Source organism: Phasianus colchicus, chromosome 5 (genome assembly GCF_987193195.1).
Source record: "Phasianus colchicus chromosome 5, bPhaCol1.hap1.1, whole genome shotgun sequence".
Taxonomy (NCBI): domain Eukaryota; kingdom Metazoa; phylum Chordata; class Aves; order Galliformes; family Phasianidae; genus Phasianus; species Phasianus colchicus.
Window position 1 is genome coordinate 50,357,961 of NC_143440.1, and position 139,214 is coordinate 50,497,174.

General features: G+C 39.7%; 2 long non-coding RNA genes across 4 annotated transcripts; one reads left to right on the forward strand and one right to left on the reverse strand.

Moving 5' to 3' along the window:
* Positions 1–16,683: 16,683 nt before the first annotated feature.
* On the reverse strand, positions 16,684–93,341 carry LOC149917917 (uncharacterized). 3 transcript variants are annotated; one of them, XR_016467055.1, is made up of 5 exons: positions 93,025–93,338; positions 62,509–62,628; positions 20,070–20,121; positions 18,726–18,823; positions 16,684–16,795 (listed from the first exon to the last, which is right to left on the reverse strand). It is a non-coding gene; the product is annotated as an uncharacterized LOC149917917 (long non-coding RNA). The 3 variants fall into 3 exon arrangements; XR_016467054.1 differs by lacking the exons at positions 16,684–16,795; positions 18,726–18,823; positions 20,070–20,121 and adding exons at positions 51,838–52,006; positions 52,356–52,537; positions 52,918–53,557 and having other exon boundaries at positions 93,025–93,341; XR_016467053.1 differs by lacking the exons at positions 16,684–16,795; positions 18,726–18,823; positions 20,070–20,121 and adding exons at positions 51,838–52,537; positions 52,918–53,557 and having other exon boundaries at positions 93,025–93,340.
* A 13-nt stretch (positions 93,342–93,354) lies between these two features.
* LOC116228844 (uncharacterized) lies at positions 93,355–118,088 on the forward strand. Its single transcript, XR_004166883.2, has 3 exons — positions 93,355–93,592; positions 102,604–102,692; positions 117,319–118,088. It is a non-coding gene; the product is annotated as an uncharacterized LOC116228844 (long non-coding RNA).
* Positions 118,089–139,214: the final 21,126 nt, after the last annotated feature.

Sequence of the window (139,214 nt, forward strand, 5' to 3'; positions counted from 1 at the left end):
GGCCAGAGGGAGGCATTTTCAGCCTTCAGAGGACCTTTATACTGTATTAAAAATACAGTTTCTTTAATGTTTCCTTTTTCAAAAGTAGTAATATAAACTAACTGAGTGTGCTCTTAGGAGAGCTGTTGGCAAGGGTATGGGATAATCCTCTGCCAAACCTCATCTTTGGCATGAAGAAATAAACAGACTGTGGTTCTGCATAAAGACAAAACTTTTTGGAAAGTCTTTAAAATATTTCTCATAATGAAACAGTGGGGGGGTAGTTTTCTTGAAATTCAGAATACTCTCCAAACGACAAATTCAACCTTTAAATGTTTTGACCTCTTCAATTAAGAACTGAGTTCCTTCATTAAAAATAAATAAATAAAATGAAATAATTCAATGATATATATATGATGTATATGCCCTCATTTTAAACAATCCTTAGAAAGGCTATTTTCATACCATTTCCTTTGTTTATAGCAAATATGTTGTGCCAGATGATAGGAATTAAAGTATTCTCATCACCTATATTAATGAAAAGAACACTGAGATTGAAAGGTCACATGTTCTGCCTAAGGCCATGAAGGAAACACTGCCCAGAACAGCACTGGCAGATTAACTTGCTCTAGACTCTGGCTCTGCACTTCTTAATCATGTTCCCACTCCTGATATCTGAACAAGAATACTGTCAAAAATATAGGGGAAAAAAAGGTGCAGCCTTGGATTTTATTTCAAGGTGCTCTCAATTAGTCTCCCATAGTAAACTGGAAGGCAATTAAAATTATACAGAGACTTTAGAAGAAAAGCAATCAGAGTTTTTGAGAAATATTTCAGCAAATTTCTCATTAACATCACACTTTAGAGAAAAATGAAGAAGTCAGCTAAGAGCCAAGAAGCCTAATACCATTATATCATTTTGGTTCACTATGTGAAACACAACTGGTGTTTTAAAGAGTAGATAAACCTTCCATATTTAACAAATGAAGTTTATCACACATAGATCTGAAACACACTTAGATGAAGTTTCTGTATCCAAAAAGCTACTATGCTTTGCCAATACACACAGGATCATGGTGGACTGCCCAGTGTATCATGAGTGTTGTTAAAAGAAACTGAATACTTTAAGAACATTTTAATAGTGTTCCTTTTTGATTTTGGGTGGAAAGGAAGACTGTCTTTTCCTTTTCAGGATTATTTTTTTCTAAGTACATTTCAAATCCCACTTAGTTTTGTTTAATTCCAGCCTTGTAAACCCTTTGTATGTTTCTGTCTCTCTCAAGTCTATTTAAGCACTATTATATCTCTCCTTCCAGCAAGGAGGTTGCTGTATCGTTTCTTTCTGTTCTTTCAGAAACCAAGTCTCTTTGCCCAGTTTGTGAATTTCTCCTGTCTGCACACAAGTCTACTGCTGCAGGCTACATAAAGACTTCAGAATTAATAACTTATACAAACTCACAAAGTTCTCTGCTTACTCCAGCAGATATCTCTGTACAAGATTAATTCATGCCAAATCTTCAGCTTTTCTCTGTAATAATGATAATAACAAAAAATGTTTAAATATAAACACCAAAATTCTGACATCACCGTGGGACTGTTCAAACTGGAAGCCAAGAACCTGCCTCAGTCTGGAGCTTGACATTAGTCAGTCAATTTGAGAAAAAGGACATACCTCATCCACACAGCCTTCCAGTACAGCTACATAGTTGACATGTTTTCAAGCACCTCACTGAAAGAAGCAGTGGTTAAGCCCAAAGCTTCAAGAATTTCACTAAAGAATGTACCAGTATCTGGTTATGCAAAGGCCTTTGGTTAAAGAATACAGAAACTTCAAATACCACTGGGGCTTGTGGGTTGAATTTTTTGGGGTTTTGAGTTTAGGAATTTAAGTTGCATCTTACTGTGAGAAAAGAGAAAGCAAAAACAACTGAGAAATGGTAATAGTCCACTAAAAACTCAGAGCCGTATGCTGTCATGCCACAATAATAAATAAGAGGCCTGCGTAGGACAGAAAGACAGGCTGTGACCTCCTTTCCACTAATTATCACAAAGCCATTTTGCTGCATTTTTACACTTTCCTATCTTCGTACTTAGTACTCTGTCCAGTATAGCTCTCCTTCATTGTCTAGGCTCCAATTTGATAACTGAACAGTCCAAGTTCTCATGTATGTCTTCCAAATGTTTCTCATCAGAGTTAGGTATTTAAGTACATGAGGATGAGAGCCTTCTCTTTAAAAAAGTTTGTTTATTTTCCTCACAAGTCAATGCATTGTCTGACTGCATGATGCTACGATACAGAATAGGGCAAGATGAGGTCCTTTAGGCTTAAGCTGCATATGGTAACATTTTAGGTTGTAAATGATTCAGACGCAATGCAGAAAAAGCATTTCCTGCTAGAGGCACTATAAAAAGGTGGTTCTATAAAAGGCATTAACAGAACAGCAGAGTGAAAACGGTTGACCTACTGGGAGGAGTAACATGAAGATGGCATGAAGCCAAGGCACAAGACAGCTGTGTAGCACATTAGGAAGCAGGACATTGGGTTTACACAATAAAGCCAGTGCAGGGTTTCAGTTGCAAAGAACTTCTGCTGCATAGGTAAGAAAACCAAATGCAGTGTTGTCACCTGAGTAAACACTAGCTGATGGAGAAGAATATCAAGGCCTGATCTAACACCTAATAAAGTTAATGAGGGGGCTATACTGACCAAACTCCACTTAAAGACTGGGCCCTACAGTGAAATCTGAGCCCAACAGAGTCAAGCAAATAAATTCATTTCTTATCAACAGAAGTGCTATTGTTGCTTAATGGTCATGCAAACATGCTGGGGATTTGTGTTTCTCAAATGCCTGTTGGGGATAGCTTCATGGCCTGTCATGAACATACAATGAAATACACAAGCAAACACAGACATTCATTACATAAGCATCTTTAAGATAATGTGCTTGCAGGTTTAGCAGCTTGTGTTTTCTCCACTGACCTAATTCATTTAATATAGCCCACCACAGCAATTCAGTAGTTGCTAAACGCACAGATAAATTTTGGCTGTTACTAAATTGCATCAGAAGGTAAATTCACGATTTTTCACAAGGAAATCAGGTTTCTTTTATGTGAACTTATTTCCTTAGCAAGCAACTGAAAACAAATTTTAAATAACTTTGTCTTCTTTTTGTTTGTTTCTGGAGGAAAAAATAAACAGCAGCTGTTTTTTTGGATGAGCTACATTGTTTATTATTTTCCTAAAATGTCCAAACGATGAAACTCATTTAACCCATTGAGGAGTGACACAGAAATGACATGTTGTGCATCATACATCAAATAAATGGTTACTCCTGCTGTTCTTTAGACATCTGGGGCTTAATTTGCAATTATTTGCATTTTTAGAGCAAAGCTATACAATAGAAATGGGAACACATCTCCTATGTTGATTCAGAATTAATTTTCAAAGGGTGATATGCACCATAAATCCTATTGCATGATTACTATAAACATGCAGACAAAAGAATGAGGAACAGCGTTGTCTGCTAATGGATGTTCGGTTATGAATTTCAATTGTTATACCATGTGATTAATTTACATGTTCAAATTAAGTCTCCATTTAGGCATGTTTAATTATGAGGTATTCAAAAGCATGGATGGGTATGTTTGATCATAAGGAGCTTTTAGGAAAAAGCTTGGCACTTGCTGTTTGTTTGTCCTGGTTTAAAATGTTCTCATTACATCATGAAATGAAAAAGTTAGAGAAAGGAATATGTCTGTTCCAAGCTAACAATGCACACAAGTCAAGAACTCTCCTCTTTTTTTGTATTTCCCATAAAGACATGCATCAGAGGTATCTTTTTGGCAAGTAACTGACAGAGGGAATCCATGAAAACAATAGTGCTTTTGGAAAGACCAGTAGTACACATACTGTGCATGCCATCATTCAATCCCTCTTTAGAGCTTCTGCATTTCTAAAATCTTCAGACATCCCTACATTTTAGTGGGACTTCCATTTCATGCCACTGTGCCATAGGTGAACAGCTCCAGTGACTATACCACAATTTTCTTTGTAAAATGCAGGGGTCCAACTGCAAAAAGGGTTTAGGGCTGTGAAAATAACCAGCTTTTCAGTTCATCTGCCAAGCCAAACATTTGAAAAAGAATGTTGGTTCAAACTGAACCAAACTCACAATTTTTTCCAGGTTTCCACACCAAAATCAATACCACCTCCACCCAGACCACTATATTTCCTTCAGTGTGAAATGTTCCATATGTCTCAAGAGGAAACATTTTTGGAAAATGTAAACATTTGGCAAATTCAAACATAAAAGGCAAGAAAATTCAGGGGAACTTGTACAAAAACTGTTGCAAAAGGATTGTTCTCTATGACATAATATACAATTCATTCCTATGTTTTACTGAGGAAGTTTATTCCATGCCATGTAAAATGCAATAGGGTTTACTCCACCTTTTCAAGTGATTACCATTAACACAAGATAGGAGAGTCATTCTCACTCTATTCTCATTGTCTCTCAACTATTACTGACATACTTTGCATGATGCGGCTTATTGGACCTCTTCCATTTTGTAGTGATCTGAAGAATAAATGCTAGGACATTCACCTAAGGAGTTAGGGACCCACATTCAGACTCCTGTCCTGAACAAACAGAGCACTGGCTTGAATTCTTACCCAACTTCACTTAAGTGACCAGGTACTGGGGGTTTTGAGGAGCTCAAACTGATTCACTTTGCATGTTTAAGTGCTTAAGGGGCCACCATCAAGCCTAAGAATATCTTTAAAGCCTGGCACACTCACATAGCAGAGAAGGTATGAAACTGTTCCTTGGAAGTGAAAAACTGTGAAGAGGAACAACTGAGAGCACACTGTGGTAGTCTTCACTGCTGCTAATTGCTCACGTACTGTTCAGAGAGAGGATAACAGGATCTAGATCTCTGGAGCAGAGGACATAATTAAACTTCAGTCTCCACTACTGCAAATTAACAACTTAATCATCAAGAGAGGAGGTAGAAGACAAACACAACCCTGAGAGTTTTGTCTCCTTCCTATCACCAGCAGTATTCTTCTTAGAGGAAATTTTCTAGTAATAAGGATTGAGTCATGCCAAACAATTTGCTTAATGCCAGAAATGACTTTTTTTTTGACACTGCATATTTTTCTCTCACTGTCCTAGGCACAAGATGTATTTCTTTGAAACAAAAAACTTTTTCAAACAGCAATAACCAACCATCTAGGCGCAAGTTATTAGATACTATCACAAATATACTCACAGCAGTATGCACTCTTAAAAAAGCTTATATGTGTGAAGCCTCAGTGGATCTCAGCTTGGGAGACTGCCTGTCTGAGCGACTGTTCTGTCTGACTAACAGAAGAGTCCTGAAGAAAATCTCACAGTAGCCTTCGGGCCATTCCCCTTCACTTCCACATTATATGCCTTTTTCTGCACACTGCCACTTAGATGCACAAAGTTGATGCAGGACTAGCCAAAATTCAAAATTCAAGTGTTTGAATTCATAAAGGCTTGTGAAGGAAAGGCCCTTTCATTTTGCAAGTATCGTACATCTACGATAGGTGCCATTATGACAGTAAGAGCAGTAGGAAAATATATTGTAGATCTATTTATGTATTATTGTAGATCTATTATATATATATATTGTAGATCCATTTAGCAGAAGCAATGATTTCTAATGTGACATAGAAGCACTGTGTAACACTGTCAGGCAATAATAGTCACTCACACATGCTGAGCAACTGGATGAATCAGGCAGTCCCTGCCCCCAAATACACACATCCAAATTTAATCAGTGTAGATATATTTCTGAATGCATTTTAAAAGAAAAAAAAATAAAAAATTAACCTCTAGAACAAGTAGTGGAGATGAGAAAGAAAAAAATGAAGAAAAAAAAGAAAAAGTGAAAATGGTATTATTTTTTGCTTGAAATCACTAAGTGCAACTACATTGATTTTCAATGCTTAGAATTAAAATTGTATTTAAAGTGTTACTGAAGACACTTCAATTTCTTTTGTTCTCTTTTTTGTCCAAGACCAACTGATAACGTCCTGCACTTATCATTATAGATGAAGCCTTCATAACATCTACTGCTTTGAACCAAATAGTTATTTGTAGCTTTTTGGATTTATTACTAAACAATAACTACGTGGAAAAAAAAAATCCTATGACTTTGAAAGAAGACACAGATAACATTTATGACTGAATAAATTCCACTCTTATTTTTCTAATTGCTTTTTTTCTTCTGTCATACTCTTGTGAACTTCAATGAACCTTTCTCTTTACTTTGGGCATTCAAGATTTACTGATCAGTTTCTTGAGGATAAATTTGGATTTCCAAATTGTTCAAGTGCAACTGGTACTCTCACCTCTGTTTTGCCTAGTGCAGATAATCAGTTACAGCCAGGGCCAGAGCTTACAGCTGCCAATACAAGACTTCAGCCATTGACCAGATTCACAGATTCACTCACTGAACTACCTTCAGAATATACCAGATAAAGACAGACAAGATATTAAGGTTACAAGCAAGAGTAATCAGGTTATGCACTATACCACGATATAATACTTCTTGTTCAGGACTGTCATTACAAGACCTCTACCTTGCACAGGATTATGATGGCAGGACTTTGGTAGAAGCTTTTAAATATTACCAAAGAAAAAGGGTAGTTTAAGTAATTTCAGCACAACTGTTCATTCATTCCATTTGGATTTTTAACTGTTGTATTGCTCTTGTTCCACTTGGAGATCATCAGAAAATCACAGTACTATGGACATTTTCAAACATTTTACATATTTTTGTGTCAGAACTGAGATGGGTCACATGACATACAGCTGTGTTAACATATTTAGGGTTTGGATACTTACAAGCTCTTGCTTTCTGGAGTATTATTTTTCTCCTTGTTTACATTTGAGAATTACTGGATGTTTGGGTTTTTTTTAACCACAAGGTTAGAATTTATGGGAAAAAATTAAGCAATAAATAGGTACAGTGTCTCAACTTCATTTTTCATGTCCTGCCTGCCAGCAAAAGGATTAGGGAGATAAAGCTAGTTTTCTTCTGTGAAACTGCAACTAGTCCAGTCACAAGATCACAAACCCTCCCTACCATGTTAGCTATACTTTGACCACACAAGTTTACAGATTACGGGAGTTACAAAAGGACATGGCAAAGATCTCTCTGCAGCTTCACTTAGACAGCAGCAGGAAGAGCTTCCAAGGGACCTCTCCATCCCTGCAGTGCTGAAAAACTTCCAGTGAAATCTTCCTGGATACCAATGATCTTGTTTAACACAGAAAAAAAAAAAACAACCTCTATTCTTGGCCAGCTGTAACAAGCACAAGTCTGTACCAGCAGATCAAAGGCACACTTTATCACTTAGTCATACAGACAGATGAATGGATCCCATTATTCCTTAGGAAGGTGCATGGCAGCAATCATAAATATATTAAGTGTGCAGTATCTTATTTGAGACTCATTTATTCCTTCTTAGCTCTAAAGCTTTTTTAAAATGCTAACAGCCTCGGTGGTAGTTTGGTTTAATCTGGCAGGCAGCTCAGCACCATACAGCCATTCACTCACTTTCCCCCATAGGGATTGGGGAAACAATCACTATAAGGTAAAACTCATTCATGGGTAGAGATAAAGACAGTTTAACAGGACAAAAAAGGAAGAGAAAGCAATAACAGTAATCATCATTATCATAAAAAAATATAAAAACTTATGATGCATAATGCAATTGCTCACCAGCTGCTAACTAAGGCCAAGCCAGTCCCTGAGCAGTACCCCACCCTACTCTAGCCAAGTTAGCATGATGCCATATGACATGGGATACCCCTATGGCCAGTTTGCAGCTCCTTGTTCACCCCACCCCCAGCCTCCTCACTGGCAGGGCAATGTGAGAAGCTGAAACGTCCTTGGCTGGGTGAAAGCACTGCTCAGCTAAACATTGGCTTGTTATCAACATTATTTTTATCCTAAATCCAAAACACAACACCATAGCAGAGAATTAACTCTATCCAAGCTGAAACCTGGACAGTGGTGAAATACGAGGCTTGATACTCTATGTAAACCAGTAAAGTTCATTTTATTGTTTAGTTGTTTGTTGTTTTTTTTCCTAACATGAAACTAAGCAGTAAGTTACTCCAAGGGAATCCTGAGATTACCCCAAAACTTAGAAGTGCTTGGGATTTTGCCATACCCACACAGGGCAAATTTTCAATGTCCTCTGAGGTAGAATTATTTCTGCTATAAACCCATCTGGTTTCACAAACAAAATGCTTTTATGCACTACAGATCCTCAATATTGCTTGCGTTTTGCTCACAAATATAACATAAAATCTACATTTTTCCCACATACCATCTTGTTCATCATTTTTTTCCCATCTCCTAGACAGTACTGTCTGCCTGCAGAAAGCTCTGTAAAGAAGTGGATGTTGACCAGCTGCAACCAACAGAAATGCTTTTAGTGTCTTTTTCCATTTACATTGGTGCCAATGCAAAGGTCAGCCTAGCCTTTTTTTCAGGTTCACTGATAACTGATGACATTGTTGAGAATAAGCAGGCCCATGCATTCATAAAATATCCATCAGGTTCAGAACTTTGCTATCAGGAATTATCTTGGCACAAAAATGTGTGTTTGAGCTCCTGTACTTTTTTCTACATAGTCTCCTCGTCAAATCTCTATTTTGATTAAAATGTGTATTGTTGCTGTTGTTGCTTATTAGAAAAAGAATCCTATACTATCCAAGCTCCAAAACCTCAAGACCATTTACTACTGGCTTGTATTGTTAAACTGCACTTCTCACCTTGAATATTGAGAAGTGATGAAGTGATGACAAGGCCAAAAAAAAAAAAAAAAACCCTGTGAACATACATTTTCTGATTATTTACCTAGAAGTATATCCCTTATTATAACTACAGAAACCATCCACAATCAGGTTCTGATGGTCCTGTACTGGCAGAATTCCCATTACACACTCAACTATCCAGTTACATTGACTTTGTTTCTGCTTTCCATTTCTGCTTCTGATTGTTGCCAGATAAAGATCCAGATGCCTTTTCTGAACTTCGCAGACAAGAAAACAACACCTTCTCCTAATACCAGGACCCTAATTAATAACAGGAGAAGAGCCAGAAGCTGCCACAGGAACCGAAGTCATCAGTGGAACAAGAGTAAGCAGGAAGCCAAGAATAGTGTGAACAAAAAGAGCATGATGAACTCAAAAGAAGGCCAAAGGAGCTGTAGAATTATCTAGAATGACTACCGTCTGTTCAGAAAGAATAAACATGTGACAGTAAAGACTGAAGGGAGACACATCAAATACTTTCTTCTCTGATAGTCCTACCTACCACTGAATAGAGAGAGCAAAACAATGAGACTGCAAATGGACAACAGGACCGCAGGCGGGAAGCAATAAAGGAAGCAGGCAGAAGAGGTGTGTCCATAAAGAAGCTTTGTTAATCCAGAAAAAAGGTAATTCTCAGAAAGTGTTTGAAAACCTTGCAGCATGCTGAAATGATTTAACCCATCCCAGGAATGTTTAGTGGTCTATATAAAACAGTGGACTTCATGAGGTTATTAACAGGTCATACACATCAGTTTTAGCCACTTTGCAGAAAATCACAGAAAGTAGCCTGTAGGATGTAGGTGCCAGAAACATACCCTCTGGATGCCAAGTCCCAAAACAAGTGACAGCATAACTGTCCAAACACATCCTTTTCTATCCTATATTAAATCTATATCCAGCATTCTTTTCTATACTATCCTCTAGTCAACTGGAAATCAACTCTGTCAATAGAGGTGAAAAAGTTTGGAACAACCACCTATCTCTAGATTGCAAGGACAGCCATGGCTTATGTGGTCTGTGTACGATTTGGTTTACTTTCAGGAATATGGTGTACTGGAGTCAGCCAACAATTAGAGTTTTGCAAGCCCTTTTATCTTTACTGAAGATTAAAGTGTTTACAATGCAGTCAAGTCTGACGATCAATATTCTCCTTTGTGATTTACCTTCATTGAATTGCATAATTCTCACCTGGATTCACCATCTCCTAGAAAGCAAGTATTCCTGTTTCACCAGGAAGGCATGGCTATTAATGTATCATCCACACTGGGAGAAGACAAGCCAGAAATCGCTATCTCCTATTAACAGAGAGTTTGCACTGGTTCACATGCCAAGTACTGAGCATTTCCATTGCATTAAATGAATCAAACACTCTCAAGTCACAACAGCTGCAGAGGAATTCAGCCAACACACAAGTAAACATGCAATTGGCATTGCCTCAATCTATCAGCTATACTTCGGCTTCCTGCCCTCGTACCTATAGTCTGTGCCTCTAGGAGGCACTATAGAACTACAGTCCAGGGCACCTAAGACGTTTAGAAAAGCAGCCACAGCCATAAATCCACTTTTCACATGTTGTTGTTCATCTGCTCTCCATGAGGAGATGATTTATTTCTGTGGTAGAGAGCTACTCAAAGGAAAGCCTCAAAACATCCTAACAAGGATAAGTGTCACATATGTGTTATGTCAGCCACTACCCATTAGAAGGCCTATTTCCTAGAACTGACTTAGATGTAAGTATTTTCTGTAAAACAAAGCACTGAAACCCCTCTGATACTATGAAGGTCATTGTTAACTAGGAAATGCAACTTCCACAAATCTTTTTGGTTAGTCTAATTTTCAGAACATTATTGCTAAAACATGTCAAATCATCTGAGGATACTTCATGTAATACATGTGGTACACGTGTCGTGTCATATACACCTTCCATCTCAGTACTCTGGGCAAAGCTTTTCTGTACAGTCTTGATTCTTCATGACATTCAGCCATTATAGCCATTGAAAAAGATTCCCATGGAGAGGATTTCTCTTCCCATAGTGAATCAGCAGTGCTTATTAAGATACCAGAATGTCCTGATCTAAATGGAGGGATTCTGCAAAAGGGCACTATGAGACCTCTTCCCTTCAGATAGTATGGGTGGTAAAGCTCCATCTTTCTTCAGTTGAACTCCTCTGGTGCAGAACTGGAGTAACACAGCAGTGAGTCAAGTTCACTTTGCTTGCCCATGGAGCATTTAATTGTGTTCTTTCTGTTTGTGGTTCATGCACATAATCTAAAAGGTCATTTTACACTGAAAGCAGTTGTTTTGCTTTTTCTAATGGAAAAACAATTCCCCATCAAACAATCCATAACAATAAAAAAAAAAAAAAAACAACACACAACAAGAAACCCCACCCACCAGCCAGCAAGAGCATCCCATTGCACATCTCCTCACTTCATAGAGGCCAACAGTTCCCAACTTTCTCTGGGATATCGGTTCAAGAAACTGGACTATAAAACATGCCCTGAAGGTGAACAACTCCAACAGTTCTTGGCCCTTTGCTTGATCCAAGCAATTACCGTGACTCGTAGCTCTTATCTTATTTCATGAGTGAATTTAGTTTAAGGTCAATATGTCAATTAGCTTGTCTTGTTTGGACAGTAGATGATACACAGAAAATAGATGTTAACAGGGGTCCATATACTACTCCCATCTGCCACTGTACTTACATGTTTACAGCATGTTACTATGTTAAAAATTGTACACTGGCCTAATCAGATTGTTCTTTAAAAGTTCCTCATCAAAATCATTCCACTGGAACTTTTCTTTTATTGAAACTGTTGATAACCAATATTAAATTATGGTCAAATATGCAATATATATATATACCTCAATTGAAAAATAAAAACTTCTTCAATTGAAAAAAGTAAAACATTCATTCTCAGTATCTTTTAACAGACTTTTTTTTATGGTTTTATTCTGATTTTTCTTTTTCTTCTAATGTTTTTAACCCAAAGTCCACAGTCTTTCAAAAGAGAAAAGACAAGACATTACTATGTCTTTTATGCCTATTACGTTGTGGAGAAGCTGAGAGAGCTGGGGCTCTTCAGCCTGGAGAAGGCTCCAACGAGACCTTATAGTGGCCTACCAGTACTTGAAGAGGGCCAACAGGAAAGTTGGGGAGGGACTTTTGTATAAGGGCAGGTAGTGATAGGATGAGGGAAAATGGTTTTATACTGGAAGAGGGTAGATTTAGACTAGATATTAGGAAGAAACTTTTTACTGTGAGGGTGGTAAGACATTGGAACAGGTTGCCCAGCATCTTTGTAAATGCCCCCTCCTTAGAAACATTCAAAGCCAAGCTGGATGAGACTTTGTGTAACCTGGTCTAGAGGGAGGTATCCCTGCCTATAACAGGAGGGTTGGAACTAGATGATCTTAAAGGTTCCCTCCAACCCAAACCATTCTATATTCTATGATTATCTGGAGGTGAAATGGGAAATAAAAGGAAAAAAAGTCCAATTTCTAATCCACTCAGGAAAAAAATTTCAATATGTTTTCATTGCTTTCCCCCAAACTTTCTATTTTTTGACACTAATAGAGCTGAGATACAGCACTAGCAGTCAGTCTTAAATCTGTTTGGTGTAAAACTTTGAGTCTTCATCAAAACACAGTCAAAGTCAGCACTATAATTCCTGTGAGGGAGCTCAGAGGAGACAGAGTCCACAGTGAAGTCCAAACACAAGATGGAGATGACACTGTACCAGAAGGTTGAGTTACTGCTTGTCCACACAGAATTCTGCAGCCCATTCATTGCATGTCAGTCTCCCTTTCCTCCATCAGTGAAATGCTTTGCAATAACACAAATCAAGCTCCTGAACAGCATTGCAAATAAAAAATGAAGACAGTTTAAGGCATATAATTTGGGTTACGATTTGCAATATTCATTAAGAGGACAGCCAATTCTGGCAAAGAGAAAAGTGCCCTTAGCTACGATAATGAATACAAGGTTTGTTAAAGCAACAAGACTGATGATCTAATCCATAACGATCTGACAGTGGCTGCTTTTATAAGATACCTTGTTTTGATTTTCATATCAATAATTATATTATGTGCCTCAAAACATCTGGCTGGCTGGCTGACTTGATGCATGTTAAAACCATCCTGTTTGTGGATATGCATTGGAATAGGAGCTATTATAGAATCATATAACAGATGTGGGGAGCAGTAATGACTCTTCAAAATTATGTGTTATGCCAGAGATAGACAGCACTCACTGTGGTCCCTTCTGCCCTTAGAAGTTATGGCTTGAATATGTGAACTGAGCCTCCCAATGCCTTACCATGAAGACTCCTCTCTGTGTTTTTCTTCCAAGGCAGAGAGTCAATGCCTGAGTTAGCACTCAGAGTATTTTCTTACTGAACATAACAGGATGCTGCACCTTGTCACCCAATGCAAAGCAGAGAATGAATTTCTCCTCCAAATTATCTAGTTAATTCCTGGCTAGTGTGGACAAGCTGGATTTTAATTTTCAAATAAAATGTACTCATCTTTTGGTTCTAAGGTTGTCTTGAGATCACAGCTAAATCCCTACTTCTGGCATCAATGGCACCAAGTACTTGGAGCAAAAGGCAAAGCAACAAATTAGCTCTAAAGGAAAAGAAATTTTAATTGTTTTTCTGCAAAGACTTCTCTGTATACTTCATTAATTTGGTGGACCAAAACTGAAGTATGTTTTAATATAAATTAATACTGATTACCAGTTACAAACTTAACTATTTTTTCTGAGATCTGTTTTTTATAGTAATTTTACAATATGAGACCCAAAGAGTTGGAATTTTTCAGAGAGGAGAGGACAGGAGAAAAGAGTTCAAATGTATCTTGGACACTGACAGGTATGGGGCATCAACAGCCTCCCTACGAAGCCGGTGATAGCTTCTGACTACTATCATATTAAATAAATTTTTCTCATTATCCACTCCAAACCTCCACTGTGCAACCTTGTGCTGTTCTCACATGTCCTATTACTGGCTACCAGGGAGAAGAACCAGCACATCCCTTTATGCTTCCCCTCCTCAGGGAGTTGTAGAGAGAAGATGGTAGCTCACAAGTTAGGAAAATGGTTCATAACTATCCAACTCAAGATACTTTTCATTATTATTATTTTTTTTAATGGATACATGGCTTGCTCCAAATTCACAAGCTTCTGTGACAGTCTCTCTGATCCAACATTCTACTACACATCTAGTGCATTCTCCACTGTTCATTCCACACCTCTTCCTGTGCCCTAAGGCCAAATTATACAAATGAATATGTTGTTTTTTATGACATGGACAGAGTTGAGAAATGTTAACAACAAAACCCAAAACCACATTGTTTGTCTTGCTTCAAATTCTCTTAGAAACTTTAAACACAGAGTAAGTTTTTCAAAAGCCTCATTAAGATGTAAGCATCTCCAAAACAAATTAATAAATACTTAGTAAAGTAAAACAAAAGAAATACATGATTTTGCACAGAAAGCTTTGGATGTCATGACTTTACACCAATCATTTCATTTTTTATTTTATATTTAAACTTGGAATAACCTAGTTGAGCAGGTGGACGTAATAAAAGTTTTCACTTCAACTCCTTAACATAGGAAAATTGCCAGTTGTTATGGACAAAGTCTTTGGAGCATGCTTCACTAGACTTCAGTGTTCAAAGGAAAGGTCCTAAACCAAGAAACATTAGAAGCAAAAAAATCCAAATCCATCATCCTGTGAAACTGCAGGGGACAAAAGGACATATTATCTTGTCAATATTTGCAGGGCTATATGTGCCCACCTGACTTAGTTGTGCAAATCAGAGATTCACAACCACTAGCAGACAACTGCATGATAAGAAGTGTTTGCACATGTACCTATATACACATCTGCACAAAGAAAATCAGTCTAGCATATCTACCAGGTGTTTGGTTATGCATCTTGACAGAAAAAAAAAAAAAAGTGGCATATACAATTTATAACAGAACCTTGGCATCTTCAGAGGCACAATGCTGCTGAATTGAGCACTTGTGCTGCCTTCTGTAGCTCACTTATTACTATGTTTTTAAATGTTGGTTTCTTTAAAAGGTAGTTTAGCTTTCTGAAAGGACTTTACGTTTCATTCTAGCCCATATTCAGAGAGAAGCCACACTGAAATCTGCTTGATGTGTACTTGCAAGTTCATATTTCTGTATTGAAATCAACAAGTTCCTGCAGAGAAAATCTGATCCTGCTTGACAGCTTGCTGTATGCAGACACACTTCCTTCAAACCTGGGGACAGTGAAACCACTAATACATCAGAGAAAGAAGTTCTCATCTGAGAGGGATTAGTAGGAATCACAGAGAAAAAAAGTTTACAAAATCCACTCCTAATGCCCAAGATATTGTATGAAGATGTCATCTAGACCGTCTAGATTAGCACCCTAATCTAAGACTCCTGACACATTCTAATTCAATTTCAGATTACCTGATTTTGTTGTCATTTTTACAAGTCAGAAAAGAAGAAAATAAAAGTTATCTCTGATCTTAAATATAGGTGACTTCTGTGTGGACAGTCGTCCTTCACACAATCTATATTAGCAATGTGAAATAAACTTCAGGTTGCCTCTATATCCCCTCAACAATTTCTGTGAATTCCTACCATCATAGATACCGGCTCCTCTCTCCACATTTCAGATTACACAATAGGATTAGTAGTTGCCTCAAGGCAGTATATCTTGTAGGATGCAGAAGGACTGCCACAGGACTGTAGTAACGTATTTAATTTCAACAGCTAAGTTGCCATATTATTCTGATGATCAATATTATTTCAGTATTGCATTCTGCAGTTCTGACTGGTCACTGTCAAATAGTGTTGGTCCACTAACAATACTGCTCTTATTTTGAAGAGAAAACATTTGTCATTCTTCCAGAATGAAAGATTTGGGTTTTCTTGTTGCTGTTTTCTGACCTTTTCCACACAAACAAATATGGCCCATGACATAAACACAACAAATCAATATTAAGTGATAAAAATTATTTTCCTTATTAATTTTTCCCTGTGATATTCTCCACTACACTGCATTAGGGCAATTTTGTTGTTTTTCCAGTTCCAAAGCAGGACAATAATAAAAAGCATCCAAAATTTTATTGTAATTGCCTAAATTGTATAACACCTTACTAGGATGTCAGGAAAACAGCCAAAGAATTTCACATTATAAAACTGGGCATATCTGATATATCAAGTTTGAGCATATTTTCAGACTATCCAGAGTTTACAAACTTTCCCAATTCTAGTTTAGACAAAAGCCTTTAACAGACCATCTGGTTCTAATGACTCAAACCTAGAATATTTGATGTCCTTTTCACTATACTACATCAAATTACTGCTTAAAACATCAGTAAAGCAAAAATAATTCTTAGCAAATGTGTTTGTTTCTTTTATAAAACTGTACTGCATATACTATATGTTACAGTCAGTAGAATCCTTAGTTCAGTTACTTTTGCATGCTACTTGGTCCAGAATCCACTGAGGCAAAGGAATTTTTTCTATTGACATTAAAGGGCTTTAAATGAGGCTCCTACAGTACCACCAGATCCTTACCATCCTAAAATATGTATGAGGTTTCAATATCTCTCCCAAGAGAAAAGGTTCAAATTATGCTTACAGTAGCCCTTCCTAAATTAAGTCTTCCATGCATACTTGGTAACCCAACTAAAACTCAGTGAAATCAAAATATTAAGAGGTTTTATAGTTAAAAGGTATTGTAAATTATATAGTCTACTATCAGTATGCACTGTAGCTAACTATAAGTAAACTTTCTGGGAGCAAATTTCACAAGTTTATGTAATACTTCATCTTCTGTATATATGCTATAGAGTTTTGAAAATCCCACACCAAATGTAGCTCATTACCTCTGAAATCAGTCATAACAGGTTACAATTCATTATGTTTCACCACCATTCTTAGAAGATTGTCCTGGAAGTGGAAACACAGATGAACATTTAGGAAAATGTATACAAAGAAAGTTCATTCTTAATAATAGAAATGCCAAGCACTTGTATTTCCAAGGAAATCTGGAGATCAACACAACCAAGAAAGTCAGCAAATTAATGCCTGAAAAAATTAACATTTTCCATGTTTGGTCTCTTCTCACTGGTGACAGGTGACATCGCCTCAAGTTGCACCAGGGAAGGTTTAGGTTGGATATCAAGAAAGGGTTGGTAAGCACTGGAATAGGCTCCCCAGGGAGGTGGCTGAGTCGCCATCCCTGAATGTGTTTAAAGATCATCTGGATGTGGTGCTCAGAGACATGATTTAGCAGTGGGTTGTTAGAGTAGTATAGTTAGTTTGAGGTTGGACTTCATGATCCTGTAGCTCTTTTCCAACCTGAGCAATTCTATGATTCTGTGTGCCAGCTAAGGTCATCCAGAGTAAATGTGATTTCTTACTTGCAAACTTGCTTACAAGTTTATAGCTTATGTAGCAAATAGCCATCATTGTTTTCTTTACATTTTGTTTTTCTTTCTAGTTTCTATCATTAGCATCCCACTGTGAAGTTGAGATACAGACACTGTCGAAGGAGACATCACTGTCTACATTCTTCTGAACTCTTCCTGAATCCAGATATGCTAGTAGACACACAGTCTTCAATCTATTTCTCTTTCTGCTTTTTTTTTCTTATTCCATGGTAGCTACCATGTTAATATTACAAAACAATTAGAACACACAGTTCCAACCCTGCGTCTTTGCAAAGCACTCTAAAAAGTTTTTCTGAGTAAGAAAGGACTGAGTGAGGACTGCAAGAATTGGCCCATATGGAGTTACATGCTAACTGTTGTTATTGTTCTCATAGAGTGCATTTAAGGTTTTGGGAACAAACAATAAAACAAACAGCTGAACAATTTTAATCATGGCCCAGTTCCTAGTTACAATTATTTTTAAGCTGTCTCACCATTTGCTAGAGTCTGATTTTTTCCCCAATGAAAAAAGATATATTATGTAAAACTTAAAGAAATACTGTTATAAAATGACAGTAAAACTAAATAAATATTTCTCACGTGTGACATGCTATGATTTCTGTTCCAAGCCCAATACTTGTGTATGTAAAAATATAATTTTTAAAATGTTCCATTTTCTATATACTTCCTATACCAGCCAATTCTCTACTATACTTTACTAGATAAGTTACAAGCATGACCTCTGAACTCTATGACTAGACAGAAAATATCAGATTTTGGCCACAGAGATGTCTGAGCAAGATTAGAATTTATGCTCATATGAAAGGCATATTTCATGCATTCTATGTATCAGAATGCTACAGCAGGGACACATCAAATCGAAGTAAGATGACATGCAAATAAGAATGGCAGAATACAATGGTACAAGGATACGAAGATAACTGAAGAGAATACTAAGAATATCCTTTAAAGATCTTTTTTTCATTCAGATCCTTATATAACAAGTTCCACTGGAGGCAACAGAAAGACTTCAGTGTCTGTTATTGTGGCTTGCTACATGTGTTACAGTAATACACTGAAGACTCATTTAAGTTCAAGCTCCATATCCCCAGGTGCCTTAACACCCAGAGTGTAGTAATACCTTCCTCCCAGAGCTCACATGAAGCAGGACCTTGAATCATGCAGTGCAGATAGATATCACGAACAAAACGCAGGAAAGAATCCAAACAGAGCCAAAGGGATTTAGGATGGGTTACAAAAATGATCACTGTGGCAAAGCAAGAAACACTTCAGTTGCCTGACTGTACACAGTGACCTACCTATTAAACCATGCTACCTGATAATGGATTTGGGCCAAAGCTGTTCTGCACTATGTGAATAACAATAGAGGAAATGAAGTAAAAAGCCTTCCTGCTAAATAAAATCAAAAGCTGCCAAGCTGTTCCTACCTCATGTGGAGGAAGAAGACATGCACTGCAGTAAAATTGTGTGCAGAAGGCAGGAATCACTAGTGTTTTTCTTGCAATTCTTGTTTTTAATAAGAGTTCTGCAGGAAAAATATTATAAACGGAAACACAGAATCATTCCAGAGGTTACCCATTTCCACTCCTCCCACACCATGGCAGGCTCGGTTATAACCATGTCATTCCTAACAGATGTTTGTCTAATCTGTTGATGGATGCTCCAAGCATTGTTAGGCAATCTCTTCCAGCACTTCACCCCCCTTGCTATTAGAACTGTTTTCTGTTTTCCTTCCTTCTAATCAGAACCTTTCTTGCAACATCTTGTACTATTATTTATTCCCCTAAGTTGTCCTCCTGTTTTTAGACTAACCAGCTCCAACATATCCAAAACTCTCCTTTTAAAACACCTTGTTGACTAACGTTAATCTTGAGATTCACTGAACCTTAGTACTTTTTTTGCAGTGTTGGGTTTTCCATCCTGCATTTACACAGTTGATTATTCTATCTAAATGCAACAGCTTACATTTGTTTGTCAAAAAGCCTTGAATTTTATGTGTAAATATAATTTCTGAATCTATTAATTTCTTTCAATGTATATGCAGTTAGTATCAACTGAAATTTCATAAGCCTGTACTATATCACTATCAAGGACACTACTAAAACCTTTGAACACCAAAGGCACAGTAGAGGTTTATTCAATAGATCAAACTACTAAAAAGTCATTATTTAGATATACTTAGTGAACTCCTTTCACATCCACTCTGTGATAGGTTCATTGAGAATATTTGCCTCAATTTCCTGTTGGAATGTGGAATAATTATATATATATAAAAAGTTTTAATAAAATTGAGATAGACTCCCTTATTCTTTTGCAAGCAGGGTCTGTTGCTCTGTTGTAGTTTGGCTTGACAAAACCTGACAATGGACACAATTTATTCCTGACACTTATATGTTGGGTGTTATCCAACTCTTCATCTTCTATGAGTTCAAACTGAGACTGTGGTGTGTGTGTGGTTGTATTTAAATTAATCAGTCTCTTCTATCTGCTTTTTCCTCATCTCTAATGGTAAGCACTACGTTTTCCCCTTTCCCTATCTATCTTCAGTGTGTTCTCAATTACTGATCATTCTGGGACTGTCTGTCTTTTAAATATATCTAAATATGCTAGGCAGCCTGAAATAAATACCAAGCAGGTAAAATGTGTAGCTTAATAAATGTTCTTACAGTGTTTTACTTCGCAATGTTAATTACCACTTCAATAAAACTTCTTCCTGTCTTTTACATTATTGCAGGTACTGTTTGTTTGGTTTTGACAATAATGTGTCTTACCTAGAAACAAATCAGGATCCTTGATCTCTTCACAGAGGAGTTGGTCATAGGTCTGAAAGAAATAAATGCCCTGTTTCAATTCTCTGATGACTCAAAAAGGATGAGTTCACATCATCCCTTTCCAAACAGAACTGTGAAGAAAAACTGCAGAATTCTGGAAGCAGTGTTAGTAGCATCAGTGAAATACTGCACCTAAACTAATCAAACCTATTGTTTTGCAGAGCTAGTTTTCCAAGGCACAAAACAATGTTTTTTCATTGCTTTTAAACGGGGAATAAGAGATAGCTCAGGATTTTTTTTATATGAAGTTACATTGTTCATTTCAGCTAAAGTTAGATTCAAAAACAGCAACTTCTGTCTACTGCCCTTCACCATGAAGATAAAATAATGCAAAGCCCAGGTTCACCTATGTACATTCTTGAAGACATGAAAATGTTGTTTAGATACTTTTACAGAGTCTTGACACCAGATTAATACTAAATTCCATAACTGTGCAACTGTGACAAAAAACTACCTACCTTGTTAACACAACCCATACATCTAAATTTGAAAAAGGAACAGAAGAAATAGTCCTTCCTGATCTTCATCTTGTACTCTTGTTCCTTTTTTATCCGATATTCGATGTAAAGAGAATAATTTGCCAGGTCACTTTTTATTTCTTAGTGGCTTTACATTTCCAGGAATTTTAAGAAACAAAAATAGATTTTGTTGTGAAAATATAAATTATAGTCATACTGCACAGTAAGAATACTGAATGGAAACATTTATGTGGAATTACTTCTTCACTTAATTCTTTTTTAACTGTTGATAAAAACATGTCTAATGATTCTAAATTCTATGAGTCTTCTGCCCACTAACCACAGTCTTTCAGTGCAAGGCCCAAATATCTCTCTAAGTACAATTGTGTTCAAAATAAGAGATTGTGGACTAAACTCTGGGCAGAAGGACAAGCCTATAAACAATTCAGACAGTTCTTTACACAGAGATTGGTTGGAATATCAAACAAACTGCCAAAAGTTTTGCAGCCAGCAGTTAAAGTGACTTGTGTACATTAATTCAAAAAAAAGTTGGATTACACTTTGGAAAAGAAAGAAATACTACAGTACAACAGCCACTGACGTGTTATTTTCTACTTTTTCTCTTCTTTTTTTCTGTATTTTTTGGAGGTTGAGATTATTGTAAGACTATTACATATAACTAACAAATTTAGTAAAATTAGCAATCTTTCTACTTTCATTTGTTACGACCTGCAAGAAGGTTTCCCATGGTTATGGGAGACTGACCATTGGGCTTTCTTTGCAAGACTGCATTTATATTTTCACTTGCTGAAGTAAACACATCTCTCTTTTTTTTTGTTGTTTGTTTGTTTTGGCACAATTATGCAAAGCAGCACTTTAAAAAAAAATTCAAGCCTCAAAAAACAGATGAGGAAGATGAGATAAAATGTCTAATGAAGTATACAGATAACTAGATAATTCAACAGATAGCCGGAGAACAAAAAAAATTGAAATGAACATTACCTTCACCTGTTACACATATCTGTCACGTCCAAACTTTTTGTGATCACTGTTGAAGGAAAATGAATCTGATATAGGAGAGAGTGTTCAGGGAAAAGGAAAAGAACATGAAAAGTCACATGGAAATTCATTTTTCACTGGAGGAAAAATAACTGCTAAGCTTGTCAGAAAATTAGAACACCAAGATAATCACCAAGATTGAGCACAGGAAAGGAGAAGAAGAAGAAAAAAAGAAGTTTTAGAGATTATTTGTATTAGCAAAGTCCTCTCATTCACCCAAGTTGTCATACTGGTGTCTTGAGCAACAAGCAGGAGCAGTAATAATTATGAACATTGCTGCTGTAACAGAAAAAAAGAAAGTGAATGGGGAAAAAAAAAAAAGAGTATCATCCAGTTCCTTACCTTTCCAATGTATATTTCTTTCTTGTGAAACATCTTATAGTTTTTTCAGTATATTTTTATATTTCTCAAAGGAACAAGTTTCTACTGTCTCCCTTCAAAAATGCTTTTGTGACTTAGGAACAACTGGAAATGATTTAGCTACCAGTGAAAAGATAACATACCAGGAGCAATCACCATGGCAATGTCAGTAACTGCTATTGATCACCTGAAAGAAGTAGATGAGGTCTTCCTAGAACAATTTGGCCTTACTCATCATTGGGAACATAATATCTGTGGATAGAAATGAGAAGCAATCAAGGAGCCAGCAAGGGGTAGGTACTTGGCTAGACCTCACATTTGCAAACAAGGAAGAACTGGACAGAGACATGAATAAATGGGGAAAGCCATGATTTACTAAGTATGAGATAGTGCAGTTCAGGATTTTGAGGGGAGAAAACAAGGCAAAAAGGATCATAACACTAGACTTTGAGAAGACTTTGGCCTATTCAGGAACCTTCTTGGAAGAATCCCAAGGGATATAGCACTCCAGAAAGAAGATATTTTCAAATATCATCTCCTCTGTGTTTCAGTACAGTCCATCCCTATCTGCAGGAACTCCAGGAAAGCTGGCAGGAGTCCTGAATGGTTCGAGATGTTCTTGACAAAACTCAAATATGCAAGAGCCAGAAGCAAGGATGGATGCACCCAGGAAGAATACAAGAATACAGTCTGAGAAGAGTTTAGGAAAGCCAAATTCCACCTGCAGCTGAATATGACAAGGGATGTCAAGTGCAAAAAGAATGAGTTTTGCCAGTACATCAGCAGAAAAAGAAAGACATGGGAAAATGAGGAACAGCTGCTGAATGGGGCATGGGATCTGCTAACAAAGTAAACAGAAAAGGCTAACATCCTAAGTGACTTCTTCATCTCAGTCTTTACTAGGAATTTATTTGCCTTCAGGAGCCCCATTCACCAGTGGAGAAGTCTGGAACAAGGAAGACTTTCCTTAATAGAGGAGAATCAGGTTAGGGAACATTTAAACTAACTGGATACCTACAAGCACACAAGGCTAAATAGGATGCACCCATGACAGCTGGCCAATGACACTGTGAGAGTACTCTCAATTACCTTTTAAAGGTCATAGCAGTCAGAGGAGGTCCCTGAGCAGGAGAAAGCAAATGTAACAACCATCTTCCAGAAGGGCAGAAGAGAGGATTTGGAGAAATACCACCTTCCAGGTTCTTTTCAATGGCGCTCAGGGACAAGACAAGAAGCAATGAACACAGTCTGAAACACAAGAAACTCCTTCTGAGCATGAGAAAACACTTCTTTGCTGTGCAGGTGACTGAGTAATATAAAAAGTTGTCCAGAGATGTTGTGGGGTCTCCCTCCTATGAAATATTCAATACAAACCTGTGCTAGGTGGCCCTGCTTGACCAGGGATATTGGGCCAAATGAACTCCAAAGATTCCTTTTTCAACCTTAACCACACTGAAACACTGATTGGATGTAATTCATCTTGACTTTAGAAGAGCTTTTAAAACTGTATTCCATAATGTTCTCATAAACAAACAAACAAATAAAAATAAATATAAGAACAAACCTTAAGGTGATAGTGGTTAAACACTTGTTTAGAGAAGCTTAGCAGTCTCTACGTTTGGAGATACTCAAAATCCTACTGGACACAACTCTAATTGTCTGCTTTGAGCAGGAGTCTCTACTATGATGTACATGACCTCCACTGGTCCTTTTTAACTTTAACCATTCTGTGATTCTGTGTTTCAGGTAAAGTTTGTGAAATTTAAAATATTCTACATATTTCAAAAATGCTGTGCTTTCCCTCAGGATCCAGAAAAGTAAGACCCTTGTCATAGACTCAAACCAATTAGTAAATAACCCAGGATCAGAAAGGATGAAACTTGTCATGTGTCTAAAGTGCTATACCATCAGATGATGTTTTACTACAGGAAGTAAAATCCATGAGATTTAAAGTTAGACATGGAGTAGATTTACTAGAAAGTTTTTGTTTTCTTCATCCAGGCATTTATCATCATTTTAGACTAACAGCTGAAATCCATCTTTTGTAATGATAAATTATAGCTGAATGAAACTTGTCTGGGCCTGCCCTTTACTTCATTCTTAGTTGCATTCCCTTGGTCTTTGAGGAAAAAGTACTCAAATTAGGAAGTCCCCTTACAAAATGGTTTGCAAGAAAGCGGAGCTATTTCTGTAAACAATAGGAAAGTCCAGTTGTTGAATCTCTATTTGTGAGAGAGAAAGAGAAAATGGAGCTATTTCACCCAAAAATATCCAAAGTAATATCAAAGAGTCTTTCTTCATAGTGGTGGAGGTATCACAGGGCACAGTTGTCATCTACCTTGGAAAAAGATCAAAAACTATATACTGAAATGGCAGGAAGTCAAAAATTCACTCCTGCTCTCAATGCAAAAATTTTTTGGAAGAAAGTAAAGATCAACTATACAAAGATCGTAGAAAAAGATAGTGTTTCCAAAAGAGAAAGCATGAGATACTATGTGCAAGCATGGCTAATGGCAAGGGGGAAAGGGAGGAGAATCATGCCAGTACATATTTACTATTGCCAAATGAGCTGAAAAAATCCAACATCACTGCTATGGTATTTTTTTCACTAGATCTGAAGGACAGCAGCAGTGGAATCTGCTGTTTGTGTTGAAGTGTCAAGAGGGGAAAGAACAAAGACGTGGAAACATCTGCTTTTAGAAGCCTCTTGAAAAATAATTATGCAATACCCTGTGAGAAACATCTGTTAAAAAGGCTGCTGTCCACCCATCACATTGAAAGAAGTCACTCAAGGAAAATATAAGCAAGATCAAGAGAAGATTGTGGCACATTTTTCTTCTGCAGCACCCAGTATTGAAAATCTAAACTGAAGCTCAAGCATAAGATCAGCAAGAGAAAGATGTGATAGAAGAAAGCAGGATGATATACCACTGCTGAACAGATGGTACAACCTGCTATTACATAATCAATACAAATTGAACCAGACGCTATGCTTAGTATGTGTACTCTTTCTGAATACAAACAAATTGCTTTCTGGGAACTCACAGTCCTCCCATTCACAGAATCTAATGCTTTGCAAGAAGTGATAGAGCCTTATTTTCTACCACAGTGAGCCTACTCTAGTTTAGTCTTCCTGTCCACCGCACAGAAGAATACAAGTTTTCTGTAAATTTTTACACCACAGAGTCCAATGTTTTCAAGATTTCTGAGACCAGAATATAAACTGAAACACCAACATGAATAACAGTGTGAAATGCCAGTCCATCAATGACAAAATTCTTGTAGAGACTGATGGATAAGATAGCAAGATAAGATTTTACTAATCGCTAAAATGTCAGCTAAGAAAATTGCCTCAGTTGTTAAAACCGCCTAGAACTAGGCTCTAACAGCAGGAAGCAGTTAACCCCACTGTTTGTGCACACTGCCATAGTGGAAAGTGGGCATATAATATAATAATATCATATCCGCACTTGAACTACTGTGAAAAGGTTATACACATAACAGCTGGTATAAGATCCAAACCTGTCAGGTGGACTCACGAGCCTAGTACAGTGCTGTGTTGACATATGATGTCATACCTGAATGCTAAAAATCACCCTAACTCCTTGTCACTTTGATGTGCTGTACATACATAACAACTCATTCACGTTTTAAAGCTTAAACCTTTAGCCAAAATATAGAAGGAGCTTGAGTACTTAAGAGAGCTTACATGAACAAAGGCACAACACCTGATGCTTTCCAGCTTCTGTATTACTAGTATAGTTAACTTCATCTACAGTTCAAAAGACACAGTGTAGATGAGGTTCAATATTGCATGTGACAGAAAGAGGCTGGATATGAAATCCTGTTTGACCTTTATGCTTGAGTTCATGCTCAATTCAGTTGCATAAAAACTTCTCTAACAAAAGATCTGACTCCTTAAGTTAATGAGAAACTCTCCTTGGGTCTCAGAACAAATACCTAAAATTCAACACTATATGCAACTGTATTTTTCTCAGAAATTGATATTTGTCAGGAAGATGCAAAACAATTGTTATAAATGTAATATGGTTTGTAAAATGCTTTGAAATTCTTGGTGGTGAGTAACAAGATAGAGTCATGTAAGAAGATGCTATTATTACACTAATTATAAAAATGAGTCCAAAATATAGTCACCTTGATGCTTAAGTTGCCAAAAGAAAAACAATATTGAATGAAGTAGTAGTAGTAGAAAATGTTCCCAAAATAACTGTTAACCAGACTTTAGCCCCACTGAAAATTTCCAGGAATCGTCTTCTCAAAACAGCTTCTTAATATTTTCTCTGCTTATTTTTACTTAGAAAATTTTTCTTATGAAAAGTTTTAGCCTCGTTTCATCTCAGCTCTCTTCAGAACTGTTAACAGTGATTAATGATGTTTTAATGAATATTTTTGTCTCTTTGTAAATTTTGTTAGAAGAGCATTACACAAGCTAAAAATCCCAGCCTCTACCTTCAGGGTTGGTAAAAGCCATCCATAATTTGCTGACCACAAGCACTGGCAGAGGAGGAGTACAACTTACTGTGTGTGACAGATTTAGATATTTATCAAAGACAATGTGGGCATGTGGGAGAAATATATGAGTATGTGTTGTTGTCCTCAAGTGTTTCTTTGAAATAGAGTTCCATAATAGAATCAATGAGCCAAATCTTAAAGCTTTCCTTGCATACAGAGGATCTCTCATCTCAGTCCCATGGAAGAATACATGCTTTGGATATTTAGGAAGGAAATTAATGAACATGCAGCCACACGGTGAGAGATTTTCAACATTCCTTAGGTTGAAATAACATAAAGGAAGAGTTCGGTCTATCACTGCCCTTCACATTCAGTGGCAAGACAGCAAAATATATTGCTCTCTGAATACTTTGCTCAAATAAAGATTGTAAAATTTGGCTGAAGTATTCTATGTTCAGGATCCTTCAGCGGGAATGAGGTGAAGCCACCAGAATGAAGACCAAGCTAAATAGTATAATTGAGCAAGATACATTCTCATTTTGTGCTCCAAACTATGTGGAAGTCTGTATTACAAAATGACCTTATAGAATTACAGCAGATGCCTTTTACATCTGGGAAGCATGGCAATTGGCTTCAGTATAGTTTTCCCAGCTAACATAGGTCACATAGATCAAACCAATTTCCATGTCAGTGCAGGACCAGTATATACACATGTAAATGCCATTTGGTCGCTATCTGACTGTTCATGATCTGCTGCCACTAACTTCTATTGCCAGTCAACTTAACATTCAACGTAATTTAATCAAAACCTTAGGCACCATATAATCTGTATTAAAAATAGAAATTGCCTTCCCAAGTGACAATTTCCAACTGCATTGGATGGGTGCAAGAGAAGACTGTTCAGCTACTTGTAACTATGTCTACAAAAGCAAACTAGAAAAAGAAAATCATAGGTCTTCAAAAGCACACAGGCTTGTCTATACAGAAAAATTGGTCACTGAAAGAGTGGTCAGGCACTGGACTAGGCTATCCAGAGAGGCTGTGAGTCACTGTTCCTGGAGGTGTTCAAGAAACATTTAGACGTTGTACTGAGGGACACGGTTTAGTGGGAAATACTGGTGATAGGTGAGTGGGTGGACTGGATGATCCTGGAGGTCATTTCCAACCTTGGTGATTCTATCATTCTATAATTCATCAGTGGAAATCTATTCTGCATGACTGAATAACACATAAATTTAAACTGTAATTTAAACATTCTCTTTCAAGCAAGCACTAGTACACAGTGTGAAGAATAGATGAATTCTGGACATTCACTTCCACAGTCTGTCCTCTGAGCCAAGGGATAAGCCATAACACATTTCTTTGCTTTTCTCATTTTTTTATGGCTACACATAGTTGTCATAACCAATCTGATTATCAAGGGTTTTGCAGCTGGGCTGCAGTGGATTCCTCCAGGGGCTACACTGATATTTGCTATTAAAGCCATTTTTAGATCTGATGGACACTATAAGTAGGAGCAGCAGATAATATTCCACACTTGTAGCATGTTGAAGAATGGTTCCATTATTTTTCTGAATGCATACACTCATGCTACTTTTTTATTACTGCTCATTAAATCTTTGCAATATCAGCACCCTCTCATTACTATCCTGCCTTCTTCATGACTGTCTTTGTTGTGTTTGTACTATTCAAACATCAGTAAATTAATGGATTGCATAAATAATACTTGCAAAATAATTATTTCTCAAATATGTAAAACATTGTATGTTGGGTTGAAACTGCAACATTCTACCTTTTAATCCTTGTAGTATATGTCCGCTTTTTCTGCAAGCATGTCTGTGAGAGAAAGGCAAATATTTTCATGAAGAATTCAGTTCCCAGACATACTTGTGCCAGCATCTCCCCTAAGCCACTGAAAATAGGCTCAAATTCTATAAAATACCAGCATTCACAGCAGTGAAAATATAGTAGCCTGAGATTGCCTATAATACTGAAGAGCAAATTCAGCAGCCACTTTGTCATATAAGATACATTTCTAAAGTTCTAGTTCTAAAAACTAGTTTGTCTGATGGCAGCCCCAGAACTACTTAGAATCATAGAATCATAGAATCATAAAGTTGGAAAGGACCTGCAATATCATCTAGTCCAATCATCCTCCCATCACCATTACTACCACAAGCTACTAAACCATATCTCATAGCTCCTCATCCAGATGCCTCTTGAACATTGCCATGGACGGCAACTCCACCACCTCCCTGGGCAGCCTTTCCAGTGCCTGACCACTCTCTGAGAGAAAAAGCTTTTCCTTATGTCTACTTGAACTGTCCCTGCACAATTATGCATTCCAAGCACTACAGTAGCATTGAATCCCCCTGTTTTGAAAAGCAGATGAAAATGTAACATATTCAAGAATTGGGACACAACAATTGTCACATAATTATAAAGACCTGAAGATGTGACTAAAGAGAAGGGTTTCACTGTCTACAGGATAAAATTAAAAAAGATACACACACACACACAACAACAACAACAACAACAAAAAACCACTTTTTTGTAGAGACTTGGGGATTTGTAAAACCAGAATAAATAAATTTTTGTTGTTAAACCAGAGTAACAGAAAATGGAAGTAGAAGAGGTGATGGATTTGTAAATTTTCTAACAATTTCAAAATCAGCAAATCTAGTGGGATCCTCTGTTGAGACAGACCAGTTCCAGATGATCTTATTTAAGTTGGAATTAAAGAAGAGTAATTCAACCATTTTTAATAAAAATACCTGAATATAATCAGAAGGAACAAGACAAACTCTGTGAAAGGCAGAATGCTGAATAATCTCTTACAACTGCTTTCAATTGGCTAAATTATTCATCTTCAATATGGACAGAAAATGTGGTAGCTGTTGTTGCTACCGAGATGCAGCACATACCATTAATTAATCATAAATGAAGTTGACAATCCTGTTACATTAGTTCATTAGTTGCATTAGTCATCTGAAATTATCTGACAACTTGCTTTGTAGCAGGTAGATTTCTTGAACAAAGAATGGATCAGCTCAAGTAGTCGAATTTAGAGCATAAAAGAAGAGGACCTCCTTTTTGAGTGACAATAAGGATTGCGTTTTATGAATTCTGTATCATCAGCACATAGTTGACACACCTGGTAAGTAGAAACTAGATTTAAACTCCAAAAAGTTGGGCAGGCAGTAAAATAGATAATCAGTATTTGTCTACCACATTATGTTAGAAAGAGAAGCAACGGTCCACTGTTCAGTTCCAGAAAGACAACAGAACTGCTGACCACATGCATTAACAGAATACTGGGTTCTCAACAACCTAAGCAGCCTCATCAGTGCAGCGTCTGTCTACACACTCCCTTGAAATTAGGTACCTTAATTCTGTCTAAGTTTTTCTTTAGGCATCTAAGTGCTTTTTTGGATCTTACTCTAAATTCTTACTTCTCATAGAACCCTTTCCAAAAAGTCCATTAATTTCTCCAGCAATTATCAGAAGACCATGAGATGATTCCACTAATACACAAAATAAAGAATTAGGTTGCTTTTCTGTTTTTATATGAACTACAAAAGAAAACACATCTGTAAAGTAAACCAAAAACATTGTGTTGTGTGACTAAGCCACTTAATAATGAAATATGTGTGGGGACTTCCAGTACTATACTGCTGCAGACCATAAGATCTATTGCAGAATTATTATTAAAAATTATATAAATACACATCATTAACTAAGGATTATGCACACTCCTCACTTGCATACACCAAGAAGCAGAAACAATGTGCAAAACTGCACATCTCTGCAACATCCTCCACACTAGTGGGAGATTCCTCAGGAACTGAATGAATACTTTCTCTGCAAAAGAACACAGAATTAAATAAAGATTCTATGATCTAGGGGAAAAACATAACAAGACCAAAAAAAACATAAAATACAATCTAGGCAAGTCTAAGAACTTAGGTGTATTTTCTTGGAAAATACTCTTTTTCCTCATTTCAGAACACCAGGATGGAAATAATCAACATAATTTCACAGGACTGGTGTATTCATCATAAAATTAACTAAAATATTAAGATTTCATGCTAACTTTAAATAAATCTTTTTGTTAGAAGAAGAAAAAGTCCATACCCATATGATTTAATCAGGCCATTCTCTCCTTTTCTTTACTATGTAAAACAAAAGAATTCAAAAAGAAATTGCAACTCATCACCCTTACAGGAGGTATCTTTTATTCTTCTTGGCAGATTTTTAGTATTCAAGCTGAAAGATGTGGGTTCAACTTTCATCTTCTTTTGATTTATATGATGATCCCAGTTGTCTACGTTAAGCTCAGATTCTTTATGAGCTCAGTATACTGTCAACAACAATAGGATTCAGCTAGGCTTTGTGGATGCTGATGCTGAGTTGAAACTGAAGTTAAATGGATCTGAGGTTTGTCTGAACCACAGCCTTCAGATTCATGACCAAACTTAGGATGGAATTAGACCCATGTTCTGTCCCAGAGCCATTTGACTTCTACATGGTTGTTTAAGGCACTTGAAGCTCTGAGGATAATGTCCTGCAGGAGAGATGGAGGTTTCACTTCTCTCAACAGTGTAAGAAAAATGTAATACTGAGATATTCCATTTGGAGTTCAAAGCGAATAGCTTTAGAAAACTAACACCATATATTTCTGACAAGAAAGTAAGAGAGATATCTGGGCATCTTCAATGTTAGCATTTTTCATCAGTTTTGTAATTAAAAGGATACATAAAATGTAAATGAAACAGAAAAAATGAAGGTCACATACAAGGTCTGCAAAACGTGTCTTCTGAAAGGAAAATATTCATTAATTATTCATCTGTCATGGTTCAGGTTTACTTTTCAAGACAAAAACCTGTAATTGCAGGAAACATGGTACAAAAACCAACACCACAAATTAAGAAAGTGCATGAAGCAGCTCTTGAAAATGAGGGTAGGCGGAGAAAGCTGGGGCTGTTCAGCCTGGAGAAGAAAAAGCTGACAGCAGCATTTCAGCATCTAGAGTGGGATTATAGAAAGAATGGGACAGACTCTTTAGTGGAATCTGTTGTGATGGCACAAAGGGAAATGGTTTCAAACTAAAAGAGGGGAGATTTAGTCTGGATATAATGAAGAAGTTTTTTACTATAAGGGCGTGAGACACTGGCACAAATTGCCAAGAAAGGTGCTAGATGTCCCATCCCTGGAGACATTCAAGATCAGCCTGGACGGGGCTCTGAGCACCTGATGGAGCTATAGGTGTCCCTGTTCATTGCAGGAAGTTGGAGTAGGTCCCTTCCAACTCAAATGATTCTATGACGCTATGAACATTCAGGCACAAACCTCAGGAAATATGGCTATAACAACACTCCTTTGCTAAAAGAGTTAAACTATAGCTTGTAGTAACTGTAACAAAAGACTTTAAAAGACCCCCTTCTCTCAGAACACTTGCAGTCCCATCAGGAGAATATACTAACATTCTAAATTGTATTACCATTGTAATTTTACCTAGTGATGAAGTCATAGCAAATATCACTATGATTATGTTAATGGCTATAGTTAGATTTCTTAAAGGAAGAACATAAAATATTTTTCAAGAGCAGATGCAGTATCAGCAAATGAATTTGCACAACCTTTCAGATTGCAATACCTGAATATAAAAGCTATTTCTTTTTTTTTCCTCTTTTCAACCTACATATGCCTTTCTGTAAGTTGACACCTCCCACAAAAATAAATAAATAAATAAATAAATAAATAATAAAAAATCAAGAGCTGAAATTTCAATAAGTTACATTAAAAAATGCTTCAGAATTGTTTTCCCAGAGGACAATTTCACATGTGCACATGAAATATGGATCACAGTACCCCACGGGTTTATTCTCCATTCCACATACAGCTCTTGCAAGTCTACTTTCTGTGTTTCACCTCAGCTTCTAAAATCTAAAATTTTTTAAGTTGGAGGTTGTGGGGGAAGCAGATAAACAGGGCAGGCCAGGCTAAATTAAGATCATAAAACCACACCACATTTTCAGCAACTGGCTGATCTCCCATGAAAATGGATTTCAAACCTTCTTCAGATTCCTTCATAAACAGTGTCCCAGGAGCTTCCCGTGTATGATGATAGTACACTTTCCTTTTTTTTAATTATTCTTCAGAAAGGGCATGAGCTGATTCCTTGGAGAAACAGTGCTTTTTATCTACTTTGTAAACAAATTGATCCAGATGTTTTGCTTTAGATCTCTCCAGACATACTAAATTTTTCCTTACGACATCAGCACTTCATTTCCTCTATTTACTGTGAAGATCTCAAAACAGACTACTCTTCAAAAGACAAATAACTGAAACGTATTAGCACTAACAAGATCATTCAATTTCTTAAATAAAATCTGCCTTCTATATATGGATACACTTGGTGCTATGTAACAGCTTCCAGAAAGGATCACAATCAAATATTTGGATCATTTTCCTAAGCCACTGAAAAATTATCAAAAAAAAATCTTAAGAATTTCATTTTTCCTTTCCTTTTTTTACATGATTTGCTGCTTTTATCTTAAATAAATAAATAACTAAATAGGCATGGGATTGTAATGGATTCTGTAGTTTGAGTTAAAACTCAGACAAAATCTAGTCCAACTCATTAGGATGAAAATAAAGTGGGAAAAAGTAAGAAGCTGGGAATATATCTATGGTCTAGGTAAAGGATATTTAACAATATTTTCACATATTCGCTCAAAAAGTAGTGAAGAAGAAAGAAATCTATTCCTTGTGTTTATTAGTGTCATGTCCAACAGGACATTCTTCAGCAATGCATATAGAAACATACATTTTTTTAAGCCAATAATAAAAAGTAATAATTGCCTTTAAGGATATACAAGACTTTTAGAGATAAGAACAGGACAAATTTATTTTAAAAAAAAGACAAGAAGTCTCAGAGCATTATCTCATCTGAACACTGAAGTAATCTTTCCTAATTACAGGATTTTGAAAGTCATATGCTGACAAATATCATAACCAGCTATACTTCCTGAATTAGAATATTTGCTTTAAAATGAAATCATTGGTAGCTTTCCAGTTACTATAAGGACAGAGGGATCAACAGAGGGCACAGCAACAGATTACAAAACAGGTGGCATGAGGCTAAATCTAAACAGTTTCCTCACATAGCTTTGTAAAGTGGGGTCCAGATAACTCCTAATGAGTGTTAAGGGCTGTGTGGTCACTTAGTTGTATACAAGGTCTAGAGAGGTCAAGGTCTAAGGATCAGAGCTTCCAATTACATTCTATTGAACACTCATTAGTTGTAAAAGGTGTCACCAAAGACCCACAAGGAGTATACTTTCCAATTATTAAACAGTAGTGCCCTTAAAAGACCCTCACAACTCCAAAAACTATTAGATACTGACAGAGAAAAAGAGACAGCCAAAAAGAGGTGAAACTGAGGACACAGTAGAAAATTGAGGTCATTGTTCTATATCACATTCCCCATGTAAAAGAGGAATGTGAAACTTGTCGTCTATTGAATCAGTCGGTATTTGGCAGCATCAATTCTAATGTTGAGTTAAACCATTTAGGAGGCAGATCTGGAGAGCTTTTCATTGCAAAATGAACAAATAATGAAAGACACTTATTTCATAACCTGTATTTGTTACAAACACATGTCACTGAGCTGTTGCTCATTCCCAAAAGCCAATAAAAAGGAGAAATTAATATGACTAAAGCCAGTGTTTTTTACTTCCTTTAAATAAAAGCCTCATATAAAAGCTCTTGTGGTTTGGTGATACTCTGCTGTTGCTGACTGGTAGGGCATGATTTGGTGATGCACTCCTTTAAGATTGGTGTTATGCTCTTTTTCTCCCCGTATGAGTACTGGGGAAACACACCAAATCAGACCATTCCAAGGGGAGAGCACCTAGTAAGCATGAATCCTGCAATGACAGATTTTGAACAAGTCACAGCCCAAAAGGGTAGTAGAGAGACAGCAAGCTCAAGATGGGGCTAATAAAGAGGGCCACCCACATGCTAACAGTCAAGAATGCTAGCACTTAGCTATGTCATTAGAAGAGGTAACGCATAAGGTCTGGGACAAGGAATCCTAACATTCAGCTGCTAAGGACTGCTCTTCAGCAGCTTGGAGGGTGATCATAGGAGCCAGAAATATGTTACCCAAGGTCAGGAGGCAAATTCCTGAGGTTCCCCTTAAGGCAGCACAGCAGTTCTGGAATAACTCCACATTTCTCTTCTTTCTTTCTCTTTAAGCACCCCAAAACATGGCATTGTTCAGACTTTCTGGACCTACAAAACTTTTCAGAGAATGAAAGACTCCAGGTTTTATGAACTTCCTGGTGCTTTTCAGCCTCCTAACAGCCCTCACATTACCTGGACTGCAGCCTTCCTTGCAATGTCTTGGCTCTGCTCTTCCCAGTCTGTCTGGAACCAATTAATGCATTAGCACAAAAAATAAAAAAGGAATTAATCATCCCTTTCTTAACCTCAAAAGATTTGTTTTGGACAGGCCTTTATGGAGATGGGAGTAAGATATGAAATGAGTTACCCCTTCCTAGCTGACATAAAGTCTTACTATTAATTTCCCTTCTTACCAGCTGGCACTTAAAATAAGTTTTGAGGGTGCATGTATCACGACTGTCTCCCTTGTCTCTACAGCACGCAGGTAGAAGCTGAAAAAGGGCATCATCTCCTACCTACACTCTTCCCTTTTCACTTCCAGGTTGCAAACTATCCAATACAATGTGACAAGACCCCACCTTCCAACTTTGTCATTTTTTGATGGACTTCTTTTGACCCAAACCTCTAGATAACCAATCCCAACAGGAATCCTCAACCTTTTATACATAATTTGTAAATTGATTATCTTCTTTCTGTTGCTACAGAGAATCTCAAAATCTCACAAATCTCTTCAATTCCCTATAATCCTATCTATCCAGAGTAACATCTTTTTGGCCTATTTCCTTCCCCTTTCACAGTTAACTCACACTCTCACACTTCTCAGATGAGATTCTCCATTCTCCTTGGGACTCACCGCAGGAGGAAAGCTGGGAAAGAAGTAATACAGGACCAATGAAGGAATGTAGTAGCAGGATAACCTATCATTTAGATGCTGACACTTGCTCTGCCACCTTCCACCAACCCTTCCCACAGGTTCAGAGTATACCTAAGTACATACCAAGGCTGACTGAGTCCTTAAACAGGGAATCTAATGATACCCTCAGTCTTGAAAAGCCTCTACCTCTTTCTCCTCCTTTCTGTTTCTGGCCTTGATAAGAAGAAATTGAGGCTGCAGGGAAACCCATAAGATCAACGCATATCAGTAGTGTACCACATGCAGCCTTAGCTCTGTGGAATTAAAAGATGCTCCACAGGATCAGCATCATTTAATAACTCCCCCTGTGCCCATGTATGGAGTTCAGTCACTCAGGATGCCTCCTTGCCCTACAACCTCAGAATGACCAGAATGATAGAAGGTCCAGAGCCCAACTACATCTTCTTTCCTCCCTTTACCAATTTTCCACCTCTTTCCTAAAACACATCTGTATTTCTTTTTTTACTCTTGAAAAGACATGGGTTTGCTTTTCAAAATGTCAATTAAGCAAGAATGGAGGGGAAATTACACATCAGAAGTAAAATGGAGTGTTCTACCCTTTGGCTTGTTAATTAGGAAAATCCAATTTCTGGCAGCGATGAGTTAATAAGTGAAAAAAATGGTGGAAAACTGGAAAAACTGGTATAATTATCTAAAAAAAACTAGCACATCTAGTCATTTCTCATATATTGTTATTAGCACCACAGTTATTTCAGCAGGAGGGAAGCTGGGGAAAAAGTAATACAGGATCTACGGAGGAAAGAAGTACTGACTCCTGAGAGAGAGCAGACCTGCTGTTAAACACTTCTTTTATCTGTGATTTACAGTGTTTAAACTGTAGATAATTATTTCCACTAGGGATATCATAACTGCAAAACTACCAAATTCCTTTTGTGCAAACATCTATGTTGGTACATAAATTGCCAGTATTCTGATTTTTACATCCCTTTTCTTGTGGTAGAAAGGAAAATATGATCTGCAAGACAAGAGAAAACAGATCCCCAGACAGTAATTCAATTCAGCATGAACGTGGACAGGAAGAGGATTCACATGTACACTCTTGAGATTCAAATGCTTACCATAAGATTCCCAGAGTGTACCAGTGAATCTGGTAAGCTACTTGTTGCTTTTGTGAGGAAGGCAAGAAAAAACTATCCCAGGAAGAATGCCAGTAGCAGTTGTGCTTTGTTGATTCTGCTTTGAGTTTTTTGCTTTTATATTTTTGCTTGGTGATATTTCATTATATGAACATTTTGACAGTTTAATGGGTTCTCTTGCTTCTCCTGCAGTGTAATCCTTCAGGAATCTTATACATAATGAGTCTCTTGCTAACATGTTGAATAGTAAGACCTTATTTTTTAAAATGTGTGCTAAAAGTATCAGTTGTGCTTTACAATTAACTTTGCATTGTAGCTAAATTGGATGAGATCCAGTAAGAGATTTAGATATTTCATTGCTAGGCAGTATAACATATATCTTTCAGTCACTCAGTTCATATGGGAAAATTCAAAAAGAGAATGGAGTGTCAGGCTCTCCATTCAATACACAGGGGAACTTGGTGCTTCAGATGCAATCTAAAGCAGCCAGCACACAAGCACATGATAGCAATGTACTCAGGAGGCAACCACCCAGAACTAACTGAAGACAAATGAGAAGACCAGTACGCCTTAAATCCTGCTCATCCAGGAATGCAGTTTGATTTATAGCATATCCAGAATCCAGAAGTCTCAACTCATGTCACATTTCTGTCTCTCCAAAAAAATAAGCAGAGTTCATACTTTTCAATTAAAAATAGCTGTAAAACCAGATGGATTCTTCATACAGACACCTAGTGGTTGCCCAGGCAATAAAGGATCTCAGTTCTTCCCTTAGCTTAACAGACTTCAAAGTCTTCCAAGAAAGCATCCTACTCCAAAGTACACTTAAGACTTAATGTCTCAAACAGTAAAGAAACTCTGAACTCAAAGCAGACAACAAAAACTGAAGCATAGAAAGACCAATAGGTAACGTAGGAGCAAGTAAAGAGACGTCTCTTCTTCCACTTCTACTGATGTATCAAGCAGCAATTTCATGTAAAATGCACAATACATTCTGGAAGCAGAGGGAAGAAACTTGGGTCTCTGTGTAATCTGAGTGAGGAAGCCCTCACTTGTACTCCCTTCTCTGACAAAGCAAATACTTGGCCACTGTCTGTACAATGGCAAAGCTTCATGGGATAAGATGAAGAATGCCCTGCCACACAAACCAAGACTACTTTACAGAAAAGTGACTAGGTCTAACACTGTTGAAAATGTAAGGTTTCATCTCAGTAGACAGACTGGACTGCATTTTTCTAACTCTTCATATTTAGGTACACCAATCAGTAGCCTGGATGGAACCTTTTGTGGTGGCTTTTAAAAATAAATAAACAGTAGTAACTCCATCAATTTCTGAAATGCTTATTCTCTCAGCATGTGAACATCTCTAACAGATTAAGTCTCTTGAAATTCACATACCTGATAGTTTTGCCATTTACGACTCTGGAGCATCATCTATCCCATTTAAACTTCTTCGTACCTATCTTCTTGCATTACTTAAATACAGATTACCTTATTTCAAATAGCTGCTTTGACACATTTGGTTTTACTCCTTGAAATTACCAAAATATGCTTCTCAGACCAAATAAGTTGTCCACAAAATCCAACTATCCAACACCTCAAAAGTTAAGCATAACGAATTGCACAATGAGCATTCACAGGAAGGAACTTCCTTGTTTTGCTTCTACTTGGAACTCTAAAGAGTATCTCAGAAAGTCCATACATAGTATATTTATTTGCTATTTACATTTATCAGATAATGTTTTCACATATTTACATGTTTTCCTGTACATACTACTTTATTATCTTTATTATACTACTTTATTATCATTATTATTTTTCTATATTAGGATGTGGAAACAAATAATAAACATAGGAATCTTCTGTTCCCAGATTCAGGTCACCTTTGCATTGTCCAAATAAAGGTCCATGCACAAAAGCGAACTCTCAGGCTTCTGGGAAATGTACTGACCAAACCATGAATTTATTTTTAATCACTGACTGGTGGCGAGTCGAAGTGAGATAGCAGAAGCCCTCTCTTATTATTGGTCTTTACAGTCACCTAATCTTTAAATCAGTGACTGCCAGGAGCAGGGACCAAATTGTTCTTGAAGCATCTCTCCAGTTGTAATCATTTACAGCTTAGAATGTTCAGGATATGGGAACTTTCTGACTGCCTGCTGAGCCAATGACATTTGTCTCCTCATCAGTAGTTACTTGTGCACTTCAGCCATTCCTGCCAGATGGAAAGCTACTTTCATGAGAAAAGTAGAGCACAGGAGGCAGCTGGAGGAGTCTATCACTTAACATCTCAGTTTAATCTGTTTGTTTTTATAGATCAATACTCATGAAATGGAGGAACCTCCAACTTCTGCTAGGGGCACTTCTACCATGACCATTATTAGCCAAGATTTCCAGAACTGTATTGGATAATTCTTACCTATACCCAACTTTACAACTCCACTGAAATTAGGTTCTCCAAGACACCTGTGTATTGAAGACTGATGTCATTGCAGTATCCATGCAGTTGAATTACCATATTGCATGAAAGATATTTTTGCTGTTTGGCCTCAGTGCTGACTGCTGTCCTATTCTGATAAGGAAGAATTTGCCGATTCTCATCAACTCGTATTCAAAAATCATCTTCACCATACCTCCCAAAAGCACTTTTCCCTGCACTTCTACCATGACCGATTATTAGCCAAGATGTCCAGAACTGATTATTGATATCCTCTTCCTCACTAAGCAAAGGTGGAGCTGAAAATACATTTGCCTCTTTGATAATCCATGAAAAGGGGAATATTACAGGGGAAAGATACTGCTATCTAGGTTTTTTTCATTTAGGTTGCTTAAATCAAAATATTACATAATGAACAACCAATTTAAATAATCAAATTTGCTTTTCCTCATTGAAATAATATGTATACTCTATGCATTTCAGGTGTTAATCAAGGCTGATTCTACAGTATTATCTTCAGATAAGCATCACATACCTCTTCTCTGAGTGAGCATTTTACATTTTTGTACCTCAATGCACAATGAAAAAAAGAAAGTTTAAGTGATCTCATCCATACCTTACCTAACAAGGAACAGAAGAGGTACAGAAGAATCACCGGGCATGTGTTCCATGTGCTAGAAACACAAACAGTTCCTTTCTAAATATTAGCCCTCCCTGTCTTTCTCTTCCCCTTACTTTCTTCCTTTTGTATTAGGAAGCACACTGTCAATGACTCTTACAATTGACCACATAATATTAAAAATGGCAAGATACTGAAAACTAAACAACTGGAAAAAAGCAACTGCAAAGTGAGACTGTTCTTAAGTTTTTGTTTCTTTTCTTTTTGCTATAAATTATTCTCTATTTTCAGCAATTAACAAAGGCTTTGAATGAGATTTTCTTCACTAAAAAAATCAATATTTTTAGTCCTGCTGTTCTGCTGAGAAAGAAATCAATACTTCTCCTCCAACATATCCAGGAAGTCACCAGAAGACGATAGCAGAGTAGACGTCGTATTTCTCAAATTTCTAAGTAAAATTCAAATAGGAAAAATACATTCAACATTTTCTGGAGAACATAAAGCAGCAAAAAATCTCACGCCAAAGCTTAAAAACATTATTTCAACTCTTCCCTTAAAAAAAAAGATAAAATAAGCGTGTGAGGGAGCATCATGAAACTGGAATCCATGGAAAGAGAGTTGTTGTGCTTTGGGTGTTTTTTTGGTTTGGATTTTTTTTAAGAGCTAGAAGAAATTTCAAGCCTTACACTTGCCTTGGAGCCTCATTTCCAATTTTTGTGGTTTTACAACCACAGTTTCTTATTGCTTTTTTTTTTTTTTTCCTTTATTTCTTTTTTATTTTTTTTAAGAGGGAGGAGTTGTTTGTTTGTTTTTCTAAAGAATTTCTCTCTTTCTGTTTGTCATATATGATACCCACACACTAAACAAGGGAAACTAATACCAAAGGGCATGCCAAGAAACCATCTATTTGAACCAAATAACATTTTCCCTTCTGCAACACCAGAGCCTATAGGCTCTGCCCAGTAGGACTACTAAAGTGAGAGGGAGACTTTACACGTCTTCCCAACCTGACACAAGTCCTGCAGTACCTTAACTTCTCCAATAGTTAGTTTTATAATCCACAGGCTGAGATTGTAGCTGTGGCCAGCAAGAAGTTATAGTTAGCAGGCGGTGTCTGTTCTGCCCACTAGTGAAGTGGGCAAACATCTCCAGTGCAGCTGTGCCTGGAAAAAGTAAGGCCTCAATTCTTAAGCCCCGTCTATCTCACAGAACCCTCAGAATGCACAAGTCAAACACAAAGGCTTTCTTAGAAGAACTCTAACACCTTTTGATGATATGGACTGTAAAATAACAGATGTCTACGACCCTGAGAATACCTTGCAGACTGCCACATTGACACCAGAGGCATCTAAGGCATGTGTCAAGTGATAGACTCTTCTTGGGCACCCATGCCAACACACAACCCAGACTTATGTATTGACAGTGGTACTGCATGTAGAGATTTTTCTCTTATTTGTAGAATGAGAATGGCTAGATTGTCAGTGTCCTATTTTTTAGAATCAATTTGTCTTGTGTTGGCAGGTACTCAGAAAAACAAAAGCCACTTCTGCATGCACAAGCCTTCCCTGGATCCCACTCAAAGAGCCTTACAATGAAGACAGACAAGAGAAAGCCAGGTTCAGACAATAACATTGTGAGCTCCTTCATCTACTGCCCTCAGTAGTTTCAGTATTTGTGAGTTTTATTCTTAAAAACTTTATGAAGAAAGAGCAAAGGTTAGGGTATTTCTGATTGCTGCAGTCCCCTGCTAATTTGTCATACTGTGTTTTTTGTTACGGTGGGGGAAAAGAGCACATCCTTTGCGGAATTCTTATGCTTATGATTTTGCAACTACGTTTGAAGTTTTAAATAAATAACAGCTTCTTACCAGTAGCTTGAAATAAACAGTGAGTTTGTCCCTGGCCTGTGTACAGTGTTTCTTGGGTTTTGTGGTGGGTTTTGGCAGGGGAAGGGAGGTGAGAGTAAGATGTTTCCCTCTGACATTTTTCTTCTTTCACACAGCTAACAAATACAGTTCCACATGCCTAATACCCTCAAAGTTTCAGGGACTAAACCCTCCTATTTCCTGATCAAATCAGCAGATCCAAGGGTGGAAACAGGACTAGAAAATAAGGCTTTAGACATATCCCTACCTTGGTCCTGAGATCAGAACTTACTGTCCACAATCTCTTTGTACTAAAGACCTCCAAGATATTCATCCTTCCAAAGGCCAGTACCACAACAATGTGATCTGATGCCCCATGGTGTGGATTATCTGTGATTCAGACTTGCATGACACAGTTTGCAGTGTTCTCACAAGCAAAATACCACAAGGAAAAATCTGAATTGTTGCTGGTTTCTAATGACTAATTTTTCACAACATTAATAAAGCATTTTATAGTTTGCTGTTGGTTTTGTTGTTGTTTTTTTTTTTTTTTTTTTTTCTGAAATACTTGACCTTTTACAGTTTAAAGTAAATTTCAATCACAGAAGGCATTTAGGCTAGTTCAACTGATGTTCATTACATCAAAATCTGGTGACCTCCTTTTTGATGGTGAGGACAGCTACTCCTTTTCATAGCTAACTCAAGGTGAGACAAGAAGTTTACAAACAATTAGTTGTTTTAAGACTTCTTGTTTAATTCTTAATCCCAGAAGAAAATTTATTGCTCTAATAAAAGTTGAATGAAAGTAAATAAAAGGAGATTTAAATTAAAGGAGCTTAAGCCTTGTGTTGTAAAAAAGAAAAAGATGTAACGGCTTTTTGCATCCTGAGGAAAGGATATTTTTCTTCTGCATTTTAGAGTATTTTTAAAGTTTCCTGAATATAAGTAATCTGTTTTACTCTCCAATTTCATACCCTCTGTTCCACAATTTGCAAAAACAAATTCCCCTTTAAGTCACTGCTTTTCCTGACCACAGGAAAATACAGACAGTGAATTTAAAACGCATGTTCCTAAAGCAATATACATATTATGATCTCAAGTACGATCCTGCTTGAGAGCTTGACTATGCATTTTATAATTTTGTGTGAAAACATGTAAAACAGAAACAGAAAAAAAAGAATCATATTCTCCCCATTTCTCTAATCATCATCTATCATGTTTTCTGTAATATCTAGCCATCCATGTTAAAGTTCTTGTTTTGCTCTCTTCATAGAGACAGTCTCTCAGTACATTGACCTTCTAACTGTTATCCTGTCTCTGCTTTTTTTTTTTTTTTTGATCTCAGTATCCTTTGGCCATTCTTTCTGCTCCCAGAATTTCACCTCTACTTTTCTTGCAGAACTGCCTTTGCATTTCAGCTTCTCGAGTCAGTTTTCTCTCAGCACTAGACAGAAATATTATGCCCATGTAAGCATTTATGTGGGTGATGGAAAACCACTAAACCTTAGCATAGAAGCATCTATTAATTTAAAAAAAAAAAAAAAAAAAAGCTCATCTGCAGATAGCATTCGTATTTAAAAGACTTGGAGTTTTGTTCTGTAGCAAGAAATGAGAAAAAGAGTGAAAACTGTCATCTCATATGTTTTCTAAATTTACTGAGGTGTAACTTCATCTTTTGCTTACTTCTATTCTTCCTATGAGGCACATCATTCACCAGCTAAATACTAGACCTCCTCAGTCACACTGAGGATTATCTAATGCTAATAGTAATCTGTTTTTTTTTCTTACATTCTGAATATTTAGCTCCATTTTTCACAGGATTTCTTCAGAAGTTCCTGCTTCTGTGAATAGTCAAACTAAATGTCTTTCCCACATGTCCACATCTTCTATCATTTCAGATATGTCTCAGAGAACTCACAACTGCATTGTCAGATAATTTGTTAGTGTGTTTCCACAGTCCTCTTACACGTTTGTTGTTTTTTTCTTAATTATGACCTGAAATTTTTGTGCTAAAGATAGCATAAATAATGGAAATGCTCAGTGACATATTTATATAATAACCCTCCAACAGAAGCCAAGGTAGCAGATGATTACTGAAGTTTCCTCTGTGCTGATGGGTTCTGTAGTACATGTGCTCAGAATCAGTAAGGAATCATGCTGACATTTCCTTACATGTTATAGCTTATCTAACCTTGCTTCACACTTACAAACACTATTTAGGGATGAAGATACCTTTGCATTAGGTGCTGTGGCAATATAAGTAAAAATATGCCCCCCTGCTCCAAAGTAATTATAATATAGGCATAGAAAGAGACAGAATAACATTGGGCTGTCCCATTTGTAGTGGTCTACCACTAGTGACCTGGGGCTTTTTTTTAGCTATCATCAAAGAAAAGATAATCTAGAATGAGACTACAGATTTGTTTAGTGGCTAGTTGCACAAAATTCTACTCAAGCATTTTGAGCATCACAAGGGAAAACACAAAGGTAATTGCTCAAAATTAAGAACAGACAATCAAGTTTGGCATCAGTAGCTAACTGGCTGTCCATCATGGAGATAGCATCCTAATAGCAAGACAGAAGTACAGAAGACAAAAAAATATTGCAAAATCAAAAAGAATTAGTTCATGTTCAATAGGACAGAGAAGTTGGGTGCATCAGATGATCTGGATGAATGTGCGTAGATGAAAATGGCTTGTCTTAGTGTCTATAGTTCTATAAAAAGGCAATCCAATCTGAAAGTGATTACTTAGGAAAAGGTTTCAATTGAATATGACTTCCAGGTCAATGGCTTGAACATCTGGAAATACAGTGATCAAATAAGGAAGGTAATGAAAAAGACGTGGGTGAGAAACAAAAAAGCTCAGCCGTAGCCATAGTAGACTTGTGCTGGTAGCTAACATTCATCGCAAATTGTTAGATGCAAGCCAAAATGTGTATTATCAGCTTGACAGAGAAAAATAGATACATTCATTTCCAGGATAAAAATCAGAAGTCAAATTTAGCAGTATGTAGAGATTAGACTCTCCTAATTTCAATCTTTTAGTTAATAAGAATATTTATCCTTTATTGAAAAGCATTTACCTTCTATAATTCTTTACCACTGCTAGCTTCATTGCAACATAACATCAAAAGAAAAAACAAAAAAGAAGGTAAAGTCTGCTAAAAAGAATAGTAAGTGGACTCAGTAAAGGGGATTTTTTAGCTGAGAAACATGGCATACATTGGCAGAACTCTACTGATTCTAAGATAGACCTGCAAGATGTGTTCAAGCATCAACTCTTCTTGTATTTCCAAATACATCAACTGTTTCCAAACCACAGATTAACACTGATCTTTGCAATATCCACAAAAATTATTTATATCTAGCTTTCTCTACATCTAGATATGTATGAGTGACAGAAATGTATTACAGACGATAAAAGGACAGTTGTATAATATTTGGAGGACAGTTCCAGAAGCTATCACTGGATTCTGTTCTCCTTCTCCCTTCAAAATACCTGTCATGTACGGCAAAGATCAGGAGCTAATTATAGTAATGAGGAAAAAGGGTAACTAATCTGGGGAAAATCTGAGGTTTCTTTCTTCTTTAACATCTACAGTTTCAGAGATCAAATACTGCTCTATATTAACAGAAAAGAATCAATACAGTACTCAGTTTTGGTGTCAGTAATCTCTCCAAAAAGCTGCAAAGTTGCTTTTTGGGTTGGTGTTTTTTTTTTTTTTTTGGTTTTTTTTTTTTTTTGACATCTTAAGCCATTATCTTGTGAATGAAGAATGGAACAATGAGGAACAAAAAAATGAGATATTCTTTTTTACCAATTGTATATTGAACAGAGAACATATGAATATACTTGAATTTACTTAATAGGGTTCTCCTTCTCAGATAATCCAGCTGAACAATAAGCTAACTGACGAATAAGTTTCATTCACTGCTCAGAATTAATGGTCTAGTCCAGAGAATAGCGTGCAATGATTTAAATGGTTTGGAAGAAACACAGTTGAACTATGTATTGCTAGCCAAACATGAAAAGTTGACAAAAGCATCTACCAAATGCTAAGAATTTTGACTGTGTACTTTGCAAGAAATTACAAACAATCTAATACCCCTCAGTCATGCATGTTCGACAGTTTTCTGCATCTGTGCAAAAAACCTGCAAAATGTTCAGGTAAGCTCACTTTGCACAGATGTTGACTACTACTCAGATTGTGAACCATCAAAAAAAAAAAAGTCTTCTGCGTTCCAGTCACCCAAAGTGGATGATTAATTGTTTACTCAAAGACTATTCTCCTCACCACTCTAATGCATTTGTAAGAGAACTACATGAAAAACACATTCCCTGATGGCATTACACTTTTAAAGGCTCAAAACCAAATAAATTAATTTAGCATGTTATGAAAGAATTAAAACAATATCAACATATTTTTACTATTTCAATGAGGACTGTTTTTTTTCATAAGGACTTGCTCTTTGCCTCTTGCCAAAATTCAGCATGGCCCCAGAGACTTGCATCACAAACTTATGTGAATGACAATCACCACTTCTGAGCTCCTATCTGGTAGAGGCAACCTTCCTAAAAAACATTCAGGGTGACATTTCTTCTGACACCAAGCACTCTGGAGTTAACTACAAATATATTTCCACCTTCTTTTAATGCTAGTTTAGCAGACAGAAGCAAAGCTTTAATCTTTTTAAAAATATATTTCCTTAATAAAATTAAAATTGTTTTTTTTATCTGACATTTAATATAATGCCAATGAATAAGAAAAGATAAATTTATATAATCCTATGAGATTCTAAAGTGTTTTGTTCCACAAAATCACATAATAAAATGTAATTATATCACTTTTAAACTGACATTGTGGCATACATCACTTAGTTAAAAGAACTGATGTCTTTACAGAAAAGTTCTTAAAATCTTACCCAGAAATTTTAAGATACGGAATCACAGAATGGCCAGGGTTGGAAGGGACATTAAGGATCATGAAACTCCAACCCCCCTGCCACAGGCAGGGCCACCAGTCTCCACATTCAATACTAGACCAGGCTGCCCAGGGCCCCATCCAGTCTGGCCTTGAACACCTCCAGGGACGGGGCATCCACAACCTCTCTGGGCAGCCTGTTCCAGCACCTCACCACTCTCTCTGTAAAGAACTTCCCCCTGACAGCCAACCTAAATCTCCCCTCCCTCAACTTAAAACCATTTTCCCTTGTCCTGCAGTTATCAACCCTTTCAAGGAGTTGATTCCCCTCCTGTTTGTAGGCTCCCTTTAGGTACTGAAAGGTTGCAATGAGGTCACCCCACAGCCTTCTTTTCTCCAGGCTGAACAAGCCCAGCTCCCTCAGCCTGTCTTCATAGGAGAGGTGCTCCAGTCCCCTGATCATCTTCATGGCCCTCCTCTGGACCCTCTCCAACAGCTCCCTGTCTTTCCTGTACTGGGGGCTCCAGACCTGGACGCAGTATTCCAGATGGGGCCTCACAAGAGCAGAGTAGAGGGGAACAATCACCTCCCTGTCCCTGCTGGCCACCCCTCTTCTGATGGAGCCCAGGATACCATTTGCCTTCTGAGCCACAAGGGCACACTGCTGGCTCATGTTAAGTTTTTCATCTATCAAGACCCGCAGGTCCTTCTCCACAGGGCTGCTCTCAAGGACCGCTCCTTCCAGTCTGTATGTAGGGATGCCTGGGATTCCTCTGGTCCAAGTGCAAAACTCTGCACTTTGCCGTGTTGAACCTCATCAGGTTCACCCGGGCCCATCTTTCCAGCCTGTCAAGGTCCCTCTGAATGGCATCCCTTCCTTCCTACCACGTGAACAGATACCATTATACACCAGATACCATTATGCATCATTTTATTTGTATTTTCAGAAATAATGTGTTTCTGTGATATACAAATGGAGTTTCCAATGAGCTGCTCTTGGCACCCACATGAACCCTTGCACAGCAAGGTCCAGCAAGCTACAGAGATACTGGAGAAGGGACCCACTTGCACAAAAAGCTCTCAAGAAACAAATCTTAAGAGATACTGAAACAATTTATACCAATCCTTAAGCTATCAGAGTCAGTCAACAGCAAAACTATCTTTGACCTTAACAGGGACAGGTTTTGCTTCATTAAATTCTCTTCACTGCAACGTAACTTTGATAGCCTATGAGAAGTGACTTCAACCTTCTGTGAGATCACCAGCTTGGCTACCACATAGCGGCCAAGCCGCTAGTCAGATCACTCGTACATAAGTGGAATCCTAACACTCTGCATTTTACACACTATTTGAAATAGGGGTAATAAGACTAAATAAATTGTCATAAATTAGTTGTCTTCGGATAGAAGGCTTACCAAAGTATGGTGAAGGAGCTATGAGTCAAGCAAGGAGGTAATACACCATGATTTCTCCTCCATTTTCTACTCAGCATCTCCACATCAATCAACTTGCTTAGTGCCATTGCAAAAGTACATAGCGAAATCTGAATTATCTTATGAAAATGCTAGTTGCAAACACATGTGTACTTTGCTCTCCAATTCACTTAAGTTTTCCTGTTGTGTTATTGGGAAGATAGCCTTGACATGATAGTTAAACTTTTACTCTGTGTGATTCTGGTAAATAAAGGGCCCAATATATTTTTACATACTGTTTTTTTTTTGTTTTTTTTTTAACAGAAAACAACTCCACAGTTACATTTGTCGTAAGTTCACTAGAAGCTAATCATATTTTGACAGAACCATGGAATTGAACTGTTCATAATTCATTGCATACTGAAACAATGAATACTGTATCTTTTTACTTTGATTAGAGACAACAGTTTATTTTGTAGCCAAATACAAAAAACAGGGAGGTACGAAAGGGAAGTGTTTTGGAAAAATATATTAATATGATTTAATATATTTGTCCCATAGGTTCTACGAACCTAACTGGTAAAAAGTTTTAATGTAGTTTATGACTTTTTAAAGGGCTTTTCTGTTCCATCTAACATACAGTAATGATCAGAACTGAGCGCATGGACAGAAAAAGTATAGTTGTGCAAAAACCTGGATTTATAAAATTCAAATTTGAAACATGACTAGAAAATAATGATAGCATTGGCAGTAATTGTATTTCCTGTGCAGAAAGTGGTTGTATATCATGCAGTTAGAAGCAAAATAAAATATTTATATTTATGGTTATATGTAACAACAAAATAAGAATATTTACTTTTAGAAGAGAAATTAGATACTTTAGGCTAAATAATCCCTAGAGATTTCCTTTTGAAAGAGGAACTTCAGGAAGAAAAAAAAAAAAAACATTAATAACAGCTTGTTACTGCTGAGCAGCTGAGTTCACATGAGCTTGATGAGCTTGTAGTTTTTCCTTTTTAAAGTTTGTCTTTCGAGATTGCATAAATGTAAAGCTTCAGGTATTATTTCCTGTAATTGATTCAGTCTCTTGTGTTTGGGTTCCACCTCAAATCCAAACTTTATTGTTGGTTTTATTTTCCAGTTTATTATAATGTATAAATCTGGAACAAATGGCTGATAATAATACTACTAAACATGTGGAAGTATTCCTTTTTCATTGGAACAAAGCAACAGCAGGAATGCCAAGATTTAGGTCAGCGAATACACTTTCCTTTAGTCTGATCTCCTGCTCTAAATACAGCATAGAAGAAACTTGTCCCTACATCTGGAAAGTGCCAGATATATTGGGGGTATAATAACACAAGTCATAAAATAGTAACATGTTGATTTGCCTATGGACTCTTAGCATACTAGGAAGCACAAAAAGAAAGAAGAAATCTGTTCTATTCATAATTTGGGCAAAATAGCACTGGAGAACTCATAGAAAAAAAAATCAATGTTCTACATATGTATTTGCAATATAAAAGAAAAGAGAAATGCACAATACGTGCACTGAATGGACACATGGGGAGAAACTGAGTGAGATAAGTATATCAGATTGTCAACTCCTTTTCCAGATCTCCACTGCACAAACAGTAACAGAATTAATAGAGAAAGTGTGCTGACTACAACTGGAGACAAGGCAGAACATAGGTTATGTATCAAAGATACAATCATTTCTCAACATACAGCATAAGTAATGTATGCCATGTACTTGAACACATCTTTCTCAGGCACTGCAGATTATTTCTTACCCAGAGAAATGCTAACCAACAGTACAACAGCACAGTGGCCCATAAAATAGTAAGATTTGAGCACAAACAACTTGACGAACTCAGAACCAAGTTTTATAATGGAGCCAGGAGAACATCCGCATTTGAAAAAAAAAATACGTATCTGATGTGGACACTATCTTAAAAAAAATAAATAAATAAAAACTCTTTTAAACTGGATGATACCCCAAAACTCCAAGTATTTTTTAGAAAATTGACCTTGTCTATTTTATAGCTGGAAACACTAACACCTATAATTCTGTCTATATATACACAGCTACCTTATGGAATAGACTCTGTACTGTTGCAAAGGATTGTATAAAGCATACTACAGAAGTCTGTGAATTCAATGCTATTATTAAGGATTTATATCTGAAAACTTTTGGAAATCAGATAAGATTGGCACATTTGAACCATGAAATAAGTTACCATCAGAGCACTTACTAGATTTCTACTGATTCAACTATTTATAGGTTTTGAAATATTCTATTTGTTAAAAAAGTAGTCACTACATGAAAGAGAAACACTGTAAAATCATTAAGTGAATATCAGCTTACACCAGCATTTATGACTCTTTGCATTAGTCTAATCAGGCAGGGTTAATCAAAAATCTAAACAGATAAAAAATAAATTTACAACGTGGTGTAGAATATATTGATATGATCAAGTGAGTCCAAATTAAGAAAATGTTTACCACAAGATTTGCAAGATGCAAGCACAGAATTGAACATTTGGACATTTATGGGAAGATAGTTCTTTTCAACAGTGGCTACATTTTTGTTATTAATTCAACAAGCCAACCACAAAAAAAGTAAACAATTTAAAGTACTCTTTTGAAAAACTCATCAGAGAAGAGAGATGTACTAATTATCACAGACTTCTGCCTCATCCATAGATGTGGCTGCATGATTGAATTCAGCCCAGAAAAACTGAGTGCAAACAGAAGGCATACTGGAGAGCTGGCCCTGGCTTCAGGCCCACCATAATCACAGTCAAACTCCATTTCCAAGGTCCACCACAACTCATTCCTCTTAAGCTTTCTCTGGGTCACTGTGACCTTTGTTAAACGATACAATAAGTGATAAAAACGGAGACTGGGAACACATTTGTTGCGCTGCTCAAATTGAAAGCAACCAGAGGATCTGAACCAGATTGCAGTTAAATGTAATAAATTGCTCAAATATATTACTCTGTTCCAGATGCATGATTCCTTACTGGTTATAACAAAATGCAAGCTGTATTTTGTAGAGACTAAAACCAGCACATTACAGAATTCAGAAACACCACCAATTTCCTAAAAGGAAACTGCACCTGCTGCAAGCTTGTCCTCATTTGACCGAACTCTCTGGAGACAGCACAATGGTTTAATGCAACAGCCCTTCACATCTGAAGCTGTGGTTTAGTTCAGTCTTCAGAAGAATTAGTTTTTTGGCCCAAAATTTAGCAGGTACAGAAATTGTATACACATTTAAATAACAAACAAAAGAGAAAAATCCTCTTCAGATGTCTGTGTGTCTGTGTGTAACAGTAATTCACAGTCTGTACTTTGCTACTTCCCTGAGACTGACTTACTCACTTGTATAAATGCTGTTCTTTCAGTCTTGCAGCTTTCTTCAGCAAAGTGAGCAGCAGACACACTGTTTTATACCACTACAATCCTTCCTACTCTTTCAAAAACATTGACCCCTGAATTGCTAAAGATCAGCATGAGAGTTTAATCATGTAGCCACAGCCCTGAACACTGCAAAAGTAAACAGTCTTTTAAAGTTAAAATGTTCCAATTTATCTTCAAGAAGAGAAGAAAAAAAAAAAGAAAAAAAGGAAAAGGAAAAGGAAAAGGAAAAGGAAAAGGAAAAGGAAAAGGAAAAGGAAAAGGAAAAGGAAAAGGAAAAGGAAAAGGAAAAGGAAAAGGAAAAGGAAAAGGAAAAGGAAAAGAAAAAGAAAAAGAAAAAGAAAAAGAAAAAGAAAAAGAAAAAGAAAAAGAAAAAGAAAAAGAAAAAGAAAAAGAAAAAGAAAAAGAAAGAGAAAAAGAAAAAGAAAAAATTTGGTTTTATTTGCTTTTTTTAAAAGACAAGGAATGCTGTAAAAATAATGGAGCTGGAAAAGGAAATAAAGTTTGTCATTCACAACATCACTGATACCAGGACGAGAGGAGATGATACAAAACTGGTTTCAAATGTGATTACTGTGGGCACTGTTAAAATTTTCATTCTTACCTGGTCTCAGCTTCTGAAATTTCCTGAGGACTTCACAGTTTTCACCTAAGAAAAATTTTATCTGGATTCAGTGAAATTTTTGCCGAAGTAAAATTAAAGAAAGAGGGGCTGAAGAGGCAGACAACTATACTCTTGTTATGATCAGGGTATATTGAAATGAATGGGGCAGCAAGGAACTGTTCAGAAACCTGGGCATATTCTTCTGTATGCAACTTTAATCATACACATACTGTCTCCAAAACAGAGCAGGAGCTACCCGCAGCATGATCACAGCTCAGCTCCTATCCATCACAACTGCCTTCCTGTGCTGTGTTCACAATAGAGAGGATCTTCTAGTTTGTGTCTCAGCGTGCTTTTACTTTGCAGGGAGAAGAACAGCATACAAAATACTCACAGGATCTTAGCAGGAGTCGCTGCACCATGCAGAAAGACAGGCTAATGGTGGGGCTTATAAACTACTCCTGCAGAAACCTACTTGACCGTGGATACAGAAGAACAGACTGGTCCAGGAGAAAATTTAGAGCCAGATTTTGAATTCCCTTTTTCTTCAGGTTCTGTCACTTTTCAGATGCTTTGCTGTAGAAAGAAACATGCAGTTGATCACATATGAGGACAACCATTGTGCATGAAGAATACTGCAGACGTTTATTAGGGATGTAGGCTGACAGCCCCTAAAGAGGGCTAAAGTGATTGCCTTCCAATGGGACAGATGGTTGAACAGGAACTAGACAGTGACTCTGAGAGAATGTGGAAGTCTCTCTCAACTACCAGAGATCAGCTGACCAGTAGCATCTTGTACTAGAATGGGGCAGGGTCACCCAACTCTCACCAAACGAGAATCTCAGCAGAAACACAAATGGAGGAACCCCTACATTGAAGAACAAGACACCAAATCCCATGCAGATCCCACAGAGGCAGAAGTTGCTGCCTTATATAAGGGTGAGTTTGGCTCCTACCTCTCCGCATGGTAGGGATTCTCAGCTCCCAAGGAGTTCACAACTTGGAGGAGCTGCGAGATGTTGCCTCTGGCCATGGGTGTGGCTTTAGTGCTGCTACAATTTCCTGGCTCTTCTCTTTCTGTTGTCCATGTCAAGCGTTTTGAAGTGGCACTGTTACTTATTTCTAAGCGCAGTTGCCACTGATGCTGAACAGTGATCCATTGTTCCTATTGTTGCTTCCACACTCAGTGGTCCATAAAAACAATGGTTAAGATGCAACTTCGGCACAGGGAGTCCCAAAACTGCTGACTGTCAGAAGCTGGGAAAGTATACCAGCAGAAAGAATAATTCTATATTTGCCCTGCTTCTTACACTTGTCCGTACGGATATTCTGCTGACTGCTATCAGATACAAAGTCTTGGAACAACCTTTGGTCCAACTGCGGATTGCTGTCCTTATGCTCTTCTTTTGACATTTTCCTGACCAACACTCACAGTCAATGTTCACGTTTCTTTCTACTGGCAATGCCAATGTCCTTTCTACTGTTACTTAAAAACTGCAGTCAAAGTGTAATACTTTGGTTTTCCATGTAAATGTGCTTTCAAGATTGTACTGCATAAACTGAAGTAACCACGCCACAGAAGCAAAGCAACCTTTCCTTAAGAACAAAGAAAGACATGAAATAAATATTGGAATGTATTGATATACTATTGATATACTCTATTTCAGATGTAACTATCTCAAAAGAAAAAAAAAAGAGAGAAAGAGAAACTTACAGTCTGTCACTTGGTCTTCATGAGGATTTCAAATTTCAACAATAGCAAAGAGAATATTTGAAGTAGTAGAAAATTATTGAAAATGAGAATATTTAAATTTCATCAGCACTTTTCATTTTGATAAAATGATAAATGGCTGTTTACTTAAGCTCTTTTTTTTTTTCCATTTTGAAATCCTAATTTCACCAGCTGTTTTATTTTTCCCAAAAGGAAAATGAGATAAATATTTCAAAAACCTTAAGAAAGTGGCATTGTTTTCTAGCAAAAAAATGCCCCATTTTATTAAGAAATTTTGAATCAGTGTGGATTGTTTTTTCAGAAAAAAAAAAATCAGAAACTGTATATTAAAAAAAAAAAAGAAAATTTTTTCAATAATCATTACTCATAAAGAATAATAATGTGCAATAGAGAAACTGATTATCAATCAGAACTGCACAACTTTGCATTTTAAGCATATGGCAGAATATTACATAAATTCTAAAGCAAAATTGGATTGTCATGTTAATTTTGAAGGGAAAGTTTTAAGGTGAGAAAAAACAATGCCAATAGGACAGCAATGCACATACCAGACAATGTAAGGGCAATGGGAAAAAGCCTGCACTGTTTCAAAAGAAAATATTCTTTAAACTATTTAATAAAACAATTGCTCAACAGATGCTTGCACCTCTCTTAAATAAAGAGGCATTCCCAAAGGAAACAAAGTTCAATAGGATCCAAAGTATTCATGAATTAATATGCTTTGGACATAGAAAGATATGTGTTTCCCAAAGAATTAATAACTTATCAATATGAAAGAATTAATGGAATCCATTGTATCCATTGTTATCACAATAAATAACGACAACTGAATATACATTTTACTAAAATTATTATGACAAAGCATTTGAATATACCTGTAAATTACAGTATACACTGAATTGAATGAAAAAGGCAGCTACCTGGAGTATTCAAAACAAAATTCATTAAAAAAAATAAGTGAAGTTAATGACAAACTAAGTCTTAAAACTTAGGTAATGAAGGAATTCATAAACAGATTTTTTTTAAGCAATAAACTTTGTAAAAGAGGTATTTTCAAACAGATATTACCACACATATTGTATTTCTGATGCTGTGTCTGCATCTTTAAACACTTGGAGAGGTTCATTTCTGGCCAACAATTCAAGTCATAGGTCATACCAGAGCTTTGGATAAACAATGCTCAAAACAGACTAGAAGAGCAATCAAGAAAGGGCTAAACATCAGAAAGAAAGGATAACAATGAAATGTTGATTTGCCCCTGCGTGGCAGATTAAGGAACCTGTATGGAGTGGATGTCACATTTTTTTTTAGCAATACATGTACCCAAATTTGCTTTTGGCAAAAATTGCTTAACTGCTGCTGTTTTTCATGAAGTCAGTGAAGACTGAGTTAGATAATGAGCTGGCATGCACTTTTGAAATGTTTACTGTGTTCCTTAAAGTAAGGGGAACATGCTGGTTCTTAAACTAATTTGTTTTTTTGTTGTTGGCTTCCCTCTTCTCTCCCCTACTACTTTGTTCTCCCTATCTTTAGAATAAACAGAAAATGACTGACTCTTTTGATTAATTTTTATTTTTTTATTTTTTATTTTTTTACAATTATACAACTGAGGAATCTGTAGTTTCCAAATGGCAAACAACTGAGCCATGTCAAGAGCCATGTTAATCTCATGTGTTTGCTCCATTGTTAACAATGAAGGAAGGGGGGTGAGGAGGACAAAATAAAATCTGTCTGTTCTGGCTGAAATGCAGGACATGAACAAGGAGAGTTTCCACAAACAATGTAGTCTTTTTCTTCTGGCTGGGGGAGGTGATGGTAGCAGTACTTTTGTGGAAAGAGAAGCTGCCCCCATCTTGCCAGTCAATACAGCATTCAGAAAATTTATATGGTGGGAAGAATTTCCCACCCATTGTTAACTAAGAACTTGATTTGAAAATGCAGGTTTTAATTAAAATTGGCACTTCCAAGCTTCATGCTGGCATCCACCATCTTGCTAAACACTGAGCTCATTTGTGGTTCCAGCAGTTTGCAAATCCACTGTCAGAGGTGACAAACCAATTCCCATCCTGCCATCCTTACTCAGTTCTCAGACCTCATCCTATCATGAGCAAATGGGAGATTTACTCCAGTAAACACAAAGCAAGGACTGTGGGATGCGGCCTCATTTGGCTAGAATACACAGATCCCAGAATTTATTACTTTTAAGGCGTTATTAACGGGCAAGAATTCTTCAGAAATGTTTGGAAGAAAAGAGGGTCAGTTATTTTCAAGGCTTCTGCATGCTTCACTACCCTCAGATATCCACAACTATCATTATGGCCAGAGATCCCACTCTTCATTTTACATTTAATTCTCTTCCAACCTATACACCCTGGGAATAGTATTCAAAGGTAGAAATTCTAAAACATTACCACCAGCAATAAAACTTTTGGATATATAAGATGTAAAATTTGTCCCTTGTATGCAAACGGACAAAAAAGCTTACTAGGTTTAATGAATATATTAGTATTTGCAATGCATTCTGACTTGAGGGATCCCAGATGAAAAGCACAGTTACAGATGTGCTTAAGTAACCAGGAAAATATCTTCTCTAAATAGGAGATAACACATTATTTAGGACCCTTTTTAGAACAGTTCTTTGAAAAGAAAAAAAAAAAAAGAAAAAATATGTATTTTTTCTAGCTGTACATACCCTAAAATCTTGAAGAACTAGCTGGGAGGGTGAATTTTCTATTTTCTTTTATTTGATTAGGATTTATGCCTTTAATATGTCTAACGTTGGTTTCAGTACAAAGGATTTCGCTTCATCTTACAAGAAGCAAAATATTATGCAAATTGAATAAAGGGCTTCACAAGACTATCCAGTTCATGTGAATACTAGCTAGCAAAGAAAGCTGTTGCTGGGTTTTGAAAAATCTGTCAACAATTAAGCTCATCAAAAGGAAATTCATAAGCCGATTTAGCAGAAATGTCTCACAAAGCCTGAACACTGTAAGGTACATTCATGTCTTCAGCTCAGTTAAAGTTCTATTCATGAATTAAAGTAATTACCAAAGATTCATATATTTTCACTAAAAGCTTGCTGAATGCATAAATCGAGATATAGAAAGAACCTCAAGATTTCTAAATTACTGCACTTTTGAGTCATTTGCAGAATTATCTTACAACAGGAATAAATCAGCTTTCCAAGTCTTCTCACATTATTCTGAGAAATGCCATCTTTCAAAATCAAGTACAAAAAATGAAAGACATCTAATACTTATGCTCAGTGCCCATTTACTAGATTTATATCTTACATACTTTAAAAAAAAAAAAAAAAAAAAAAAAAAAAAACAGACCTTTGTTACTGCATTTAGAACATTCTATAGTCTTTATTTAAGCCAGAGGATGTGGGCTTAAAAAGGATTCTACAGAGCAGGAGAGTTCCTGAAACCTCCACATCAAAGTAGGTGAGTCAATAAAATAACATTGGCACTGCAGACTGTATGTCCATCTCCCAAAATCCTGTTACAGGACACACAGACACTTGTGAAATAAAGTGCTTATTTTGTCTCATGATTTGTCCAGACCATAGTTAGCAATCCAGAGAAGTATCTCCAGAAAATTAGAAGCTTCATTAGGGAAATTCTCCCTACACTGCCTGTTAATTTCACTAGCAAAATCCAGATATTCTGAATTTTGCATATACATGATTTGATCAGATCTGACTCATCGTACTGTGTGAAAGACTATATTCTGGCTTCTTCCAGTAATGAATTTGTGTTGATTTTGTAAGATCCTGTTCATGACCTTAAAGTTAGTTCATAGGGTTAGACCTTTCATTTTTCTTTGTTCAGCTATTACTTTCTGCCACTGGTCTTTCATTATTCAACTTCAGGTCTTACAGGAAAAGGAGTTGGCTGATACTTATTTGTGAAATTCTTTGCCTTCTGATCTCAGGAACTTTGAAATTCTTTGCTTCAGAGTGTCAGACTAAGCCTGGATTAGGATTCTGTCTTTCATCTACTATTCAGCAAATGATTCAGCTTTGGTCTGAGACAACTTAGAAAAACCGGACCAAATAAATTCATATTGTATTGGAAAGAATCTATTTGGGAACAACTGATATATGACACTTACTCAGCAGCTACTGTTCATTTCCTTTTACATATGAGCAAAGTTCAGATATTGCCAGAAATTTTCAATGTTGAAATTTAAGGTTGCGAGACTGTTTTAAAACACTGCAGTGATTGTACAATTAATCCTAAAACAAACAGACCTAAACTTAACTCTAGACTACTCTAGGTTGAGTTTTAGAAAAAATACAAATATGAAGTTAGAAGTCACATAGGTGTGAAAGAAGTAATTTCCACCCCCCACTAGAGAGGTAGTACACATTAGCTATACAGCTATGATTAATCAAAATACTGTTCACTGTTGCAAATCAAACTCAGTGATTTTTATAGACATCTGTTTTCTCTCACATTTACCACATACATAGATGTAGTGTCACTATTACAGACATCTGACTCATCCAAAAACATCAGAAGTCAACCATTAAATCGGTGAGGAACAAGCAGCCTATTAGAAGAGGAATATAAGATGCATGCAGCCTAGGGAAGATTGCTGAAGTTGCCAGGCCACCAAGCTCTTTGCATAATGCCTTGCTGAAGATGAGGTGGTGCTCAGCACGCAAGACCTCTGTTGGGCGAGTAGCCACAAAGCCCATGGAAGCTAGTGGACATGACAACTATCTTCTACTCAGCTTAAGCAGTGAGAGAGCAAAAAAAAAAAAAATACTCCTTTTGTTTAGCAATAAATACAACAATAGAAGCTACGGGCTAAATTGCGAATCAGCATGACAAAGCTGGAGGAGGAGCTGGGCCATGCAGCCTGAAGGATCTCCCCCAGAGTAAAATGCAGAAGTGGGAGTTGGACTTTGCTTTTCAGAACAACCACTTCATGTCAGAAGTAAAAAAAACATGCAGGAGAGCAAGGAGACAGTCCAGAGATGGGTCCACAGAGGCTAGTGAAGACAGCAGCATGGCCCTCAAAGAAAAGCAGAAAGCTTTTTGGGCACAGTGCTGGCTGCTGGAGGACTTGGAACTGAACAAAAAAACAGTTGAGGGTGTTCAGAGAAATTTAAATTAGTGGAATATTATTTTAATTAAATAGGACTGTATCAATGACATATCTGACAGTTACCACAGTCTCCTCCCTGCAGCAGCAACCTGTGAGGCCTGGGAATTGGGCAGCTACTACAGCTAAGGGGGAATAATCAGGAGACCACAAAGGTCTTTCTTGCAAAGTTCATAACATCAGCAGGACAGAGGTGCATCCCTGCCATACTTCTATCTAAATAAAATCTAGCGTGTTGGTTAAAACACAGTACGAAGAGGGTATTTCAAACCCGTAAAGGAGGGAGAAGAATGCATTCATCACCACCCAGGTGCCAAAGTAGGCCTCAAACATTTCAATGGAAAAAAATCTGAAAGTTGAGTAGATGACACAGTTGCCCAAGCTTCCTAGCAGGTGAAGTTTAGAGACCAAGCTGCACATCAACAGCTAGCTCACAGATGAGTGCACTCACATCTTTGGAAAGCACTGTGCCCAAGACAGAAACTTGTGCTAAAGCTGAAGATGTGGCAGCCATTCTATAGTCAGACTACAATCAATCCCTGCTGCAAACAGGGATGTTACAGGAACTTTGGCTATAATGGCTATGTGAGAGCCAGTGGCATGGACTGCTCCAGCCTCCACGCTGCCAGCAGTTCTCTTCTGCTACAGGAGAGAGACTGGGATCCAAGAATCAGCCACCAAAGACGCAGGCAGTTCACATCTGGCTGCTCCTGCCATCTTTCTCCTTCTCACACTTCTCCATATCATACTCCCTTACCCTAAAATGTTCTCACATCTGGGAGCAGGAACTTGGTACCAACCAAACACATGTTTCTGACTGTGGCTGCTCAGCTAGATTAAAATTGAATCTGAAGTGGAACTACACTTTTAAAGCACTCTCCTCTCCAGAGTCAGAATGAGACAGTGCTGCACACAGCAGTGTGGGTCTAGGTAAATCTCACTTTGTGGCATCATATTCCCCATGTCTTTCTGTGGGCCTAACTGTAATTTTGCAGTATGTGTTCAGTGCAACTGAAAGGCTCTCATTGACTTCTCGAGGTTTAGTTCAGATACTTAACATAAATTTCAAAATAGAACGATTAAGTAATGGCTGTAGGATTTATCAAGTAATTTGCTACATACCAAAATGAACAACTGAAGTGCTTAAAAGTATCAAAGCAACTTCTAGCTTTAAAACCCTATTTTATCTCTGAATTTAGCTACTTTAACCCAAGTTACTGAAAGCAAATAGATTTCTTTTCTTTATCTTCTCTTACTAACTTTTATCTTTCTCTACTGTATATCCCATGTAATATCTCTCTCTTCCTTGTAAGTTTAAAGAACTCAATTTTAAATGAACTTTGCGACACTTGAGTACCATAAGGTTCTTTCCGCGTGAGTTAGGTTAATGTACTTACATTTATACAACAGTATTAATTTTTTAAAAATACCTATCTGACATTTAAGCTATGTGCAATAGTTGGCAGCCTACTGATATAATAGAGAGACCAGATTTGCAGAAAATTGGTTCTTCCTGCAAATTTTCTAAGAAAAATCTCATACTGAGCATACTAAAATAACTCTGAACATCTTCTAAAAGCTTAGCTCTTATGAAGGAAGGACAAAGCAGACTGGAGTAACTAAAGAGCACAGAGAAAGCAAGTAATTTTGCTAAGACAGTGAGGAAATCACAAGCCTAGAAAGAGCATGCAGAAAACTGGCTGTGCTCTGTCACCACTACTGAACAATACTCCACTGTGAAGCTTTTTAAATACTTTTTAACATTTAGCCCTTTTTAAACATGTAGCTGTCCTGTAGATACTGATTTCCTCAGACCCAAGTATAATCATTCTTCTCAATATTTGGTCCATCTCTATTGTAAGCTCTTAAGTCAGCTACAAAATATTGCTAATATTTTTGAGTTAATAGTATGTTTAGAAGGTCATGTCAGGTTATTGCTGGGAGGATTAAAAGATTTTCTTTCCTCCAGAGCCCTTTGTTATAAGAAACCAAGGAAATTTAAAACAGGATTTATTCCTTCGAACCAGGACAAACCAACAGAGTACTGTGGCAAGAGCATAAAGCAAGAATACTCTGGGCCAGGAAATTTACAAAGAAAGTTTTCTATGAACTCAAACGTTAAGCTTAAGTTTTAAAACTCTTAATGGTTCTATATTAAGGGCAGCAAAAGGCAGCTAGTTTCACAGTAACTCACTTTTGTAAGTCCTCTTTCAAAAGATCTTGTTAGAGTATGTTGTAGCTTGTTGGCTGTCAGTAACACAAGCAGACATTTCTAGCATTTATATGCTACATTTTGCAGCTGTCAGACTTTACTATGGTCTTGCTGTCTGCTCTCAAGGTCATGAGCAAGAAAGACCAATAATGAGTATCAGCTATGACTTCAAAAAGGCCCAGTGAAGAAACACGAAAAACAGGCAGGGAAGGAGAAGAGAAAAAAGGAAATCCAGCAAAATTTGGTCTCAAATGTCAAAGCAAATCTTCCAACAGATATAATGAATTTTCTGAGCTGATCTTTCTTAGATACGAAGGAAATTCTCAAACCTTAGAGTCCTGCCTGTGTGAAGTTTTAAGTCAAATCTGCATCTTTAAATGTGTTATCAACATTGTGTTAGTCAGTTGTTAAGATGTGAACAAGGTGAATGCTATGCCACGTCAAGTGAATGTACGCTCTGACTTAGTTTAAAATTGGAACAAATTAGCCTTATGAAATGATTGTGGATGTACCATAATTCATTGTTCATAATGTAATTTATATGGAATACATCAAAACACAGTAAAACCAATGTCTATCAAGGTATAAGATATCATGGCACTTCCTGTCTTTATTGTTTCTTTACTGTTTCAGACATCTCTCACATACCCACAATTCAGACCCTGCTTTCTCCATACACCTGATCCTGAAAAACATTTTAGTTTGGTTTTCAAAGTCACTAAAGTGACTTTCATTTCTACATGTTGCATCAAACTGGCTTTTTGAGCAATACCTTTGGTCATATGCTCACGTTCCGCTGGAACTGGGCCTATAAATATACTGACCATTTACAAATAAATGTGTTATCCCATAGTGGATATGCTGAAAAAGAACTCATGCAACAACACTGACAGAAATATTTATATACATTTTAAAAAGGATTTAAGCGATAGGTGGCTTTCATTTACTACACAGTGTTACTAGCTTAGCTACTGCAACATCGTCAACAGATGTTTCTAAACATCTTCAATAGGATTACTCTAGAATTTACTCATCATAAATCAGCATACTGCAATGTCCATTCTGGTGGGCAGTCTATATATTGTGCATTCACCAGACCATCCATGTAACAGTACGTAGTTCATGCGAGGGCGACAGAGCTCACTTCTATTTGGAATGACAGCTTGATGCAGCATTTCAAGGCTTAGCCTAACTTGCCCCCAACTTGAGGTCAGGCAGCAACCATTCCCAGAAAACATGTTTGTTAGATGTGACTGAAAACAGTTTAGCACTTGCATTAAAGTAATAATTAAACATGAACAGTGTGCCTTGATGTTGTTTAAATGAATGACACATTCCATGCCCAGAGGAGTTTTCAGCTCAGTTTTGCGACAGGCAAAACATAATAATTGATCCAAGAAGAAATTAATGAAAAGAGTACCAAGAGGTTAAGTAGACCATCATGCTGTTTGAAATATATTTTATGGTGTTACTCATATAATATACCTTGTCAAAGAAGGTGGAGTTCAGTCTAGTCCAACACGCCTCCACTGAAACAGCTGGCACAAAATATCAGATGGGCTTGTTAGCAGCTTCCTCTTGAGAACTGTTATATAATCACAAGGGCTGTAAACAAGAAAGAAAAAGAAATGGAAAATAACTGGATGAAAAACTCAAGGAAAAAATTATTTATATGCACCTACCTCTGTGATTCTAATCTGGACAGAAATAGGAAACTTGAGTTTCACTTCAGCTATATAGATACTCTAATTTACAATAGCTCTTCACAGTATAATTTTTTTTTCACAGTTTATATGAGGTAGACATTTCCAGGAAACTCAGACCAATTGATATTGCTGACATCTCTACACAGAAGTTTCTCTTCTCCCTCTAAATCACAATGCTGAACAGAGAATCCTAATTCAACTGACTCTGGACCCACTCCACAAAAAAAAAAAAAAAAAAAAACCACTAGGGAGTAGATGAGCCCTTAGAGAAATCTAACCTGTGTTTGGGTGCCTAGGAGGAACTATCTTTCTTTTCTATAGGAGCTGGAGTCAGCTGTAAAGTTGGTGCACAAAAAGGTACATTAGGATGTCCAATTGGGAAACTAGAGTGCATTTTGTATTATGTGGTACTTACAATGTAGAGGGGAGAGGGAGATCTGCAGGGTGGGGCACTTACCCTTGTTTAGTGACCATGTCCCAGTGCCCTACTGAATGGATCCAACCAAAGTGTGGTGGCTGAGGCTCAGCAGATGCAAACCCATGGCAGATCCTATACTCCCATCATGCTGCAGAGCAGGGAGGCCACCCACCTCCAACTCCACCACCACAGAGACACCAAGAAGGAACACATGCTACTAGAAATACTGGCAGTTCTCAGAAACATGAGAGCTTTTCTCAAAAGTGTAAGGTGTGAAGGATACACAAAGGACCTGTGCCTGGATACAAGGACCAACCAAATTTCGACCCACTGAAACTCAAGGTAGGCATCTGCATATTTTCCATAGGAAAGATTCATCTCATTTCACTTTGGGATCTGGTAAAAAATGTCTGGAGCTGAGGTGGCACTCTTGCTTTCAAACACAATGGAGAGAAATAGGCCATTTCAGGGCACACTTCATCTGGTCCGTTTGGACATCTGTTTCCAGAGAAGACGCTCTGTTCTATAAAAGAGTGACCACTTATTCTGTAACAGCTATAAACTGAGTCTAAAAAACATATTCAGATACAGAACCCTGTACAGCTAGCAGAATCCCAACCTCAGATGGTTTCATTTCCAAGTGACATTTCTGAAGTGCCCACTTCAAGAACCGGCTCCTCAATCTTAATAGTGCTTACCAGTTCAGCACCTAAATAGTGGGGCTCCCCATTATGCATGGAGTTTAGGCATTTAATTTAGAAGTTAAAATAGTTTAAAGGCTACATTCAGCACCATAAAATGTAATTATTTTGCTTCTAGCTAGATGTGAAAAAGCACCTGGGCACTTGGAAGCTTTGCCTTGCACCTGGCCTGGAGCTAGGGGCCCGCACAACATGAGGGTCAACCATTTCTGATGGACAAGAAAAGATGGTTTGGCCAGACAGCTGATGAGGTTTACGGTACCCAAGCTTCCCCTCACCCTCCCTGCACTGATATTTGAGCTGTTAGTAAACCAGCTGCAGAGCCACTGGAGTTATTTAGCACTTTAAGGGTGGGGTAAACAGCTGGAGGTGATAACCACATTAGCTGTCTCAAGCTGCCAGCAACATATAAATCAAACAGAGGCCTCAGGCACACTGAAATGGGATGTGCAGACAGCAGCAGACTAAGAGAGGGCTTAAGCTAGCCAGTAGGAAACATGGAAACAAGTGCAGTATAAGATCATACACGCAGAGACATTTACAAATGTGTCTGGAGACTGTACACTGTCACTCAAGTGTCAGGACATTCATCGGTCTCCACTTTGGTTCCATGCCCTTCCTTCACCAAGAGATTTTAACCTACATTTTTCAGCAGAATGTCAGGCCACCAAGCTGCCACAGTTGTTTTCCATCATCTTGCCCACCTCCCATGCACATAACGATCTTATTTTCTTCCTTTGAAAATATATATATTCCAATTTCTAGATACCTATCAGTCTCAGCCTATAGTAACCTAGTTCTCCTTTCTCTGTGTTAAGTGTCCTAAAACACATTTACTAGAAATCATTCTTGTTCTTGCCCTCTGAATACAAAAAAAGGAAAATAAAGCAGGAGCATTCTTAGGGGGACGCCAAGAACAAAAACACCAACCCTAGCTAGTGTTTCTCCTGGGTAAAGGATTTTTGATTCTGCAAAAACAGGCAAAAGATCTGAGCACAAATCTTTTGTCAGAAAGGTAAGGTGCTTAATGAGTAGTTGATTCAATATCAGAAAACAGACTTTTTCTTCATAAAACTGTATGTAATATGAGAAGTACTCTGCACACACTTTTTGCTCTAACCACAAGTGGAACAGGAAAGGGGATGAGAACACTTTTCTCTGTTTTAAACTGTGGCCCACAGACCAAGAGCTTGATGTGGTCAGGACTCAGGCAGACAGCACAAACTCAAAAACAGACCAATGGGTCCCGTGACAATTTCACTAGCAGAAACTGGCCCAGAAAGTTTTAGCATAGGAGGAGAGAAGGTAGATGAGAAGGCAGAGGAATACCAGTGACACCTAGAGACATCCTTAAACACTAAAGAGGCATTTAAATATAATTCCTTCCATCCATCTAGCCCACTAGCCCTGGTGGTTCAATTGCCTGTGCAGAGAATTGTGCTATGTTGCCAGAAAGCCACATGTCTGTGGGAACAGGTGGAGACCTTCAGCCACCACCTTCTCTGCACTGAGTGCTTATTTTCTTGGAATGAAAGCATCAGCTGCAATGGGCAGAAAAGCAAAAGTATCGTGACCAATCGTGCATTCTTTTCATACAGTTGGAGAGCACTTTCCCTCTTCGTTATGCTCAGCACTGGCAGATAATGCAACTTCCCTGCAGAATCCCATGCGCTACGTATATGGGTTGAGTCCAATATTAACCTACAGAGCCATTCTAAGTAAAAACATGTTAAAGAGATGTGTGCTTTAAAATAGAGCTATAATCGTGTACTGTACTCAGTGTGCTTAAATTGTGCACGTAATATAGTTCAGTGCAATAACCACTTGGTACTCAGGTTTCTAACACAAAGAAAGATATAGAATGGAATTTCATTTCAGTCTGGAACTAATACTGGAGTACTGCCAGTCCCATGCGATCTGTAAAAATTCTTTGTGTCAAAATGATGTGTCCCGTTGTCTTGATGCCTCGATCAAGGTTTCTGAGTTATTCATTTCTCTGACATCTGCCTCATTAACAGACTTACACTGAACATATGTTAATCTAACCGCGCCTCAGGAATCTACTCCTTTGCGATTTTTCCACGGCACATATAGTAGTTAATGCTGTCCTTGTGCTTCTAGTGCTCTTCCATATAAATTTAAGTCATTAGAAAGAGTAGGGAAAATGTAAACATCATTGCAAACACTTGCCTTTTGCTTGCAACTACCTTATCATCACCTACAATCACCTTACCAAGTTACATTCACTACACACAACCCAGTGATGAACTGAATGCATTAAAGTAACATATAGCCTACTGTAAATCATTCTAAAGTTCTCAATCACTTAGGTTATCAGAAATTAAATTAGCAGCCCCTTGTTATATACTTAAGTTTCTGGGTTTTCATTCAGATTTTCCATCTGAACTAAACTGAGGTAATCAATTTCTGGTGTTATTCATGATTTTTTCATAAATATTATTTATTTTTCAGTTTCCTTACATTATTTTGCATGGGAGAATCAGAATGGCAGTATGCCAGTAGGTATGGAATAATGATAACATGCATAAGGGCTCTGTATTTTTATAAAGTCTCTCATAATCTTATGAAAAGCCACTGAAAAAGAATGGGAAAAACTGATCCACATTATAACATTGTAAACTTTCTTAAGATTATAAAGCAACCTCTGCACTCCTGGTGGAATATGGGCCCTCCTTCCTTCAGCTATAAGCTCTAGTTAGCAGATGGTGGGTGCTCTCGTTCAGAAAAGCAGCACAATGCACCTGACGAGAAGAATCTTAAGAAAGGATGTGCACAACAACGTATCTGCTTTCCCCTGGCTGGTACATCAGCCAATGGAGGATTTGATCCAGGAAGATAGGAATGCACGGTTAGAGACCTCCAGTTGTTAGAGACTGAACACATATGAAAGCTAAGATTTTTGAAGCCAAATTCCTATTAAAAACAATAGAAATTTGGGTGTACAAATCCCTTAGTCTCTGTCCAGCCAAAGCAATTCCTCTCCCCACAGCTTCTAGCTGCTACCCATTGGTTAGCACTGCTGGTGCAGTTTTTTAGAAGGATTTGTTGCACAAAGAGAGAGACTTATTAAAAACAGAAAAGAATGTCTTGTGCCTCTGTAGCCAGAATCACAGTTTAAAATCTGTAGGCCGGGTTTTCCTGAATGCTCAGAAGATACAAAACTGTTACAAACCCATATGAACCACTTAAGCCCAAGTATACGTCTGTTTTTCGTCTCCAGTGATTCACAAGAGGCATGTTTACTACTGTAACTGACACAGAAAGCTTCCAGAAGAGACAAATAAAGTCATGTTTTCATTAATATTTTTTTCTTTTTTAAACACATTACTCCATTGTTTATTGGTTCAGAGGCTATGATTCACTTAAGGATAACTTCATCTTATACAGGGCTATAAAAATGAAATATTTTCACCTTATTCCATGATTATTCTCTTTTGCTATAAATAGCTAGAGTTGACAGGCCAGCAGTCTTAAAATCCCTCTTTTGCTTTCCCAGTTCACTCTATTTCTAGCTTGACTAAAGCACAAGGTTGATAGTGACTGTCTTCTGAGCTAAAAAGGTGCAATTCTTGTCTCTGTCCAAGGTGAATTTTACCCAAGGCAGACCCACAGCTTAGAGCATGTTTGTGACCAGATCCTGAAGTATCTGTACAACCAGCTCTTCTATTAGTTTCTACTTAAGTAATGTGACTTCAGATAGATATTTGTGCACTTGCCAGGAATGAAGGAGGGGGGAAATAAAGCAGCCCTTTAAAAATTTTCTCGTAGCAGCTGAAGGACAAGTCAGCTGATGAGTATGTTTATTGCCATTAAATAATTTGGGAAATGTAGAGGGATCGTTTCAGTATTGGGAAACCTGGTTCTAAATAGATCAGACTATAGGTAAATTGCTGTGTTTCCTCTTTTTGGATTGTTTTTTTTTTTTTTTTTGTTTGGTTTGGTTTTTGGCAGGGTTTGTGTGTGTGTGTGTTTGTTTTTGTTTGGTTGGTTGATGATTATCAGGGCAAGATTTTTTTTTTTTTCTGTTAAAATTCCTTCAGAGATGAACAGAGACATCCATTGTCAACCCAGCTTCCTAGGGTGTTAGCTGCCTGCCTGCCCGCCAGGAGCCCAAATCCATGAGATAACAGACACAGTGCCAAGCTTCAGCTAGCAATTCAGCCATTGCCCAATGCTCTGCACAAGCACTAATAAAACAGCCAGGTGTGACTCAGACCAGACTGCACAGAAGTGACTTCTGGCTCCAGGGAAGGACTGAGGGAACCAGAGACACAAGTCGTGTTCTGGCCAACTTTCCTAATGGAGGTGAAAAATAAATCACAACAGACCAGTCCGAACATTCTCCTTAGTTCCACTTTATGGCCCACAGGTGAAGGGGGAACCAGAAGACAGGATATTGACTTCAGAAAGACTGACACAATGCTGCACAAGCCCAGTCCCCACTGCTTTCATCAGGAAGCCAGCAGAAGTTCCACAGAGGATATTACTATAGGATGGCTGGCTGAAAACTGTATTGTTATTAGTAACTCAGTGGAAAATATACATCAAGCTTGGTTTTGCAAGAGGCTACCCTAAAGCCCAGTTCTATTCTGGGCCTTCATTAACAAGTAAAAGGATGGAATATTAAGGTATGCTCAAATTTGCAAGACGTCCAGCTGCGAAGAGTGGAAAAACCTTCACAAAACAGGATTCAAAGAGTTTCTAATTATCACATTGGCTCTGAAAACAGCAAGATGTAATAGAAAGAAAAGTTCTGCACCTGGGCAGGAAAATCAAACACACAATTACAAAGCAGAGGAAAGCAAGTTAGCTGCAAAACTGCAGAAAAATCTTAGACACAACTTTGTACAAACTGAATTAGCAGTATGATTCTTGCAGATAAAAAATTATATGACATTTCATAAGAAGAAATCATTCTACACTTCTTGGTATTAGTGAATGCCTCAAATCAAAAATATTGTCCAATTTTAAACAATATGCTTCATGATTTATACAGACAATCTGAAGAGTGCAGAGAACAACAACAGAAAAAAAACAGGTTGGAATACATGATCTAGTAAGAAAAGCTAAAAGATTTGGGTTTGTTTAGTCTAGAAAAGAGACTGAGGGAAGACATAAGTCTTCAAATATGCAAGATGCTTTTATGAATATGACAGTGATCAACTGTTCTTCAGGTCTATCAAGGTTAGAAGAACTGCTTACCATGTGGCAAAAGAAGATTTGTTAGCTCTTAGAACAAAATAACTAACAAAAACAGCAGTACATTGGAACAGCTCACCGAGGCTGGCCTTGGAATCCTCACCACTGGAGTCTATCATGGAAAGGTTAGGAAAATCGCTGTCAGAAATAGTCCTTGGCTCTGCTGCAGAACAGAGATGGACTGGTCGCCTGAGCTGCCTCCCATGCCTACAGTTCTATGATTTACTAGGGAATAAGAAGCTTCTTGCACAAGCTACTCTATTTAGGGGTTTAAAAAGTCACACTGACTAATATACTGCATACAAAAATCTCTATCCTGATGCCAAATATTTCAAACTCTATTTAAAGCTTCACCATTGTAAAAACTGTTGTGTTCTAACAGGAAATTCAGGAAGTAGTACTCTGCAATATTATTGTAACAAGGGAGAAGCTGAGTAAAAAGACTTTTCAAAGTCTCACATGTGACCATAGGACAAAGTCAGAAAAGGCCAATGACATTTCTCCAACAGAAGATAAGAAAAGTCATATACAGTTGGGGTTCTCGCAGTCTGTGAAATGCCAATGCATAGCAGTGATGGAAAAATGGAAATTGATTCAACATACTGGTACAGCAGGTAATCTGGTATCCATCTTGAATTTAAACACTAACAAGCTAATGAAATTGGGAACCATAAAGTCACATGCATATCCAATGGCAAGCACATACATCTGATGGACACAGCCAACACTCAGTAAGAAACCCCTGAATTCTCACAGCATCATTTAGAAAAGTGAGTACTTATTGTCTGGATCAAACTATAATCAGGCCATTGCACAAGCACATAGAAAACAGCCACTGACTGTGAGCCCCACCAAGAAGCCATTAGAGCCCTTTGGACAAAGGGATTGCATCACACCATGAGCAACACAGATACTACAAAGTACTCAACTCCTGCCTCAGATTTTACATGCCACCGAGTAAACACAAATTAAAAAAAAAAAAAAAAAAAAAAGGGAAGGGAAGGGAAGGGAAGGGAAGGGAAGGGAAGGGAAGGGAAGGGAAGGGAAGGGAAGGGAAGGGAAGGGAAGGGAAGGGAAGGGAAGGGAAGGGAAGGGAAGGGAAGGGAAGGGAAGGGAAGGGAAGGGAAGGGAAGGGAAGGGAAGGGAAGGGAAGGGAAGGGAAGGGAAGGGAAGGGAAGGGAAGGGAAGGGAAGGGAAGGGAAGGGAAGGGAAGGGAAGGGAAGGGAAGGGAAGGGAAGGGAAGGGAAGGGAAGGGAAGGGAAGGGAAGGGAGGGGAAGGGAGGGGAAGGGAAGGGAGGGGAGGGGAAGGGAGGGGAAGGGAGGGGAAGGGAAGGGAGGGGAAGGGAGGGGAAGGGAGGGGAAGGGAGGGGAAGGGAGGGGAAGGGAAGGGACAGTACGTGAAAGTAGTGGGGATAATTAGAAGATATGCTAAACACAGCAGGAAATGCACTCTGAGGAAGTGGCATGGTGACTCCTTTCCATTTTGCTCAGAGGCAACCAATGAGAGTATGAAGCCTAGCAAAGTCCTGTGTAGAAACAGAATCACATAATTGTAGGGGTTGGAAGAGACCTCTAGAGATCACCCAGTCCAACTCTACTGCTAAAGCAGTTCACTACAGCAAGTTGCACAGGAAAGCACCCAAGCAGGGTTTGAACATCTCCAGAGGTAGAGAATCCACAGTCTCTCTGGGCAGCCTGTTCCAGTGCTCTGTCAACCTCACAGTAAAGAAGTTTTTTCTCATGTGCCTATGGAACTTCCTATGTTCCAGTTTGTGTTCATTACTCCTTGTCCTATGCTGGCACCACCAAAAAAAGCCTGGTCTCATCCATTTGACATCTACACATTAGATATTTGTAAGCACTGATAAGGTCCCTTCTCAGTCCAGAACTGCCCACAGTACTCCAGATTTGGCCTCATCAGGCCAGCGTAGAGGATACAACAACACGATACTATACTGTTAATGCTAGGAAAAAATCAAGTAGAGCTGGAATTCTTTAACGCTTGAGAGAAATTATCATCTCTACAGAAGAATCACTAGAACAGGCGTGCCGATCTGAAGTTTTGTAATTCAGAAAAGCACTTAAGCTGCTGAAGTCTCAAAGACTTCAAAGGCATCCAGGCAGTGTGTGAATGCTGTACTGGTCAAAAAGATTCTCCTGAGATATTTCTCCTCAGAAACATTTCACAAAAGAATGTGGAAGAATATGACCTACCTGCAAGGATAATTATTAAAAACAACATCCAAGGAACTGGAAGAAGCTCAGGTTTCTTGTTAAAATGCTTAAAGAAAGCTTCTGCAAAGAGTCTGTTTTAAAACATTTCTACATACACATTCTGTTCTTCAGAGAACCCATTCCTGCATTCCTTGCAAACCCAAAACACCCGCTGACATCATTAGGCAATGCGTTGGCATTAGAAGGAGGGGACTGAGCCAACAGAGGTCGTGGGTAGCCAAAACTGTGCTGGAGACAGTTCGTCCCAGTTCGGTCAAACTAACTTTTGAAATCCCAGCTGGTTTATAAACTGTGAGCCCCTAGGGTCCTACTGACCCCACTCCCCATTACTGCCAATGGCACTATGAGGAGCTGATTGACCCATGCTCGGCACAGATGGCCATGCTCCTTCCCTCAGCCCTAAAGCCAGAGTCCAGAAGTCTCTTCTCCTGTGCTTGGAGAAACAGCTTCCTGGCCCAGCCCTGCTCCCATGTTCCCTGGCCCTCCTCCCGGAACCAATTCATATGCAGTGGGCTACACATCCTGCTGGTGGAGAAGGGCTAAGAGGGACTGTCTTGAAAAGATTTAAAATCTTATTAATGAATACAATACGAACTTCAAAGTCCTACTGGGGAGCAGTATTTGTGTAATGGCAAGAAAGAAAAACAAATGTATCTTGAATCCTAACACAACTAAAGGCAGCAGAGGGAAACACCCAGGGAGCCAGGATTTCAATCAACAATTGATTTGAGTACCCATTCTTGTGGTAGATGGAAGGAATCTGCTCAAGAGAAACGTAAGAAAAGAAGCTACAGATGGAAGGAAAACAGAGATCACTAAGGCAAAGGGCAAGGGCTGAAGAAAAGCCAAAGTGAATTATAACAAAAGCAGCTAACACAAGCTTGAACTCATGTCAGTTAAAATGGAAAAATGAAAAAAAAAAAAAAAAAGAAAAAAACCTTTATTAGTATTAACTAAATAGACCTCCTGTGAAGAGTTGATGAACGCTTACAATTCTGTTATTTGTACTTTGCTTAAAGAGCCTTGTTTGCCCTTTTACAACCCGCATACATGACCATCATATAACACAACATATAGAAACCATGGGAAGCCATGATTTCACAGTAATATTGCTCTCAGCCTTGGGAAAAAAAGAAAGAAATAAAGGAAGAAAGGAAGAAAGGAAGAAAGGAAGAAAGGAAGAAAGGAAGAAAGGAAGAAAGGAAGAAAGGAAGAAAGGAAGAAAGGAAGAAAGGAAGAAAGGAAGAAAGGAAGAAAGGAAGAAAGGAAGAAAGGAAGAAAGGAAGAAAGGAAGAAAGGAAGAAAAAAACAATAAGCCTGTAGGAGAGAGAGCGAACCTAGCTCCTGAAGTTAAAGTCTCTTCCTCACATAATGAGGGCATTGCATTCACACAGCACAAAATCTTGAGAATTTAAATCATCTCTCTGGTCCTTGATCAGACCTTATGGTCTTTTACAGTTCTGGACAAAAAACAATTCCTTGATTTAAGAAGTCTCAGACAGATAAGTATGTCACTCCAAAAGTAATACCTCCTATTATTTCCAAGGAAAATACTACAACGAGCACAAAAACAGTTTGATACAACAAATTCTCTGTTACAAAATGCTATTTTTCAACATAGTCACCACCATTAGCTGTAGATTTTCACCAGTAATAAACAAGAATCTGCATGCCACACTCGTGAAAATCTGCATCAGAGAAGGTGACCCACTGCCACTCTACTGCTGTACCCACTGTCTCTACTGCTGAAACACGCCACCCATCACCTCACTGTGGTCACATCCACTGTTTGGTCTCCATCAATGTTCAGCAAGCATTGATGAATGTCAGTGGGTGCCATTTTTTCCACATGGAGGAATTCAGGAACACACCTTTGCTTCATGCACATTTCCATGTCAAACACCATTTTGTCAGACTGCCCATCTGTTGCACAGCAGCAAAATGTAATGGAATATTGGTGAAAATTCTCAACCTCTATTTCCATACCACTAACATCCATCTCTGACATTGTGGGCCAATATAATAAAGTAGGAGGCATTATTTTCAGTGCACCCCTCACATTTACTGCTGAAGGCTGCAGATGTGGACACCTCAGATGAACCCTGAGAAAAATGCAGAATCTCAAACTCAAAACTCCATTCAGAAAATTCTCTTCATACAGAATGGCAACTGCAAGGAAAATGAAGAAAGACTTCTATATCTTTTTTCTTTTTTTAATATATCTGAGCCAGCAGTCCAAGATTAGAATGCAGAGTGGGTTCCTATGGGCAGGGTACTGCACCAAACTTTAGACTGCAGCATATTTGTATGCTGTAAAGCCGGTAAATAGATCCATGATTTTTACTTTATTTTTCCAAGGGACAAAAGAGAGGAAGACAGGAGAATATCAGTATGACTAATACCTTTAAATTAGTCAGTTACTGGTCTGTTTTCTTACTGCAGAACCGCCACTGATGTCCAAGGACCAATTCTTGATAATATTTTTCATTTTCCCAGAAAGCACACTGGCAGAAACATCAGTCTTCCTATGAGTCTCCTCTTGATATTGGATGAAGTTCAGAGATTTAACTCTCTGGACTATGGACATCATCAAGTGGGAGAAATCCCATTTGGTAGCTTTCCTCCTATCTGACTGCTCTGCAATTTAGCATCTTCTGCTACTCATTCTCTCATCTACCTCCTTAAGAACATTAGTTTTCCTGCTTCAGTAGAGCCAGTGTACAGATATTCCAAAGAGAGGAGCCAAGAGCTGTAAACACTCTCCAAATTTCTCCATTGTACTGTTTGGCACATAAGGAAAACAATTTCTGACATTATGAATGTTTTTCATTATCATGAGAAGAAAAGATCTGAAACTACATTTCCCATCAGGCATAACAACTTAATTTTGATGGTTCTGAAGACAGTATCATTAGTTATCCATTATATTATTCTAGCACGTCATATTAATCATTAATACAAATAAATAAATAAATAAATTGAATCTCATAAAAACTAAATGTAAAATCTCTACCAAAAAAAAAAAAAAAAAAAAAAAAAACAGAAGTATAATCGTACTTCAGCAGCTTTGCTTTCTATAAATACATTTTATACTTGATTTCTCATTTCCATAAGAATTATTTTTTATTATTTTTTCTTTTCATTACAACTATGTATTCACTTGCAACTGAGGAATGTGAAATAGCTCTTCAAGCCTCCTTGAAGTCTACAACAAGTTGTGCAGCCAGACCAGATTGTCTCAAGCTTAGCTCCTAACCTTAGTTTTGGCTTTGGAAAAAAAAAATGTTTTCTTCAATCTTGTGATGAATTTCACAGAATTTCCAGGAACATGTAAGCCACATATCAAAACTTTGTAATTTAAAGTCCCATTTTGGGATCTGGAAGAGGTTGCAGTTAATATTCATTGCATTTATAATATTTTCTCATGCAGTAGAACCTGTGTTCAATGGCATCAGAATGTGGGCTTAGCTGAAGAGCACTCTTACATAAAATAAGGCAAAATGTTCATAAAGTGTTTCACGGGCACAGAAAAATGTTTTTTGAATGAAGAAATAAATGTAAATTTCTCAATTCCTTTTAACAGGAGATCAGATTCACTTTTTGCATCCAATCTCAACCAAATCTGAAGCAATTTCGCTAATGCCAATGGAATTAAATGGCAGTAGATACAGTTCTTGAAGTCTCACCCCTTTTTAAACCAGTGGCAAAACTCCCAGTGCCTTCAGATCCCATATGTGTACCTAACTCATGGGCACAGCACTGCTCTCCGTTGGCCTACTAACCTTTGTGACTTAACACATGCTACGCTTCCTGTTTGTAGTCTCTGAGGTAAGCCCTCTGTGCTGTTGAAGGTTCCTGGCCTAAGGTATCGTGTTCTTTGTTTACTGTCTGGCTGCATAGATGTCTGGCACAGATTTCAAAGTACAGTAGCTCAAAAATATGCTCAGTGCATATATGCATAAACCAAACCCTGTAGTGGATTGCATCACACATTCTGCATCCGAAACTAGAACACATACTTAATACTCTCTGTATTACTCATGGCTTGCATCAAGCAGGTAATAAAACGCAACTGTATCAGTAGCATGAATAGTAGTGTAACGTCATTGGATAAAGTGGATTCATTCCAGGCTGACATCAAGAAAACGAGTTCAGGATATTTTTCTTTAAGTGTGTAAGAAAGAAACATACGGCATACTCTGCAAGAACAGTACAGTTCAGCTAATCCAGTTTCTTTCTGTGCCAGTATTCACAGCACATACAAGAAATTCTATACTATACATTTTCTGTATTTTCTGAATTTTCTTTCCTCCAATTTTGCAAGGCTTGGCACAGTCAAGTATTTCAAACAAATTCAATATCATATTAAAAACATCAACTTAGTCTCAGTAAAACAAGTGTCTCAGTGCAACGGAAAATCTATTCTGTGTGCTTGCAGGGAGGTCACTTACTGCATTTGCTGGACTGGATTGCACTGACCTTACTGAAATTAGGCATCTAAGCAATATTTATGTGACATAACTGAATTATAGACAATCACAGTGAAACTTCCCAAGTAAAGCAACATTTCATGAAGGTGAAACATTGAGTTAGATTCTTGCACCACATACATAGATCATCTTGAGTGACATCACACAGCACATCCAGGACAACCAGCAGAACAGGTCCAGCCAGCATGAGTTCACAAAAAGCAGGTCCTGCTTGACCAGTGTGATTTCTTTTTACAATCAAGTGACCCACCTGGTGGATGAGGAAAAGGCTGCTGACATAGTCTAGCTAGACTTCAGCAAATCCTTTGATACTGTCTCCCACAGTATTCTCCTGGAGAAGCCGGCAACCCGTGGCTCGGACAGGTACACTCTTTTCTGGGTGAAGAACTGGCTGGAGGGCTGGGCCCAGAGAGTGGTGGTGAATGGAGTTCAATCCAGCCAGTAACCAGTCACAAGTGGGGTTCCCCATGGGTCAGTACTGGGGCCAGTCCTGTTTAATATCTTTATTGATGACCTGGACAAGGGGACAGAGTGATTCTCAGTAAGTTTGCAGATGACACCAAGATGGGAGGAAGTGTCAATCTGCCTGGGGGTAGAAATGCCCTTTAGAGGGATCTGAATAGGCTGGAATGAGGCCAATGGAGCGAAGTTCAGCAAGACCAAGTGCTGGCCCTGCACAATCCCAGGCAACACTACAGGTTTGGGGCAGAGTGACTGGGGAAGATTGTGTAGAAGAAATGGATGTGGAGATGTTGGTCAATGCTCAGCTAAACATGAGCCAGCAGTGTGCACAGGTAGCCAACAATGCCAATGGAATTCTGATTTGTATATGAAATAGCGTTGCCAGCAAGGAGCAGGGAGGTGATCGTCCCCCTGTACTCACCTTGAGTGCTGTGTTCAGTTTTTGTACCCTCACAAGAAAGACATCAAGGCCCGGGGGAAGGTCCAGAGAAGGCAACAAAGCTGATGAGGGGTCTGGAGTACAAGTCTTATGAGAGTGGCTGAGGAAACTGGGATTGTTTAGTCTGGAGCAGAGGAGGCTCAAAGGAGACCTTATTGCTCTATACAACTACCTGAAAGGAGGTTGTGGCAAGATGGGTAATTGCCTCTTCTCCCATGCAACAGGACTACAGGGAATGGCCTCAAGTTTCACCAAGGATATTAGGAAGAATGTCTTCTCCAAAAAAGTGGTCAGGTGCCAGAAAGGGCTGTCCAGGGAGGTGATTGAGTCACCATCCCGGGAGGTGTTCAGGAAACATTTAGATGTTGTACTGAGAGACATAGTTTAGCGAGGAAATATTTGCACTAGGTGAACAGTTGGACTAGATGATCTTGGAGGTCTTTTCCAATCCTGACGATTATATAATTCTACAGTTTGCCTCCTGCTGCAGCTTATTGCTAGTTTTGAACTCCAGGCTACCATTACTACCAGTGCTAATCATATAGCAAAACAGTCTTGTCACTGTGATAAAAAATATTCTCTCACTGTACCATGTGGTCACTCTGTCACATCCAGGTCCTGGGCAGAAAGCATACATAATGGAGTGAAACACACCAAGCCTGCCCAGCAGACAATCACTATTTCTTCTCCATTTCTTCTCCTGCACCCCATAAGGTAGCCCTCTCACTGCTTTTGCCAGATGAAGCCACAACATAAGGGCAGTACCACCAAACGGAGTCACAGGGAATCCCAAGTCATGATATCCCTTTGGTCAGAGGTTTCCCTGTTCAAGGTCTGTTTCTCAGGGCTTGAATTTCCATGTCATGGATGTTGGCAATTTAGGCACAGTGAGAAGGAATTTCTGTCTTGTTTGTTCCAGGCTAAACAGAACAAACTGAAAGAAACATCAAGGTCTTGGAAGGGATAAGAAATTATTCCTTTACTCTGGAAAGGAGGTGCAGCTCTAACAAGAAAAATCTGATCAACAACAGAGCTCAAATCTGACTTTTATCCACTTCAAGTGAAAATCAACACCATTATACATTGTAAACAGCTCAAAAATCTCATCCAAGTCAACAAATCAACATTCTTGCTCTTGAAGCATTACCTTATAATAGGTTATTAATAATACCATTCAAGGACAACTAAAAATCTGACGGAACTTTTGACAGTCTGCACTGAAAATTGACAAAACAGTATGTGTACATGAATGCATACACAAGCATGGATTTCTGCAGGTAAGAAGGTTAACATCCAAACACTGTTTCCCATATTCTTTGATCAGCTGACTGTAGAGAAGATTTCTAAAGCTTGCAGTCCCGTTCTAGCTCCAGAAATACAGCCAGCTTGCCCTTGCAGTTTGGCAAGAATCAGCAAAATTGTGTTAACAGTTTCTTTCAAGAATACAAGTTTGTAACTGCCAAATGACAGTAATGACCCTGATGTATTTCTCCCCTTAGGGCCTTTTTGTTTAGAATCCAGCTGCCATCCAAGCAGAAAAAAAATCACTCTTTGCCACAAACTCTCCCATCACCCTGGGCTTTCTCCACTGCCACCAGCACTGCAGCTTATGAGAGGCAAGGAGCTGCTTGCAAGCTGAAAATGTGATACTCCCACCTGGGATTAGACACAACAGAGTGTGTATTAAGGACAAGCAGAGCCGGCTGAAATCCAAAGAGTCTTTCCACAGGATTTTGGTCAGGTCCTGAGTCCCTTTTTATGCATTCACTCATTTTTTCCCTTGTTTATTTAAAGAACCATTTCTCTGAAATCCAGGCAGAAATACGCTAATATTTTTTGTATTATCTCAGGGCAATGGTTTAATCATAAATTAAATTGAGAAGTGCCACAGTCTGAAGCCAAAAGAAAGAGGCTAACTATGACATACCACCTGTGCTCTGCTTCTCTGGCTCAGTGCTGACCTTGGTTGACAGGAACATGTGCCTGAAAATGGCTCCCAAGTGGAAACTCATCACAGCATGAACAATTGCAGCAGGATGATAAACACCCACATTGCACAAGAAAGCCATCAAACTCTCACAGCAGCCAGGACTCCAACTGCATCTGGAAAGAAATATACATGTACCAGAAGAACACACGTGTATATATATGAACATGTATACTGGTGTTTACACACACTCTCTTACTATGCTTTGTGCCTACAGCATCATTTTTCAATTTGTAATAAAACATAGCATGAAAACATCCTTCTGCTCCCTTATGGTAAGAGACAACTAACATTATCAGGTTTCCTACATGCAAACACAGCAGAAGGTTACGATTTCTTGTAGCGACTTAATCCTACCAATTTACCCATCACATGCATTTTTCCCTAAACAAGACAACAGATGAATTAGTAGCTTGGATTTCCTTTTAATACTCTATGATTACATGCTCCCACAAGATCATGAAAGCTGTGAAAAAGCCATAAAAAGCTGGTCTAACTGCATTTCCTCTTAACTAACAAAACAATGGATTTTAAATGTTACATGGATGGTTTTCTTTCACATGTGGTCTTACGCAAGATTCCTGCTGTGGAAGTCAAAGGTTGGCAGTCATCTTCAAAGACAAACAAAACAGCCAAAACAGTGTTTATGGGCTCAAATCTCTTCACAGGCACAGGTATTGGCACAAGAGGAACACAATGCATTCATGTGGAAATCACTTCAACCATGGAAGATCAGATGCATTCTCCCAGAGCAAGGTGTTCTGCAGAAGTGTTTGAAACAGAGGAATGACCTAGCCTGCCAAAGAAGACCAAAAACAATTCTTACTTTCTTCTGTCATCTTCCTTCTGAAAGTGTTTGCTATCTTGGCCACCTCCAGACATCCGCAGACCAAGATCTGTGAAGTTCAAGTCACTGGAGCAGTAAAAGAAATAGAAGGTGTTCTGTTTCTCAGCATGAGAAGTATACTTGAAGCAACACAAGCAAGATAGCAAGAAAACTTTTTTCTGTGCCTGCACGTCAATCACAGGAGATATGTATCATCAGTGTACAAAGGTGACAAGGAAAGAAGCTGCTGCTGTGGTGACACATACGGAGATGCAGACTTTCAGGATAGATGCATTTGCAAATCTGCCTGTAAAAATGTCTGATAAAACTCAGTTTTGAAGGCCAAATCTGACACCTCTCAGACAGTTTTCACACCACAAACACCAGCTCTGCCTAATATGTGTGAAACTCTAGGTGTGGCTGGAAGATGTGGATCAGCTCATGCAGCAGATCCTGCAAGGTATTGACCCACTACAGTTCCTTTGCAAACAATATAAAGATGCATCCGTAGAATCATAAAGCTTGGAAAAGACCACTAAGATCATCTAGTCCGGCTGTGAACCGTGTGTTCCCACCATGCCCACTCACCACCACATCCTTCAGCACCATATCTCCACATTTCTTGAACACCTGCAGGGATGGTAATTCTGCCACCTCCCTTTCCTGAGTCTTTCTGCTCTTGCCTACATGTGTACACTGCAGCATTTAATCACGTAAACAAGGGAAGAAACAGTGGTGAGGATGCATAGTTTTGTTTTTTGTTTCAAAGACTCTGCCTGTAGACTTGCCAAAGCCAGATGCTGTAACACTGCATAGTGTTACTCCACAAGATGGGCCAGAATCTTCCAGACACTGGGTGTGGTGGGTGCAAGGCCGCATCATTAGCTGTTTGAAGCTGCGTGGGTAGTTTCCATTGTGGTCTAGCAGCCATGCAGGATGCACCCAAAGAAGCTGGGTAAGCTGCATACAGGAATTAGCCCACATTAAATTCCACACTTTCACAGCTAAATTGCTACCCACACCCCAGCCAGCTAGCTGAAAGCAAGGTAGGCTCATCTTTTGCTGGATAAGGAGGTGGGTTATGGCTCCCATGAAATAAAAGTAAGTTTAGAGTGGAATCAGGAGACAGATCTGTCCTGCTGAGTATCTCAGAGAGGGAAAACACCAAGCTTCCATGGCTTCGGTCACTAAGTTTCAAGTCCTGGAAATGTCAGCCTTAAAATGAATAACTACCCACTAAGAGAGCATGGAAATCCCAATAATTTTCATCAGTTCCAGACTTTCCAATCACCTACCAGCAAATACCAACCAAGAGCTTGGAAGTCCTTGGAAGACAGACTTCCAGGCAGTCCTAAGAGCAAGGCTGCCAAAAAAAAAAAAAAAAGAACATCCCATTTATACCAATAAATGAATATGAAGCTAATAGTCAGTTACCTGTCAAATGCCATTTTCACTGAGAAGCTACAGGAACCAGGGAACACAGAAATACAAAGTTTTTTGTTTCCAGAATGAAATTTTCTCAGAATTTCTAGTTGGCAGGAATTTTTTTTTTCTTCCCCAGATCAGTTTGGGACAGAAGCCTATAACAAATGAACCAACTATTTTCTTCAGCCATGTTAAATGAGTAGACGGACGTTGGAAGGGAGAAAAGAAGAGATTAATACTGTTAACCAACGTAAACCTTGAGACCTTTATATTATCAGACTTGTTTTCATGTAATCAGATATGCTGACACCAGAAAAAAACAACCACAATTTCTTACCTAAACCTTTATATGAGCTCAGATCAAATTACCGAGGAAAAATATATTACAAGTCAGCCAAACCAGCATCCTCTGCCATTAACTAGCTCATTTTGGTTACAAATGAAATGAAGGTTCCTTGCCTTCCACGTGCCTCAGCCTGAAAGTTATCACATTTCAACTGTGTACCTCATTAATATGCATCAGTTTAAGTACATATCTATCTAAAAAAATGGGCAATAATTGACTTCCAGCATCATCAGTTTGCTATCTAACACTACACCATTAGGAGCACAACACAAGGCCAAGGGTCACAATTCTCTTACACAACAAACAGGAGCAACAGCTGTTACTTTGCTAGTTACTAATTAACTGAACTAATTAACTAATAATAAATGAATCACTAGGACTATTTACCCAGCTGTTTCAGACTAAGCTTATGCCTGAGTCATATGAGAAATCCCTCCCAGCCACTAAATGTGTTACAGATCACTTTATCTGAGTTTATCACTGCTTTTTAATCTAAGGATATGCTGCTGTTCTCAGTTTACAGATCGAAAAGTGAACCATATTAACTAGTTTTGAGTTATACAGGAAATCTGTGGCAACAAAGCCTTGACTACAACAGACCTTATATTCCTTTTGCATGTCTGCCTCCTCAGCAAGCAGTTTGTCCCACCTGTCAGGTGTATTAACTTACGACCATCAAAAATAAGATTTCTCCTATTTCTGTCAACCAGAGCTTTGCAACTAATTTTAACAGAAGCAGTAACAAGCCTGATATCCTAAGAAATTTAAAGAAACCACACGTCTTCCTTTACAGTTCAAGTAGAGCAGTAAGTTAATAAGTAGCAAATTAGAGAAACTATGTAAGTTTGTATACATGTACTTATGAAAAAATACATATTTGCTCCACATACAAAACAACAAACTTTAGTGTTCTGTAGTCATGAAACAGCCTACAGACCCATGAAATATCTAAGTTCTGCCTCATTTTCTTTCTCAAATTCTCCATTAATTTATCTCTTAATCTATAGTATTTCAAGCCTGCCACTGATTTCAAACTGCTGCCATCTAGAAGGAACAAATACCCTATACCTACAGAAATTATTATTTTAGCCTAAAATAGAGATCAGAAGAAAAAGATCTCAACAATGAGGTCAATATACAAGAGCACTAGCTGTCCCTCCTAGATGACTGTCAAATTTGAGAATTAAATACCCCATGATTTGCCACGATTAAAGGCATGCTTATTTCCCAGCATTTGCTGCTATTCTGGCAAGCCATGAGACAGCAAACTCTAAATCCATAATGTGACTGGTGGAAATGTTGTTTTTAAAGATTTAAAATGTTTTAGCAACAAATATTAAGTCACTCAGAGATTGGAATATGTATGGGATCAAATATTCACCACATCTCATCGGTCTTTTTATACAGTGAAAACCAGCGTGGTTACTCTGGCATAAAACCAGTGTAATGGAATGGAGACTCATGCCTGTGGTCACTAACGTGACCTAGTTGTATATACAAAAGGATATGGGAAAAAAGTATTAAGGGTGTCAAAGCCCAAACTTTCCAGTATGACATTGGTTTTGATAATCACTTGGTAGCATTTGTAGGACTTGATCTACGAGTCCCATTTTTTACTCATCATTGGGACCACAGAATTTATGTCCAAATCAATAGCAAAAAATGTTGCACAATCTTGTCACCAAGATGTGCAAGTGTCTACAACAGGCCAAAGTGTGTGGTACACAGTGGTCACATGCCACCCAAAGTTACAGATGGAAGTAGATTCCAGCAAAAATTCTGACAAAATCCCCACTGTGCTGTCTCCACTTCAATTCTCTCTCAGACAGTTTCTCACTGAGTCCAAAACTATCTTTCGAGTTTTGCCCTTGGTTTATGTTATAATAATTATGCACAGTAAATGTCAGAGAAGATTCATGAAGGCCATGAGAAGATAGGCCAAGCAGTACAGAAGATATTTCTGTGCTAGACAAAGCTATGAGACACAACTCTTGAAGGGCTGTAGTCTGGAGAAAAAATGGCTTGGCAAATAGAAATGAAGGCCATAAAGCCACAGCATACACTGAGAAAATTCATTTAAGTCAACCAAACATGAGAAGATCCATCCATATTGCCATTTGCTCTTTTGGATTTGTTTTTCTCAGCTCAGAATAAGATCTGCCTTTGAACTCTTTCTGCCAAACTCTTGACAAGTTTCATTTTGGAAACTGACAACAACGAGGAAGCTTTTAACTGTTTTTATATTAATCTACTTCAAACTCATTTTTATCTAGCTAGAGGCAGGGTTTAATCAAATACAGGTTCTTCTCTGAAGCAGGCCTCAGCTCAACTTAACCACAGTTTACAGTGTGGCCTACATTACTAAATTCCGATGGCATTTAACTTTTCAAGGTCTTCCTTTAGAGTGGTAACACTGAGCTTTACATGATATACAGACAAGGGTTTAAGAACTGCCAAATGGTTACTCCTGAAGGGATTCACTGAAGGACTCCACCATCACTAATGAAAAACTGCAGGATGCACTTAGCAATGTCAGATGTTAGAATTTCTCACTATCCATCACACACATGCACACACACACACACACACAAAACCCTTTCATGCTTACTGGGAAGCTCCTGGAAGAGACCAATTTTGCATTCCCTGCAAACCCCCAAATTCCCCTGAATTTCTCTGGCAGTTTGGAGTTGCACAAGCATAATTCCCTCTCCAAGTAGCATCTTCTGCCAGAGCCACAAAAAGCATGACTCTCCTGCAACTGTTAGCCAGAAGATTTAGCCTTTTTGAGCTCAAATTCTCAAGCTATCCTCTAGCTCTGGTAGTTCCAGGTTCAATTCCTGGTAATGATTAGGACAAGAGTTACTTCATGAAGAATGCAGAATCTATCTCCAAGTACTTAAAAATTCTTAAAACAGCAGAATATCTTTACTGTGATTGCAACAGGCATAAATATATAGCTACATAGTATCTCAAGAATGATGAGAAGAAAAAAAAAGCATTGAGAACTGATTTGTAACAGGAGATGGAGATTAATAATAAATGGTTACATAACACAAAATAGCACATCATATTAGGACTCATTAATTGCAATCAAAAACAGATGTCATTGTGTCTATAACAACCCTGTAAAATTTCTACTTGTCTATTAACTCTGGGATTTTTACATATATACTCAATACATATGTTAAAACTTTTCATTTTCATTTCAAATAACAGTCATGGAGATTTTATTTCAGAGCTTATAAGGCTTAGTAAGAATTTTCTGAAATTGTCTAGGATAGAATACATGAGAAGTGGAAGCAGCTGACTCGAAGGTTTACCTAGTATTACCAGTATATGTACTTACAGCTTGTGTTTAGAAGAAGAAAAAAAAAAAAAAAAAAAAAACACATTCCATGGGAGAACAACACCCTTTCAAGGAACTAAACAAAAACACAAGAAAAATCACCCAGGATTAAATATATCTTAAAAGCAGGAATATAAACTGCAATAACTACCTCCTCAAAGTGCATTCAAAAATGGATTAAGAGCCTCATATCACGTAGGTTCAAGCATCTCCCCCTTCATTCCTGGACTGATGAACTTCTGCAGACAGATTATTAACAGATCTCAACATGTAAACAGGTTACAAACTTAGTTGTCGAGAGCATTAAAAGTCTATACATTTTTTAAATCAAGCTTAAAATGATAATCTGAACTAATAGAATGAGTTGACTTCTGCCTGCATACAGAAGAAAGTGCAAGCTGTTGCAGAAAAAAATAAGATTTACTAATGATATACAAATTTTAAGAGAGACAAGTGTGAACAAACAAAAGCTGTTTCATCAAATTCCGTAATAGGAATATGCAAAAGAAATGCCAACATGCATTACATTAATAAGATGCAGTTACTGGCAGGTTGTTAACCCTTTCAAAATCAGTGATGCTGAAAATCATGAGACTGGATTTCCTCATTTTGCTGCACGGTACATTCTGTTTGATCTGTGATGGGAAAATCCCCTTTGCTTGACTCAACTTCAAAGGTTATTGTGGTGCAAAATTCCCCACAGATACAGCTATGTGACCACATGGTCTAAGCAACAGTGCAGTAACGCACATACATACCACTCTTCCTCCTAGAGTGTCTTTTGCAATGTATGCCGTTTGCATGCCAAAAACTCTTTCACCAATAGACTGTTTATTGGGAAATTAGGTAAGCTGGCCAGCCACGTGAATCAACTGAAGGTAAAATACTGATAACAGATAACTAGAAAAACAGATGAGCAGAGTTTTATAACAAGCCCTCAGAGAAAACTTGACAGAGGAAAGAACAGGAAAAAAAAAATCAAAATACTTCCTATGAAGTAGATAAATTTGATTCAATTAGTGTATATGCATTATATGCTTACACATCACCACAAAAACCACAGGATCCATCAAGAAATAGTATCTATTGCAATCCGCTTGTATAGCACTGCTGAGAAGATTAACAAGTAAAGGTTTTGCCTGAGACCCCTTCCAGAGTCATCAGGCAATTGTGACATGTTCCCTGCCAGAGCCGAGATCATTAGAGTTAGATGACAGCTAGGCAGGGCTGTGTGGAGCCTAGCAAGGCCTACACAGGGCAGTGCGATGTCTACAGCCTTTTGCAGACCTAGCTGTTAGAATTTTACTTCAGTTTACATAGGCCATCATTGTGACAACCCAAGTGACACCACCGCCACCACACCAGCGACTGAATAACACCACCTCACTCTTTTCAACCTCCTCCTGCTACCAGTCTTTCCACTATAAGCTGTCAATTTGGAGACAAAAATCTGTGCGGCGCCATTTCCCATGGACAGAATTAAATGTTCTGCTTACCCAGCAGTAAGGGAGTGGGAATGTGAGAGGCAGAAGGTCTGGCAGGAGCAGATGTGTTGCTGAGAGCCACTGCTTTGAGTGGGATTCAAAGCTTGCATACTGCATGACTCCTTAGCTACCCTGCACTATGCTTCTGTATGCTGCACTATCTAATCTCACAGAGCAGTAGGTGGGCTGGCTATTTTTAAAGCACTTTAGATGAGTTTACACTGATTATCATGCTTCTTTGCTTTTCCTCTGTTTTGCAAAAGAGACTGAGTTTTGACTCAGAAATAAATCCTTCTGGCAAAAGAAAACAAATCTAGGCCTTATAGAAAATTAGACTTACACTGAATATAAAATTAAGTACGACACAAATCACTCTGATAAGTGGTAAGTTAGTAAATATATTATTCATCAAACCACTACCGCTGCATATTATAGTGATTTATAATCATCTGGAATGTTTTTAACTGGTGTATTTAGAACCCCTGACACTACACAGTCTTTGAATGTGTAGCAAACTGTAAGAGCTGTTTGTTACTTAGCAAAAGCACGTAAGTAAATCTTAACATAAAGTGAGTGACCAGATATATTTTGTAATCTATACATAAACTAATGTACTCACCAGATTATTCTCTAAATAACTGTTAATATATTAAACCAGAAACAGTGGTCCATGAATACTAAATAAACAAAGATGTAAAGACTTGCAATGGAAAACTCTTCCATTCCTGTCAACAGTTGAACTTAGTGAGCTGCAGAGCACTAATACCTGCTGCTGAATCCATTCTAGGGTTGAAGACTTTGAAGCTCAGCCTGACAAAGTGTTTGGATAACAAAGCGCATTGCAGTTGGACTAAATCTTGGTAGGCCCCTTCCAACTGAACTATTTAGTTCCATTCTATTCTGTGCTATTCATAGACTCACAGAATATCCCAAGTTGGAAGAGACCCACAAGGATCACCGAGTCCAACTCTCAGCTCCACACAGGACCACCCAAAATTCAAACCATGTCTGAGAGCATTGTCCTCCTTGAACTCCAGCAGCTCGGGGCCATACGCACTGCCCTGGGCAGGCTGTTCCATGATCACAGCCCTCTGATGCAGTCCCTAAACCCCAGCTGCCCCTTCCCTGACAGCTCCATGCCATTCCCTCGGGGCCTTTGGCTGTCACACAGAGCAGAGCTCAGCGCAGCACCTCCACTCCCTGTGAGGAGCTGCAGCTGCCATGAGCTCCCCTCAGCTCCCCTGCTCTGGGCTGAACAAACCCAGGGACTTCAGCTGCTTCGCACGCTCACCTTGCCCTTCAGACCCTTCCCCATCTTCATAGCCCTCCTTTGGACACTCTCCGATAGTTTTATGTCTTTCTTATACTGTGGTGCCCAAAGCTGCACACCATGCTTGAGGTGAAGCCACACAGCACAGAACACAGCAGGACAGTCCGCTCCCTCGCCTGGCAGCAATGCTGGCCCTGCTGTGCCCCAGGGTACAGTTGGCCCTTTTGCCTGCCAGGGCACACTGCTGACTCATATACAATTAGCCACCAACCAGAACCCCAGATTCCTTCCCACAGGGCTGCTCACCGGCCATTAAAAATCTCTGCTTTACCTACATCCACATTTGTGAGGTGACCATCCTCAATAACTATCAGACTAATGTTATTTCTGATCTTTTTGCTGTTAACATACTTTCATTGTCAGCTTCAACTCTAATTGAGCTTTGATTGCATGCATTTTCTCCCTGCAATAACGAATGGCATCTCTGTAGTCCTCCCAGGTCACCTGACTCCTTCTCTTCTCTTCCTCCCCTCTTACTTTCCTTTCCCTCCCACCCCATTCTATATTTTGTAAATGTATCATTATTTTTTCCTGACAAAGGTAAAAGGAAATAGTTGTTTGCAATACCCACATCCTTTGCCATGTAGCTGGCAGCAATGCTGCTGTCTTCTAGGGCTCTGCCCAAGTAGTTAAGGAAGACCTTGCCCCCTTACCTCAAGTACTCAATATTCAGCTTGCACTGACTGAGCTGCTGCAAGAGAAGGGTTATGAACTCTTGCACTTCCACAGCTCAATTTCAAACAGACTTTTAGTGCCAGGAATCTTGCATAAAAGCTTGTTTACAGATTAGGAAAATGTAGTTGCTGCTGTGTCAAAATTTAACTGAACTCTACATATATCCCCAAGGTACTGCAATTCATATCCAAATATAGACACATAGGAATAAGGCAATTTTAATACAAATTTCTAGAAGAGAATTGTTTGAGCTTTATTGACTGGTTAGAAACACAAACTAAATGGCCAATTTATCCTGGAAAGCATCAGACCCTTTATCACAACTGACTGCGATCTGATCAGCAAGATTGGACTCAGCACATTTATACTGCATGTGCCCACTAGGTCTGAAGTCAGGGCTTGACGCAACAGACTGGCTGTTCCTGTGTACAGATCTGGATGCTTGCCTTCCTCCTCATCTCCTTCTCATTTCCTGAGAATAAACATAAATTGTAACAATATTTTTTTCCCCAGTTTCATCTAGATGGACTGACTTTTAACTGGAACAGAGCAGAAAAGACTTGCTTGCACAGCAACCCCCAGTCTTTACCTGTAAGGCAAGAACTAACAGCAACTGCTGGTACCACCTCTTTGCACTGATTAAAGACCCCTGGACAAACACACCTTTGCACACTAGCTCTTCCTAAGCCCAAGGAGCCCTGAAAGAAAACACACAGCCCAAAATCTGACATGGAATTGTGTGTAATTTACAGTACAAACCTAGCTGAAATTTAAGGAAAAAAAAAAAACAGTTATAGACACACCCTTCCCCGTTTCCATATGAGATAAGTTGTTTGTGATTTTGGACTTTGTTTTTCCACCTCTTTCTGAGATGCCCTTTGTCTGGCCTGCTTGTACTCCCAACAGCTAAATCAGGGCCAGGATTATTTCTCACTCTGCATGCTACATCAGCATCTTAGTGCATTGGAGAGCTTCTTTTCAACTACAAATTTGCCCTTTCCACTTGGGGTCCTGTGACTTGCACTCAAAAGCATCGCTGGCACATGGAAAGCAGTTTTAATCCTTGTGGACCTAAGGCTAATACTGCCAGGTATCATCTAAAGTTTTATATTTGCAATGTGAATAGTCCAGCACTGTTTCTCTACACAGATGACGCACACCTAAGACCTTTGCTGACTCATGGGCCTAGAACCACATGGCATCATGCCTAATCAAACCCTGGTCTCTCCTTTGCATCACAAGGACATTCTATGTGTTTGTACAGCGCTTGGAACATTTTGATATAATTATGTAATATTTTGCAAAGTTGTAATGTTCTCCAGGATCACAAAACCGAAGAAAGAGCAGAAATAGGAGGTAGGAAAAAAAACAGAGAATTACTTGGAGTAGGCTGAGTACTTCATGAACTGATACAGAAATCCAAGATGCAAAATGTAACATTAAGCTAAATTCCAGCACTCATTACTCACCATGCTTCTGCAACGTGAGTAAGTCATGTATGAAATAGGATACTCTTCCGTATGAGATATCCAGTATAACCTGGCCCAGGAGGGATTTTCCATTCAAAAGGCAGAGAAGAATAAATGAGTGAAGAAAAAAGTAGAAAAAGATGGCAGCATAGAAGTTCTAGGTCAGCACATTGTCAAAAAAATGACATGCGAGTTCACTTTATAGGCATGCACCAAGGAAGCCAAAATGTCTATACTGTGCTAATGTAATCTCTCTGTGGTCACCAAAAGTTAATACTTATGGAAAAAAAAAAAAAAAAAAGTAAAAATACATTGTTTGGAGCAAGTCCTAACCTGATAAGGTCTTAGTATTTCCAACAACTAGATGTTTGCAGACTTCCTCTATGGCAGCCAAAATTCAGACGACCACACTCTGTCTCCATACATGAATATCCCTGAATGAATTTTTCTGATCCCTTTATGAATCCCATCTACTTCTTGTATCCACAATATCCTACGGAAATGAAGTTCTGCCGTTGACTCTTTGTTGTGGATTTAATTCTAAATTTGATCATTTTAATCAGTACCCTCTCATTTTTGTATTGTCAGAAACTGTGATTAACTGTACTTTGATTCTTTTTACAGAGCTAATATGCAATGCTTCCCTGGCATCCTGTTTGATTGCTGACATGCTATGTCCGGTTCATACAGCTATAAAGTTTTATTTCATATCCAATCAGTAATCACAAGCTTGTATTCTCTTTCACAATAAAAGCAAAACAACTATCATTATATCACATCTGTTTTCTCACTTCAAACAAGTGTTTAAGGCAACTCTGGAACTGCTCTCAAAATACCTCTTCCAGCTTGTCACTCTGTAGTGCCAATAGCCATATAATGCAAATTATCTCGTATGTTTTTGGATGGAAGCCTGACAATAAATGCCAACCTGATTTTCTACGGTCCAGAGTATACATATTCACAAGTGGTTATAGCATTTATAATGCTTTGTTAAATGTCAAGTCTAAAAAGAAGGTTAATGTTGCCTTAAGAAGACAGGTGAACAAGGTAGTCGCTTTCAGCCTACTTATCATGAGTTACTGGGCAATGTGATTTATTAATAAGCAGAACAGAGCTTGTATATAACTCAGGAAACATTACTTTCAAGAAATTTCGACAAATTTGTATTAAAAACCCTTAGGGTCGTTTCAGGTTTTGTTGACAATTTTTCAAGAATTTGTGTAGTTTCTGCAGCTGCACATCATAGGATTTCCAGAACTGGTTGACTCAGACACACCCAAGTATTCTTGTAGGGTTCTGTTACTCACAAAGTGCTCTGCTAAAATGAGTTACGATTTGGCTACAGTCGTTACTTACTTTGTTTTAACTATCTTCACATGCTTGAGATATTATCTTGGACTTGATACTGTTGGGCTTCCGAGCAGCATGAAGAAACTGAAGATTTGATCCTTCAAAGAGTTCATGACCCCAACACAGATATTCCCATTGACCTCAGTAAATTTTGATTCAGGCTAAATGTAAGGAACTCTATCGAGGACAACAGGAAAATCCAAACCTGAATTAGATGGATAATACATTCTGTCTCTATCCTTGTAATTTACTGCAACAGCACTACACTCAGACTGGGTAAAATCCTGACCTTGCTAACATCACTGACAAATCTGCTGCAGAAGATTTCACCAACACAGTATCACTGAAATATATGCCTCACAAATCAATCTTACTTGTGCTAGTTTTCCTAATTTGAGAACAAGCTATCTATAAAGTCAGAATGTTTGCTCCTTAAAAGTAATTTACAAAAAGAAAGATGCAATGGCTGGAAAATACTGTATAAGCTCAGAAGTTTACATGCTTATTTCCAATTTTTTTTCTAATATCTGATGCAATTTTTTTAATGCTTGCAGCATAATTCTAAATTACTAACAGGGCACTTGTCTTTCTTATTTCTTTTTTTCCCCTCTTTTTCCTTGAAATTCACAGCTGAAAATCAACGCAAACTCATTCAGCAATTACCCAGGAGAAAACTTCTATTTTGTAAAGTGACCATTGTGCTTTCAGGACCTCTCTGAAAACTTCTAACAATGTTCCACCCTTGGGCTTTTCCATCCTCCAATCCTTAGCTTGAAAGCTTGCATTCTCCCTAGCTGTTCCTTTTAAAATATGCCTTTCTAAAAACTGCACTGAAGTGAAAAATGTTCAAGAAGAACTCTGTTTTATTATTTTAAACAGCAAAGGTAGCTCTCCTGCCTCGATCCTGGCATCTTAAAGATTTTTTACATTTTGGCCAAAAATAGCATTAAAATAAAGCAATTCCCACCTTCCTATGTTACAGCCAACAAACTGATTGCATTGTTACTGAATAACATCACCTCTTTGGAATTAGGCTGCCAGCTGAGGTCTTATTATAGTAGTGAATTCACACAGCCACAGTTAGCAATGTCAGCATTTCTATTATAATAGCTTCTTCCTACTCCTACTCTTTTTCCTCAAAGGAATGAAATTTGGACTTAAAAATGAACTTAAGGTTGAATCACTGACAAGATGATCCCCAACCACCAGCCCATGGCTTGTCATTTTAGCACATTTCTGACAAGTTGGAGTATTTTTAAGTTCAGGCCCAATCATGTGTTCTTTCTGCATCCAGAACGAATATGCATCCAGAGAATACAGCACTCAAACCCAGTACCTTCATGGCTTGAATTCCTTAACAAATGTGTTTTTAATAATCTCTTCATTTCAGGGAGCCACTGCTTTTAGAGCTGTGCCTACAGAAAGATGCATTCTGCCACAGCTTCCCTTCAAAAACACACTTCAGAACACAGATGTCACACAGGCAGCATGTTTCTCAGAGGCACTGGCAGCAGTGAACTGCTCGATGCAGAGGTTGTGAAATGCAACCAGTGGGGCTGCACCTGGGAAACAGGAAAACACGCTCACCATGAAAAACTTCTGCAGTGTGCTCTAGCTGGGACGTGCCATGGGGACTCCATGGAAACCACACCAGCTGCAACTCAGCAGCCTGCATGCTGAGCACGGCCATCCACATGCTCCACACTGATGCTCGCCTTCTTCCCTGACGCTGACTCCACATCTCTCCCCAGGTGCCCACATCTGAGCCACGTGTTTGCCCAAACGGATACTGAGGAACCAGCTTGAGCACGCATTGGGACAGGGAGGCTGAGGGGGGGACAAGGCAGAAGATCAGCCCCCAGCCTGCTCACCAGGCCTCAGAACCACGAGGAGGTTTGGGCTCTCCCTGAAAGACAGCATGACGCCAGCAGGGTACGCAGCCAAGAACAAAAGGAGGCAGCTTTCACTCAGCCTTGGGCCCACCCAAGCTCAGCCCCTCAGAATTTCCTGGCGACCCTGGGGCACACGGGGCTCGGCCACCCCCTCCCAGCCCCGCAGCCCCTCGGGAGGTGGCCGCGACGCGGGCACTTACGTTGAGGCGGGCGCCGTCGGAGCGCTGCGGGCTGCACACCGTGGTGCCGTCGGGGCTCTCACGCGGCAAAGAAGGGGTTGGGGGAGGCCATTTCGCTGTTGGAAGGGTGAATTTGTGCTCCGACAAAGCCGTCGGTTTATTCCAAAGGAATAAAAATACATTGTGCAGGAGCTGAGGGGGGCTGGGAGGGGAAGGATGTGTGACTCCGGGGGGTCCGGCCCGGCCCGGCCCGGCCCGCGGTGCCCGGGGAAGGAGCGGCCGCGCCGTGCCCGCTTCCCACTCGGCTCTCTGATCCGCTAATCAGCGGCAGCCGCGGGCCGCCGTGAGTCACCCCCGGCCGCATCAGTCTTTGCCGCGCCGTTGGCAGCCAGACGAGCCGCGGCGCGGAGCCGCCGCTGTCCTCGGATGAACCCGGCGGGGCTGCCAGCGTCAGTCGAGCGCTTTGCGAGGCGAGAGCCGGGTCCCTGCCGGCGCGGCGGCGTGCGGCACCTCTTCGGCGGGGCTGGCGGCGACGGGGCGGGGGGCGGGAGCGGGGGGGGGCGAGCCCCTCGGCGGCCGGGCCGGAAAGGTAAGCGTGGATGGAGTACGGAAGGGGGAGGGAAGACGGTCAGCGAGAGGGCATGGAGCGGCGGGAAGGGGCCGCCCGGCTCCGAAGGGGGGACTGCGGCCGCCTCGGGATGCGGGAAGGGGTGGGCACGAATTGGGAGGTGAGCGGAGGAGACCCCCTCCGTGCACTGGGGATCGCTCCCGACAGCGGGGATGCTCGTGGCAATGCCTCCCCCATCTCTACCCTGTTAAAAAGAAAAAAAGCCAGCAGCCTTTGCCCCGCTGTGCAAACAGGCTGCTTCTCGGGCTAAAGGCGTACCGCTGCCCCTTATTACCCCGCTCCCGGCGGCCGCGGGTGGTGGCAGCGCAGCGAGGCAGCTGTTGGCAGCTGTCGGCGATGTCTCGAAAGCCGCGGGCAGGGTCACGGCCGTGCTCCCACCGGCGCGACCTGGGGGGCATCGCCTTCCTCGGCCTCTCCGTCCTCCGGCCCTATATCTCCTATGGGAGCTAGCTTCATTTCTCCGTCCTGCGCCCTCCCTATCCCCGTAGCTGCAAAGGGCCGCTCCCTAAGGACAGGGCAGGATGCCCGTGCTAAAGATGAGGAGGAGGCGAGGGGAAAATATGAGCCCCCTGCGACCCCCCCCCCCCCGGGAAGGCAGGGGCTCCTGTCTTGGGTGGCCCCAGCACCGCGCTTCTCTCGGGGCTTTCTGCGAACCTCGGAGAACCCCCGGCCCTGCTCACTGAGATAGGGTCTGGTGGGGCGAGAGAGCCGTGCCCCCCAGGAGCCGCTCATCACGCAGAAGTGCCCGGGGAAGGACTTTTAGGGGATTTCTCCTTTCGGGAAAGTTAGAGGGGAGCGGTGGGGAGATCAGAGCCCCTCTTTGCCTCGGGAAAGAGAGTCCATTTCGCTCCACCAGGGCGGTGCAGCAGGTGCCGCCAGGCCCCTTCGCTTCTTCCCCGCTCCGCTCGTGAGAACAGAGCCCGAGAAAACCCAGGGACAGCACCTTAACAGCCGTCATAATTAAAAACAACAACAACAGCAAAAAACCCTTCTGCCTGGCCTTAATGATCCTTTACACACATTCCCCGCCCGCTCCCTCCCCCGTCCCCCCGTGAAGGACAGTGATTATTCGCACTCCTCTGCTCGCCGAGAGCGCAGCCCGATGAAAGGACTTTATCCTCGAGTGACTCCACCGCTCGCTCCTCCCCCCCTTCTTCTCCTCCCCCCGCAGCCTGCCAGCCGCCTCGCTTCGCTCTCAGCCCTAATTGGGCTCTTGCTAATATGATTAAAGCCCAGTTAAATGTTTCTTGATAAATCTTGTCAAGAGAGGATCCCCCCCATCCCCTCCCCTCTCTCTGTCGCTTGTCAGAAGCCCGGTTACAGACGGGACATGCCCGGCTCCCGCTGTTCATGCTCTGGTGGGAAGTTGGCATTTCACAATTGTTCCTTTAACGGGGCTGTTTTGGAACCGCTCCTGGGGATTGTTCCTCTTCAGGCCGGGCTCGCTGATAAGAACCGCCCGTGGCTTTTATGTAACACGTTAGGATTTGGTCCCGCTCCCAAAATCGCGCTGTTTCTTTGGCCTTTTCTCTTTCATTTCCCCACCCCCACCCGTCGGGGAGCTGTCGGGAGCCCGTTCCCGGAAAGGCTCTCTCTCTATGCGATCTCCGTGGCACAGCCCGGCGGAGCGCAGCGCTGCGGGCGGACCCCGCTCTCCGCCGCCTACGGGGGCTGCCCCGCTCCTTTTCGGGAGCCCTCCCCAAGGCTGTCCCGTTGGTACGAGCAGCCCCGGCACCCCGCAAGTGTTAGGAGCTTCCCCTGCATCTGCTTTCTTGCTGTTGCAATATAATGGAGCTCGGGGGTGAAACCCCACCCGACCCCGTTGTCAGTAGGGGAATCTGGTTAAACTCGAAGGAATTAGGAACGAGCGGACGATGGTGGAGGGGCGAGGGGGTTCCTGTGAGAACGACCCCCGCTGGCTGAAAGCCGGCTCTCCTCTCCTCGCCTTTTGGGGGCAGCTCGTGGGGTGTGCTGGTGGCTCGCTCTCTTTTATGCTTTCTGTTTTCTTTGGGGGTGCCGAGCTTCGAGGGCGTTTTGTTGTTCTTTCTTCAGCGTTACTGAGCTGAGGGTCCCGGGTAGGTGAGAGAGGAGGATTATTTAGCTGTTTAGCCACGGGCTGGCGGCTCCTCGGTGCGTTTCCCGATAGCCCGCCGGTACCCAGGCTCCAGTCCACACCTCTCGTTGACCCCGCAGCCTTACCACAGCCCCGCATCTCCCCACGCACCGCAGTCCTCTGTGGGAACCGAGGGTGCGGGCCGCCGGGGGACGCGGACTCGCTGCCTCTGTCCCCCGCTCCGGGGAGAAGGAGGCGGCTTCGAATACTCGCACCCGTTGCAAGCCCGCAGACCGCTGCGGGGCAGGACACGGGCGGCAGCGCCGGTGCGGGAGAAAGGATCGAGAGCGAAGTGCGGGGGCCAAAACCGAACAAACGAAAATATCAACACCGGCACACGGGAGCGCAGCTCCAGCGACCGTGCCCATTCCCTGGGCAAAGAGAAACCCGAGGCGAGGCTCAGCACGGGGATCTGTCGCGCAGCTAAAGCCGGGGAAGCGGGCAGAACCCCGGGCGGGGCGGGCAGGGACGGGGGGTCTGCCGCGCTGCTCCGACCCGGCACAGCGTCGCCCCCTTCGGCCGAGGTCCCAGCAGCGGTTTGCGGATGGTTCCCTCTTCCCCTCCCCTTTCCTCCTTCCCTGTCATATCCCCCCCCGACCCGCCCCGAGGGGTCTGGGTTTGTGCAAGACCACAGAGCTGCGGCCCCTTCGCCCGGGGCTGTTGGTTTACTCGAGGAGAGTCCTAAATAAGAAGCTGTTTGTACTCGAGCTGGAACGCTAGAGGCTTTCTAAGAATGGCTCTTTTCTTACTCTTTTTTTTTTTTTTTTTTTTTTTAATTTATTTTATTTTTATTGGTACATCGAACCAGCCTACAGCATTGCTGGTGCCTTTCCACCAGGTGCCTGGGGCTCAGAGGAAAATGTAAATGGATCTTAAAATTATGAGACAATTTCCCTCCCTTCCTCCCAAATAAAATAATTATAAGAGAAAGAATTGGTAAGAACGGATGAAGAAGGGATTGAAGATGGAAACAGAAAAGCAGCTTCACCCCACCAGAGCAGGGGGGACCCAGAAAGGCCTTCCACAGGCAGGAAGTTGTCCAAGCAGCTGGAAGATGGTTTGCGTACCAGCCTCTGAGATGTGGTTACCACCCACAGCAAGGGACTTGACCCCTTGGTCCAAAACATCCCTCCTAAGCCTCTTCCCATAAAACAACTTGTCTTTCTATACACCAAAAGAATCTCAAAGTACATTGCACACATTAAACTGTCATGCTTCACACCACACTTGTAGGCATGGTCTATATTCCCATTCTACACAGAATGAACTGGTTTGTTCCGGGTGTCACACCCAGGTTAGGACACCCAGTGCATCCCCACTCAGCACTGCTCTGCTCACTGAGGACCCAAATGAGATGGGGCTGTTAGGAGCTGTGAGGCTGTTACATGCAGACGTGAGAGGCTGCCCTGCAAGGTTCAGGAAATACTCGTTCTGGATGTTGTTTTAAAGTTGAGTATACAGTCTCAGGAAACATACCTAGTACTGGAGGTTTTAGGTTTTGGACTCCCTGCATTTGACTGCTATAATTGCTGGACTAAACTCCAGTTAGCCTCCATAAGCAGCCTCCGTTACTCTTAGAGGAATCTAGCTGAACTGACTGTGGGATTTCCTGTTCACCTGACTTACAAATCCATCACTTTCCTTCTGAATAAATGAACGGCACTGGCTGGTACTCACGCCTTAGATGTAGACAGAAAAACCTAGACTCGAATCTACTTGCTTTTCTTATGCAAATCTTCTCACAAGATTAGAAGGGAAAGTAAACAGCAGCTCCAGCCTTAAGATCTTTTTTTTCTTTTAAGAGGCAGCCTGTTGTATAAATCTGAAACAGAAACCGTTTCCATTTGAAGATCAAATAGAAGTTATCTACTGAAGCTGACAAACAGGGGCAGAATAATCTGTTTGCATTTTTGGGAAATGGATAGCTCTGGTTTTGTTTCAAGACAAGTAACTTTTAAACAATATTTAACGAAATAATTGACCTTGATGTTTAAACTACAACTTCCTTCACGTCATTAAGCCCACTGGTTTTTTGTTGTTCTTTTTTTTTTTAATGTTTAGTATTTGAACTCTGGCATTCATTCTACTAATCCCATAATAACATTTGTTTCTAGTGGGATTTTATTTGATGAACTCATCGGTAAAAAAGGAGAGAAAGAGTTCAGAACAACACGAGCTTTACAGCTCATTTATATTTTCTCCTCTCTGAAAAAAATAGCAAAAAGACATGTGCAAAATGACTTTTCAGGAATAACTTTGCAGATGGAAGGAACAAGGAGAAGCTTTATACAGCTTTATATAAAGCTTTAGGAAAAACTGTGCTCTTTTAACATACATTCTGACTTACAGAATGCACTGCAATCCTTGACTGCAAATAATGATTTGGGTAATTTGTCTTCATGATAATTAGGATCTGAGTCTGCTTTTGAAATGTAGGAAAAATGGAAATAACTCCATAAAGTGTATCTATCACATAAAGCTTTTAGGACAGCCTGATTCACAGTGTATCCTGCTCTTTGTTCAGCTGACAGATTTCCAGCAGCCGAAAGAGGCACATATCTGGGGGCTGCCATTATCTAAGCTAAATATGTACATTTTGGATCAGTTCTATTTTATTTGAATACTCACAACTTCTGCTGGGGAATCATAAGCATGAAAGGACCGCGGAGATGTGCATTTTATTAGCTATCCATCAGTCTTTGTGCACGGACAAAGGTACATAAACATACACATTTTCTGAGCTCTCAGCTCAGCAAGACTTTAGACAGTACATGCAGTAAGATTTCAAATAAAAACAAGCAATCAATCAAACAACAAACACACTGCCATGCAAAAAAGCAAGCACATAATTTGGGGGAGGTGGGAGCACTAAAGCAATAAATGAACATGTAGAATTTAGCCTAATTTTTATTTGACTGTTAATGAAAAATATTGTGGCAGCAAAGGATTATTTAAGTTACGGAATCCTGGAATTACAAAACACTGATATCTACCTAAATGCTGATGTGTACCCTTGCACGTAATGTACTCATACACAGATAAAAGCTCTTCCTTTATCCCTGCTGGCACAAATTTCATCCTTTCAATTTGTGGACATATGAGGAATCAGGTTGCTTTACTCTCAACAAAGGGCACCTATCTACCATTTGAAGCACTTAAAAATATTTGAATTCCCTCCCCAGTGCACAAACAGCCAACTCAAAAACTATTGCAGGCTCAGGATCTAGAGAACACGATGGTGTTACGCAATGGGTGGTGTGACGTTATCTGGTGATCTGAGCAGGGTCATGCTGGTCATGGGACAATGCAAATTCCATGTCAGGCATCATGCTGATACAGGTTGTCTGCAGCTTCACCCCAATGACAAGCAACGCAGGCAGGCTTGAATTAAGTGGCATTTATTTCCCATCTCAGCTCTTGCTCCCCTACTGCAGAATGGGTGCGTAATTCGACCCTGAGCAGCCCTTCACTCTCCTGCCCATCCCCTTGACCCCACACTCATCACCAGCTGACTGACTTACAAACCACCTGCATCTGACACAAGATCATCACCCACACCGGGAGAGAAGGTGTATGTTTGTAGGAGGTGTAGCTACTGAGTAGTATCTCTCATCCTCATTCTACAATCTCGTGTTGTGGCTGGACACCAGCAAGTGAAGGGAGGAAGCACTGCCAACGCTAATGGCAGCCTGTACAGCCTCCCCACTCATGCTGGCAGCTCCTATGCTCACAGAGCAATTAATATATGTGCTTATGCCACTACTGCTTTTCACTTTTACGGGGAACTCAAGCATGGCACCTGGGATGGCAATTCCTGACCACAGACGCTGCATCAGAGTACCAACACACAGTTACTCATAGAAACTGATGGTCTCATATTTTTTCTTTTTTGCTTTGAAATCATGAATTATAAAGGAAAACACAACACAGCATCTCTTCAGTGAACTGAGTGCTGCCCCCACTGTAAGTTAGACCAAACCCACGACCGCTATGTTTTGTGACACGCAGCTAACGCCCAGCTGCCACGTCTTTTCCTGACAATTGAACACAGCCTGCAACATTCTGTCAGTGACAGGAGATGGTATTTCAGACATACTGGGTAAACATGCCTGTGCCATCTTCTGCTACTCTGACAGTGATTTGTGAGGAACCCACCCAGCACATTGCCTCAGACAGGGACTAAGCTGTGTCTCCTTGGCACAGGCTTTAAACAAGGAGCTGTGCAAAACCAGGCTTTGTTGTGAGAATGAATACACCACTCTTACCTGTTCCCCTGATGATTCTCTTATTCCTGAGGACAATTTACCTTGTGACTGTGCTGCTCCTTGGGAAATTCTCCCCAGTACTCTTACCAACATCCCCTTACAGATCAGGGAACCAGCAACAGTGACTATGTCGTAAATTTCATCAGTCTCCAGCTGTCTTGTTTTAGGATCTTCTGTCCTCAAAGCCTTTTCCTATCAGATACATGGATTCTTTGTAATCTCTGCTGAATGGAGCATTTCTGTATACTGAAAAAAAAAAAAAAAAAAAAAAAGGAATATTTCCACCTGTATACCACTATTAAATTCAGTGGTTCATGTGCAGATGTAGCTGTAGATGTCCCTGTTCATTGCAGGGGAGTTGGACTAGATGAGCTTTAAAGGTCTCCTCCAACTCCAGCAATTCTATGATGATAACTCTTTGATGATTCTATGAGATCATGACAGTCAACTTGTAAAGATCTTCAGGGTCTGCCTATAAGGAATATGTTATGCAAGTGCCTCTGCTTACTGCCATTTCCCAGGGTTAAACAATATCTATCTGGATACATACCCTTACTCTTTCCTCCAGACATACCTCTGGCTCCGTAGCAGTGCCCTGGGGAAGCTCAGACCATTCTGCAAGTGCTGATGGTGTGAATACACATAAGATTAAGGCTGCTAGCTACGGCATGTCACTTCTGCCTGCAGCTTACTAAAGCAAAAAAGTCTTGTGGCTGACATGTCCTCCACGTCACTGGCTTACATGACACATGCCAGAGAATGTGTCAACCCTCTCCCCATCTCCTCAGCATTATTAGCCCAGGGAAGGAAATGCAGCCAAAGAACTCACATGCAACTTTGACAGGTTCTGCCTAATCCACCCACATAATGACCTTTCTTATGCTAAGTGCCAGAGCGGTGCAAGGAGACCACTGCCTGTATCAGCTGCTGGCAAGTCAAAGTTAGTTTCATGGTTATGTTTAAGAGAGAGCCTGACTTTACGTTAAGAAGTCTTTGTCTCCCGCAGTGCAGCGCTCAGAGAATGACATCAAAAGCCTTCCTAATTCACACACCCGGGTCATTTGATTGTAGGCAAGGCACAGAGCCGTGCTGCCCCAGCAGCCTGTGAGCCACAATGACATCCATGACTATCCTCTTATTCCATGGAAGGAAGTAACGTGCTCGGAGCATAACACAACCAACAGTAGATTACATCCTTCCTCATGTCAGCTTAGCCCTGCTGGCTGCTGGGGGAGGCACTGGCAAGTCTAACACAGCCTCCCACTTCCCAGTTTCACTCCTCCCCACCCCATCCTCAGGGAGCTGGGCCTCCCCAAGCTGGGACATGCCATGTGGGCAACCACACGAGAGGATTCTGCTCCAGCAGACAAGGAAGAGGACGTTCCCACTCTTCTCCAGTGTGGCAGCTACACCACATGCTGAAACATCAGACCCTCCTCCACCAGGACGAGCGTAACTGATCACGGAGATGTATCTTCTCCTCCCTTGGCATGTGTCTGTGCAATCAGTCTATCTGTTTTTGATTTATTTATTTTCAGGCTGCCTTCTGCACCCTTTCTCGGGTACGTGGGGCACACCACAGACTTGCCCTTGAACTACACAGAAATAAAATCAGAAACAGACTAACCACATGAACCAATACAAAGGGACACAAAACACATGACTGGATGCTGCAGTTCATCAGAGATCCATCTGTCTTCAGATGTGATATAACAGCGGTCATGTACCACATTTGCAAAGGAGGCAACACATCCCTCCTCATAACCTGCCTTGTAAGGTGAAACTCTGATAGCTCAGAGAAGCCAAGGCAATACTAAAAATCATTTCAAAACAAGATACATAAATCTGGTCTGTATTCACAAAGCTAAAGCAATAGCTTCCTATTCTGAAGTGTCTACTGTCAGTGCTATTGTTGCTTTCTGGAATTTAGGCTTGAATTTGACAGAAGTTGGGATGCAAAGACAAACGCAGAACCGCTTGTGAGAATCAGCGTATCTGTGGGCATGGGCCAGTCCTTTCCTGAGCAAATCCCTGCCACCAAGAGCTGCTGGTAAAGGAGTAACACAGATGGCAGTCAGACCTTGCTGTGTAGGTTCATACCTCCAAGGCGAGGCTGTTTAAGAATACAATTCACCATTCTTCCTGCAAATAGACAGTACAGCATAATGAACCATACCTCCTAGTGCCATTAAAATGCATGTATTATATTCTGTAACTGTTTCTTGTTTGAGTCCCAGAAGCAGTGTTGTTGCCTGGGAGGGAGTATCAAGACATTAATCAAAAATAGATGTGCAGTACAAGAAATGAGGGCCAAGCAGATGAGTATATATAGCTTCCCGCATACTGAGAATGTAGGAGCTGTCTGAAAACACTGTGATTAGAGTCAATGTGCTTGATACAGCACCACAGACATTGTACACAGCTGTCAATCCTATACTGAACATCTTATTTTATACCCTGTGGTTCTGCAGCCCCTCATCAGGTGAATGATGCAAAGATGCCATTCATGTGGCAGAACAGACAATGGAGAAACTCTCCAGACAGAACCCTCTACTTGTTTCTGGTTAGGAAGAATAATTTTTTCCTTCTTTTAGCATCAACAGAAATACAGATGCAAAAGCAAGACCTGGATAAATGAGACAAGTATTGTTCCTTCAAGCAGAATGTCCTGACTTCAAGACAGGTGAGTACTACTAAACTTTCAAAATGTTTCGTTGCCCTCCAGATAGATCATACATCTACCTTCAATCCTTCTCAGAAACTTTCCAGCATTTTGAGCTGTCACAGAAGCAAGTTAGTCCAGAGAAAAAGGAATAGGAGGGAGGGAAAAAAAAAAAGAAATAGAGGAAAGAGAAGAAAAAAAAAAAAAAAAAAAAAGAAAAAAAAAGAGGATGCCCTAAATTCCATTGTCAACTTCTCAGATACAGCCACAGAATTTTGCATATCTGCATGAAGACTTTGCCTATATGAGTTAGCAAGAACTTGGTGCAGCTGTATAAACAGCAGATTTCTACACCTACGGGCCTTCATTTATTTCCTCCAGTGAGATTTTAAATTTGATTGGCAGCTGGCCTATCTGGGCAGCTGATAAGAGAAGAAAAAAAAATGACACTCCAGTCTTTATATCTCTGTAGCCTTTCCTCTGGTTCTCATGGTAGAAGTGTACAGAGAACTAAAGAGCTCTCAATACATTTGTAGCCAAATATTTACCCTAAGTGAGGTAGATTATATTTACTTACTGTATCCATTGCCACACTGGCACACGTTCAAGACTAACTCCTTGTGGTATTATTGAATACCTTGAAAAAAAAAAAAACAAAAACCTTTGTTTACAACAAACCATTCGCCAATGACTGCACATTCTGTGTTGTCCAGGGTATAGGAGCTGTTGAGCTCACGTGTCGGACACTTTGTCTAGTGCCACAGACACAGCCCCAGGGATGGTCCTGGCAGGTGGCCGGTTTACCTGAGTCCTTTGCAGGATTACTAAGAGTATTTTGAAATTCTCTCAGGCGTTTCACTGAGAGCGAATGTAATTAAGCCATGTTCAGTGGGAATTTATTCCTTCAGAAGATACAGCTTGTTCTCAATCAGCATGCCTTTTTGAGAGCGTATTTATTTTGACAAGGTTCTAATGGAGACAAATTCAAATAACATTTACGTTCAATGACAGTAATAGCACTGTTTTCATAAAGTAAAAACATTTAAGTATCCCTTGCTTCATTTCAGTTTGTTTTGAACTTCATAGCATATATTTAACATAAACATATACTTTAACCTCTTTTCCTACTAAATTAAATATTTTAATGACATTATAACTTCCAGACTTTCTGGTGTGCGAACTATTTGATGTTTTTGGAACACTTCCATCATACCAAATAATTTTTTTTTCTGAATTTTCATTTGTGAAAACTTCAGCACCTTTACTTCTTTTTCCACGTAATGGAAATACTGTTTCCTGACCAGCTCTGCTAAAATTTCTTCCTCTATCTAAAAAAGAAAGGGGGAAGGGTGTCACAGACACAGAACTGTAAACTCCTCAGGATGCATTTCTCATTGTTGGCTCATATGTTGCCCTCTTTTGGTAGCTTTTGTACTGTACTACACATAAAAATCTTAACATTGCTGTAGCAACTCTGCATCCTAAAGTGTCCGAGTGCTGAACGTTAGAGCTAAATTACTGTGTGAGAAGAACAATAAGTTGCAAGTTAATTACTTGAACCATCTTAAAGAGACATCCTATCCAGACAGAAAAATAAATAAGGGATGAATGAACTGGACAGTAACAGGCACTAAGAAAGAAGCAAAAGGAGAAGAAAATGTAGATATTCACTCACGTAAATGATTTAACCCCATATCCTGACTTCCATCCGGTGAAGACAAACACAGCTTTGAAGCATGTGGTCAATCAACATTTGTAAAGGGAAGTTCTACTCTAATCATCATTCACTTACTCTTTCCCACTTGCTTTTTATCCTAACCTATGTAGGGATTTTATTAAATTCTTGTGGATACTGACTAGTCAAGCCCAGAAGAGTGTCTCCTAACTTTCCAAGACTAAATGCCTGCCATAGCCAACACTTCTTTTCACTATTAAATTTCTTACACTAAATATTAGATGTTCTTTTACACAAAATGAATTGCTAACTCTAATTATGAAACCATCAGATATTAATTACACTGGAATTCTAAAATCATTATTTGAGTGAAACACCGAAGTGTCGGTCATTTTTCAGAAAGGAGTTTTTTCTTCTGTTTCTGAGGAAAAATTAAAAAATAAATAAATAGCAATTCAGTTTGTCACAAAAGTTTAAGTGACTGGGTATTCACCTTCTCTTGGCTTTCAGTAAGAGCTGAGTACTGACTCCGCCAAAATGCCATTCTTTGAGAACAGGCTGCTCTCTACTCCAGATAATTCTGTTACAAGAACAATAAATGGCTACACAGAAGAGATATTCCCAGCATATTTGTGATTGGACATTTCACAGCTCTATTCTTTAAAGATTAATTTTCCTTGGTTCGAAAATCAGCATCAGGAATTCAGTCTCACAGGAATTCTTTTATAAACAGTCGCAGAGATGATTTCAGAGGTCATAAAGCAGACATTCTTCCCACCTTGAATTGTGGAGTATTTGTAGCAACTTCATATGATCAGAAATTCTTGGAATCAGGAAGCACTCCCAGCATTCCAACATAAAGACATAAAGCTATTCTTTATAGGCATTCTCTGGTGCTTTATTCAAATCTATCCTAAAACCCCCCAGCAGTACGAATTCCCCCTAGAGGAATATCTGACAATCTTCCCCTTCTCACCTTTAAACAATTCACACCCAAGAGGCTTCATTTTGCTGTCTTCATCACTTCCAGCTAAACAATGCCGGCTGGTTTAAGCCTCCTTTGCCGAGCTTTGTTCCAGGGGTAAGAAACAGCCCAGCTTTATAGAAATACATGCCTTCCTGCTGATTTCCATGCAGACAATAATGTGCCTTTCAGTGCTCAGGGGCACGTCACCTTTCCTCTCAGGTCTGTCCAAGCTGTCTATTGAAGTGCTTAAGTATGTGCCCTGTTAAAGCTGATATGTGGTTCCTTTGTTAAAGTCACCTAGCAGGGCTACAGAGGGAGTTGAAAGTCACCAGTACAGCTCATGTACTTAGTTAAGTTTATACTAAATGGCACGCTGGATTTCTGCTTCAGTCTTTCCCCCAAAGTGATTTTTCCACCCTTTGAATTGCTATGGGATTTCTTCCAAGTCCTTCCAGCCAGTCAGTGGCTGGCAATACTGAACACAGACTAGAACTAATAGCACAGAGCTTTACAAGTGAACTATTACCTCTCCACTTCATGACATATGCCTGAATGTGCATAGCTTCTACAATACTACAACTTCATGTATCATTTCATACATATACTACAATTTCATGTATCTGATCTGCTGTCCACTGTGCCCTGAAAGCTATCAGCAATAGTGATAGCTAGGACAAGTACATTCCAGCTTCCTTCCTTTCCTCCTCTTCTTCTTTTTGCTTCCTCTCCTCCTCCTCTTCTTTCCCCTTCTGTTCCTTTCCATTTCCTTCCCCTTTTCCTTTCATTTTCCCTTCCTTTTCTCCTCCTTTTCCTATCTTCCCCTCCTCCTTCTTTCTTTTCGTGAGTTGTTTGGGAGCTGTTTTCTTTTGCACACAGCTTTCTAATATCCAGCAGTGCTTTGATATCATTTATCTGCTGTCTTCTGTTTACATTCCTTCCTGGTTTAGTATCATCAGCACATTTCACTATTGTGCTGTTTACCTCTACTTTGAGATTACCAATGGAGATATTAAACAGAATGATGTCTGTCAAAAGTCCCTGCCATGACCCACAAGACATTTCTACAAGCTGCGATAACACAGCAAGTGATCGTTACCCTTTGTTTACATTCTTTCTCCCATTTCAGTCTACACAGCAGTGCTCCCCGCCAAAACAATTAAAGTTATTTTTCTCAACGTGAGTACCTGAAACAGTAGCAAATGGCATAGTCAGTGGACCCTGTATCCACTGTCCCATCTTCCCATCCAGTCTGTTTATCTCTCAATACATTTACTGTGCATATTGCTTAGTTTGCTTTGTACCACACTGTGTGCAGCCTAAAGCCTTGGTCCTCAAATCTGCAATATACAGAACGTGCAATGTTTATACTAATGTGAAAGGTACATTTAATAAGCTTTATTCTTTCTGACTCCGTGCTGCTTTCTGTTCTGATACTGTTTGTCTCAACGCTTCCATGAAATTGGTGGATGTCTTAGCTGTATGAAATAGGCATTTGGCCTAAAATGTTTAAAACATTTTTCTTGATTTACAGTTTTTGAGGCCAGAGAGGACCATTAACTCATCCTGACTAACCTCTTCTGTGTCACAGACTATAGCATTGCATCATTCCCTGTACACCAAGCTCAGGAATTTCTGTTTGGCTAACATGCATTCCCCAGAAATATATCCAGTTTTGATAGGTACACTAGCACTTTCTTGAGCAGCTTCTTTCAGCAGTTCATCACATTTAGTGCTACAGTTCCAAGCCTCATTACTTTCTTAAAATTTCTTGACTTACATTTCCACCCACTGATTCTTGCAATATATTCATCTGTTAAAAAGTTAAGACACTTTTTGTTGTTGTGAAGGTAATTACACAATGTAATCCAGCCGTCTCACTTCGATAAAGGAAACAATGCATATTTTCCAGTCTAGAAGCAGTGCTTATATTTTTCTTACTCGTTCCCAAATTTCCAGCACCCACAGCAGTGTAATACACCATTGCCATACAGTCATTATTATATACAACTCAAACATCCCTACTAACTTATTCAAAGATAATATTAATTCTCCTTAGCGTCATCAGACTGAGTCCTATTTCCAGTTGTTACCCCACGGTGATACCAAATATTTCATGTACCACCTTGGGATATAGTTTCTGGTCACTACTACCATCATTACTTAAAATTCATCTTGCTTGCAGAAGTCCAGCCCAAAAAATTTGGGCTGCTCCAACCTCATAATTTCTCATTCCACCAAATTTACATTTCCTCCCTAGTTGACTAGTCTTGTTTTAATAGGGATGGATTTGTTTCTCAATCACTGAGGAAAATTTTGTGCAGGACGACTCTGGAGCTTTCATTCAGAGCTGGTAGTGACTTACTGGCATCTCTCAGTTAGTCAGTTCTTAATCTGTTTGGCTATTGCAGAGCACTCATTTTTCTAAGTGCCTAAGCAGAAAAGGCAAACAAGTGTATTTGAATAAAGAATAGACTTAGAAGATAAATCCTGCAAAGTGTTAAAGAGCTTAATCCCCACTGGTGCCTAAATGTTTATAAGCATGTGGATTTATGAGACTGGCTTTAGGTCCACTGTTAGGAAATCTCATGCTTTGTATATTTTTCTGTTAATATTAGTTTCTCTTATCTTTGAAAGACAAAACTCCAGAATCATGGCTATTGAAGGGACCACAGTAGCTTTGTGTTTTTGTTTTTTTTTTTTCTAGTCACACATAGCTTTCCTTTTGGTCCCCATAGGTATCTATTGTTTTCCAAAAATACTTGGCAATGGCAGTGTAAATCTGCTAGATAATATTTGTAATATCACTGTGTGCAGATTATGCCTTGTTAGCAATCCTCATACATACATTCAGATATCCTAAGTATTCCCTCATCTGTTTCTATCAATAGGGTTTATTTATTCGTGCCACAATGTTTCTTTCTTGTTAATTGCTTCAAGTTATTTTATGTAATTAAAGACAGATGGTAAAGCAAAGTTCAGTATCTCATCCATTTGTTAATCAGTGGCTTATGCAGCGCTATAAATGTAGCAGGGATGTTATGATGTTGTTTTTTCATGTCCTGTGCTTTAAATTAAATACTGGGACCAATTCCTATTTACACTGAAGCCAATAACAAAAACTGCCATTGACCAGGATCTCACAGTGGGAGACCATGGATGGGGAAGCTGCGAGCCAGCTCAGTGTGGTGTTTATGTTGTACAGAGGCACACAGCCCTCCCTCTCTTAGGCCCAGGTCCTGTCTTGGTCTTCACATCTATAGCTTCTGTGAGGTGTCTGTGGGAAACAAGTGGACAGGTCAGGACATTAACAAAGGGGTTTTTTCTCCTGTCTTTGTAGAAACCCATTTGTGATCTCAGCATTCTTTGCGTTTATTCTATTTTGGGGTGTTGTTTTTTTTCCCATATGCAAGGGAGCAAAACATCTGTTTTCATTAAGGACATCTTGTTCTTCAGATTAGAGAAAATCGCCACGAAAGGGAGAATAAACAAAAGCCTCCAGAGTAGGAGGCCCATCATGTGCTCCCCTCAAGCTGCCATCTTGCCCTGATTGAGCACAGTGTGCAGCTGTGGCCCAGCCCCACCAGCTCCCTCACCTTACACTTCTTCAAAACAAAACCCAGTGGCATCCCTGCCTGATTCTCCCATCTGCTCCCTTTCCTCCCACTAACAGAAGTGAACTTGCCATTCACGTCGCCGCACAGCCAACATGAGCAGCACAGTGATTCTGACCAACTTGTTTCTCATCTGTTTGCTCCGATCTTCCAGCCCAACAACAAATTTTCCTTTATGTGTTTTGACTCAGTACTAGCCTGCTCCTATTGTTCCTCACATTCTTGCATTTCCACCAGACTCTGTGAGTGACAGAAATGCAATTCCTCAATTAGACTGCAAGGGGTGTGCTGGGAATCACAAATCAGCCTAAAGATTTATGTGTTACACCAAATTATCGTAACTGACACAACACTTCCAGCAAGCCAGTTTGGAAATATCAGAATCTCCCCCTGCCCCTCTCCTCCCCCCTTACGTGAGAAGGCCAAATTAGAGAGAGCAAGGATTTCTCATCGCTACCATGAGTCATGCTCACATTGAGCACATGGTGGTGAGGTCAGTGACAAGGGTTACTGGGCTTGGACTATACAGAAAATGGATTCTGCTAAATGACAGAGCAGTGAGAGCAACAAGAAAAGAAAAAAAAGAAAAAAAAAAAGAGGAGGAATGCAGAAGCCACCAAGGTTCCTAAACCACAGGCGGAAGGGAAGTGGAGACAGACTCATGCTTCTTGGAAGAATGAGCAGAGACAGGTGGCATGGGACACTTGGCTCTTTTATTCATCTAACCTTTTGGCCCTAACATCAGCTGCTTCCCTCCCAGCCATGAAAGTTCACAAAAACAACAAATTCACCTATTGTATTTAGCCTAGGATAGGATTTTTAACTGCATTTGCACCACTCTTTCTCGGGAATATGTAGCGAGGCATATTGGAAAATAAACAGGCAATTCCTGCCAAATAGGTGTCATGCATAGTTCCTATTTACAAGGTAGATATTCAATTTTAGGCACACATTTTAAGTCCTAACACAGACAATACAATTTAAGCAAGCTGTAATTTAGCATGTTGCTTGTATCAGGTCACAACCAATGAAGGATTACTCATGCCAGCAGTCCAACTGTGGATTGTAGGATGGCATTTATATCATGGAGTCTGTTACAGCAGGTGCTTTTTTCCTTTTTCTTTTTTCTCTTTTTTCCTTTTTTTTTTTGTTTTGTTGTTGTTTCTTTAAAACATGCTCATTTCTTCAGAAAATCAGCTGTATTTGGCACTTATTGTAAGAAATGCTGATTGAAATTCCCAAACTGCTTTAACCACAGAGAAAAAAATCTTCTAATGTTGGTGTTGAAACACAACTTTCAGTTTTAAAGGCTCTGTCCTTTATTTAAAAATAAATAAATAAATAAATAAAAAGTTAAATGCTAAAGCAGCAAGCAAGCACACTTTACAGTCTATTGCATCGGGCTCTTTTTCAGTAGGTTGGCTCCTGCCAACAGCAGGTTCAGAACTGCCAGTTCTAATTAAAAACTTAATTTTAAAGATACATTTCACAGTTTATTCATGGCAGTAAGTCCTTCCCTCCCTCAGAAATTTAAATTGTTAGATTGAGCAAATGGAAATAGTTAGTTTTCTAATGATTCCCAAGTAATGGCTTTGGCTAATTGCTTTTGGCAATTCATGATTGATCTCCTATGCCTACTGAAATGAATTTCTTCTTTTAGACCAGTCACCTGGAGTGGACTCCCTCAATTGTGTCTATTTCTTTGCTCAGGGTTTAACTGCATTTTATTTTCCTCTGTAATTTTGTATTGCCTCAGCTCAAAAAGGGTCAAAGATTATTCTCATCTCAGGAATTCCAGTGACAAATCCTTTTAGTACTCCCAGTTGTAACGGACAAACAATTGCCATCATAAACTCTGTATAAGTACCACTGTGAAATCTATGATTTATAAGCATACTCCGTAGCAAAAACAATTTTGATAGTCCTCGCCTCTCCCTGCTGCAGTAAGCTCTCAACCTCAGAAATAAAAGAAAAGTGAAACAGTTTTTTGCCTTCTAGATTCAGTGTGAAAACACTGGCTTCAACATCAAAGTTCTTTCCAAACACAGACTCTAGAAATGCCACACGTATGGATGTCTAAATTTTGCTCAGGGTTATTTCTGGGCCAGTAAGACACACACTGAATTGAGTTTTGAAGGAGCAGACTGTATCATAACCTCTTGACTCACAATGTGTTTACAATTATTGATCCAAAAGCCAGTGCACAGTATAATCATTTGCATCATAAAAGGAGAGTAATAGCTACTGTTATATTACCACTATTAGACACTTGTTATCTTCTATTGTTTATAAGCTTTTTGGATTAGATATTAAGTGCTCTATTAAGGGAACAGAGACCGTGTCTTCATTTTATTGTTCGGTTATTTGAGCTTAAAGAAATAATTTTACTTGTCTTCCACACAATGATAATCATTAGGTGAAGTAGGGTATCTTGCAATCAACATGTCCTCTGAGTAACTTTTATACAATTCATTAGAGCCCCATCTGCTTTCTCACACTGATACAATCACACCTCAATCACTTAGGGAAGTCAGATGTTTGCATTTACCAACAGGTTTTAAAGCATGACATAGGCTGGAGAGTCCTAAGGAGTTTTAGACTACACATGGCTGAAGAACAGCCCTGAGTCAAGTACAACTGGTAACGTTTAGAAGAGCTAGCTGAAAAATATTAAATGCATTTTTAGCTACTTGTAACACCGTTAAGCTATTGGGAAAAATAATTCTATAAAAAAGATTCTGTCCAAAGATTCTCTCCAACCTGCCAGTTCCTCTGTAGACCTCCAGCAGACAGTCCCCAAGTCTCTGGAGGTCAGCAGGCCAAAGTATGAAATCCACTGAAACACAGAAATGACTTAACACTTTGAGAATCTGAAATTCTTCACACCTGTATTTTTTATTTAATTATTTTTTTTACACAAAGAGACAGATCTGGCTTCAATAGAAGACAAAGAAAGAGGTATAATTTTAACTAAGAGACATTTAACTAAACCACCAGTATATTCTCTTAATTCAAAGCAGGAATAAGGGGAACATCTCCAAATCCAAAGAATGTATTATATCACCAACTTCTTGTTTTTAAGTGGTTCCAAATCATCACAAATATTGTGTAAGAGCAGCTGATTCCCAATATAGATATCCTTTTCTTGGGCACTAAGTCTTGCCAAGACTTTGGCTAGAAATTTACAAGGAGCGTCTCTGATTGTACTTTAAATATTGGTTATTAGTCATAAGGATTGGCTACCTTTCTTTTCTTTGAAAAGCAGCTATAAATATACCATCATTTATTCATTTCTGAAATCATCACATTCTTCTCCAAAAGCATTATGTTAATTTTCCAAAATTTAGCAGCATGTGTTGTAGGTCATCTGTTCAGACATATAAGGTTGGGAGCATGTATCCTGTCAGATCTGAATTATATGAAGACCATGTTTGCCTAGAAGTTAAACATGTGGATCTTTTCTGTAAATTCCTAGGTGGACTTTCCTCCTCTTAATTTAAAACCACTTCAACTTTGAATAAAAACAATCTGATAATTACTTTTAGTTTTGCATTGGTCTACTAATTCCAAAGTCCAATCATTAATTAGGATTTCAAGTTATTTAGGGCAGTGTGGACACCTAGGAAGAAAATTTTCCCTACACTAAAGCGGTTGTAATGTAAACTCATAATTTAAAATCCATTAAATTCACACATTACCTTACATAACAATCACAATGCCATAAAAGAGTGAACACATGCTTGCAATTAAAGCCATGGCAGTCTCATCCCATTGTATGAAAAATAGCTCTATCATAATGGTCCTGAGTTCATGCCAGAATAGCAGCTAATCATGGGAGAGAGATGATCTAACACTTTCAGAACATGAAAATAGAAATACAACGTTCTGGTTCCAGTCTATTTTCTCTAGACTTGCTGGGTGATCCCATGCGTGCTACTTAAGCCTTCAGTCCCTCAATTTACCCATCTGCAGAACAGCAATAACAGTATTTATCTGAGTCAGAAGAGTTTTGTAAGAATAAATCCATAAATCATTGTCTCTTATTACGTACTCATAACAAGCTTTCTATGGAATATCTGTCATAGATATTCTTGAGAAGCATGCATTGATTGCTAATTTTAGGCTCATAATACCTCTAAAAAATAGAGTTATGGGAATATTTTGCTGGAATAAAATGAACTTTCATGGTCAAACCATTTCTATTCCTGTGCTTTTAGTATTTTACCTCTAATAAGCAATATGGTTCATCACATGTATTTTGTAGTTTCTTGCATTATAGCATTTTAGCAAATATATATTCAGAATGTCATTCCAAATTTTTCTGCCCAAAACCCATGGAGCAATTTCTTTGATTCTTTATCTACTGTTTTCGTAAGAGGCAATAAGTTATTTGTAAATTAAGAGGGACATAATAATATCTTAGAAGAAATTCTGCTAAATGCTGCTGTGGATGATTTTTCATCTGAAAAGAATGCAGGAATAATGGTCAATAGTGACAGTATGGCTGTGTGCTTGTACCTAGAGGGGATGCTGGTACCAGGTCACCACGGTCAGTTGCCCCATTCATTGACAAAATCATTCACAATATGAGAATGAATGAAGTGTCTTGAAAGTCTCTCACTCTCTGAGCATGTTTCACAGTTCAGGTCAGAGCCATTCTATCGGTGGCATACTTTCAGCATGTAATCATCTGTAAAGTCACGTCCTAACAGAGATAATGAGGTCCCATTCATTATTTGCCAAAGAAGTGCAACAGTTTAAGTCTTGCTTCGCTTACCCTGCCCTGGAAAATTAAGTGCTTGAAATTTGGACTTGATCCTACCTTCACTGAAGTCAATAATAAGATATCACCTGATTTCAAGGGAGAAGCAGCAGACTTTTTTAACAGAGATCGCATTAAACTCACTTATCCTTCCCTCACAGAGTGGAAAGCAGGTCATGGGTCTGGTGTCTGCAGCAATAATGAGGAGGCTTTAGAAACTAAATGGGATGTAGCTGATGATTTTAACACAAATTAAACTGAAGTACTAATGACTTACCAAACATTATTCTTATCTGTTGCACAACCAGCACATGATGATGTCCAGAAATAGTGTAACATCATACTTCAGTCAAAGCCTCAAGGGCTGCTACCCCATTCACTCACACCAATATAAATCAGGAGGCAACTTCACCAAAGTAATTGAATTACATAAGACTAAAATTAGCGAGGAGAGAATTAGGCCTGAGGCAGTGAAAGGGAAGAAGGTGTCACCTCTTGCCAGCCCTGTCCAAGAGGAGGGCAGCCCCAACCAGCTGAGAGCCTGTGGCAGCCCTACTGTTGTTCAACAAGCAGCTTTGCTCAGGGTGAACAAAGCTGGCGGTGTGGGATCAGAAACGCCCTGAGGAGATGGGGCAGTTCCAAGGGAAGCCACAGCAATGACTGGATCCTTGAATCTTACTGCAGTGCCAACACACGTTGGTCAGTTCCAGGCCAAGGTACATGGCTGCTTGGAGCTAGTTTGCCTCAGCAGGTTGCTGACACACAGGTTGTGGTGGATATCCTGGAGATATTGTCTCTTTTTGACACTTGTCTTATCTCACTGACAAACACAGCTGCCCTCAGCAAAGGGGCATTGGCTGCTTCTGACATGGGCTCCTAATTCCCTTTATTTAGTCTACGGTACTGAGATGAGTTTTTCTTCGTCATATTAACACAGGTTACTCATGTACAGTATTATATTCGTGGTGAAAATGCATATTCCTTGGTCCAGGTCCAGCTCCCTTCCTTCCCAGGCATGCTGCATTCCTCACTATGATACTCAACATGTGGTTGTATGTTGAATAGGGCATGTGTTGCCCTGCCCTATTCTCTGCCAAGCTCCTGCCCCCTCAGCAGAGTGCCCTATAACAGCATCCAGTGGCAGCACTGGCTGGTAGGACAGGGGAGCTCGGTTCAACACCGACTCAAAAACTGATGCACAGTGCAACTCAGAGGCCAACAGAGCTATACCCCATCCTCTTCAGCAAGTGCTTCTAGCTTCTGAGCTCAGAGAGATTAAAAGTATAATCACCCAGCCCATTTCTAACTTTTTACATGAACCCAATATCTTGTTCTGTTGAAGAAGCCAAAGCATTTCAAAACAAGTAGCATGCTCAGCAGAAGACACATAACTCCATCTCCATTTCCTACATTGCAAATGATGGTAGCCGCAGGCATCCTCTTTTACATACTAAAACTGAAATTAAAGATGAGCCATTCCTGTGTCAAAAAATAGCATTTATTATAATGAACAATTCTGGTTTGTAACTCTAAGTGGTTTTTTATATTGTGAATAAGCTGTTCACTAGTGTCACAACTTTAAGCAGCATTTTAGCTGCAAATCAGCATCTTACATGTCTCACAACAAGTAACCAAATTGGGGATGTAAACTAAATCAATGCTCAACAGTGCTGCAGCCTTATTTTAAATGCCAAACCACACACAAAAATCTTTACTAGAAAGTAAAGAGAGTACTGTTTTTCAGTTAGAACATGTCTCTGTGTATAAAGGCAAAATATTATTCACAGCTAATATTTCAGACAAAATACAAGACTACTGATATTGAAATTATTCTGTAGTAATTTAGATTAGGAACAATAGACTTTGCATTTTTCTGTAATACCTTACACCTGAGAAACTTTAAATACATTACAATAATTAAGACTGATAACATCATTGTAATCTATGTGTCTCCACTAACAGATGGGTAAACTGAGACTGAAAGTGGTAACTTGTGCCAATCTGTGCCTTTCCCAATCAATCAAAGAACAAAACAGCACAGAACTTACGATGCCCTGGCTTTCACTTCACTGGTCAAACTTTTACCAGATCACATTTCATGCCAAGAGAACCTCATGCTAACAATCTCATTGTATTTGAGAGTGGGACCCAGAGCTTTCAATTCCACTGTTGCAGTAACACTTCATCACTTGTACTCCTGTATACAATTATTTTTACAGCCAAATAAAATAACTTCAGTAATTCACATATTTTTATCGTATTGTTTTCCAAGCACCTCAATTAAAATACCATTGGAAGTCTTTCTCTCATTTGTCAAGAGTTCCCGTAAGCCTGTTTCCCTTTTATGTGGTACTGGATTATTTACTCTTCATTTTCTACCTGGAACAAGCCCTGACTAGTAACTAGATGGCAAACATGACACGTCCAAAGCCCAGAAACCTGTTCATTTGACTTCATCAGTCTTTTGGGAGTTTGGCTTTTTTCCTGATCTTGCATATGTTATCTCCATTTTTCTGCAAATGCCTCAGTCAGCCTGCCTGAGCCAGTCACAGGCAGGATTAGTAAAATTAGGCATCCGCAGATGTTAGGCTACCAAAAATGAATACCAATGATGTGAAAGTATTTCAGGAACTTTCATTCAGTGGAGGACTACAGGATTTGGGGTGGTGGAGAGCCTCCTGCTGCACCCCAGGAGCAGAGGCTACCTGATGATCCCCTGCTCTGTCCTCAGAGCAGCTGGGGCAGCTTCTGGGCCAAGGCCAAAGCTCAGCTGGGAGGTGTCAGGATATCAGCAGAGGGCAGGTGTTGGGCTACTCCCGCACAATGATGCACAAAAAGGAATGGCAGGATTTATAGGAGTTTGCAGCAGTGTGGCTAATGAGGACAAGAGAAGTCTGATCCGTGGAAGTGTTGAGCAACCACAACTCCCTTTTACTTCACCACTTTTGCAGATCAGACCTTCAGGGTTATTTGCTTTTTGGAATAAGCCAGTTGTGGTCTACATCAGCCCTCCCTCTTGGCAGTAATGGCCCAAGCCATTCCTTTGACCAGTGTAATCAGTGTGGCTCCCAATCAAGGAGAGTGACATGAAGTTATTTTTAACATATCAAATACACCAGGAGACTAAGGATCCAGTTTTTGCAAAGTGACTGAAATGCCTCTTCCCTTTTCTTAATGCATTTTTCTCCCCAGGCTCAGAAGACTGTTGTTTTTGACAAACTTAGGCAGGCTGTGCTTGGGAGAAAAGAGTCAGCTAGATTATAAGAAACTATAGATGAATTGTTTATTTTATCACTCCATTTATCTTTTCAGTGTTATTGTTCTCTCAAGTAATTGAGAGATGAAGAAGGGCTACATCACAGTTAAGCTTTGACTCACAGACCAACAAAGATGGGTGGCTACTATGCTGTGCCCATTACCAATTCTGTTCTTAAGAAGGAGCCTTAGTCATGCTTCCTCATTTCTGGCTACTCACTAGGAAGGGCCAATGAAATGAAAATTTCCTCCAAGGTGATCTTCGGTATTGTTTTCTCTTTTTGTCCAGTTGGAAAGAAAAATAACCAAGTAGCACAATATAGGTTTTATTTTCCACCTGACTTACAAAATACTGTTGTTTTTTTCCCCTTCTCCAGAAACTTTCTTACTGCCCTACATCATTGCCATGGATTTCTTTATTTCACTGTGTGGGAAACTCATCCTCTACCAGCCTGATTCACGGAGATAAGTACCACATTGCTTATTTGCTTTCCCATGAAGTTTATCAGCTAAGTTTTCATGAGTTGAGAAAATCACTTGACAGATGCAACCAGGTTGCTTTTCGGAAAAAAAAAAAAAAAAAATTTAGTTTTCTACAAATTTTTTTCTGGGTCTTATTGACATGAGTTTAAACTTTTCTACAACAAGTGAGACAGAGGGATCTACCCAATCAAATCCAATCACATCTCTCCTTTGTCTGGTTTGGAATACAGATATAGTAACGTGGATGCCACATGAACATCTTAGCTGCTGGCTGTTTTGCACTTTCTCTGCCTCTCTCCAAATCTCTTTCCCCGTTTTCTGCTAATCTGTGATCTCTCCCCACTCTCATCTACTCTGCTAGCCTAGCTCTCTAAGCAGAGCTCTTCAAAAAACCCTGACCAGCTCTGTGGATCTGTAGAGTGATGAGGCAGATCTGGCTGTCAGAGGACTATTTGTCACAGGAACTGAACTTAGTTTGGAGTCAAATTAGTTTCTCATATTTGAGAAACTATGGATATTTGGAATGGGTTGCCAACCTACCTCAACAAAAGTTAACTCTCATTTGCTGGGAGCCTGAGGAGATGGTGCCAGTAACATCGCAAGGTTCACAAATACAACACAACTTGTCATAACAAGTTCCTCTGGCAACATCTGTTAGCAGCCCACAGAACTATGTAGCACTTAAGCCAGATATAGCCATAATATATTTTTTTGCACTGAGCTGTAGCTATTTGTACCTTTCCCAGACATCAACATACATTATTTGCTGCTGGCCTCAGAAAACCCCACCATTTCTTTCAGAGAATATTTGCATTTCTCTGGCATTAGTCTACAATGCCATGCCAGGTACATCTCAGGAACAGCCTTTTCTGTAGACATCAAACTCAGATTTGTATCAAATTCTTTCAGACACTCCTGTCAATTTTTAGCCAGCATCAGAGACTGGTTCCAGACATCATTGCTTCTAAATCAATGAAGCTAATTTCTTACATGATCTCCTCCCATTTTCACCATCACTCCAAATCCTTAATAGCACTGCAACTAGGTTCACATACTGTATCCAACATTGGGCATGTTGATCTGGCACCACCAGACAAGACTATATAAATGTAATTTTGGCTTCTGAGCACATCAGTATTACCATTTCAGTGCTTTATCACTGCTGATAGATTTAGAGATTAATCAAATCTCATTCAAGTAGTGAGGTAATATCAACATGACTAGACTACCACGAATGTTGTTTGTAAAGAGGGGAAGATGGAGGAATTCTGTCCTGTGTGCCATCAGCATCTTGTTGCAAGTCAGAATTCTTTTATGCTTTTGGCATTCTGGAACAGTCATGGATGAAAGAGGTAAGTGCAAAGACAACTTCTACAGTGAAAATTACTTGTGAATATTTCTTTTGGAAGAAGGGAGCTGTCTATTGAGAGAAAAGAATCAAAGGAAGTTAATGCATGCCACAGATGTGCCATGCCCTTCCTCTGGCTTTAATAAGCTCGGTGGGTTTTTCCACTGAAACAGCAAGGGATTTTCCTATCAGAGAGTAACAGATATCAGTAGATCTCCCACCATATCTAGACATTGCATCTCTTCCAATTTAAATGCTACATCAGTGGTTATTAAGACTGCATTGCAAAGAAATAAAACTAGGGAAAACATTCTGGAGGGTGCTCTGGATTCTATTAAAGGATTGAATTTCTCACTATATTACACTTTTTCCATATGGCTGAAATCTGGAGCTGCATAGTACTGTGAATATGCTCATATACTGCTAGTGGCATAATCCCAGATGGTGACAAATGACCCAGTTCCAACAGCAATGTATAGATTTTTAAGACACTGACATTCAGCTGTGCTCTTGGGATATTCCTTCCAAACAATGAACCACTGGCAGATAACACAGTTTAACTTCTGCCTTCAGTTTTATACGTATTTTATGGCTAACACTGCTGAGTTACTTCTTTGTTAAGTACTCAGCCTTGTAATAGTGTACGGATGACATGAGATATTCCCTTACCACCAGCAAACAATCTCGTTTGGTCCACGGAGGTCAGCTGTGGAGCAGGCAGTGTGTCGCTATCTTTGTGTAAGGATATGCTCTGGCATGCTTGAAGTGAGCTGATAACGTCTTACCCCTGCTTAGGCCCTTCAGCTGCCTCTTGGGGAAGTGAGAAAGGCTGCCAAGCTCAAGATGTGCTGCATCCTGCAATTTGGCTTTACTGAGAAGTACAACCCCTCCCCCAAACTCACCCACGCACTTCTTCACCCCAAGAAGAGGTCATCACACAAAAAGGAGATAGGAGGGAAAGAGACTGCACACTTGACTATAGCTGCAAAAGAGAAAAGTCTAGAGCCCTCTTGAGATGTTGTGTAAAGAGAAAGCAATCTGGGCTGTCTCCATTTTTACAGAAAGACCTCTGTGCTCCTGCGGACTTCGTGGCCTGCCAGATGGAGACAGCTCCAAGTAACACTGAGCTCTTATTGCTGCAGAAAACCAAGGAGAACTATAACCCCAAATACTGCAGGTGTAGGAGGGAATGCTTGCTCAGATGATGATTCATGTCAGCATCTGAATAAATAAGGTCAGACAGCCAGAGATTATTCCAGTGAAAGGGAGTTGATTTGTTTGGGGGGCAGAAAGGAGTGGCTTTTTGTTTCATATCATTATAGCGAAAACCTGCCCTGATCTGAATTTTTTTCAAGAAGTAGCTCTCACCTATTTTAATTAAGACCTCAGTTCAGCAAAACATTTAACTGCTGTAACCTACCTGTACTGGAATTGTTGTACCAAATGCAGAAATCCTAAGGTTAGCATATGCAGTATAGTCAGATTTAGGTAGCATTTATATACTTATCCACAACAGTTTGAAGGAACACATCACCACTACAGACCATCAGAAACAAAAAACTACTTGCCTCAAAGGGGTGAGAAAGGATTAATTAGTTAGTGCTCGTGCAGCACTGCAAAGACACAAATTGTGGGACTGTGTTACTAGCAGGAAAAAGATGCCAACAGGAAGCAGCATTGTTAAAGGCACGAGGACAAACAATGGCTTTGTTCTCAGATTTGTAAATGATTCTTCTGCTATTGAAAGGTGTTGGCCTTTCAGTCTAGGAGACTGAAATCCTCTTTCTTCACCCAAAAGAGCCTTCACAGGCTGTGCATACTTTCTCACACTCTCTCACCCGCGTTCCTCACTATTAGCTTATAGATGCTAGACAGTAGTCCATTCTCCATAGCCCTTTTATTGCTTGGCCTCTGCTTCAACTGCCAAGAAGGGTGCCATTTAGACTCAATTGTTACGGTAGCTTTTACGATCTAGACATGGTGTCTAGGATCAGAGACTTCCTAGCAATTCTGTATATGCTGCTCCACTGCCATCAGAGGAGAACGGCTCCTGGCTGCCAACCATGTCGGCAGAATTCAAAGCAGTGACCTACAGATGAAAGGCACCCCATCCCCAAATGGGCCAGCTGAGCCATCCAGCCCCCAAATGCCAGGTCCTCACTGAATGAAACCATATTGTGATGTGGTGCTCAGAAGGGGAAAAAAAAGACAATTTTAAAATATCTGTGGACAATGGCTTTCTAGAACTCGGGCTGCAGGCATCCAGACCTCACTTACATAATATTTCTATCATGCACCATCCTCCTATCCAACTCCCCACCCCATGCCAAGGTGCTGGAGGGAGGTCCTGTTCTTATTTATGCAGCATGAATACAAAATCAGAGAGAGCGGCAGAAACTTTCCATGGAAAGGTATGGTGCCTTTGGCATGCTGAGGAAAACAGCAGAGCAAGAACAGCTTGTAAGTTAGGGGGAAGAGAAGGATTAAAGAAATTGGAATAGCTACTTCCAAGCATTTCCTCAAAAAAGAAAGAAGACTGGAGCCCTTTAAACCCAAGACTCACACAGAAAAAAAAAAAAGGAAAAAAAAAAAAGCTTCAGCAGAGCTAAACATCCTTTTCCCCCATTTGTTATATTGCTCACTTTGACAAGCGGAATCATTTTTTTACATCATTGTCCTCAACTCCTGCCACACATATGGCCCCTGCCCTCCCTCCCCGCTAAACAAAGGCCAAACAAGGAAGGTGATTTTGTCACCTGGAGTCAATTTATGCCGGTCTACGCTGTGCTGTGACGCCGTGCTGGGGTGGGACCTTTTCAGATGTCGGGATGATAGGAGAAAGAACAATGAAGCAGCAGAGTATGTGTGGCGGGTGGCCGAGTCATCCTATCACCATGTATTTGTGTAGTTTCTTTTAGTGCCATCCAATCTTTCCTTCTGTCCCTAAATGGCCTGTGTTGAAAATGTCCCTGCTTACAGTTGCTCAACTGGAATGAGGACAAATTGTTTGCAGTGGCCCCCTTCCAAATGCTTGTGCTGTAACTTTTGTCTTGACTAGTCTCTGGAGATATCTCTAGAGTGAGTTTCCTATGAGTCGTTTGTGCTACCCCAAAGTCATGTCGGGTTTTCTTCCTCTACTCTTTAAACTTTGTAGCAGGAATCTTGTTTAAAACACATCACAGAGAAAGTCAGAGCACGCAGTGCCTCAGTGCAGTTATGTCACAAGTTCTCCAGTGAATTATAAGTGAGGGGGATGGGTCTCGAGGGTGCGTGAGGTTACAAAGTGGTGCTAGCAGGCAAAGGGATGCACAAGCAGAAAAAGTACAGCTACGTCAAGCAGCTTTGAGTTATTAAGTACAAGTGTTACTAGGAATGCTTCACCATCACTGCTAATACGTTGTCCACTTTTGTGGGTAGAAAGCCTAGCCCCTGGACCCTCCAGGCTGCATTGATTCAGCTCTGAAGGGGTGGTAAAGGTATTCTTCCCCTTCCCGTTCACATGTGAATTAATCCAGGATGAGAAGTCATCAAGAAAATACGTTAACAGGGGCTGAAGAACTAAGCCAAGAAAGGAAGCATTTGTAGTTCTAAAAACCATTGGATGAAGTTTTGCACGTAAACTCATTTAATAGACATTGTAGAATAAAAGGTTCATTTCCCTCCCTCTCATATGGATGAACTAATAGACATACATATATTGATAATATTTGCCTAGGATAACTCAATTCAAAGACCATTGCTCTTGTATTTTTAATGTACGTTAAGTATTAGTTACTCATCAAAAGTACAATGTGCTTTTAGAGAGAAAAAATAGAGTTAATGCTATGATAAGGTCTCCTTTGACTCCCTAAAAGCAGAAAACAAGGCCTTTTGCAGAAGTTGATCAGAAAATTCCCATAGCTAGGGAGAGCCAGGACTGGAGATGAGATGTCTGTGGTTTTCATGGAGTCTGTGGCTCTCATGGAGTCCCTAGACATACAAGGTCATAGAATCATAGAATGGCTTTGGTTGGAAGGGACCTCAAGGATCATGAATCTCCAACCCCCCTGCCACATGCAGGGCCACCAATCTCCATATCTAATACTAGACCAGGCTGCCCAGGGCCTCATTCAACCTGGCTTTGAACACTTCCAGGGACGGGGCATCCACAACCTCTCTGGGCAGCCTGTTCCAGCACCTCACCACTCTCTCTGTAGAGAACTTCCCCTTGACATCCAACCTAAATCTTGCCTCCCTCAACTTAAAACCATTTCCCCTTGTCCTGCAGTTATCAACCCTTTCAAAGAGTTGATTTCCCTCCTGTTTGTAGGCTCCCTTTAGGTACTGAAAGGCTGCAGTGAGGTCATCCAGCAGCCTTCTTTTCTCCTGGCTGAACAAGCCCAGCTCCCTCAGCCTGTCTTCACAGGGGAGGTGCTCCAGCCCCCTGATCATCTTCGTGGCCCTCCTCTGGACCCTCTCCAACAGCTCCCTGTCTTTCTTGTATTGGGGGCCCCAGATCTGGAGGCAGTACTCCAGATGGGGCCTCACAAGGGAAGAGTAGAGAGGGACAATCACTTCCCTGTCCCTGCTGGCCACTCTTCTGATAAAGCCCAGGATACCATTTGCAAAAATCCATGATGGAGACAAACACAGGTGCCCATAGGTCCCTTCCATTCCATGGCTGGCAGTACCTAGCCAGCACACAGACCCAATGCAGGTTCCTCAGTGTGAATTTTCCTGGCTCGGCCTTCTCACAACTCCCAGGACACAGGAGGGTCCTCACACACCACCACATCAAAGTGCCAAAGTGCCTTTTGTTTTGTGACAAATGGGAGTAAGGAGATTTAAAAAAAAAAAAAAAAAAAAAAAAAAACAGTAATAACTCATGCTATTATTTAGTTTTATAGGTTGTGCACCACATTGCAATTGCATCCCCCAGACTGCCACCTAACCTCTAGGGAAGTAATCTCTGCAATAAACCTATCCCTGTATTTCCAAGATGTTACAGGATGCAAGTGAACAGAACATGGTCAGACTGGGAATTCCAGACAGTAGGGGTTGCTCAGTTCAAATAGGATTTCCTCTGACTTTGCCATTATTCCAAGGAAATAATAATTAAAAAATGAAAGAATGAAAGAAAAAAAAAAAAAAAAAAAAAGTGGTAGAAATTTTATTTTACTTTATTATTTTATTTTTATATAATTTAATTTTTAACCAAAGCAGAGTCATGCCATGCCACTGCCTTCAGTTAGTCAGCTGAATGATTGCTTCCAGTACATTCAGGATCTCACAAACACCAAGACTACTTTGGTTTTCATTAGCACTAGAGGGGAAAAATAAACAGGCTGGGCTCATGGTTTATAATTGCATATGTAATTACCACTTTAAGACCACTATTAGCAATACAAATTAGCTCACTGCCCTTTTTATCATCTCTGCAGTGCCTCACAGAGTGCATGTGAGCTGTCTCATTGGGCAGCCAGATTCTAATCTCAGATGTGTAGAAAACAGCCCAACGTACCTCTAAAAATGGTCTTGTCTGTTTGTAAACATAGTGCTCAGCAGTTGGAGCCATCCCTTGGTGTTTGTCATTCAGCTAGAAACAGAATCTGTCCAGGCTGCTGTTTGGGCCAAATCCTGCTGGTAAGAATTGTGTACCAGAGTAACTTTTTCAGTTACTCCTAGTTTGCTTTGATTATACCAAAGAGCCAGTGGGAAGAGGTCTGCTGACATGAGGAAGGCAGAGCTTGCCCTAAGCATAATCACTTTCTTCCATATAAGTAGTAGGGATTATGAAGAGCATATTGTCAATAAAACACAGAGGTTATTTACAATTCAACTTCTAAAAGCTGCCATAAAGCAGTGAATAGCAACGAATAATTCCAAAGCCATTCTACTTGGTTTTGGTTTCTACTTTATTTTCCCAGAGCTCGTATTTTCAAAGGGACAAAGCAGAGACACCCAGAGGAAAGGAAGTCTGATTCTAAGAAACTGTAAAAAGAAATGCATGGCCACAGATCAGGGAATAATTTTATGTCTCATATGTTTTTTGACCCTACGAAGAACAGCTTTAAAATGTTGCTCTCCCCTTCAGAGCAGACTCAACAGTTTACAAAATAAGACTGGAAAGGATCCTGAAAAGGTAGATCCATAACAAACTGTTGGTCACTGAGGCCAGAAGGACCCCTTGCCCACCCCTCTGCCTGTGACAGGATTGATTTAATTATTCTATAACTGTTCCTGTAGATGGGCGTCTGGCCTTGAATAACTCCAACGACAGCGATTGTCCAACGGTTCTTGGCAGCTTGTCCAACTGCCAAACACTTCTTCCAGAGTTTTGCCTAATATTTAACCTAAAACCTCCCTTCTGCTTCAGCCAATTATTATTTGTCTCATCCTTGTTGACTAATGAGAATAATTGATTCATGTCCCCTTTATAACATTCCTTTATGTCTCCCGTTATTATGTTCCCCACACTCTTCTTCCCTTTAGGCTAAAGGTGCCAAGTTATCTTAACCTTTCCTCTTAGATCTGAATGCCAAATTTCTTACTATCTTTCTTACACTCCTCTAAATTCTTTGGTTTTTCCACGTTTCTTCATACAGAATTGAACACAGTCACTCCAGTTATGCTTTAACCAGTGCCAAGCAGAGCGCAATAATTACTTCAGTAACCTTACTGACCCCATCTAATAACAAAGGCAAAATGCAGCATGTAATTAAAATCCAAAAAAATAACTATTTTTAAAAGCTAATTGCCTTAACAATCAGAACATTCTACAGCTCAGAGAACACACACTAAAGAATTTAAAGGTTATTGTTCATTCAAAACATCTTTTTCAATTATATTCCATATATTGTATTCTGGGCTATGTGCAGTTTTACTCCTATTAGGAACGGTCTGTACTGCGTCTCTCACACTCCCTCCCCCTCTTTATTTCCTGCAGATTTAACCCCTAACGGTTCAATGGGACCCTGTCTACACTAGGGATATTTACTGAGGATTTCCCATTGACTATTGCAAGAACTTTCTCCAGCTCCACCAATATGGCACAGCACAAAACTCCCACTCAACGCTTTGAATCCTTTAGGCTATTGCTACTTCTTCCAGGCTTACTAACTGTTCCAGTGAAACAGAGCCAGTGGTCAGGCATTTTTAGGAAGTTTCCTGTACACAGAGATAGTTTTCATCTTCTTGGCCAAGTCCGTAGTAGGCTCCCCTTCTCTATCTTAATCCCCTTCTCTCCGTTCACTAGCTAGTCTCTTAAAAGCTCCTCTGTCCTGCAGTGAGCTGCACTCTCTTCACATTCATTGACACTGTACTATTACAGTTACATAGCAATATGAGCACATACAACTGCCTTTCAATTCTTATCTCTTCAGGAATAGAAATTCTTGTCACATCCTGGCACAGGTCATGCAACCTTACTGCCATTCTGCTGACAACAGCTATTCTTGGAAATACATGAATTTCTGGAATCCCCAAAACCAAACAGTTTTGGCTCCATGAACAGGAATGGCAAACTCAAACTGCAAACCCACTTGACTAAGCAGAGGCGTTTAATTAAATCATTTTTCTATTACACTGATAAGCAATCAGATATGACTGTTGTCAGTAGATGTAACAGTTTCTATTCTTGTTCCTCCATAGCACCTTAATTAAATTGCAATTGTTCTGTTGGAAAACACATCTGTGAGAACCTTCAAGTAGAAAACATCAAAAAATATTCCTAGCAAAACAGAAATCAATTAATAGTGCAATATTTCTTGGTAGACAGAACAAAAAATAGTTGGACTAAGAGTGCAGTAGAAAAGATTAAGGTTTGACATACAGAATATCTACCAGAGAGGCACTAAAAAATATTGACTGGGAAAGGAACGGAGTCTACAGTACTGATTATTTTCTAATACAATTGAAATGCACTGTCTCAGAAGTAATACAGACATAACTGATTCTACCTTGATACAAACCAAAGACTGAAGATCTGTTGAGAAGTCTTTCAGCTCTGTTTCCCTATGGCACAATTTTGTTGAAAATTTCTAAAGAATGAAGTAAAGTCCTGTTCTCATTTACATGCATTTGAGCCTCTTATATTCCATAAAGGTTTCATATTTACAAGTGAGATCAGAATTTGGCTCTTTATAATAGCACATTGTAAAGAGCCAGAAATTTCTCTAGAACAGCAGAAAAGCAAAGTTCTTTGTTGTATATGTCTCACCCCTTAACCAATACATATCATAGATGGCAAAATAATCACTGTTTTTTATGGCAAGATCTTGTTCTAGCATGTGTCTGCGTAAAACTCCCTCATATATCTAAGCAGAGTAACATGTCTGCACATCCTCCACTTAGAGCAGAGGTGGCTCTGGAGGTCCAAACAAAATCAAATACTACCTGCAATAATATAGTGCACAACCAGGCATTGGTTGGAGTCCAGGTAAGCACAAATTTACAAAAGACAATTGTAACTCCATGGCTCTCTGGTAGTTTGGTATGTTCTTTCTTCTTTCTTACAATGCTCTAGAGAGTAATTAAATTTCATAGCTCAGCATTTCCTTTTCTTCCTTACCTTGAAAGATTTGCACACATTTTTATAACTAGATTAAAAATGTACCAAAACTGGCATTTTGGACAATTCTCAGTGCTTTCAGAATAGTTGTTCACAGAATCTTACATAAGATTCCATTTCAGGGACTGACTCCTTTCCCAAGAAAGTAAAGCTTTACCTTCTCTGTCCAGAAGCAGAAAGGTACTGATTAAAACATGTTAGGATACAAAATCTCCTTTGTATGACATTAGCAAATTCTGCAGTAAGACTCAAAGCCTGTTTAGGTCAGTTAGAGGCTTGCCATTAACAAAGTGAGTTTTGGGACAGGTCCTTAAAGGACAGGAAAGCCGCCATACACACCACAGTTCTTAGGGAAATCACTGAGGTCAGCAGAGGTTTATTGACTTCAGCAGATCACTGAGGTCAGCAGATGCTCAGAGGAACACAAAATTTGCACTGATCCAAAGCTATCAGAGGAATGAGTAAGATGATGGGAAGACTCTGAAAAGAGCACGTCTTGCCCACATGTCATTCACCTGCTGGCTGCCAGTGCTGCAGAGACTGGAAAAGCCAACCAGGCATCCCAGCTGAGCCATGCTGTGCTTTACAAGTGACTAAAGAGGTCAGCACTCCCACATCCTGTAGAAACGGCTGCATGATGCGGTTACTACTTTTAAAATAAATTTAAGATTCCATCCCCTAATTCACACAAAAGCTAACAAAAATAGGGGTTTTTTGTGTTGTTGTTTGTTTGTTTCTTTCTTTTTTAAATGATGTACAAATCAGTATTATGAAATAAATTAAGTAAATATTTCCCTTGGCAAGGAAATATAAAATAGCTCATTCTCTTAACATGCAAGTTTTATGTTTACAAAGCGTACAGCATCCCACATTCCCATAATGTGTTAGTAGCAGGAAACATTTTTAGCTCCGATGCCTTAAACAAAGCTGGAGTTAGCGTCTGCAGCACCCTTAAGCTATATGTCACAGTCTTCACAATACTGAAACAAAACACAGAGCAGTAACCACATTAAGGTTTAGCGTTTAGAAACACAAGGTTTAACACTTGGCAAGCCAGAATTCCCCTATGACCTAAAGACATAGAGATCGTGACCTGAGAATTAAGCACTGTGTTAAGCAGCCAAGCTGTCTCCCTAAGGAAAAGACAAAAATAGCAAAAGACAAGCTGAGCCATGGGGCTGGCATATGTCAGGTGTGCCCAGGCCCAACTCACAGAAGATCTGTGGCCGCATGGGGACAACCCTGACCTAGCCCAGGCTTTCCAGGCAGGGCTTCCTAAGTAGGAGGATTTTCAGGGGTGCTCAACACTCGTTGTCCCCACTGCCCTCTGAGGGAATGGGAGCTTTAAGCTAATGTGCTGCCAGGACACTAGAAGAAAAAAAATTTCACTTTTCTCCAACTGGAATTGGAAAGATTCCAGCATTAGATGGAGGAAAAGAGAGAAAGTTAAATGACTACTCTGCGTATTCCCTCTCACCCTCCCTTTCTTTCTCTAAGGCTCCTCCTTTGCAGGTGTCACAGTCCTGGTGATAGAGGAGAAAGAGGAGGAGAAGAGGAAATTAAAAAATGAAGCAAAGTTCTTGAATTAAATGTTTAAAGATAGGTCTTTGTTTAAAGCAAGGCCTGCAAGGCAGAGGAGAAGCTGGTTTGCGAAAGAGGAAGGTCAGCAGAGAGGCAACTCCAAACATCAGAGATGAAGAGGAGGCATGCAGTGAGAAGAGGGGAGTGTGAAACAGCTGCCTGGGGGAGCTTAAAAGGGATGCTCAGCATGCTCAAAACACTTTAATTTTGCCACGGCAGATCTTCTTGTGCCAAATTCCCACACAGAAAAATCCCAAGGACATCAAACTGACCTGGGTATCATTGATTTTACTTCTCTTGCTTTCTTTCTTCACTGCAAGCCAGATTTAGCTTGTAAACAGGTTTTCTTTTTTTGAGTATATATTTTATTCCTTTCAAGATATTTTTAATAGTTGGTCAATATGAAGTTTCCCCTTGAAGTTACTACACAGTTCTTGCTGGATTAAAACTGGATATTTCTCCACTTATTGGTAAATTGCCAAATGCTGTTACAAAGAACACTCAATTGTAATGAACTTTCAGTCAGGGTCCCAAGGTGCTCATCAGAGAGGTGTATGTATATATATATATTTTTATATATATATGTTAAATTAGGCAACAGAAGAATCCCGTGCTGCATAAGATCTGCTTTAAAAGCAGAATTTCCAATCTGGAGGGAATTCTTATACATTTCAACTTTAATTTCCGTCCTAAAACAGGCCAAGAAATCAAAATATCAATGAAATAAATTGGTGGAACTCAAAGTTCAGAATAATTTAGGTTTGGAAATGTATATAGATTAAATTCTGATGCTTTCAATTGAAAATATAATGGTCCCAGGTTGAAAAGTCCTGGAATATGATCCTCATCTCACATGGATAGAAATCAAGAATAATTCTGCTAAAAGTCCATGAAGTTACAGTGCTGTAAGCCTTCACATGGGTAATAAAAATACTCAGAATTACAAGTACTTTGTAAAGCCAAGTACTTTGGAAAGTGCAACTCTTTCAAGTTTCAGGGCACAAAGCAACTTAGGAATTAGGAGGAAAGTTTCACGGCTCATCCCCAATGCTCCAGCACTGAAGGCCAGGCAGCCACAGCCTTACCGGGGCCATGGGGAGTGTGGCTGATGGCTCCTCAGGCTAAACACGGGAGTAGCTATGGTCTCTTTTATTTAGCAGAAGCTGGAAACCTGGCCCAAATTGCAAATGGGATGGTAGACACAGCTCAGGAGCAGGGTCCAAGCTGTCTGCTGGGCTCTTCACGTAGCTGGTAGACCCAGGCAGAAGGCAGCAGTCTGCTCTGCAGTGTTCTGTGCACGCAGAAAAATAGTGGTAAATATACTGGCTGGCAGAGGTAGCTCTGGCAACAAAGCCCCAAAGAAAGCAGAGACAAACTGTCTGTGCACTGTGCTGAACGCAGAGGGCTTGGACCTGTGAGCAGAGAAACTCTCTCTGGATGCTTGACTCCCCTTTGGGATGCAGGAAACAAGAATTTAGATATATTCATTGTGAGAGATATGAAGTGCCGCCAAAGAAGGATGCCATTTCACTATCAGCTGCTTCTTTTACTAAAGACAATTCAAAAACCTCCTCCTGCTGGTGGGTTTTTTTATTTTTTTTTTCCTGTTTGTTTTTTAAACAAGATTCTTTCAAAAGGCTGTAGCCTTCAGACCGCGAGCTAATCTTTAACTACCTACTTAATTTTTCTGAGCCATCTGGCATCAACAATTGTTGGAAGCAGTTGCTTTGTTAAAAAAAAACATGGATGTTCCCCTGCAAAGTTGTTTCCACAGTATACTTGGGGATTGCTGGAGCTCTGGTTAAGGCAAGCAGCCATCTGCATCACTAGAGAACCAATGCCACCAAAATCACCAGCTGGTTTAATATCTCTGAATGTGACTACAGCTGGTGTTTGTAGAGCCTTTGTAGGGCCAGGTCTGCAGGCACTTATTTAGGGTCCCACTTGGGGATTAATTCATGGATCTTATTTGAGATCACAATCAGATCATTTGAAAAATGCTAATGGCTTAAGAATTAGACCAGAAAATAAAAGGAAAGATTTAGGGAAATGAAATTTTAGAATTTCTTCTAAGGAATTTAAAAAATGAAAACCCAGTAGTGAAAGAACAAATAGTGCATTTTCCAGAGAAGCTAACATACCAGACCAGGCAAGAATGCAGAAACCAACAAACCAATAATTTTCAAGATAATTTCAGAACCAAGTTGAAAAAAGTAGCCAAGCATCTTGAAGAAAGCAGTTCTGAAGCGATCTGCCCATGACTAATCTCTATCAGTCACCATCTGAGTGAGAGCACAAAGGAAGGGTCAGTCAAGATTCCCATGGAATGGCCAGCATTGTTCATTCCTGCCTCGTTTCCAGCAGCCAGCTTCTTGAGCTGTCCCCATCCTACAGCCTCCTCCAGCCCACACAGCAATTGCTGTAAAGTCAAGCACAATAACGCAACAACAAAAAAACAAAACAAAATTTAATGTCTTTGAAATCTCCCACAAAATATGGCCAGCTTTTTCCACACAGTTCTACCAAAACTTCACAAATCTCAGTCTAGTGTCTCAACTATAATATTATTTCTCCTGCCTAGAATAGGAAATAGCATCCATTTCAGGCATTGTTGAGAACGCTGAAAAATCCAGAACTAACAAAATGTAATGTAATCAGAACCAAAAGAAAAAAAAATTCCAACTTCACAAACCAGCTGATTGGAGCCAAAATTCAAGGCAATGATATTTACTGAAGAAAGGGAAAGTCTGACCTAATCTCACCCAAAACTTAACCACAGTGTCTGGACTCAGCAGGGTCAGGTTATTTTCCCATAGTATCAACACTGCATCTGGAACTGGGAGGAATCATGACTGTCAAAGATGACACTAATTTTCATTCCATTTTCAGTACAACTTTCACATCAAAGTGATCGTTACACTTCAATAAAATTGTTTGATCTTTTCGATGCTCAGCTGAATGGAATCATCATATCTTCCTAGCCACGCGCAAATGAGAACCTAAATTCAGAATGCCTGTTGCTGAAGAGATTGTTTGCTATTTTTACTCCAGTTACTTTCTGATTTAAAAAGAAAGCAGAATTTACTCTGTTGAAAACAAAAGAAATGTTGTTTAAACGTACGACAAGATATATGTATAAAACATGAACTTAACAGAATACACACAACAATCATCACAGCAACCTAATGAGTACCAGAAGTGGACACGATACAATACAGCAATGACAACCTGGTAGATACATTATGCAGACCCATTTCAGAGATAGGTTTCAAGAAATAAAATCATCTCATTAAAAAAAAAAAAGTAGTATATGGGGAGGGGAAAAAATGAGGTGTGCATGGAGCAAATGGAGATAGCATTAGAAAATGAACACAACATAAATCAGCTAATAATTTGGTAAAAAAAAAAAAAAACCCACAAGCTTGCAGGTTTACATTCTGAATCCTCTAAGCCAGCATTTCTTGAGCTGTAATGTGCAAACTACCAGCAGCTAACAAATCTTTGGTTGTTGTCCGCTGTTGTGGCTAGCTATCATCTTTCTTGTCCCAAATGTTACATCACAGTTGTATTTAATAGATGTCAGACTAACCAAAACAACCACTGCCATTGCTACAGAGATATTTACAGAACTGCTCATGGAAAATGAATCAGATCAAAGAGCTGAGAGTAAAGACTTGTTTTACCTCTCTATCTATACAGAGCGGTCCATGTTAAAAGAAATTAAATTAAATTAAAAACATCTCTTTTGTCTGTTCAAAAATTCATGCTTGCAAAATTTGCATCGGCGAGCTTGAGTAGTCAACTGGAGACCAAACCGCAGCTGATATATCAGTCAACACAGCATTTAAAAGGAGTTCACAAAGGAAAAAAGTAATTTTGTCTCCTGGCTTAGAGAAATTCCTGGCAAAAGCAGAAACTATACTCGACCCCCAAATAACCAAACGCCCATCCACTGCATATGGAAATTATTCTGCCACCATTTTATTGCTCTAGCAGAGGTGGTGCATGGCCCTTTGGAAGCCTTGGCTCTTCTCAAAGGCTATTATTTTAAACATTTTCGTACTGGGAGCTGCATGAAGCTGGCAATTTTGGAATTAGAGTGCAGTGTGGGGAATGTCACTTTGAAATCATTTAGCTCAGTTCATTTCCTTTTCAAGCGCAATAGAAAGCAGATGGAGCAGGGAGGGCCAACATGCCACAGAAGAACTTCCCAGGCCTTGGCCAGTGCTCTCCTCCCCAAGACTAATAGAGAGGTCACCAAACCCTCACAGAGTTATTATCCATTAGAAGTACATGCTAGAATTCAGCTAAAGTCCTGGGTCCTGGTCTTTGGAACAAGATGCCTCTCTCCTGAGTTTATGTTACATACTGAAAGTGAGACCTAAATTGCCAACAAGGTCACCAGGGACTCAAAACTCATGCCGTAAGAGCAGAGAAGCTGAAGAGAGGTCAGAGGAGCACAGCTGGAAGATTAAGTGCTTTGGGAAAGAGAGTCATGATAGAGAAAAAGGTCTCCAGATACTTGTCCACTATGAAGCTGCTACCAAAAGACAGCTTTGCCATATGCAGCAAGAGTTAGACAAGAAATTTTAAGCTTGATTATCATCAAGGATGCGTTGAGGTCAAATATAAGTGGGAAAAAAAAAATAAGCATAAGAGGAGTGAAATACTGCAGCCTCTGTAGTTGATGCTGCATCACTGAAGGTGTCTATGAGTAGTTACAGGAATTTCTCCCAGGGATACTCCAGCAAAGTGTGATCTTGCCTTAGAGTGAGGGGACGACACTCAGGGATCCTCTCCAGCGCAACATCTCTTGAATAATTTAACACAGCCTGTTACAGCTTGTGTTTCATGTTTCTGATACAGAGAAAGAGGGGTTCCCAAAGGAAAGTAATTACACGAGAAACAAATTCAAGTGCTGAAGGTGCCATAAGTTCTAACAAAGACACTGGGATTTAGGAGGTCTGAATCAATTCCCTGTTGAGACATCAGGAGAATTATTCTGCTCTCATTGTCTTCGTCTGCATTGTGACAGTATTCAGAACATGTAATGCACAGGCTTCATGTCTCACTGTGCAGGACTACTTGCACCAAACAATAACTAGAGTCAGCTCCAGCTCACAGACATGGGTTCTGAACCTACTCATGCACAGTTCCAGTTTGATCCACACGCTGTGCTCAACCCTTGTTTTCCTCACAGCATTAAAAACACACTACAAGCAGGTCATGCTTTCAACTTTCTGGCAGACAACAGCATTCTGATCACTGCTTCCACTGCTTTCACCACTGCTGAACCTATTCCTCATATTCATACTTATAGCCTTGGGTACTATTTCACTCATGTCAACAAAGGATAACTGTCCAAAGTTAATGACAATGGCATGAGACAGTGCCATTTGTTCTTCATGCCAGTGTCTTCATGCTGCTGAGGAGCTGTTGGATATAGAAATCACGTGCCCTCGGGAAACTATGCAGATCACTCCAAAAACAATGTCTTATATTTATTTATGTGGAAAATACTACAGATACAAGGATCACAATAACACTGTTTGATAGAGCAGATTCTCAACTACAAAACACTATTTACAAAGTCACCAATAGCTATGCATTTTTGCCAGCAATGAACAAGAGCCTACATGCAACACAAAAGCCTGCAGCAGTGGTGGTGAACCACTGTTGCTACTGTTGAAACAACCCACCACCTCAATGTGTTCATATCCACTCTTTGATCTCAATAAACATCCAATAAGCATCAGTGAATGCCAATAGGTGCAACGTTTTCTTCATAGAGCAATGTGACACCTTTGCTTCATATGCACTTCCATGTCAGACACCATTTTGTCATCAGACTGCCCCTCTGCTGCCATCTATCACATGGCCACAAAACATAACAGAATATTGTTGGGAAGGTTCAGCTTCTACTGCCATACCACCAACATCTGCCTCTGATGTCATGTATCATCATAATACAATAAAAGGCATTACTTTTGGAACATCCCTCACAATTTGTGCTGTGCATCTAGGATAACTTCATAAAATGATTTAAGTTGAAAGAGACCTTAAAGATCACCTATATCACCAACGAAGACAACATTACTGGATGCAGCAGGCCAACTTCAAGGCTTCCTGCATCAAACATCATCAGTTTCCCTTTCCCTTCAATGAACCAATAACAACAGAGGAGATAACTGCTGTCACTCTGGAGAATTTTACCATTCCGAGTTCTCACCTGCTGGCAACAGTTCAGGGTTGGACATTACCACCATAGGTGTGATAAAGATCTGTGAGAATGGTCACTTTGCTCATTAAATATCTGCACTGAAAACATCAGTCAGCTCATAGAGATGTATGTCACATGTATGTTCTCCAGATATACAGGCAAACTAATGCATTTGTATCCTTCACAAATACCTCAATCAAAAAGTCTGTCGCTCTTCCCTTTTCTAAGCTCTAAGGAGAAGACTCAGAAAAAAAATTATACCAATCACCAGCAAAAGGGAAGTTATCTGAAACTCTTCTCTGTGCCATGGGAGCTGAGGTTCTTCTCCTATCTCAGATACTGGCAGCCAAACACTTTTCCACACCTAGACAAACTCCACTTACTACCTCCTGCAGTGAGTCAACTGCTGTATCAAGACAAGTGTGGGTCTGATGGCACTTTTGCTTCCAGCAGAGCATGTGTTCACTAGTTGACAATCAGGGAAGTCAAACTAGACACGTTTTCTGCCTCTTGTATTACATGTGCCAGGCCATTAACAAGTCACCCATAAACCAGGTTGCCAAAAAGTAATACCTGTCTTCTACCTTCTCCCCACACACCCTTCACAGGCAGTATCCCATTCCAGCACATCCATCAGTCACACGGGATGTACACAGGTTTCTTCCCAGCTCCATACCAGCCACATGGATCTTCAGCCCCTCTCCAGATCTGGAAGATAACAGTAAGACCATCAAGTGTACTCATAAGTCCCAAATCTCCAAGAGTCATCATGCATTGCTCCTCCACTTTCTTCTTCCCACACTCTTGTCTGCTTCTTTGAATTGTGCTTCTGCATCATCACCCTCTTTTCTTAACCATTACTATTGCTATGCAGAAATCTACCCCCCTACCACCCTGCAGAAGTCTGCCTGATCTACAATAGGCCACAGATATCCTAACACTGCAACACTATTGCACACCAATTAATACCATCAAAACACACTCTGTTACGTAGAAAAGTAAGCACAAGAAAAAAGAAATAACATAAAAAGACTTTCTCACCAGCTTATCCATAGCCATGTCCTATTGAGATTTGCAGGGTCAGCCTGCCTGGTTAGAGCCTCAGCTGCTTCAATCAGCATCTTCCAGCCTCTTCATTGGCCCCAGGTGTCTCTCTTACACCAGACAACACCTTGATGAGAACAGCTCTGGCTTTTGGATCTGTTCTTCTGTTTCAGCCTTGTTGTAGGGTAGCACTGAGCATGGCCAGGGCAAAAAGCAGTCTCACCAGACTAGAAAGACACAATTGCTAGCACACAGGCCCACCTTCCCCACATAACCTCCATCACTGTTTGTTCCAAGAGCTGACTCTCACCTCCCCTGTTGCTTCATTAACTGGAGCTCATAAGATGATATGAGGTACTCCATCAAACATCACTTGGAGAGGTGGTGGCCCCTGGAAATAGTCTCAGGGAGGACCATGTTGGGTGCAAGGAGTCAAATATGGCATTTCACTGTGTCACTGGAGAGATCTCAGGAGCAAACTGTCCTCTTGGAATTTGTTTTTAAGCAATTCTGTTGATTCAAATGGGAGTATAAAAGCAAGCTGGTAGAAAGAAGTAAGGAGCAAGTAGTGTAGATTCACCTTTCTTCCACTGCCTCATCTAAGAAACTAAGCTAATTACATGGTCTTCCTGAAGAGGAGTAGTTGAGAGGATTAAAAAGAGGTAAGACAATAAACTCCAAAATAAACGTTTAAAAATCTTTTTTTTTTTTTTTTCAAATATATGAATATGTATTAGGAGGTATAGACAATAATTACATGTCTATTAACTGAGTTATTTAAACGAGTGCTTGGCAAATTAACGTATAGAATATGAATTAGAACTCTAATTCTGCTAAACTGAAGAAAGGCTGATTTAAAAGTAAATGTGTAGAAGATGGCTTCTGAGAGAATAAAAAACATTTCTGTGTTCTGAAAACAAGCAATGAGGATGTGACAACACATGAAAAATTCCTTTAACTGTACCTCTTCTCAGCACAGTTTGCAGGACCTGAGGCTTCCCCAGGGGCAGCTGCTTTTTGAGCTCCCACCTAGACAAAAGAATATATATTTGTCCTATCTTGTTTCATTTCCATATGTGTTCTCCTTCTGTGGGTTTCATGGCAGCTCTCTCTCGTCTGGGGTCCAGCACCTCAGCAGAATAACACATATACAGTGAGTTCCCAGGCCAATGCACTTAGAGCAGGCAATGCTGTCAGAAGCAGAAGCATCTCTACCCTCGGCAGCTCGTGGTCTTGATCTCAGCAGGCTGCAACAGTGTTTGAGGCAGGCATGCAGGGGGGGCAGAATGATAGAGGCAAGTGAAAAGTAAATGAGAAGCCAGTGAAAAGTCTGAGCTAAGTCTCCTGAAAAATTCTTGGCAAATTGGAAACAAACAGCTTTTGCAATGTGAAAAGAACATGTGAGGCTTATGAGGACATGCATGTAGAATTATAGACTCCTTAGAGTTGGAAGGGACCTCTGAAAGCCACCTAGTCCAACTCCCCTGCATTGAGCAAGGACACCACAGCTATATCAGGTTGCCCAGGACCTTGTCCAGCCTTGTCTTGAAAGTCTTGAGGGATAGGGCATCAACCACATCACTGGGCAACCTGTTCCTCACAACCCTCACTGTAATTTTTTTTTTCTTTATATCTACCCTAAATCTATCCTCTTTGAGCCTCAACCATTTCTCCTTATTCTGTCACCACAGAACCTGCTAAAGAGTCTGTCCCCCTCTTTCCTGTAACTCCCGTTTAGGTACTGAAAGGCTGCTATCAGGTCTCTTGGAGCCTTCTCTTCTCTGGGCTGAACATCGCCAGCTCCTTCAGCCTGTCCTCATAGGAGAGGTGTTCTGTACCTTGAGTCATTTTTGTGGCCCTCCTCTGGACGTGATCCAACAGGTCCATGTCCCTCCTGTACTGAGGATTCCACATCTGGACACAGTACTCCAGGTGAGGCCTCAAGAGCACAGAGTAGAGGGGCAGGATCAGATCCCTTGCCCTGCTGGCCATGCTTCTTTTGATGCACCCAGGATATGGTTGGCTTTCTGGGCTGTGTGAGCACATTGTTGGCTCATGTCCAGCTTCCCCTCCACCAGTATGCCCAGGTCCTTTTTGGCAGGGCTGTGCTCCATCCTTTCATTCTCCAGCTTGTATTGGTAGTGAGGGTTACCTCAATCCAGCTTCAAGATCTTGCATTTTGATTTGTTGACCTCATGAGGTTCACCTGGGCCCACTGCTCAAGCCTCTCTAGGTCCCTTCAGATGGCATCCCACCCCTTTAGTGAGTTGATCATACCCCACGGCTTGTTGTCATCAGCAAACTTGCTGAGGGGGCACTCAACCTTACTGTCAATATCATTGATGAAGATATTAAGGAGCATCAGCCCCAGCACTGACCCGTGGGAGACACCACTTGTCAATGATCTCCGTCCAGACATTGAGCCACTGACCACCACTCTCTGGACTCAACCCTGCAGCCAGTTCTTCATCCATCAAACATTTCACCCATCAAATCCATATCTCTCCAATTTGGAGAGAAGGATGTTGTGGGGTACCATGTCAAAGGCTTTACTGAAGTCAAGATAGATGACATCAGTGGCTCTTTCTTGTCAATTGATGCAGTGACACCACTGTAGAAGGCCACTAGTTTGGTCAAGCAGGATTTGTTGCCGGTGAAGCCATGCTGGTTCTCCCACATCACCTCCCTGCCTTCCAAGTGCCTTAGCATAGCTTCCAGTACGATCTGTTCCATGACATTCCCTGGCACAGAGGTAAAACTGACAGGTTGGTGGTTCTCGGATGTTACCTTTTTTCCAGTTACGAGGGACTTTACCTGATTGCCATGACTTTTCAAATATCACTGAGAGTGGCTTGGTGACTACATCAGCTAATTGTAAGGACCATCCATGTTTGTGTGCCCACCTAGTGTTGGGGTAAATGCACACGTACACTTACATGAGTAGCAATAATATCCTGGCTCCATTTTAATGCCACATGAAAAGTAAAGCAATTGATGAAATACATCAGTTTGTGTGTGGAAACTGGCATAAAAGAATAAACCTGCACTG